The following is a 144179-nucleotide window of genomic DNA, read 5'->3' as shown; positions in this document are numbered from 1 at the left end:
CAAATTTGTGAATTTAATTGTCAAACCTCGCAAAAATAATTGTTCCTTTATTGAAATTATAAGAGAAGAGTTTATTCATGGTATTTTAGAAAAGGCATGAATTTGCAAAAAGGCATGAAGAGGATTTACCACAAGCTTTTACCATGAAGACTCTGTATAGCCAATATTTCCCTTGAATTCTGCCAGATAGATGTTTTGGCCCTTTGTCCTCTAAATATCTAAAAAATATGTAATCCAATTAAGGTCAGAATAGATAGCCCTTGGGCAATCTAGAAAGTACAATATGATGCCTTAATCAGTTTCAGATCCAAGCTAATAGATCTTTGATTCAACAACTGTTAATTGAGACTTTATTATGTAAAAGACCTTTGCTGTTAGAAATTAAAATATTACGTTTTCTGCATTAAAGAAGGCAAAAAGTCCTATAGGCCAGTTAAGATATATACATAATTACCTATAATAAAAGTAAGTATGTTAAATCCCTAGCATTTATGAAAAATATGCTACAGGCTTCTGAGGAAAAAGATAATTTCAAGCTATTGTGGAAAGGGCAAGTTTTAAGGAGTGACACTTGAGCTGAGTTTTCAAAGTTGTCATAATTTCAACAGATGTTAATATTGTGGGTGATTTAAGGAGGTGGGATTTCATGAAATGACCAGAATCCCAGGATTTCAGAATTAGAAAACCATTAAAAGCGATGTTGTAGAATGGAAAATACCACAGTATAGTTTGAAGTTTGCCAATAATGGTGTGAAATGATTTATGTTGAGTTTGTCAAAGAGAGTCTTCTATTCTCTGATAGTTGCTCCATTATTCTTAAAAATTCCTTATAGGTATCATTGTTCTCTATGAGTTAATTCAAATATCAGTCTCACAGATACTACACAACACCCATTCTTGTGCTCTCAGAATGTGAAGCACGTTGGGCAATGGTTTTAGACTAATTTAGATGGTGAATTCCTTGCCATTCTGCTGCGAAATAATGGGAGAATGGGTGAGATGCCATTATTTTTTACTTGTGGCATATATATGGTATTTTTCTCCTAACTTTTAAAATTGAAGCTGTTTTTTTTGTGATTACAAATTTTTGTTTGGCCTGCTTACCATGCAGGAAGAGACTAATCCTCTGTGGTTCAATAATTTTTTTCCACATTTTGGCATTACTGCCAACACGTGCATTGAGGTCCCCAATGACCATCAGGTTGTCAGATGGTAGAGCAGCTGTGATGATTTTATCCAGATCTCTGTAGAATTCCCCTCTCACTGGAATGTATGACAGGCAGGATGTTTGCATTGACAAAAGAAATAAATGGTCATTTGATAAGTCCATACACTGACCAGGCAAGTTGGAGACAAGTAACCACTTAAATATCCAATGCCTGAAAATCCTTTTCCCCAAAGTGTGATTTCTCTTCATGATATGTCTGTAATCACTAGGGAGAAATATTGAAAATATTTTGTTTCTAATATGAGTCCTTAACAGGAGTTCCTCATCACGTTTTTGCAATTAACAAAAAAGACCAACAGAGAGCCATCTTTTCATGATCAACCTCCTAGTGTCTGAAACGACCCCACCCTAACTTCACTGCCATCTTGGAGTGCTTTCATACCAGCTCCAAAGGGGAAAATTAACTCCCTTACACTTCACAAATACACTTGTAATTGTAAATTGCAACTTACTGGGGGTCTGTAGCAATTTAGCAACAAACCAGACTGAATACTTCGACAGACCACATTGGGTGGAGAAGTGAGGCAGGTTTTTGTTCTCTAGGGAGAATCGTCAAAATCTCTGGCCCATGTTATGTCCATAAGATAGGCTCAGAGTCTCAAGAGGATTGGTATTGTGTTCATTAAGGTGTTTATTTTATTTCCTGTCTCTTGGACTGAGAAACAGGACAAAAAACATATGTTAGGGAAATGGAAGACATTTCATAGTTTACAATATTAGGATTAAAAATTATAATATTTATTGTAAGAAAGTCTCCAATTACCATTTGACTGGGCAGAATCTTTGCAAGATGTATGCAAACTAGAAATGGAATTTCATATTAAACTCATTATATTTCCATGAGAAGCCACATGGCTGGACTTTAAAGCACAGTTCTACCCTTTCGTATTGTGTGCGCCTTTTTTATTTTATTTTATTTTTTGTTTCTGAATTAGAAAAGCAACTTCATTTTATATAAGTAGGTTTTATAGCAAATTTCAAATTTCAATTTTCAAAAATGAAAACTGTAGTACTAATTGAGGCTAGTAGGAAAAAATGGGGGTTAAATCAATTCTTAAAATAAAATAAATAAGCGTTTGATTTCAAACCCTTCTGTGACGTGAATTTTCTCATTGAGAATATCCCAGGTGCTTTTTTACAGCATCGTGTCTAAAAGGAGGTGATTTGGGAAATGAAAAACAAAGTCTTGACTTGCTGACGGCTGCTAATCTCTCAAGATTTTACTATATAGTCCCTTCCTGTGAAGCAGGCTTAGTAGGGAGGAAGAGAACCGAACTTCAGCTGAAGTTATAAATAAGTGAAAGCTTTTTGTTTAAAGTAGAGGAGCTGATTTCCCCCACTTTTATGAGCAGAGAAGGAACTTTTCAGATCTTCAGTGCTCTAAATAGAGCCAGGAGCTTTGAGGAGCCTACCCGTGCACCAGACCCTCTCAGATGTTGTCTGGGGAAGTCTTTTGTTTACCCCTCCCCACCCTTATTTGTACAGCATTTATCAGTCTTCAGCCTGCTGCATTCACTGAGTTCTGCTTTTCTGAATAAGATACTGATTAGATTTTGGAATCTGTAGTTCAGCGATGGGCAAATGTTTTCTGTAAAGGACTAGACAGTAAATATTTTGGCATTGAGGGCCATTCTATCTCGGTCACAACTATTCAGTTCTGCCACTGTGCCATGACAGTGGCCATAAATGCCATGTAAATGGAGGAACATAGCTGTGTTCCAATAAAAATTTACAAAAGAGACAATGGGTCCTATTTGGGTTATAGTGTGCCATGCTCTGGTTTAGTCCAAGAAAATATGTCTGTCCCATGCCATTCTGCCCCTCAGACCCCAAGCACATGCATGTACACATACTCAGGGGTACACACATATACTCAACCTCACACAGCTGTGAGCTGCTCAAGTCAACCCAGAAAATTCTTTCTCTGTCTAAGGTCAGTTTCCACCCCAAGGTTACAAGTTGGTCAAGCTGCAGTGTCTCGATTTAAACTGTTTCTGAACTATGTAGTTGTTACTGAGCACTAAGAAAGGAAGAAGTAAAATAGTCTATGTGGTAGTAGCAGGGAAGAAAGAGGAATTTTCCCCCCTGTACTCAAGAGAATTGGCACCATTATTTGTTTCTCTCTTAAAATGTCAATATGATTTAGAAACGCATGTTTAATCAGGAAATTAAGTTATCTTGAAAAGGAATTGCTAATGGAGATTCTGTCAGAATCCCTATTGCCATTATTAAGTGGAATAGAAATGCTCCCTTCAGCATTTTTCATACCCTCATTAGTCTCATCCACTAAATCTTACCAAAAAAAAAAGAAAAAAATACTTCTTTATTTTTCATCCTGTTGCTAAATCTTAAAGTGAGATAATCAAGGTAAATCTTTTACCTTGGCATCTACCTGATGTTACCCTTCTTGTGTTATTTCTTTTGGGAAAAAGAGCTTTAAAGGATAATGGTTTTTTGCCCCCTTTTGGCTTCAAACATAAAAGATGTGATGTGTTTTACGGTCACCGACAAACAAGTGGCATATTCTGACTCTGAAGCAAAAAAGTAACCCAGGACAGGCAGGAAATCTTGGGAAGTTGGGCAGGAAACCATTCTTCCACCATTACAAAAGGAGGGTAGGGCGAATCTCCTCAGTCTTCTCTCTTATTTACAATTCTTGCTGGGTTCTTTGGAATGCCATAGAAATTGTTCCACTAGAGTTGCTTCATATGACCACCTACTAAACTGAGTTATGCTTTAGCTTTTCTTTCTAGACTCTGACTAGGAAATAATTTTAGAGCTGAAAAAAACTTCACAGATTACCTAAGGCAGTCGTTGTCAAACCTGGTGGAACATGGATACCACTCAACGTCTTTGTTAAAAATGAAAGTTTTCAGGCTCTGAAGAAATTCTGATTAAGAAATTCTGGGCAAGCCAAGGGAATCTTGATTTCAAATCTGGTCCTTCTGTGAATCTGTTACCTCCTTTAGCCATGGGCCAGGATTAGGAAACTACTGAATTAGTTTGCCTCCTCATTTTAGAGATGAGAAAGTATATTTTGAGAGGTTGAGTAGCCAAAGTGCACACAAACAGTAAATGGCAGAGCTGGGCTCTAGGTTAGTAAATATTGGAAGAATTGCAGCTACTTCTTACTGCTGGGCCCATGACCACTTCCCTTATCAGGAATAGTACTCTTGTACCTGCACTTAACAAGGTTCTCAATACAGCACTCCAGGAAGCCAGGACTGATGGAGTGAGTTGTCATGTAAGAAGAAACGTATTTGTTACTCCAAAATAGAAAACCAGAGTTGCCAGATACGCACTTTTGAAACAGATGCTCTGGCAGTTTGCATTTCTATCAGGTCAAATGCTATTCTGGTATTTTTTTAACTGTCTTGATTATAAATTATGACCCTTTAAGAATAGACCTCAGTGTTTATGAATCACCGATGATTAGTTCGGGGTCAATAGGGCTATTCTGAAATTAACAGAATAAATTTGTCTGTAGTGTGTAGGGGTGGAAGGAGGAAGTTCTTTGGGGCACACAATGTTTTAGGAGGGATCATTTATGAAAACATTCAAGTTGGTGCACATACAGATTAAAAACTTCTCATGGTCCTTGGGGCTAACACTAGACTCTGATGTAAGGATACAAACTTAAATCCTTTAGGCTGGGTTGTAAAGTATCCTGTTTAGTAATGTAGACTGATGTCCTAAAGCAAGAGGATGGGTTATTTTTACTACATATAACCACCACTTAAAAGATATTAACAAAGTGGGGCGGCCAGTTGATTCCGTTGATTAGAGCATGGGTGCTCTTAAAAACAAGGTTGCTGATTCGATCCCCACCCGGGCCACTATGAGCTGCACCCTATGCAACTAGATTGAAACAACTACTTGACTTGGAGCTGATGGGTCCTGGAAAAACACACTTAAAAATATAAAAAAATAAAATAAAAGACATTAACAAAGTATCTGTAAACTACATGAAATTTTTTCACGGAATAATATATTCCCTAGAGTCTGAAACAGGTTGTCCCAAATGAGTGGAGGAAAATTTCAACTTTATAAACTGTATCTTGTAAAATGGGACAGCTTTTAAAAAGGACCAAACATTCAAATGGAAGCTGCTCCATGGTATCCCTGAGCCTCAAAGCTCTTACTGGTGGTAACTTGTCCTCAGCACCATACTTCTTCTATCAGTGGAAAATTATCTTTTAAACACCCTCCATTTTCTTCATTTAAGGCAATCTGACTATTTACATTTTATTTTACATATATATGTAAAACTCCTTGAGTTCCCACAAATAAAAACCCAATGCTTTTTCATCATAAATTTGCCCTAGACTGTATGTTCCTTAAGGAAAGTTACTGTCATGTTCACCATTTTCATCAGTAATTGCCCCTGTGCTTGGTGTACACTGAGAGCGTAAACATTTGTGGAATGAATAAATATTTGTCGATTGAATAAGTAGATTCCTATTATTGCATTTTTTTTTCAAAGAATACAGTTATTGCCCTTTCTGCCAATAGCTTCTGCTTTTTCCTGCCCAATTTTCTCCTCTGGTTTCCCAACACCTTTTATGCCATAGTGACTTACCCACGCATGAGGGAACCAATGCATGCATTGGGGCTAGAGCTGTTGCAAGAGCTCCATTGGGTCCCCTTAATAAAGCATGTTTCTCCTCTGGATAGAAACGATCCCTTCAGGTTGCTCTTTGTCTCTTGCACATTTACTACTTTAATAGTAAGGAAGAAAGTTCATGAGGGTGATAAACTAGTATGCTTAGGAGGCTGTGGTCATTTCTAAATATTGAATTTGATTTGCCATTGAATGCCAAATCCTCACTGACCCCCGCAGTGTCCTTGAAGAGTCTTCCTGTCCTTCTTAACAACTATCTTCCTGTCTTATAGTGACTGATTTGTATCCGTGGGTCACTGATTTTGACTTACTGCCAGGTCCAGTATGGCTGAACTCATTTTATTGTTTGCTAGGCAGCCAGTTTCTTGACTGTATGTTTAGCAGGTTTATTGGATTAAGGTTTAATACACCAGGACAAATAAATGAGTATCTCATCTCATACTCAGGGGAAATGCACACATTCACACTAGGTCAAGAGTTGTGGGGAAATGTAGAAGCTGGGAGTCTGAAAGATGAAGGCACATTGGCCTACAAAAAGTGAATGAATGCTCCTGATACATAAAATCCAGGAAAAACATAAAGTCCATTTTATAAGTAGAATTCTTCTGAAGAGTAAAACTGATCTTGAAAACACAATTATATTCAGTATATCGGTATCCCATCATTCTTTCTCTTTTCTTCCTCTCTTTCCTGATGAAAAATATAAAAATATATATTTGTATTTATTTCCCTCACCATGAACACTCATGACAATTTATACTTGTCTGTGGTTTCTTCAGTGATACATGTACTGTGGTATTCACTCTTTCAATTGTGTGTCCATCATTTGATGTGAAATATAGCATACAGTGTCACATGTGAAGACTGTCCAGCCTCTATTTGCGATATTCAGGGCAGTCACTCATATATTCCGAGTTTTCACCTTGTCAGAAGTTTGTCTAAACATTTATATTAATTAGAGGATTATGACTTCATAATATAGTTCAACCATCTAAATTACCTGACATGTATTAACCAATCACTACTGAAAACCTTCCAATCCATTAGTGTTATTGGGGGTTATATAGAAAGAGGCATAAATCTTGGGTGTAGAGCTGAAGATAAAATGCAAAGATGGGAGATGGGATAAGGTGCCTTGGTCCTATTCCTTGATATATCCCATGATGAAGTCCTGATGTCAGTGCCTGTTTCCACATTGTTATTCCCCAACACATCACCCTAGAACCCCTGTCAGTACATAAATCCTGAAAAAAGAGAATGTTTTTCAGTTTAAAGGGCTCGTTTTCTTGGTCTAAACTTTCATGCACAAAAAATAAAAATAAGAAAATTCATTTATTAATTTAGTCATTTATCAAACATTTCCTAAGGGCCTGCTGTGCTCCAAGAACTGTTCTAAAAACTGTTCTAGGCACTTGGGATACATCAGATTACACAACAGACAAAAATACCTGCCCTGGGGGACTTGCACATTTAAACATCTCAGTATGGCTACTGATGTCGCTGAGGGAGACCAAAGTTTTGTCACCCCAAAACGTGACTTTTGGGCTGTTGATTTTAAGCTAGTTATTAAGAAACAAAACTCAGAACCACTGATCCTTGCCCTTATCTGCCTAAAGGAATTCATATAGGAAAACCTGTTTAAAGGAAGGAAGTATCACCCTAGCATTATAATATAAACTAAATGGCTGACAGGGAGAAATCTAGTAGAGGTTGTTTGTTAGACTTCCCTTTGTGTCCCATTGTTCCTAGATAGCCCAGCAATAATTTGTTTACCACAAGTTTGCTTTTTGTCATCTACCTGTGAATTACCGACTTTTCTATTAAATCCCAGACCCTTGAACCCTGCCCCCCTTTTGTCCAAAATGACATATAAGCCTCAACTGCCCAATGCACCTTTGGTTCTCATATCTTATGTTTATGGTGCCTACGAATGTACATCCATAATAAATTTTGGACATTCTCTCCTGTTAATCTATCTCATGTTAATCTGATTATTAGCCTTGCCACAGGAACTTAGAGGGAGGAAAGTTATTTTTTGACCCCTACATTGCATTTTCAGTCCAATAAATCCTGTTATTTTCTGGTTCTGTGTTTATGCAATGAACAGTAAGTGTGGTTAATGAAGCATAACATTTTCAAAATTATTGCTAAAAATATTTCCTCAATTATACACGATGATGCCTAAAACCACACTTATAGTGGGCAACTTCATTTTGAGTTATCATTTTGATTTAATCACTCAGGGCCCCTAACTAAGTATGATGCAAATAACTGGGAGAAATAGCTTCTTCAGATCCCAAGTAGAATCCTCATTAATGCTGGGGAAGAACATAAGCAAAGAAAAAGCTACAGATCTGGTGACAGAGTAGAAAGGGCTTCCAGGAGAAGAAAAAAGGCAGTAACTGGAGGAACAGGAAGGATTCCCGAAGCCAACTTGTTTTCTTCTCAATTTTTTGTCTAAATCCAGACTGGTTTTACAATATTCATTTTCAACTAGTATCTCAATGTAGATTTCTGTTAAAAAGTGTGTCCTGGAGACAGTTTTAGGGAATCTTCCTTTGTCATCCCTCAGAGTTTCTTTATACCAGTAAGTTCTTATCCATGTTGTGCTTACATGGAAAGGTCAATAACAGCTATGAGAGTAGGTGAGTCATGAAGAATACATTTTGAATTTAGATATATACAAAACAAGCTTAAGGGGGCATGTGAACACTGCATGCAAATCACACACACACTTTTTTATCCTTCTAACTTTTCTTCATTCCTGACTTGGCCACTGAGTATATCTTACAAGTGATTCACTTGAAAAACCCCTGATTCTGCAGCTTTGCTAATTTAAAATTTCATTACTGAAATGTTTATCTAAAATAAACTTAAAAAAAAAATGTCTGATGTGATCAACAGAAATCCATTTTTCTTTGTTTCTTTTCCCTCATTTCTGGAAATGGCAGGTTCTTTGGTGTTTTTATAAGTTTAAGTATGATAAATGAGTTTACAGGTGTAATAAAAAGGCCCAAAGACATTTATCTTAAAAAATAATAATAAAAACAAAGAGCAAATCAGCAAATCACCCTAATCTCCCTTGTCTTTTAAATGGACCCCTGGCATTGAAGATTACCTCGTTTCAGGTGGAAATGGGAGTGAATGGATGTCAGATTTATCTTTGGAGACTGAATTTAGAATGTGAGTAAGAATCAGGATGAGTCTATCTTCCCCACATCACCTAGGGCTATATGGTGTATGGTGTCTTCATTAATCTGTTACTGATCTGTGACTATTTTGACTTGAATCTAACTCATTTCTTTTGTTCACCTCCACTTCATTATTTTTGAAGATTAAAAAAGAAACAACTAAGTTAGTTTTATTTTTGAAATTCACGGATAGCTTTGAAGTACAATATAGTAATTTCCTATTTCCTTGGCTGGTTGTCCCATTTGTATAATGATTTTCTTCTCTATATTCTTTTCTACCCTCGTTCCCCAGAGATACACAACTCATATCTGTATGTTTTGCAAGAAGAAAAACATAGTTATTTTGTGGGGACAGAGCCAGGAGTGCAGTTTCTAGGCTCTAGGCCTCACATGGAAAGGTGCTGGCTCAGGTAGTAAATGGCCATCAACTGTGATTGGATGGCCATCAGCTGTGGCTAGTTGGCTATCAGCTGTAATCAGTGAGCCATTGCCCACTAATATAACTGCTGTGGCTTCGCTAGCAAAAAATGGGGGCTAGCAAGAAGATGGTAGCTGAGCCTGCAAATGGAGCAGTGAGGGTTGTGAACAGTGTGGCTCCTGCTTCCTGTGTCTCCAACCCAGCCGCCAGAGAGAATATAGTGGTATGACTCCCCTACCTATGGCTCCGTGGGGGTTCCTTTTTGGCCTCACCATATCCTGGGTTCTTATGTGGGGAGTGGGACCAGAGACCCCGCTGGCCACCCTGCATGACATATTTCAAGTCACTATGGATTTGTGGATTATGGTTTATATTACTATCTTGGGTTTTTCCTGTAAATGAGTGATTATATAAAATGGAGATTGTAGGGGTTAAGGGCCAGTCTCCCTGGGGTGTGCCACCCTGGTGTGCAGATTATTTTGAGCTAAAAAAAAAAGCCCAACAAACTCAAGAAGAGCTGTTTACCTCCCCTCTTATCCCTTCCAGAAATGAGCCTTAGTGTGTTCACCTTAGAATATTCACCACAACAAATATGAATTAAGTGGGGCAGACAGACAGGATCCCAGCAAAACCTGTTGCTAGATTCCTGTCTGTGCCCCACTGCTTCTGGGTGGCCCAGCAACTATTTGTTCTTCTCATCTACCTGTAAATTGCTCACCTTCCCCTCCATAGTCCGGAAGAACATATGTCTCATTTTTTACCTGACTGCCTTTAGAATTTTCACTCTTTTGTGAATTCCCCACATGCACTCATTAAAACTCGATTTTCTCCTATATCTTTTGTATGTCATTTGAATTATTAGAACAGCCAGAAGAACTAAGCGGGGAAGAGGATACTTTCCCTGTCCCCAACATCATAAAGTGTAATTACCTCCCAGTCTGAAAGTATCTGAGAAAAGAGAAATTCGCCTGGTGGCCAAAGGTAATAGGTGGGCATAAGGAACGTGTAACTCAGTCAAAGAAACGGTCCATAAATTATCCCTGTCAAGAAACTTTATTAACCACAGTATCTTCCAGATTCAGAATCTTTTACAAAATGTATTGGTTCAGATACCTTTGGTTGCGGGTATCAGAAACACTAACTCAAAATACTAAACCTTCAACATGAGAACATAATACTACAGAAAACTGGAAGGCTTCAAGCAGGGAAGTCTGAGGTGAAATATAATCAGTAGCTTCTAATAATCAGAAAGAACTCAGGTTTTTCTCATTCGGTCATCCCTGGCTTATCCCCCTGAAAGTTGCCAGTACTGTATTGAATCATCATTACAATGCAACTATTGTAGAACAATTGGAAGGCAAAATGGAATTAGATCTGACTCTAAGCACTTTCTAGCTGTTTCAACCTGCAGCAAGTTCTTAAATCACTGGTAGCCTCAGTTTTTGTCATCTGTAAATGGTTGATAACTTCATTGAGAGGTTACTATTAAAATAATTAGAAAGAGTTTGAGTTTTCACTTCAGACCCTCTATTCAGACCTTCCTCAGTCAGGAGAACAAAGCCTCTATAAAGACCTGAGAGGGAAGTACTAGGAAACCAGAGAAGGAGTCACTAACAGTTCTACCTGAAGCACTGTTTGGAACTTGCAGGAAAATGCAAGAAACCAAACACATCTGGCCACTGATGTGGGACCCTCATGAAGAGGAAGATGGAAATGTCTACAGAAATTGCAACCTCTGGGGAAGCAGTTCCTGCTGTGTAACTGCGGCCTTCTGGGGTCTGAAACCAATTACCTGATGCCGTCATCTGAGGCCACTATTTGTCAGCAGAATCATCAGTCAGGAAAATGAACTAGATCAAGAGTGGAGGAGAGCCAGGGCAGGCTGGTTCCCGCTGAGTATCCCTGTGTCTGCCCATCACCAGGTCCAAGGGCATAACCTTTTGAGAGTAATCGCTTCTGCTTTACTCCCACCTTCCAAATCTCACACAAGCTCCCCTTTTAGCTGCTCTCTCCCAAAACCATGTGGAGAAGGGTATTCTGATATACACCTCCAATCATGAACCAGCTCCAATTGCAGGAGTGGGTGGTACAGATGGTTCTCTTCACTTTATCGTACTCATTTATACATCTTCTCTTGTCCCTAGCACAGTTTGAAAAATAGTGACTAAATCACTGCTGAAAGAATCTGCTTTTTGAGAATGTAACTTATTTTTGTCTTTTTTTTTTTAAATAATTGAAATATCAGGTAGATTTATATATACATTTTAAATAAAATTAAGTGCAAACTCGACTTTCTTCACTACTCTTACATTTTAACAGCTCAGGAGTACTACTGGTGTAAAGAGAATCTGACACTGTGCATCAGGAAATTTGGGACCTTGTTCTATTTGTGCAATACACTTGCTAGATGAGCAGGTGGACCTTGGTTCTCTCCACGTTAGTGGTTCATGACCTTTTTGAGTGAGGGATAACATCTAAAAAAATCATCAGTTTTCTACACGAATATAGTAATACTCTTTTTAACTACTGATTGAGAGATTTTATAAAACCTAATATAGATCCAGGATGTATTACATAAATCTAATACTATATTTATCAGATAATTTAACATTTTATGTTTCAATTAAAGTATTCCAAAAGTGTATCCATGCATTTGAGAATTTAAAAAAGAGTACATAAAAATATGCAAAATTCCAAAAGTATTTCTATTTGGGGATTTTTCATTATATATAAAATATGCAAATAGTTTTGATTGCATCTAGAGTCTCAATGAGAACATGAATTTGAAGATTTCCCCTTTCAGATACGTAACCCACTCATGGGGGACCACTGACTGGAAGTTCTCACTGTTCCTTCCACCTGCAGGAGGAGTTGGAAATGCTTTTGCTATTGGGAAGACTACACGTCTCTATCTGGCAAATCCCTGTTCAACTGCCACCTGCCATACACAGCTGCCACCACCCCAGGCTTTCTGTGGCACATTCCTGTCTGTATCCTTCAGGGTAGAACACATCTTGGCCAATCCTCCTTTCTCCTTCCTATCAGGAACACAAGGGGAAAACATTTTCTGATTCTTTATGTGCCCAGATCAAGAAAGGTCAGTTTTTACAGGATACCCTGAGAGGTAAAATGGAGTGCTAGAGACAGAGTCAGACAGGAGAGAAGGGATCTGGGACTTGGAAACACACACAACTTCTGTTTCAGGTCATTTAGCAAGATTTTTGGATTATAAGAGTTGACAGTAGACAGATGTGTCTTTATAGTTCTGAGCTTTTAAAAAAACCTTGAAACATCTGAGGAGACTTCAGGAAACCTACATCCATCAGTATTCGAATGGACTCCAGGGAGAATGTTTTTTTCTAAGCAATGAATAGAAAATGGATGAATAGAAAAGCACATATTAGGTACTTTGGAATAAAGGTGCTGCCCACAGTACACATACTTCATCGGGCATTAAATGCAACACTGCAACTTTCTTTAGAATATAATTCTGCAACTGCCCATTCACGACCACACTAGCTTAACTAAGACAATGAGCAATACATTTTCCCTGATATATCTTCAGAAGCGTATAAATATAGTACGCACTTACTTAACGTGGTGGATAGGTTCTTGGAAACTGTGACTTTAAGCAAAACAATGTATAAGAAAACCGATTTTACCATAGGCTAATTGATATAAACAAGAGTTAAGTTCCTATGGCCTACATTTGGTCACAAAAACATCATCTAACTTCTTAAAGAAAGATCCAACATACTTCTAATATCAAACCTTGAAATAAATTGAGCTACATAGACATTTAAGAAAAATGAATAGAAACAATGATTTTCCAACCTGCTTATTCCAGTTCAGGGTTGGGGGTGGCTGGAATCTATCCTGGCAGCTCAGGGCCCATCGCCGGAGCCACCCTGGAAATGACGCCCTTCCATCTCAGAGCCACTCACACATCCCCACGGTCTCTCAGAATAGGACAATGTAGACATGCCAATCAACCTAACCTGTACATCTTTATAATATGGGAGGAAACCAGAGTGCGTGGAGAACCCTCCACCCTAAGACATGGGGGAAACCATGCAAACTCCATGCAGACAGGGGCCCAGGCTGGAATCCATTTTGTTTTTTCCTCATCAATGTTATAACAAAGCAACATTGAACGAAAGGACGTTATTCAAGGAAGTGGCATAGGTTCAACCGAAAGATTGTTTTGTTTTTGTTTTTGTTTTTTGGCAAGGTTTCTTCTCCATGATTACCCAAATAAAAATACAGAAAGGCTTCTACACTCTCATCCTATACCCAAATCCAGGAAGATATATTGGGAGATTTTGGATACAAGTAATTGTATCAGCAATAAGTTTATAAAATGTCAGTCACACAGAACTTAGATGGGGAGCATCAGGTTCTCATCCCAAATTTGCCATTTTTTAGCCACATGAAATTGGATTTTATCTCTTAGGTTTAGTTCTCCCATTTTGGAATCCCCTATTCTATCTACCATACCAACCCACTGGGAAGATCTCATAAAGTGATGCACAGGACAGTGCTCCAAGAGCTGAGAAAAGCCATACAAGATACTATATATTATTAATTTTATTGGCTGTCTCTTAAGGAGCAATCCAAGGAACCAGCAATGCTCCAAGAGATTAAGATCTCAATTTTGTATCCCAATTAAAAACAGCACTTCCAGGACTGCAAGACCCTCCTTCTAACATCTCTCCTGGGGTTGGGGGGTGGGGGGTGCCTTCTGCTTAATCACCAGCATCACCACTTCCTCCACTGAGAGTGATATCTGCTGATGGAGCACCTTACAAGTGATCTATCGTCACCCCTTGCTAGGCTGAGGAAATCTAAGCTGGTCACAGCACTTGTCTTCAAAAGGAGCAAAACAAAAATCAAGGTTCATAAAAAAAGAAATTTTGCCAACATATATTTGGATGCTTCATTTTCACTTTCCCTATCCAAAGTTGCTCATCCTGTTTTATAACCATAACTTCTCATTCATCCTCTTTCCTTCCATGAAGTAATGAATAAGTACTATTTCCTTGCCTGTTAATTCACTCCACAAATATTTGGTGGAGACCAGCTGTGTGATAAGCACTGAGTCAGGTCCTAGCGTGCATGATGGACATGAATTCTATCCTCCTAAACGTGTAGTGTAGAGCCAGGTTTACACAAGTATAATGTATGACAGGAACAGGCAGAAGGTAGCCCAGCATATGTGCATAACTGAACATATGGAAATTGAACAAGAAAGAGAAGTTTGACAAAAACTAATATCCTACAATGGATCTCTGTTCACCCCACTACTAAGCTGAGAGCACCTAATCAATCCAGTTTTCGGAGATGGGCATAGGCTTCTGAGGGGTAGTCACATCTAAATGGAGTCCTGAAAGGGTGAGTAGGATTTAGTGTGGTGACTCCATGCTTATTTTCCTTGTATTATTGTATTGATCTCATCTCTTTTTAATTATGCTTTCTCCTCTTTTTCTCTCCTCTTTTGCCCTATAGCCTAGTACTTTCTATTAACCCAATCCACTATCTGTACTTGGCTATAGACAGCTGGCATTCTAAACCACCATGATCATTATAATTTTAAGAATTACTTTTCAGTATCCATCTGTTTGTGAGCCTGAATTGAAATGGTTTGGTTGTATCTGAATTATTAGAGGAGAAAATTCACACCATCGATGACATTAAGAAAGCTCTACAATAAGTGGGTATAATACCATTTTGTTTCTTCTTCCTATTCTCGATAAAATATTTCTGAATAACCCGTCTTAAGATCCTCTGAGCCAGCACATTCCAACTCTATTCTGCTATTGACTCTCAAGAGGTCCTTTGGAATGTTCCAAAAATGTTAGTTTGAACTTCATTAAGAATATTTTAACTGTCTTAAGACGTAATAAAAACGATACATTTATTTTAACATGTTGATGATATCTACGGCCACAGTGATTTGCGCAACCAGATAAACTTATCTTTGTGCAAAACTTGGAGAAATGTTTATTTTGCTATCCTGCAAAGCTGCTTAAAAGCTGTTGTCAGTGCACCTACGTGTATACATGAATTAGGATTTGCTCAATTCTGTAGAAATAAGACAAAACGTAGAGACTGTAATCTGTGACACTCATTTTCAGACATATTATCACAATGAACTCTTTATTTTAAATGATTTTGATTCAAAATTGTTATAAATTTGAACCTACAGATAGACAAAACTGTTTTAATACAGTGGGGTTCTATCCTAGATGTTTGCTTTGGAAAAAGATCCCTGCACTAAATATGTTTGAAAACTACTGATCTAAGCTCTTGTCCCGCTTCATTTCTCATGGACAGTTATGATATGTTAACAGGGTTTGAAGCTTCATCTCATAAACACAATTCAAACAGAAATAAGCTGCTGTTGTTAAATCACGTGGAGTGATTTTTTTTTTTTTACCTCCCAATGCTTCTCACAGAAGCAGCGATATTGTTGCTTTTAAAGATGACATTGACGTCTGACGTTTGGTCCTTTCCCTTTATTTAATATTATTTACATGTAATTATTTATAGATGTATAAATAATATATATGTATATATTTATGATATATTATAATAAATAGTAATATATACACTAGATATCTTGCTGGAAAAATGATTGGAAAAAATGTGGCAATAGCATAATGTTGATATTATCTGGAATATGAATACGTCTCTGCTTTTAGGCTCATTTATTCCAATCTGCATGCATATTTTTCACAATTTACAGAAAAATAACACTACCAAGCAATTTAGAAAGTCAACATTATCTCTGCCAATAAAGAAAATTTAAAGAAGTCACGGGAAGAAAAGGTGCTATGTGTTTTGATATAAAATCACACAGAAGCTTGAGATTCTAACTTTATGGAATGAAAAATGGAAGGCTGTGAGATGGAGGAAGAATTGACTACTTGCTGTCACAAGGGTTTTAAGACTTGATTACATCACAGTAAAAGACTGCTACATAATTACTCAAGACAGCTATTTGTTCCATATGTGGACTTTGTTTTTCCTTTCTTTTTTCTAACTTGTCAACCCCATGCCCCTTTATTTTCATGTTTTAGCACTGCCTGATACCCAGGTCTGTTTCTACAACCTGAGTTTACTCTTTCAGATATTAGTTAAACTTACTGTCATCAAAACTAAATCGATTTTGTGCTCAAGTCTTTCAGGGCTGATACTAATTTTACTCTTTGATCATGGATAATTTCCCTTTTCATTAAAGTGTACATTTTAACCCAAAGGATAAAGCTCATGTGCTAGTTGTGATTTTCATTGTCTTTGACTTCAAAGTCAAAGTCATCAACTGCCAACATAACAACTGGTCAGGTGAGGTATGATTCGACAGTGTAGGCAGCCACATGGACAGTTCTTGCATAGATTAGTGCCATGTTTTACAATATATTTAAAAAGTACTACTTGTTGTTTCTTAATTCCCATATAGATACAAGTCTGAAAAATTCTGCTGTATCCCATTACTGTGAACTGGATCACTCCAATTTTGTCTAATAGGCGGAGACAAATTTTGACAATAATGAATGTCAATATTTATTGACAGAGATAACTATTATCAGAAAGGAATCAGGGGTCAAACTTTGTCTCAAAAGATACACCCTTGATACTCATTAATCATGAAGTTACCAGTGGAACACTTTGTGAATTGTAATTGTTGGAATTACATGTATCCATACATTTTTCATTTTGTCCCTAATGTCATAATTTAAAAAGTTATTTCTATAAATGCTATTTAAGCATGTCTGGGAATTGGAGACCTATAAAATGTACTTTGCCCCTCAGTGAACCATGGGGTTTTCTTGCTTGTGATCACACTGTCTTGTCAGAAGAAAATATTTTTTGCTCAGTTCAGCTGTAGACAAATAAGCATGAAGATACCTATATCTACAATCTGATTGTTAACTCTGCTTCATTGATCAGACTTTGGAAGAGCCTGTCCTATTTGTTATGAAAGTTTTCTGGCCATCTGAGTCAGGGATCTTTTCTACTTGATCGAAGTGGGGGTTAATTAAAGATCCGAACTCGCTTTCTTCTAGAATTAGTGAAATTTAACTGGACTTCTACTGAGAGAAGTTCCACAGGAAACAACTTACCAACCAAACACAACAGCCAAACAAGAATATTTAGTTATGTTTGAGGGCTATTTCATTGATAAGGGATTTATTTTTCTGCTGAATATGTAATAACATTTCAAAAATTAATTTTCTAAGGAACACATTCACTTTAGGAAACATTGGTATAATGTCCATTTAGCATACCTAAGTAATAGTCATGCAAGTGGTAGTACAAGGCCCAAAGATGAGGACAGAAAAAAACTAAACATTTCTACTGTAAAGTAGTTGAATTATCCATTTATCTATTATATTAAAAAGAAAGTGTAAATAAAATTGTATTTAAATATAAACAGAACATTCTTGGAATTTAAATAACCAGAAACACACTATTTTTTCTTTTGTTTTTTTTTGTCTTCTACTTTGGGGTAGCCCTTGAACTAGCCTACCTTATAACATTTAATTCAAACCGATTCTAATGAATCTCTAATGGTTTGAAACTTTTTAATTGTCTTCTTTTAAGGATGTTATACTCCCCCCAAAAAACAGCAAAAACAGGTGAGATGCTATACTATTGTCTTCTATTGATTTATACTGCATTTTTTTTTTGGTAGCATGAATGTATTTAAATAATTGAAAAATTCAGGATTTACTTTAGTTCACTTGGGACCAAAGACATTTCCCAGTAACTGGAATGTGAAAGAAGACAATAATTCCAGTAGCATTCTGTAGTATTGTCTCAAAGGCCTATAAACTGAAAACAAAGCTGACTGTATGAACTAATTAAATAAAATGGACTAGTGGATATGCTGCAATTCTGAGTTGAGATTTTGTTGAATTATGAGAATGTACACATAAGTTAAACAGGAAAAACTATTTAACAGTCAAAATAAAGTCTGCTTTCCTCCAATAGTTGTGTTTATTGTAGCTATTCACTCATAAGTAAATGAAGATATTTCACTTTTCTAGCACATAGTAAGTACTCAATAAGTATTCAATATTATTTCCTTTATCATCCTTATTATATTTGTTATAATTTTTGTAACAACAGGTAGAATCTGAGTGACCATTAAAGAAAAATTAAATTTAAGTTTGGATCCAAATATTAAACTGATGGAAACTCAGAGTTCTCCTGTGGGTGCTACATAACATTAACTAAATAAAATAGATTGAGCTTTGGGCCTGTGCTTTAGGGAAGTGGCTGTCATTGGTTTCTTCTGTGTTCTCTAGATCTTTCAGCCATGTTGCCTGGCACTGACCTGTCAATGTACAAAACTTGTTTTCTACATGTGAAAAAGTTGCTCAGTGTACCTGGGAATGTTCCACAATGATTACACGTGATGTGAATCTTTCTCCCTTCACATGTGAATGCTTCATGTCAAGGAACTTTAGCTTATTTTCAATACAGTAAGCTAGCAATCAATATCGATATAAAACAGTCTAACAATGTAATGACTGTTTGTTATGAAAGTCACTCAAGGAAACAGGGACTAATAATGTACTCCCACAGTGACAAGGTGTTCCAACAGAAGGATATTTCAGTGTTTAACAATCCATCTCTGCCTCATTCAGGAAGTTGATCTCCTTGCTGAAGGTGTTGCTGAAATATCAAGTGAAAAAATATGCAAAGGAAATATGACTCCTCCCAATACTAAGAAGTTCAGAAACACAGGATCAGGCACCTGTGGTGAAGTGTCCTAAATGTGTTCTCTACCACTCTGTCTTCGATAAATGGCCCCCTCCAAAACCATTTTATAAATAAGAATGAAATTGCTCATAGATTCTTCTAGAATATTTGACCCTAACTTATTTGAAACAAGTCCCGTGAAAGGAAATAGAAAACTGCATTCCAATATCAATATACGAGCCCTAAGAGGACAATTTAAATATAAGAAATATTGTGTTGGGAGAGTTAAATATCCTTATTATTTTTTTTTATTAAAAACTGCTTGAAGTCAGAAATGGACACTAAAAGAAACACAGTAGATAATAAGTGTTAGCCTTTATATTTTAAAAAAATAAAAGGAAAAAACCCATGTCAGGATTATTTTACAATGACCAGTTATTTTATCATGTGCACTAGTCTTCGTAACATAAAAAAGTTTTAAAACTAATTAGTTTTTGGACTTGTAATAAATTTTTTGCTGTATGTTTCATACCTACTATAGACTACCCTGAAAAAATGAATCTCGCCAAAATCTCAAGTCAGCATACAAATGAGCTGCTTAACGAAATTACCTCTGGGAAAGTGTAAGGGGGAACTTATTTTATAAATCATGGGAAAACTTGAGGTTCGATTTTTGTTTTGAGTGAAATAAGTTTTTTACATATATTCTTAAAAAATTCCCTTGCAGCTTCTGGGAGAATACTTCCCTTTTATTAACATAAGAATACACAGCAATGGCATGCTTTTTTATTAAACTAGGTTTCACACATTCTTTCCCACATTTGCCCCACTCCATTACTAAATCACACACACACAAAATGTCCTAGTTAAAAGTTTTATCTCTACCATATGTAAGATTTATCAAAACAGGGGACAGCCAGGAATACAAGTATGGTCTATATGTTTAGAGACTAGAATTCAGGGTGAGATTTTCTAATGTTCTAAGTAAAGCTATGGGAGAAATAAAAATCTGAATATGTTGAACTGAATCAAATGGCCCTTTTGAAAAGCATAATAACTTTATCACCAGCCTCCCTAAAGTTTACCTTATCTATTAATCCCCCTAATCTCTTCTCTGAGAGCAATAGTTAGAGATGGTTTTCTCTTCAGTTTGGGCTTGAGTTATGGGGTGATGCTGTGAGACCAGGAAGCTAAGAAATACTAGAGGAGTCTATACTATTTACTCCCTTTTATTTTAAGGAAGCTTTCGAAAACATCCTGCCTATTCAGCTCCTTAGTTAAATATGCACTCCAGGCCAAAGCACCTGCTGACGGATTTCTCTAATTCACATTATAGCATTCGAAACAATTCTGCAGCCCTCCTGCTTGCCCTTCAAGTCCTGCTCCAGGTTATTTGCTCTGACTCTGTTTTCTCAGCATGCTTAATAGGACACGCACAGATGCTATCAATGGTCTTACTTAATCCTTGCTGGTGTTTTGTAATTCCAAAAAAAGAAAAAAAAAGCATTGTACACAACTTGAACCAAATTAAATTTGCCCTTCAGTTTGTACAGGCCCTGAAGCCTCTGAGATGAAAAGTTGGAGAAATCGGAGGAAGGTTAAGACTCTCCTTATTGTAGTCTTTGCAGAACTGTTAGGAGAAAATTCTATTTCTGATTCAGGATCCATTTTCTCCATTTCTTTGCTCCTCAACCTCTCCAAGCACTTCTGGAGAAGGGAAATGAATAGGAAATGCTGGCAATCTGATCACTTGTGTGTGGACCTGAGGTGATTTTTCTGAGTACAATCAGCTGTTCATCCCTCAGAGAAGTAGAATATATGAGGTATATAGAAAGGCTTGTTCCTCTTGCCAGGAAGATAGCTTTCTTGCACCAGCTTCCCTGACAAAAAACAGGCACCTCTAACTGATACCAATTGCAGTAAATTTGAAAAAAAAAAAAAAAAAAAAAAAAAAAAAAAAAAAGTACCCATGAACACCTATATATCCTTGACCTAGATTTACCAACTAACATTTTGACAATTTGGTCTCTTTCTGCCTCTGGAGATCTATCTATCTATCTATCATCTATCTATCTATCTATCTATCTATCTATCTATCTATCTATCATCTATCTATCTATCTATCTGTCTATCTGTCTGTCATCTATCTCACACATTTTTTTTCTGAATAATTTGAACAAGTTATGAACATCATGAACTTTAAAGAACACTTTGCCACGTATCACCTAAGAACAGGGACATTCTTCTATATAACCACGTACTCTTGCACTCAAAAAATTTAAATAGACACAGTAATTTTATTTAATATACATATACCATGTTCAAATTTCTACAACTGTCCCAATTTTTTTCTGATTTAAGATACATTCAAGGATTATGGTTTGCATTTGATGACCATATCTTCTCCATCTCCATCTACCATTCATAACATTGAAAATTTTCAAGAATCTTGGCAAGTTGGCAGGTAAAACAATTTATAATCTGCGCAGTGGCTTCCTCAGAATTAAATATTTTTCCATGGATACTACATAAATAATGTGTATTGCTCATTATGTCACCTTAGGGAAGCACATGTTGCCAGTTGTTCCATGTTTGATGATGTTAACTTTGGTGATTTGGTTGAGGCCATGTCTACCAGATCTTTGAATTGTAAAGGACCCGTTCTTTCTTTCTTTCTTTGTAATTAGTAATTTGTGGGGTGATACTTTGAGACCATGGGAATATTGTTTTCTAGCAACAACGTACTCAATAGTTTTACCATCCATCGGTGATCTTTATCTCAGTTAATTATTAAATTAAGATGGTTATTTTCTAATTTTGTCATTCCTTCTACATTCATAAGCTGGTATTCTTCTGTAAAACACGATGTTTCTTCTCCTTTCCCTTTTTCTTCAGTAGTGCTATACATGCAGGAACCCTTCTTTAATCAATAGATAACACTGAATATACATGAAATACACATGACTATGTACAAAGATGAATTTTACATATTCAAATGATCAATTCTGAAACCCACCCAAAAAGAGGAATTTTATATATTAAAATTATCAATCCTGAAACCCGCACCTAGAATCTTTTAAGAATTCTTTTAAAATCAGTGGTTACAACCAAAACAGAACTCATGAAATATTTATTTCATACTTCTATAGTTGCAAGGTTTTCAAACAGACACAAAGAAAAATGAGGTTTTTGTTTCTTGGAACTCAATATACTAATCAGATGGCCAGTTGGTTATGAGAAGTTTTTCTTATGGAGAAAACAGAACTAAGCATAGAATTTGGCAATTTGGACCATGACAGTTCTCTGCATTTTCAGTAAAACAAAAGTCTTTCATATTGAGAATTGAGTTCTCTGGGAAGACAAAAATAAGAAACTGATTAACTGAAATGAAGACAGAAAAAAAAATCCAAAGGACAAGCCAACACACTAATAAAAGAAACCCAGAAGCAATCAAAATACATAATTTGACGTGTATAGGCTTATAAGAGTGCTGATGGTGAGCAGTACATTTTTAATAAGAAAACCAGATGTGACATACATATTATCCAAATCCTCTTTTTCTTTCTTGGCCTGTGACAGATGCATAGTTCCAAAACCAAACTGCTATATCAATATGGCAGTCTCCCTCCATACAATTTTAGGTAACTCCTAAAGGTGTAGCTTTTCTTAATTATAGAATTTAAAAATTTTTTCACAGAAAAGTTCATATGCTTTTAGAGTTAAAATCACCAAAAGAATGTTTGAGAGTCTTAAAAAGACTATAAAAGTTACAAAGAAAAGTTCTTAGTTATTGTTTTTTGCTTCAACTTTAATTTACCAGAAATTGTTCTATCATTTTTTTCACTGTGAAACAGTATATGAACCATATGTATAAAAATTTGTTTTAAAAAATTAATGCCAGGAAAGAGAGAAAAAAAGAAAGGAAGGAAGGAAGGAAGGAAAAAAGGAAAGAAGGAAGGAAGGAAAGAAGGAGGGAAGGAAAGGAGGGATGGAGGAAATAAAGAATGGAAGAGAGGAAAGAAAAGACAAAGAAAGAAAGAAAAACTTTTTGTCTTAAGATAGCTGTACAGTCAAGTTAAAATGACAAAGTCAAACAACTTACTGGGTGGGTTCAAGTCATTGCTGCAGAATGCAATGTAGATGGATTGCTTCCACACTGGGGAAATGGTATAAATGGTTTATAGGACTTGCAGAGAGGGAAGGAGACAAAGTAAGCAAGAGTGACAAAAGAATTCTAGAGTAGTGAATGAGTAGAGTCTAGAGAACAACCTGAGAAAAGAGGTTATGAAAGAAAATAAAAAAGGTAATGTGATTCTAAATCACTAAGAACTGAAAGAACAATTCAAGGCAATAATAACAAACAATTTAATTTAATGGGTCCAGACCCTGTGCCAGAACTTCTCATACTTATCTCATTGTATCCTCATAGCAATTCTGCAAAATGGATGTTATCATTTCCATTTTACAAATTAGGAAACTGAGGTTCATAAAAGTGCTTTTATTTCTCCAATTTTCTTGATGAGGAATGAACAGCAGCTCACAGAAAATACTTCCCTCATTGAGGAACATTCTGTTGGTGAATGATGGAACTGGGGGGTCTGATTCTAGCTCATGCCTTATCTATAAATCAAGTTGACAGTACGGGTGCATGGCTGATTAACGAGGTTCAACCTAAAGATAAGGCTAAGGAGGAGAATAGAATTTCATGGTGTCCACAGCCAACCTGCACAGAGAGCTGGACAAGCACTGCCTACTACTGTGTGCTTAGCTGGCTTCCTGAGAGAAATCAGGCTACTATATCCAGAAATGAGGCCCCAAAACATAATCTTTAAAAACTGTTTAATATAAGAATACCACCTTATCAATAATGCAGTTCAAATTTAATCAATACGAATTGTGTGTGATCAGGTCCCCTTTGAAAGATGCTCTGACATTGCTTATTCTAATGACTAGTTCCTTTCCTGGACTATAACTGCAGTGTCCTTGGTTAAACAAATAGCAATGAATGCTATGCATTCAAAGAAATGTTTGCAGTGAAATAGGGCTTAGGATTGTTCTTTGCATTGGTCCCAGTCCAGGAAGCAACTGACTCGCTTCATAATGGAACCGTCCTAAAAGAATAAATCAGGGTGACCAACTTGGAGGTTTTCTAAAACAATGGCTACATCTGCATTTCGAAAAAGAAAAACAACTGGGAACATCCCAAATCAGAACCATGCCCAGAAACAAAAATATCCACCTCAGACAAGGGTGAGTCCTGAGAGGCATTTTAGTAGCCTGTCATGTCAAGCTGATGATAATTGGTTTTAACTGGCACTCCCACCAAAGCCATATCATTCATTACCTTGTCTGAATAAATCTACCTGCTGTGTCACAGGTTCAATTAAGAAGCCCTTACCCTTTTGTAATTGCATCTTAATCTGGATTTGTGTTCATTCCTTCATACAAAATGGATGCTTTCAGATTACATATTGCTGGAACTGGCTGTTCTTATTGTAAACAGTGGTCTAAAGGAACTTAGGCTGGCATTAGGATTGGTCTTCTTTTCCTACCGAGCCATCTTCAAATTAATCCCAGGGGGTTTATTATCCTTGCCCACAGGAGAGATATGTTACCTAGGATCACTGGCAAAGTAATTATTGTTTTAGTCATGCCCTGTTGCTGGGATCCCAGCTTTTAAAAAATTTAATTTTTTTTCCCCTTTGGCTTATTAAGACATCAGAATGTGTCATATCAAGGTTTCAGTATGCTTTGCTCCACATGGCAATGAAAGTGTTTACTGAGTTCAAGTTGTTTGTGCCCATAAAATGTGGTAGAAATCTGAACTCTGCCTCATTTCCAGAGCATGGCTACCAACTGGCCTCTGTAGGAACCCATGGGGTTGGAAACGAACACTACAGTGATTTTGACTTGAAAACTCCTGGAAAGGGTTTAAACTACTCCAGAGTCGGGTGGTTTGTTTGGCAGATAAAGCCACTGGATAAGAGGCTCTCTGGTGAAACTCTGTCCACACCAAGAGGTGGGAAGAGAATTAACAGTTAGTGAAGGCACATCCTCTGCCAGGCACTGTCCATAGTAATTATTAAAGAAAGTTACCACATCCTGACATGTTGTGTGCCATGTGATTTACAGTCATGTAATAAATTTCTACAACATAGGTGGGGACAATGGTTCCCATTTTTTCCACTGAGTTAACTGAGGCGGAGGGGGTTAAGTCAGTTATTGAACACTACAAACGTAGCAAATAGGACACATGCTTCAAATTTGATTACGTCTGCATGCAAATGTTCTTTGTAATACATTAAGCTGCCCCCTGATCGAGTCATTTTTTATGACCCTTCTGTGCTCAGAAAGGAGTCAAGGGAGGAGGAAGGTAATACTAGTACAGAGAAGAGCTTTTGAGACTTAAGTGGCTTAGAACAGCCAATGTGGAGTTGTAGCAGATGGCCTCCGTGTCAGGAGTTCGCTCAGGCATTTTCCTATAGATACTAAGGGATCACTGGCATATTTTAAGCAGGCCTGGTCAGAGACTGAATGGAGAATAAGTGAACATGAATGAATTGGGGATTTTGTCAAGCAGGAGAGCCCCAGTTAAAAAGGAAGCTGTGTCTTATATATAAAATGGAACATTTTATTCTTCAACAAATAACATGAGCCTGAAAGTTACTTTTCAAATTAGTGGGGACATTTTGGAATAAAAGTTAACTGTCTCCAGCCAGTCAACCAGAATAGCATATTTATCTAATAAAGAATGACTGATCTATGGTTCCACCTTGAAGTAAATGAGAACAATTTGGACAACAAAAGCCTCCATTCAAAGTTGTGCTTTGTTTAAGATTCAGCATTCTTTAGACGTCCTGTGAACTTTATTTCTCTCGTTTTACTAAGTCCCCTGATTGAGCACCAACATAGAGAATTTTTCCATATTGATTTGTTGGTATATATTATGAAAGTTCCGTATGAAAATGCTTTCACATCACTTATAATAAATATTGGGTTTATTAAGTTAGAAAGATACTATTTTGGTTAAAGCTTCTTACACATACTGATCATTTCAAGTTATGAAACAATAGCTTTAAAAAGCAAATAAACTTTAGACATGTACACACGTAGTTATTTTCCTAAGTAGAACCTTCATTTTTTGATTCAAAAAGACTCACTGAGCTCTTCCTATATGCCACGCCCAGCATGAGGAACCGGAAATACAGCAGTGACGAAACCAAAGACCTGCCCTCAAGGAGACCGACTGATTGCTAGAGTTCAAGACAGGTGGTAAAGAAATGAAAACGAATAAACAAAAGACCCCAAGAAACTCTAAGTGATAGGTACTGAAGAAAAACAGACCAGAATAACAGGAAAGAGGCTGATGCTTCATCATTTTAGTTTGAGTGGTGGAGACTGGCTTTTTTTTAAAAAAAAGCACACCTAAGTGAACCGAAGATGTGAGCCTTGCAGACACCTGGGGAAGGATAGTTCCAGGAGATGAACAGCAAGTACAAAGGTCCACACAACAGTATCAGCATCCCCAAATCCTGAACCGTTCAGGTATTCCAAAGGAAATCTGTCATCGATACACACAATGTTCTTTTGACCAGACGACAGCATATAAACATATAAACAGTCATCCTTGGCTATAATAATTTGTAGTCATTAGGTATTAATTGGGGATGTTGATTTTTTTCATAGAAAATGAGTTAACTCATAAGACGTGAAGAATGCTGACTTTCTTCTTAGTTGGTCATAGTTAGCACTCTATTGATTTCACTTTTCTTCATTGATAAAGTCATGACGAAGGGGTGGTAAATGAACCTTTAAAATACATAGGCTTCCTTTGTTAAACACACCTAGGAAGGAAGAAGTGATCTTTTGAACTCTGTCTTACAATTGGTCACAGGAAACAAAAATGATATGCCTTCCAGAAAGAGCGAAGAATAAACAAATATATAAACAAGTAAACAAGCAGAAACTTTTGTAAAATTCTAAGAGAAAGATGTAGAATAATGAGGCGCTCAAGCTTCATTCAAAATCTTCTTAAAATCGAGTTTTTCATTTGTTTTTATCAAATGATTTTCCAGAGAAGTACACTATATTCAGAGTTTAATTTGTTATGAAGGGCACTAGCTAGTGGGTCCAGAATTCAGTTATAATAATTTTTTAAAAACTTTGTAATTAGGGCAGTTGATTTTTCCAAGGGAAGCTAAGAAGGTAGGAGCAATACGTTACAGGGGTTGAGATATTACTACACCCTGCTCCCTCCCTGCCAGGTACAAACAAACTTTGCAGTGGCTACTCTCCCATGCCCTCCTGTAGCCAGAGCTCTCTCTGACCTTAGGTAACTCTGCTTCCTCTCCTTGTTCTTCCATACTAAAGAGTGGTAAAGACTTCCACTGTTGCTAGTAGTTGAACACATCACTATCATTTCTGGTTTCCTTTAACTACCTATACCTCTGGAAATCAGACCTCCGTTGAACTCCCTTTATTTCAGCCATTTGAGTGAGCTGTCCCCTTTCTTGACTCAGTCCACTGACTCATATGTCAGCCTTGTCTCCTACAAACCCAGCCCGTTGTTCCCAAGGTCTAGCCACACTTATTTCTTACCGTTCTTTGAATGCATCACCACTTTCATTACTCTGTACTCATGTGTGTTCTTTCCTCATCCTGCATTGCTCCTTACTCATATTTCTACCAGTCAGACTCCTACTCATCCTACAAGAGTTATTTAAATACCATTTTTGCTATAAAAGCTTTCAGAATCTCCCAAGGCCAAACAGTATGTGATTCTTTCATAGGCTGTTGTTTATATTTCTATTACAACATTCCACAAACCTCCATCATTCAAATGCCACTTTACGATTTTTACCATATTTTTTTACCACCATGTATGGGTTGGTCAGTGTAAACCCCTTCATGCTACAATTACCAAAATATGAAATCTCAATGTCTTAACAAAACTATGCTTTATTTTGACTCACACAAAGTCCTCTACAGACCCTGACAGATCTCAGGGAAGAAAAGCAGAGGGAAGAGAATGCTGGAGGGTCTCACCCTGGCAATTACATGAATCCCCTGGGGCACGCTACATGTCATTTTTGTTCACAACTCATAGATCATAACTAGTTATGTGACCCTGCCTTACGGTAAGAGGCAGGGATGTGAAGTCCTTACAGGTGGCAGGAAGGAGAAGAGACCTGGCTATAGGCGATAAGGAGTATTTACTACCTATCTATACTGGACTTTGTAAAACTTTTATTTTTCTTTCAATGAACTCATTATGTATTTTTTACTCAAATAAATGTGTTTAAAGAGGAAAATGTGCATCAGTTAATGAAAAGCTTTTTATTATATAAAACACTGATTCTGTCAAGGAGGCATGGCAAGATTTAAAAATTTGCCTAAGGTCACAAAACTATTAAGTAGCAGAATCAAGATTCAAAGCAAGGGAATATGACTCCACAGTCAACACTCGTCAAAAGCATCCAAAGAAATGCCATGTACTACTGCTCATGTATTGTATAGTTCATTAAAAGGTAAACTGGAACGATACATATCTAATTTATGCCTCTGGGAAGGGATATGAAGAGAGAGGGAGAGGGTGAAAATGGGGAGAATACAAGGGACTTTAACTTGATCAGCAATGTTCAAGTATGGCATAAAGTTCTATACTGCTCTTTTAGAATTCAATGTGATAACTATGATATACATACTTTTTTATAGGAAACATATTGGAAGCAAAAATGAAAACAATGTTAACATTTTGTATAGTGGACATGTGAGTGTTCACTACTTTTTCTGTAATTTTCTGTATGTTTAAAATTTTTCAAAAATAAAAATGTCTCATCTATAAAACAATATTTCAACAAAAATAAAAAAATAAAAATAAAAAAATTAAAAAAAGGAAAATAAATAAAATAAAACACTGATTCTGCTTCTTTTTAACCATAGTGAGATGAACATAAAAATTGTAAGACAAAGAGTCTGTATATCACTTAAATAACATCCCAGGTACCATCCTTTGGGAAGCACTGTTCTAATGTCAAAGTGGCAAAGATTCATTGAGTACCATGTGTCAGAAAGTGTTCTAAGTATTTCACATGTATTGATTTCACTTGATTCCCCTAATAACCCACAAGTAGTAAGTGCTCTTTGTTTAAATCCCCATTGCACAGATGAAGCATGAGAGGCCAAGTAATTTTCCCACGACCATATTGGTAGTAAGTGGCAGAGGCAGAACATGAACACTGGCAGCCTGATCCAGGGAATTCATTTTCACTTAATCCCCTTAATTTGTGTGAACAACTTGGAGGGCAGTTGCTCTCTTGGCATTCCCGTCACTGACCCCACTGCTGGGTATGTATTATGAGCTGAATTCACGTTTGTGAGCTTGCTGAATGGATCAAGAGTTTCAATGCTAATATAGTGGCCCAACAATGTCACTGATTATTTTTTAAAGGGGGTGGGGGGTGTAAGACAATACATGTAACGTTCAAACATTTTAAAGCAAAAATGCAAGATTAGTTAAATTCAAAATTGTGCTCACTTTATGACACTATGTCGTCTAAAGAGCTTGTTCAGGTCTATCAACATATGAGTATCCCTTGGGAATCCAGTTCTAGATGCCATATGGCTTGACGCTACTCCTCGCATCCTTAACATGCCAGGTCACAATGCCACCATGCCTCCTAGGTAACTCAGGTCTGTGACATTCACCACTGCTGCCATTGACATTTTCATTCCATAGCTGTGAGCCTCAGCTGCTTCTTAGGAAAGTTACATGGACTCTTGACATGATAAGTCGTATAGGAAGACCGTGCTACTAACTGTTTGCTTTGTCTAGGCAACACCAAATGCCCAATCTGATGGTCTTTTTAGTTGGTATAAGTAAAGAATAAACATAATCAAATATTTAATCATTTAGGTTTTTAGTCTGAGGGCAATAAGTTGTTTGACACCAATTTGAATTTTTTCCCTCTTGGGTTAGCATAAAGGAAAAACATCATTTAATTTTTAAATACCATGGTTTGGGGGGAGAAGAGGTCAGGTTGGGGAAGAAGAAGGTATTTAATATTATCATAGGAACATTAAATGTTATCTCATTTAATCTCCTCAACTGCTCTGAGAAATAGATTGCATTGTCCCCATTTTAACAAAGAGGAAATTGAGCCTCAGAGAGGTTAAGTAACTCATGTAAGGTCACAGAGCTAACAAGATGAGAATTCAATTTTATAGATATTCTTCTCTCATCTAGTTTCTGAAGAAAATATACTACTATTTTGGTTTTTACTGCTAATAACAAGAAGGAACTGAACAAAGTGAAAACAAGATTAAATAAAACAGAGGGAGATTTACAGAGTTTCAAAAGTTCTCACTGAAAGTGTTTTCATTAGCAGTGAACCATAAATACTGTCTTATTTCTTTGATTTCTTTCTAATTTTCTCACTACAGTTTCTATTTGAGAATACTGGAAGATCCCTCTATACACTTTAACACAAAAGCCAAAGCCGTCTTTCTTTTTTCCTTGAAGTCCTTTTCTCCCCTTCACTTAGGAATTTTAGAGCAAGGCAAAGAGAGTGTGGAAATAATAATTTTAAAAAAACAATGGCTAACATTTATTAAGTGATTACTATAGTACCACAGAATTGACCATGTATGTCTCAAATTAGATTAAATAAGATGCATTAACATTTCAAAAAATAGTCATCTTTCTTTTTTCACACAAAAAGGATATTATGAAGCATTTTATCTGAGCAAAAAAATAGGATAATGTAAAGAAATGAGATGAAAAGTAGCTAGGAATGGCATCCATCACTTGGACTGAAAGTCATAAGAAAGTGTATTATTAGATATCTGTTGTAGATGTGGGAGGTATGGATGACGTAGCCTCAACGGACAGGAGAAGGTGAGAGGTTAAGACAGGAATGGGGCATAAAGAGGCATTAGGTTTTTAAGCAGAATGGGGTAAGGTGGAGTGATAGCGAGAAGGAAATGCCAAGGTCTAAAATGTGTATGTATGTTAAGAAATTCTCTCACTGAATAATGTTTAAAAGTGTCTAATAATAGCCACTAGCAATTGAGTGATACATGATAAATCCCTCTTTTATCTTGAAGAGTAGGATTTCATTCTTCATATGTTTTTATGACTTCTGATAAGAAAGATTATGTTTTCATGTAAGCATGTCATAAAGAATTTTAAATGTGCAGGTTTTAACAAGTTGCTCAAAAATTGAAAATTAGAGTTTTAATAGGTGTTTTGCAAGTAATATACTGTAACCCTATATCAGAGGGTTGGAGACTGCTCATGAAAATAACAAAGTTTATGGGTGTGAAGCTGAGGAAACTTGTCTTCAGAGAAACTATTCAGTGATTGATAACGCACACATACTTTAGCAGACTCAGATAGGTTTCAATAAATTTCAGAATGGAGAGCCTCAAGTTACAAAATTATGTTCAGTAAAATAAAATCCTTTGAGAACTAAGCCAAGTTTTGACTCACATAATACTAAGAAGACTTTTTTCTTAGGGAGTGGAGCTGGCGGTCTGGGAGGTAGCTGTCCATTTAAAGTATATGATAAAGCTAATCTTTAAAGATTACATTGAAGCCTCTCAGAATGTACATAATCAAAGTTGTGTTTAAAATCATTGAAACTACTTGCAAGGTATGCAAAAACTGATATTGCATTTCTCAGATAGAGTGGCTAAAAGGAAAGACTTAATTGAAACAAAAAGAAAACACTGAAAATCAGAGACTCTCCAAATCAAAAATACTGTCGCAATCATCCACACAACAAAAGTCCAAAAGAGTTTTGAAAGGACAAAGTTTAGCCATAGTAAGACAGCCAACTCTAATTCCTGGTAAGAGTATGGGAACATTATTCCATGTTTGAAGTGTAGGTTTCCTGGTGGTAAATAATATGAAAAAATTAGTTGTTATAAAATAGGTATTTATGATAGATGGTACAAAAATCTTGTTCTTTCATAATTTATTCCTGGCCCCTGTATGGGAAATCACTGCTGCAACACAGAAACTCCATGCTTCAGAATTTCAGGATCTACTCAAGAAATCAGAATTGTCAGGCAGTTCATTACAGGGAAGCCAGTGTGTAGAACTTGTAACAGTGCAGGAAGAGTTTGCAAATATAAATCAATGTGTCAGTCTTGAGATCAGTGAAAGGGAAGCTGCCATGATAGGATGAGAATGTTTCAAGGAAGGTATGGTGTAAGGCTGCCTAGTCCAAGCTAGGACCATGAAGGAGAAATAGCCACAACTAGAAATGCTGACCAAAGAAGAGAAAGGGTGACAATATCTTTTGTCTTCCACTCCTCCAACCCTCCTATCTCCCACTAGTGGTTTCCCTTGACAAAACTTAACCTAAAGCAAAAGAGCCTGGGAAACACAGCTTTTAGAGGTCAGGTCCTGTGATAGAGAACAAGTCAAAGGCAGGGTATATGGGCAATGACAAACATATCCCCTTCTCCAAAAATGTGTTTCTGTTGATGTGTATATTTTGACTATCCTCCAAATGTTTTTAAACCAAAGTTTTGGTGACAAAGGCTTCATGTGGAGAAAACCTCAATATTGATATGCAGGTAAAGTAAGAATTCTACTGGTGCCAGAACTCAAATATCATGAGAACCATCAAATATCTTCAAAAACTTCTTTCAACACAAAACATGGAGGAAATCAAGTAGTGTTGTAATAAAAACATCTTGCTAAGGATTAGGACTAAATGGAGAGATTAAAAGCGTTATGTTCCCAAGAATTTCTTTCAGCTTTTCCACTATTTCCTGGAAGTTGGAGATGTATAAAAATGATATTCTTCCAGTAAGCTTAAAAAACAAACAAATAAAAATTGCCATTTTTTTTTAGGAAAAAAGTGAGCACTTACAATATGGCAGGTATGTAAAATAAGTTTGTAAATATTAGTTTATTTACTATTTACAATAAATATGGTGAAAATGCATTCATAGCTCACTTTACAGATGGTAAAACTAAGTCTTAGAGCTTGAAGTATCTTGCCTAAGATCATATATGCTTGAACCAGAGTACAAATCAAAGACTCTCAAATACTGCTCAACACTTAGCTCTAGTGCTCACGCATATGCAAATAATTGGTAAGTTATGATTGGATGGAAATGGTATTTTTAAAGTGTACGTGTGAGCTCATTTTTCAGTCTCTGCAATAGCCTCAGTTTTGCTATTTTTTCATAAAAACATTGACTTTTTAAATCACTTTTAAAAGATGCAGAACTTTTTTGGAAGATTGTCAAATTTTATATTTAAGATTATATAGAAAAATAACTTTTTTCCCCCTTAGCAACTAGAAATATGTTGAAAAGAGCCAATAGACTTCTTGTTTTGATCCATATTACCCATTTGAGAGCCTATATGCATATTCATGGAAATATTTGAATACATGTGATTAGTCTGAGTCCACAGCTTTCATAGAAAAAAAAAAAAGCCTTCTTATTTGATACCTAATGAAAACTTGTTTAATAAAGGCTCCATGGATATAGTAAAAGTAGCTACTTCACTAAAGAAAAAAAAGAGGAAGACTATTTTCTTTATTTATACATTATATTTATTAAAACAATGTTCTCATATACTTCAGGGAAATGAGTAAATAGTATAAATTCTAAAAGTAAAACCTGTTTCCAATGGTAGTATGTCAAAAAGTAGTTCTTTTTTTTGGTGATGGTCTTCATTTGAGTATATTGCAAAATATTTTTATACCTCAAATGATATCTATACTAAATAATGATGCATAAAGGCAATCTCCTGTCTCCGTTAAAATTTCCTTTAGCAATCAAGTATTTGACAGGTCTGAAAAACTGATTCTTCTCTGGCTATTCAGTGTTTATTACTATCTTTCCTTTATTCTTTAACAAGCTTTCAATTACACTTGTAACATTCTCCACATAGAACGGAAAAGCAATTGGCTTTTCACTTTGTCCTTCCCTCCTTTCTTACCACAGTTTTTTGATCCCATACTAATTTTAGCTATTATTAATTTGTGTTTTGAATGTACAAATTGATGTTTTGCTTACTCCCTCCCTAGGGTTGTTCATCTATATTAAACATCTAAATACTTTTAAAACAAGCCTAATCAATCCTCAAAGAAATCAAAATGGAACCAATACAGACAAATCACTAGGAAAATTATGTAGGTGTGGTTCATGTCTAACCTACAGTTATTATGTTAAATCATGATGTCTGGGGCAGCTGGTTGAATTTATATATTACACATAAATTTTCTAAATGGCACTTTTTCTAATACACCATGATTTTACTTTTCTGAACTTCAAGTCTTATTTCATTAGAATGACTCAAATAACTACACTAGAAACTCACAAAAATTTTCATCAAATTTAAGGTTTATGAAACATGTCACCTAAAAGATGTAAAAGCTGTATTGTTCTCATTTCTTTTTTTATGCCTGCTATTTAAAATCAGAAGATTTATACTTGATAGAAATGGAGAGTCAAGGGCTGGATGTGAACATATTAGAAATCCAAATATGAACAAAAATTACTTTGTATTCCACTCAAATGACTAGATCATTTTTTATTAAACTATTGAGAGAAATCAATTTATTTCAGGATGTGAACAATCTTTCTGTGAATACAGAATATGGAATAATTTATGTATTTTTCTCTTTGAACTAACATTAATTCAGAGGTTAGATTACCTATATTATTTTCCATATAATACTTCTCCAAGTGATTGAAATTCAATAGGAAAATGCAATATTAAAGTTGGAAAGCAATACAATGTAGATGGGTAGGATGGGAGATGTGGACAGCATGGAAATATGTATAACAGAATGGTCATGATTATTGTTGTTATTATTTTGCTTATTATTATTATGATTTTTGTTATCGCAACCTCCTGCTAAGGGTGAGGTTTTTAAGTAGAGGGCACTTATTAAGTAAGCTAAGCACGTTAGTGGGTTTGGTTGTGAAATCCTGAAGCGAGGCATTAGAAGGAGATAAATTGGTCTGCATCATACAGGAAAAAAAGAGGTGAAGAGAAGAGAATAACCTACATTGTGCAAAATGGCTGCATCCTGTGAGTCCAACTGTGCTGTAAATTCTGCTAAACTTAGGAAAACTTCTTAGGAACAAATATACTGCAGAGACTGCTGAGGGAGTTGAGTTTTGTGTTTGGAGTAAATGTAGGATATAGAAGCAGAGAGAGCCATGAAAACAGAATTCCCTAGAAATGATAATAATCATGGGAAATTCCATAGACTATCAAGGGTTATGGTTTCGGAGGTTTAAAAAAATCCTATCTTATCTAAAGTCCTTAAAGGAAGGGGACCATAGCTAATATCTCAGAAGTTTCTAAGAGGTCTGGAAATCCATCTAGGTCTCATCACAGCGTCCTTGTGTCTCCTGCATAGTAAGTAATCAATATGTACTATATTTGTTAAACGAATATTCCTCCTTAGTTCAAACTGTACGCTTACATTAATAAATTTCAAAAGTAATCAGTAACTATTTTTTCCTCTCCCTTCACTTTACTGTACTCGTCAATCTTTGGTATTTCTTCCCTGTCTTAAGCATGTAATGATGCCATGCAAAATTATTGAGATGAAAAATTAAAAGTTCAGTCAACCATAGGTTTACTACACTATAAATTAAAATAATAAGAATGCAGTGGTTCGAAAGTACAAAGTATTGTTATTAATCTATCACCAACATAGTTCTGTATACAATGAAACCTATTTTTAATAATTTGCCTCTCAGTGCTTTTCCAGTCCTTTGTCTCCTCCCCTGATGTCAATATGAAAAGAATCAGTCAGGCTGTTCAAATCAGTAGAGATTTAAACCCGTGTAGAAGAAATGAAATCATGAAAAAGAAACTAAAAACTCCATAACCGCCCACCTGTGTTTCAGCTGCAAAGCTTCCAAGAACAAAATCAACAGAGAAAACGAGATGGAGAGAGAGAAATGGAAAAAGGAGAAAGATAGTCTATGGAATTGTCTCTTGAATCAGAAACGAAATATCCCCTTGACTCTGTCAAAGTTTTGCTGCATAACTATATTGTTCCCTGGTGCAGTTTTCTTCAATGAATCAGACTGCATAATCCTAAATGAAATCACACTGGGAAAAACGAAACATTTAAAAACTCTATCATCTCATTAGAAAACCACTGGCTATCAAAATTAAGCCACTGGTAACTTCTACCAAGATAAAGATTGTTTTACACATTCTCTTTGTCAAATCAGTCGACTTTCTCTAGTCTGTTAGACCATACACTTCTTCAATATGAATTATAATGAAATAATACCAAGGGAAAGAATATTAACATTTCAGCAATGCAATTTCTTGGTCCAGATGGGAAACCACTTGAGCTTAAAATGTAATGAATAAGGGAAAAAAAGATGTAAAACTCTGTACATTTTATTCAATTCATAACCCACATTTCCTGATGTGTGCTTCCTCAGAATGTTTCCAAGTTCTGAGGTTTGTTTGAAAGATATATTTTAGTAGAACTATGTGGACATCCATTAATCCACTTGCAAATACACAGGTCATAGGACAGCATGAAGTTATTATAGTTCTTAAATCTTCTATGTGGACGAAAGAGAACATGAAGTACTCTTCTCTTTCCTGAAGAGCAAAGCTTTGGTCTTCCAACACAACTGATTACCTAGCTTGTCCTTTAAGCTCTTGATGATCTATTTGATGTTCATTTTGCCTTGCTGTCTAGAATTCTTTCCTTAGACACTTTAAATGATTGTACCTTAGATTGGGCTCTGACCCTGAACTCATTCCTTAGATGGCTGGCAGTGTAAAAGTATCCATTCCTACATTTATAAATTGCATATATCCATATCTGCTTTTTCCAAGTGAATGTTAACTTGAAAAAATATTTTCTTGGAGATAATGAGACAATTTTAGATGTACAGAAAGTGGCCAAAATAGTATGGAAAGTTTCCATATACAATTTACCCAGCTACCCCTTGTGTTACTACCGTATATGTAACCACAGAATATTAATAAAAACTAAGAAATTAACCTTGGTATATAGTAACTAAGGTACAGAGTTTAATGGGTTTTCACCAGTTTTTCACTGATGTTCTTTTTTTTTTTTTTCTGTTCTACAGTCTAATCCAAGATTCGACATTCAGTTGTCATGTCTCCTTTGATGCCTCCATTCTGTGACAGAACTTTAATCCTGTCTTTCATAATCTTAATACATTTGATGAGTACTGGTTCGTTATTTTGTAGAATGCCCCTCAACTTGGGTTTGTCTAGGATGGTTTTATTTCTTGATTATATTGTACTTATGCTTAGGGCATCACATCGGGGGGTATGTCAATGTCTGCAACTGGTGATGTTAACCTTGATTACTCGGTTAAGGTGATTTTAGCCAGGATTCCCTACTGTCATGTTACTATTTTCCCTTTTTTATTGCTCAATGCTTTGGGGTAGATAATTTGAGAATGTAAATATTCTATTTCTGCTTCAATTTTAGCCCACAAATTTTAGCATTCACCAGTAGACTTTGCCTATAGCAGTTATTACTGTGGTGTTTTATTAGTGATTTTCTACTTCCCTCATTCTTTCTATGTCATTAATTGAAATTCTTGTGTAAGAAAGCATAATTTCTCCTTATTTTTTGTCAGTGTATATATTTATTTCAGTATGGAATCTTTGTTTTATTCTTTGTTATGAACCAATATGATCATTATTTATATTTTTGCTTAAGTTGTTCTTTGCCTACGGACAGCTCTTTCAGATTGCCCGCTGTGCCCTTTTAAAGTGCTTCTATCCTTTTATTCCTTCCTTTCTTGCTCTTCTTCCCTTCTGTTCCCTTTCATCTTCTTTTATCCCCTCCCTTTCTTCCTCCTCCTTCCTTTTTGGACTTCCATACTTTCTGTCACTATATGATGCTCTAGGTTTATTTTATTTTCCCCTGCCTAAAATTTGGAATCAACCAGTTCTCCAAGGAAACTTGATACATTTTATTTGAGAATGTTATTTACCAAGCAAGATTTGGATACTAGGGATAACTCACTACTCTTGGGGGTGTCACTACTTCTAGTCCCTGTCAGTGGACAGAGTGAGGATAATGTATAAAATTAATAGTATTAAGTCCAAACTATTTTAACTAATTCATGACTCCATATTGATACCTCAATTCCAGTCCAGAAACACAGGAATCATTCTTGCCTTCATCCTTTCCTTATATAACTTCTTGCTCCAAAAGTGAGTAATCTGGTTTTTATTATCAATATATTTACGACTTATTAAAACATGGTATACATATAAAATAATTTCAAAATTGAATACCTCTGTGAGGAACAAATTCGCCTACTATAAGATAGGATTTGTGTACAATCCCTTTGGTCTTTAGCCTTACATTTTCTAATCAAAATGTTCTTTTCCAAGGTAACTTGGGTCGTTCCATCCTTCCTCATCCTTCAGTATGACTATGAATTCATTTCTAATACAATTAGGCTTATTTTTCAATCTGTGTTCATCTTTCTGCCTATTCCTGTAAATAATATATACCATAATCTATATGGTTAGGTTTTTTTTGTTTTTTAGTTTCATAAATTAGAATTCCTTCTTTGTAGTATAGAATTGTATGGTGTTATGAGATAAATTGTGTCTCCCCACCCATAAATTCATGTGTTAAAGTTCTAATATATTGTACCTCAAAATGTGACTGTATTTGGAGATAGGGCCTTGAAAAAGGTGATTAAGTTCAATGAGGTGATTATGGTGGGGCTTTAGCCAAGATGACTGGTGTCCTTATAAGCAAAAGGAAATTAGGACACAGAGATACCAGAGGTTTGTGTGCACAGAGGAAGAAAGAGCCCATGAGGACACACAGAGATGGTGTCAATCTGCAAGCCAGAGAGAGGCTTCAGAAGAAAACAAATCTGCCAACACCTTGATCTTGGCCTTCTAGCCTCCAGAACTGTGAGAAATAAATTTCTGTTGTTTGAGCCACCTAGCCTGTGGTATTTTGTTATGGCAATCCTGGAAGACTGACACATACAGGGTTTGACAAATGCATAGAGGCATGTAGAAAATACCATGTTTCCACACAAAACACTTCCATTACCTCAAATTTATCTCATGCTGACCCTTTATAGTTAAAACCCCCCTTCGGCCCCAAACCCTTGGCAACAACCAATCTGCTTTTCATCCCCATAAATTTTATTGTTCCAAATTGTCATATAGGTAGAATCGCATATTATGTAGCTTTCTGGGTCTGGCTTCTTTCACTTTGAAAGTGCATTTAAAATCCACCTGTATTCTTGCATGAATCAATCGTTTCTTCCTTTTTATTGTTGAGTAGTGCTCCATTTTACAAATGTAGCAACATTTTTTTAATCCATTCACTAGCTGAAAGTCCTTTTGATTGTTTCCAATTTATAATCCAAAGAGTAAATGAAGTTGCTATACACGTTCACATATAAATTTTTGTGTGAATGTAAGTTTTTATTGCCTTTGAATAGATACCTAGAAGTGCAATTTCTGGGTTATATGACATATGAATATTTGAATACATTGTCAAATTATTTTACGAAGCGCCTGTCCCATTTTGTATTCCCACCAGTAATCTATGAAATGTCATTTGCTCCATGTCTTTGTCGGCACTTAGTGTTGACACGTTTTTTTTGTTTTTTGGTTTATTTTTCTTTTCTTTTTGCCATTCTATTAGAGTTCTTTGTTGTATTCTTTAACATCCCTTTAATATCTGTAGTGATGTCTCCTCTTTCAGTTCTAATATTATTAATTTGTGTCTTGTCCCTCTTTTCTTGTTCAGTCTGGCTGGAGGTTTTTAAATTTTATTCATCTTTTCAAAGAATCAGCTTTTGGTTTTGCTCACGTTTTTTCTAGTATTGTTCTGTTTTAAACTCATTGATTCTTGCTCCTCTCTTTATTACTTCCTTCTGCTTGCTCTAGGTTTACCTTGCTCTTCTTTCTTGAGAATCTTAAGGTGGAAGCTTACAGTAGTAATTTGAGCTCTTTCTTCTCTAAAATAAGTAGTTAATTTTGTAAATTTCCTTCCAAGCATTGCTTTAACTACCGCCTACAAATATTGATATGCTGTGCTTTCATTTAGTTCAATATATTTTTAAATTTCCCTTGAAACTTCCTCATTGACCCATGAGTTGTTTAAAAGTGTGCTATTTAATTTCCAAACATTTGAGCATTTACCAACTCTCTTTCTGTTATTGATTTCTAGTTATATTCCATTATGGCCCAAAAAACTGACTTCTTATGTTTTCTCTTCTAATATTTTTGATGTTTATTTTACAGCCCCCCAAAATCCCTCTCTTGAGAAATGCTTCATTTGCAATTGAAAATGACCTGAAAAATGCTGTTTTAGATAGAGTGCTCTATAAATGTCAGTTACATTTAGTTGGTTTACAGTTTTGTTTAGTTCTTCTAGATACTTATTGATTTATTGTTTAATTGGTCTATTGACTAAGAAAAGAGAGCTGAAATCACCAACTACTCTTGTGGAGTTCTCTATTTCTTCTTTCAGTTTTATAAAGGTTTTTGGGTTTTTTTTGCCTCATGTATTTTGATGTTCTGCTGTTTGCTGCATATGAGTATACATTGAAGATGTTACATATTATTGAAGAATTGACCCCTTTTCCTTATGTAACATCTTTGTGATAATATTTCTTCCTCTAAAGACTACATTATCTCATATTAATATAGCACCTCCAACTTTCTTTTCATTATTGTTTGTGTGGTATACCTTTCTGCATCTTTTAAATTCAGTCTATCTTTGATGGGATCAAAAAGAATTGTGAATTTGAAGTTAATCTGGCTCTTATTCATTGTAAAGTTGGGAGTGATACTGTTCTCTCTTATTATATCCTGGAGCAGAACTGCTCTTTTTATTCATCACACATTAATATACTTCTTCAAATTGACTTTTCTTTAATTAGAAAATCATTTCCTAATTTGAAATTAAAAAATGCATGTTGATATTTTAAAAAAATAAAAGAAAAAACATTTTCAGATGCTAAAGCTCAGTAATTCTGCACGTGTGAGAGAAAGGAACTAATTCATTGTGGCTTAATCTGTGTTTAACTGTCATTTAAATACAAGGGAGAGTGAGGGGAATACATATAATCATACAACAGGAGATGAGAATGAGATTAGGATAATTTTACAGTGAGGGCAAGAGGATACTACTCTATCACACAAGTTAAGACTGAATTCTCAGTAGTGTCTCCGTCTCTACTATTTTGTCCTTAGTAACATCTAATGGTTGGGGATAGGTAAGAAATGTCATCATTCCCAAGTAGCCTCTATTTTCTTTAGAGGAGTAAACATTTTCTAGGTCATGAATTCATTTACTTGTTTTAAAGAACATTTGCTTTCTAATGGCATGCACTACCTTTAGTGTTGGGAACACGTAGTGAATAGAATTTCCTAAAGCAGCTCAAAGAATAGGATTAAGAGGACCATACATATAATTTATGTGATAAATTACATAATAGAGCTGTGCACAACAAGGTTTAATAAGGCCAAAGAGAAGTGACATATAATGGTTAAGAGAGCAGATGCCGGAGTTAGCTCAGTCGGTTTGATTTTTGGCTCTACCACTAATTGTATGCCCTTCTTCAAGTTAATTAACTCCCTTGGTGTCCTCCCCTTAAAATGGAAATAATAATGTATTACCTGATAGGAATGTGAAAACTCATCGCGTTAATGTTAGATTGAATCATATGAAATTGCGTGAATGAACTCTCTTATAAAGAAAAATGGCAATTTTATATGGTGCAAACTCATGCATGGTAAATCCCTAGCACAATGCTAAAAGTGGTGTAGTGTGTCTCCCCCAACCCTCCCCACCCAGAAAAATATGTTAAAGTTCTAACCCCTGATGCCTGTGGACAAGACCTATTTGGAAATAGGGTTTTTTGCAGATGTAATCAAGCTAAGATGAGGTCATACTGGATTAGCATGGGCCCTAACTGCAATACTGGCATCTTTATAAGAGAAAGGAGAGGACGATATGGATACATAGACATAGAGGAGACACACAGAGAAGAAGACTGTGTGAAAATTGAGACCAAGATTGAAGTAATGCATTATCTATAATCCTAGGAATGCCAAAATTGTCAGCAACCACCAGAAGCTAGAAAGAAGCAAAGGAGGTTTCTCCTCTAGATACTTCAGAGGGAGTATGACCCTGCTCACACCTTTTTTCAAATCTCTAGACTCTAGAAGTATCAGAGAAAAAATTTCTGTTGTTTTAAGCCATCAAGTTTGTGGTAATTTGTCATATCAGCCCTAGAAAACTAACACAAGTAACAATTGCTTAGAAAATGTTATCATAGATTTTTTTTTGAAAGGAGATTTTAAATATTTTTTAAATTAAAGTATATTTGACATACAATACTATATTAATTTCACCTGTACAACATAGTGATTCTACATTTATATACCTTATGATGTGATCACTCTGTTAAGTCCAGAAACCATCTATCATTATGCAAAATTATTAAGATATTATTGACTATATTGCCTGTGATGTACATTACATTTCCATGACTTATTTATTTGATAACTGGAAGTTTATACTTTTTATTCCCCTTCACCATTTTCATCCATCCCCTACTCCTTCCCTCTGACACCCATCAGTTTGTTTTCTTTATCTATGAGTCTGATTCTAGTTTGTTGTGTTTGTTCATTTTGTTTTGTTTTGTTTTAGATTCCACAAATAAGTGAAAACATATATTTGTCTTTCTCTGCATGACTTATTTCACTTAATATAATACCGTCTAGGTCCATCCATGTTGTTGCAAATGGCAAGATTTCATTCCTTTTATGGATGTGTAATATGCCATTATTATACATACCACATCGTCTATATCCATTAATCTGTCGATGAACACTTAGGTAGCTTCCATTCCATATCTTGAGTAGTGTAAATAATGCTTCAATGAACATAATGCTGCAATGAACATGTATCTTTTCAAATTAAGTGTTTTCCTTTTCTTCGGATAAATGCCCAGAAGTGGAATTTCTGGATCCTATGGTAGTTCTATTTTTAAGGTTTTGAGGAACTTCCATACTGTTTTCCGTAGAGGCTACACCAATTTACAGTCCCCCAACAGTGCACAGGATTCCCTTTTCTCCACATGCTCACCAATACTTGTTATTTGTTGACTTTTTGATAACAGCCATTCTGACAGTTGTGAGGTGATATCTTATTGGTTTTGATTTGAATTTTCCTGATAATTAGTGATGTTGAACATCTTTTCATATGTCTGTTGGCCATTTGTATGTATTCTTTGGAGAAATGTCTATTCAGGTCCTCTGCCCACTTTTTAATTGGATTGTTTGATTTTTGATGTTGAGTTGTATGAGTTCTTTATATATTTTGGATATTAGCTCCTTATCAGATATGTCATTTGCAAATATCTCTTCCCTCAGTAAGTTGTCTTTTCATTTTGTTGATGGCTTCCTTCATTTGCAAAAGCTTTTTATCATTGAAACAGAAAGAGGAATATTTCATTTTGTAAGAGGAGGAGCAGCTAAAGAAAGACTTCAGTGGTTATCACTGAGGAAGAAGAAGAGGGCATTCCAAATGAGGAAATGTCATAAGCTAATGTATTGAGAAATAAATATTTACTTCTACAAACTTGATTGGAATGTATAACAGGAATAGAGAAAGGCAATTCTAGACATGAATGGTCTTTGATGGACTTCTTATGCTATGCTATTAGCAATGAAGTTTCACAGTCATTTTTTAAATGTGAGAAATATGAGATCTAATACTTTATAAATATCACTCTGGCAGCAGTGTTTGCATTAGTTGGGTGAGGGGGAGACTTCAGAGAGCTATTGAAATTGTCATGGCTTAGGATGATGGAGTCCCCGAAGGAGGACAGGCAAAGAAGGAGAAATAGAAGAACTATTTCAGGTATTGAATTTATAAATTATAGGCTATTTGGAATGACTTAGAGGACTAAAACTATGATTATTTCCAGATTTCTGGTTTAAGATATAGGTAGGTTGAAGTAACATTTACAAAGAGGTGGAATTCAATAGAAATAATTTCTTCTGAGAGAATAATTAGAGAAAAATTGAACTTGAGAAAAATGTCCAGGTGACATTGTCTATAGAATTTGGACACGTGGATCAGAATACTGTGTTTCCCCCAAAATAAGACCTAACTGGAAAATAAACCCTAACATGATTTTTTAGGATAACATCCCCTGAACATAAGCCCTAATCAGTCTTTTGGAGCCAAATTTAATATAAGACCCAGTCTTATTTTCGGGGAAACACGGTATTTAGGGAGAGGTCTTTATTGGAGCTACAAATTTTATTAGGTTTTAGATAAAAGTTGAATCGATGGTAGATTGCTGACCCCGAGTGATTGTGCAGAATGCAAAAAAAAAGAATGTTGAGCAGAAAAGAAGGGACTTATCATGAAGACCGAAAAGTAGAAATAAAAAATTGCAGCTTAAGGATGTGAAGATATGGAATGATAAAACCCAAAGGAGAAGTTTCAAGGAGAGGACTATGTGAAATACAACAAAGTGGTTGTATCAGTCCAGACAGGCTGAATGATGTTGTGGTGACAAATCCAAACTCCTATTGGCTTAACACAGTAAACATTTGTTTCTTTTCCATGTACAATATAGATCACTGGGAGGAGAGAGATCATCAAAGTCCCTCAGGGACTAGGTTTAGGAAGGCTCTATCTGGACACATACTTCAATGATCACTGAAGCAGGAGAGAATGTGGTGAAACATGCACTGACTCTTAACACTTCCATCTATAGTAACATCTTCCTTCCACTCACATTTCATTAACCAACCAAGTCACACCTCAGTGTCTCACACGGCAATCACAACTTCCCCAAGAGGATGAAAAAGGACGATGTTACCATGTGCCCAGAAGAAGAAATAAAATATTTGTGGTAAAGTCCTAAGGCACGGGACTTAAGGAGAGGAACAAATGTTTGGAAGGGTTACTCTAGAACATAAGAGACACTGGTGATGGGATATAAGCAAATAAATTGCTGAATGATATTGAAGGGTGCAATGAGATGGGGCATATGTATTTCTAGTGGACCAGCACAACATGTGTATGTGATTTTTCTTAGCAATTTTTTAGAGTCAGAGGAAAAAATAAGACAGGGAGTTGGACTGACACAGGTTTTTAATTGATCAAGAAGATCAGTCAGTGAAGGAAGTAGGTCTTCCCGTGATGGGATTGTTAACAGGAATGACCACAAGTTCAAGTTTGGCTGGAGAAGAAAATCAGGACGTGATGAGACACATAAGCTTGAAAAACAGGGAGAAACCAAGGAACTAGAGATCATGATGACATTGGTGTACAGGTTAAGAGATTGTGCAGGATCAAGAAAGACACAAAACTTTTTTGTCGTTTGGTGATTCAAATGGTGGGTCTGTCAAAGGCAATGGAGGGAATCAAATTAAAGGAAATCAAAAATGATGTGGCTCATTTCCTAGGTTTCTTGACTCCATTGGAGAAGTTTCCACTTTCTCAGACCTAGAATTCAGTTTCCTTTTAGGGTTTCCTGGTCAACTGTACCATTAAACTCTAGTGAAAATTAATGATCCTCAATGAGCAGAGTTCAGGCATTGGAACAAGAGAGATCTGAATTTGAATCTTGTTCTAACATTTATTATTCAATTAGCTTGAAGAAGTTATTTTACCTTTCTGATCCCTTGTATAAAACCTCTTGTATTCTTCAAGTATAAATCATGATTCATTCAACAAATATGTATTAATAATATACATAATAATGTGCATCACACTTAGCGTGGAATATAGTGAGTTTGCAAATATAACAACTTTGCTTTTCATCACTGCAGACCCAGCTGAAAAACTGAACCTTTGTATCTCTGACCATATCCAGTGTGGCAAATAGTGCTTCCCTTTTTGCTTCCAGAACCCCTATTACTTGTAGGAAGCAATGACTCCAGAGTCAAAAGCTCAATTATGCTGTATCTTAACCAGTATTGGCAATTTAGTTTCCTTTTGTCAAGGTTTGATCTAGAGATGAGCATGTGGTCCAGTTCAGGCCAATTATTTGTAATAGGTGTGATCTAGAAGGTGTCTAATTTCTTGATTAAAAGAGAAAGCTAATGACAATTAGGCTTTTTTTCTCCTCCCATCCCCTTTCTTCTTAGCTAAGGTTTTGTATTGTGAGAATATGTTAGAGCTACAACAAACATTTTGAAACCATGAGGAAAAAGTAAAAAAAAAAAAAAAAAAGTACCTGTTGACATTTCTGGTATTATTTAGTGGTTAGATTAAAAATGTACATCCAGGTTTCATATGACGTGCAACAATTAAGTGCCTTTTGTATTTACGTCATGACAAATTATGTAGCCTGGTATAGTATACAGTCAAACACATGTGAAATGATTCACTCAGTGAGATTGATAATTCCTTCCTCTGTATTCCTTCAGTGTCTTATACTTTATTTAGCTATATCTTAACTTACCTTTAGCATCATGTGTGTATATGTATACTTGTATGTGTTCTTTGCTAGCTAGACTATAAACTTTCTTTAACCATTCTTGCCTTTTCTACAACAAAAGCAGTTTCTCTCTCAGTCAGAAGTCTCTCCCATCTCATAAAACGACCCTTTATCCACTCATATCTACAACTCAAAAACATCAGAATTATTCTGGATTACTCAGTTTCCTTCCCATATAAAAGACTTGTCAGTTTCATCTCCAAAATCTGTATAAATCTGTCCACTGTTACGCAGCCCAAACCATCATCATTTCTGGCCTTGGTTATGGGCAATTGACTCCTAATGACCATTAGGTCTAAAGTACCCCCACACCAAATCCTTCCCAAGGCAGTCAGAATGACTTTGGAAATTGTAAATTAAATAGTATATTCTCCTCCTCTTAAAATCTCTCTGATAGATTCCCATTATACTCAACATGAAATACAAAATTCCTGCCTCAGGCACAGGGCTCTAACATTCTGGTCCCTGACTCCCTCTCTCACTGACCACATTCCATATCCTCTAGCCATACCGGCCTCCTTTTTGTTTCTCAAACCACAGAGCTTTTTTCCTGTCTCTGTGAATTTGCAGTTGCTCTTCCATCTGAACCATTTTTCCCAATGGCTCCTCAAATAGCTGTCTTCTCTTTACAGAGGTGCCACCTTTTCAGAAAGCTGCTCCCTGAATAATAGGAATATGTGATTCCTATTACACTCATGTATAATAGGAATTCACTATTCCTGTTCTCTCTCACCATCACTTTACCTTCTTTCCTGTATAGATCTAGTTACAGATGATCAACTATTATCTTATTTGTTTTCTTTGGCTTTGTTTTGTTTTGTTTTGGTTAACCCAAATAGAATATAAGCTACATGAGAACAGAGACTTTTCCCTGCTGGTTTGTAATAATGTTTTCTAGCATTTAAAACAGTGTATTATAACAGCTTACTAAATATTCATTGACTGAATAAAACTTTGTGTGTACTCTTTCTCTTCCTATCCACTCGAGTGGCTAACACAGAGACGTAGATTGTGGCTACTCAATAAATATCTATTTGTTCAAGATATATTTATTGAACATTTTACATGCAAAGCTTTGTTTAAGACACTGGGGATATGCTGGTGAAGAAGAAAGAGAATTAAAATCCTGTTTTCCTTCCCGTTGTGCTGTAAAATATTCTGGAAAACTCTTTGCCTCCCCTCTGTGAGCTGAAGGACCTTGATTTCTGCTGATTTCCAAGGTGTGAATATAGTTCAAGCCTTAATTTTTGTGTTTAAAATGCCTGGACTTCCTTTTTTCCAATGTCAAATGAATCACTACATTTTCAACACTTGATGATCTTTGTTATCATGAAATAATCTGCAATTAACAAAAATATTTAGACAACATTCATTTGTAGAATCATAATATAAAGTATTCTCTGTTTAAAAATGAAATATTGCCTAAGGCTAGTTCTTACCAGGAGTTCTGGCTTCCACATTACATATGCATTACTAGTTTGTCTGAACTTGACAACAATTTTTAATTTTTCCTTGGCAATGCAAGTGTTTCTCTTACATTCATGAATCTCAATGATCTTTTCTGGTTGCTGCTCTCAAGTCCACAGCTTCTCATCTCTTTGTAATACTGCTTTTTGTTACAACTCCTGTTACAACTCCCGTTAACTCCTTACTTCCAAGAGAGTTGTTTCTTTCAACTAACTATTCCTTTCTAATAAAGATTACTTTCCTTAGACAAAAGCAGGAACTGGATATGGAACAAGAAATGGTGCTGATTTGCCTTTAGATAATTAAATGATTGAGATACAAGTATAAATAGTATCAGAGAACCCAAGGAACATGCAGAAAAAGGAAGGGATCTCATTTTATTATTCTTACCCCTCAGATTTAGTATTATGTACAACTTAGTACATAGAAAAAAGCCGATTGTATTGAGTCAAAAGTTTTAGCTGTAACTCAATTCAGAGGATTCTTGGATAATCAAGACGATTTATATTGAAGGATGGAGAGATATTTGGATTATGCATAAATAAAATAAATATAATAAATGTAATTATTTCTAATATAAAAAGCAAAAGGATAGCATATTTACAAAGGTGATGAGTAATGAAAGAGAGGAGTATCATGTGAAAAATATCATCACATCTCTCCAACAAAGAATCAGAGCAGATCTGGGGACACTATTTTATATGAAGATTTGCAAATAGTAGGAGAAAAAGTTGGAAAACTACAGGACTAGGACTAAGTTACAGAAGTCTCAAAGACAGGAATAGGTTTTATACACAGTGAGTAGAAGAGTTTTAGAAAACCAAAGGGGAGCTTGACCAATGCCAGAAGTTAGGTAAGAAAGTTTTACAATAGCATCGAGGATAAACAAGTTTCAGATAGTTGTGGAATGCGGTTTTTTGGAAAAACTAAAGCCATTACACATTTTTTAAACTAATTAACTTGAACCTGCAGGAAAAGTAAGAGAGTAAGAATTTAGATTTAGATGCAGTCTGGAGTTTTATTAGTAACTCCTACTTATCCTGCAAGACCCAGCTCAAATATGTCAAGTCACTTTTTGTGATAGACTGGATACTATAGCTCCTGAATCTTTAATCATACATCCATTATAGAGTTTACATCATTGGATTCTCTATATGACTTTGCAGTACTTCCCATTAGCGTGGATGGTGCATGTTTCCTTACTCCAGCAATCTTGGGCTTGGCTATTAGACTTCCTTTGATCAATGGAATGTCAGTGGGTGGTTGGGATGTGACCAGCATCTTTAAACATGCTGGTGTGATTTGGGTTGGCCTCTCACATGACTATTATTTGCCATGAGAAGAGAGCTCCTCGGTGAGAAGAGGGCGCCTTTGTAATTACTCCCCTTCAGTCAGGTCTAAGAATGAAGACATATGGGACAGACCTGATCCTGACAAGAAGCTTGGAGTCCAGCCTCGCCCAGACATATGCAGCAAGCTGAAATCTGCTGAACCACAGGTGATCTGCAGAACTATGAGCATGAAAGTTAATGTTTGCCCTTGTAAAACCACTGAAATTTTGACATTGTTTGTTACATGAAAAATATTGATTACTTCACCTTTTTCAGTACTCTCACAGATTTTTTGTTCTCTCTGATGGATTCCTGTGGTACTCTGAATCCATATCTAATATAGTGTCTCCTAACTGGTAAATTCCTGTTCAAACATTTGTCTCTCAGAAAACACTATAGGCAACTTTACGATACAGACATGTTATTGGTATTTTTATTTCATTGCCCTTAAAATAACTGGCTCAAAACAGACAATTGTGTGTTTATAATTGAGCTGGTTTCTACATGTGAATAATTAAAGGAAAGGATATCAGACATATTTGCAAGACAAATCCAGTCTGAGATGTTTTGTAACATCCATAACTTATCTATCACATATTGTTTTATTTCAGGCTTTTAAAAATCTCAGTTTTAAAAACAAAAAAAAAAAGAAAGGAAAAGAATTAAATAAAGTATGTGGTGTCACAAAAAAATATTTGCATGACATTCATAAAGTTACTACTGTCAGTTTAAATGCTAAATCAATCCTAACTCATTCACATTTATTGGAGCCTATTGAAAAGCTAACAGTTGCTATTTTCTGGCTCTATTTTTGCATAACAATTTTTTTATGTGGCAATTCTATTTAGACATTAGCTTTTGCTCATATAAGCTATTTTTGAATAGATAAAAAAGCAGTGAAACCAGTTCCCAACCCAGAAGCTTAAATTACCCACACAACAAAATAGCTGTGGATGTAAATACATGTTAGAATGAAAATGTGGAATTTGCACCATTTAGGAAATCAATTTTCTACTGAGTCCTGAATGTATGGTTAGAAATATAATAAAATTTGATTTATAACTAAGTGGAGAAACTGTAATTCATAAAACTCTTAAGCCCCAAATTGTCAAATAGAGTAATTTCCGCTTTTAAATATGAGTCCATTATGCTATCAGACACTATTCCTATTTTGTTAGTATTGTAAGACAATATAATATTTATTTACATAGGACAGTTCAAATGCACTACCCAATGAGGTGCCCTTACTTTTTGTTAAATGGTAGTGGACACTGTGCTACACTGCCCAGATGTCCCCTTTAGGACTGCGGGACATTTCCTCTGGGAATTGCCCTCAACTGAAGAAGACCTCCTTGTTCAACATCACATCCCCCTTCCTGTGGCCTCCAATGACTGGCTGATGCTGAGATATAAAACTGGACCCATAACCCCAAACTGGCACAAGTCTAACGGGCCATCTCAGCTTTAGAGTTTTCTGTGAGGTCACCTAGAGACTTCCATTGAGATTGCATCAGAGCTCAACTTCTCCCTCTGCCCACTGGTGCTTTCTTCACTCCCCCATAGTTGCTGGTCCCAGGAACACTTTCTAATACTCTTCCTTCATGGTAATCTATATCTCAGTGTCTCATTTCTGGAAACCTGGCCTACAACACAAATGATGTCTAATAAATGCAACTTGATAATATTTATTGAATTGAATCAAATCTATCTTTATTGAACTAGAATTAGAAGAAACACAAAGATAAAATGATGGAGCCTTGACCTCCAGGAGCTTGTAGTTCTAATGAAGAAACAGAGATGTAAATCCATAACTATCATATAATGAGACAAGAGTTGGAAAAGAGATGAACTGATCACTACTTCATTTTTAATTGTTACCTGTAGAAGAGCTACTGACTGCTCCATATATTCCCTGTAGCCCTTACAGTTAGACACATATTATGGGTCCTGGCTAATTGATTCAAAGCAGAAACGACATATTCCAGGTAAAAGCAGAAGCATTTTTGAGCTGGAGGTCCATTCCCCACCTTTCTCTTTCCCTGTTATGACAAACTGGAAGCTTCAAGTTAAGATTTCACATAATGAGATAGAAGTAGTCTCATCATTGGAGTCAGCAAACCTGCCTCACAGTGGCCTTTGCGTAAAAGGAGAAAACTAAAATCTCCGATGTGTGAAGCCCCAAGATTGGGGGATTTGATAGTATAACAAACCCTAGCCCATTCTGAATAACATAATACAGCTGTTTATACCCATTTGGTGAAGAAGTTAAGAATCAGAGGAAATATCCTCTAATTCTATGATATTTAAACAAAGATATATGATATTTGAACTGAGTGAGCACTGAGTGACTGGTAATTGATTCCTATAGGTAGAGAAGAGAATTGGTCTTTTTTAATAAGAGGAAATAAACAAAAGACCTATTCAGATTTGGTGGGTCAGGAAACAATGAGCTGTCATTGGTATTTAGAGTTTGAACGCTTAATCCAGGCTGGAGAGCTTCCATCCGTCAAAACTGTGAACCTGTATGTAGTTTTTGTATGTCTGCACACTTTTTGTGGGAAGAGTGTCCCAAGAATGTGTAGAACATAATTTAGATGAAACACAAAGGTAAGAGATGAGGGAAAAGAGAAAAATGGCTTGAAAGGAGGCCAGAGAGCTGAAATTTATAATGGACTTCAAAAGCCCACTAAAGGAGTGGATTTATTTTAACCTAGGCAGTTTATTAAACTGAAGGTACTACTATGCAATTTCTTCTTTAGAGTTCATTTATTTTCTTAATTTACTGATCAGTTCAAAGTAGGAAAAAGATCTACTATGACCCTTAGGATAAAGTCTAATCTCTTTAACTTGGACCTTGAGGCTCTCTAGGATCTTGGTCTTGCTAATTCTCCAATTACAGTAGTTGGTTATCTGAGCCTTGAAGAGAGACTATGTGAATTTAAATCCTTGCTCTACCGGTAGTTAACTGTGGGTCACTGTCATCATCTATAAAATAAGGATAACAATACTTACTTGAAAGGTTTGTACAGAAGATTCCCTGAACAAATACATGTAAACTATATTATTAAAACTTCCTGATACATAGGACAAGCTCAAAATGTAAAGTGTTTTGTGTGCCTCCCCACCCCTCCGTCCAGCCTCAGAGATAACACCTATTCAACCTTCAATTCAGAGACTTGATACTACTTTTTTCTGAGAGGAACACAGTGGTCCTCCAAAACTCAGGTGATTGTCTATACCCTTCCATAATATGTTGAACTTTAGAATAGACTAGCCTCAAATTTAGTCATACCTCTACTTATGTATCTCTGTACATGGACTTCTGATTATATTCTGAGAAACAGAATGTTATTGAAGAATTTTTAGCCAAATGACGTGATACACGTGTGTCTAAAGAATCACTCTACCTGCTGTGTTGATAAGAGATTTCACTGGAACTAGTCCCTAGACCTGGCACAACCTTTCAGAAAGCATTTGCAGAGATTTAGGTGGAGAGATGACGGAGACTTGGACGAGGAATACCGCAGGGTAATTGAGATATATGAATTCTGTGGCTGTTGAATTCTGGATATATTTTGAAAGTGAAGCCACAGATTTCTGGTGGATTAGATGTGGTATATGAGAGAAATAGAAGAGTCAAAAACAATTCCAATTTTTTGTCCTGGGCACCTGGAAAGATAAAGTTGCCATCTACTGAGAAACAGAAGACTATGGTGGAATAGCTTTTGGGGTTGAAACAACCCCCCGCCCCCGGACCAATGAGTTTAGTTATGGAATGTTGGGTTTGGGACAACTAATAGACATTCAGTTGGATATGATGGGTAGTCAGTTGGATATGTGAGAATGGACTTCAATAGGGAAGTAGCTGGGAGATGTAGCTTTGGAAGTTGTTACCATCCAGATGATCTTTAAAGCTTTAAGATCAGACGAGAGTACCAGGGCAGTGAGAGTAGGAGATGAGAGGACCAGTGCCCAAACCTTGTAGATCTCTGACAATTGAGAGGTCAGGGAACCAAAGGATGATCTAGCAAAAGAGACTGTAATGGAGCAATAATCAAGAGGGGAAGAAAACCGAGAGGATATAGTGGTCTGAAAATCAAATCAAGGGAGAATTTTGAGGAAGAATCATTTTTATTTCAGCATTCCCATGCTGATGGGAATGACGCAGTGGAGAGCAAAGATGCATGATGCCGGAAAGGGAGGTAAGAATTACTGCAGTGCTTGCCATGAACAGGCAACAGGGGAGGGGAGGAGACCTGACAAAGTGAAATGACTGGATTTAGACAGAGTGTGGATAATTCACCTCTTGGGATACACAGAAAGGCCACATTCGGAGGCGGAAGGCTGGTAGGTGGGGAATGTGTTGGAGGAATTTGTGAAAGTTCCCCTCCTTACTTCTTTCAGTTTCTCAGTAAAAACAGCAAGCAAGGTCATGAGGTAAGCCTCAGTTTCTCCATATGTAAAACTAAGTAGATTTAGAATATTTCTACGAGTCTATAAGTGGGTAGTAATTTCAAAAGCACACACTCAAAAAAATTCAAGAGCTGACTATCAGCTCTGCATATTTGATTAGTAGAAGAGAGCTTATAAAGCACAATTATTATTATTATTATATTCTCAGAAAATGAAAAACGTTTCGTATTTTATTATATTTTGCTAGCATGACATCCCCATGGTTTCTGGCACATTTATGATTTCTATAAGAACAAGTACAGACACTGTCTTGGAGATTGACATAGCCCATCTGCTTTAAAATAGCTTGTGTTATAAAATGCCATATTTTCTTCTAACATCCTCTTACGCTAAAGCAGATTTAAAAAAAAATTGGTATTCAGAAACGATTTTTCCGAGTATTCACCTATATAGAACTATGAGAAACTTTCTTTAAACAAAATTAGTTTGATTGCTGAACATTAGTTAGTTCCAGTTTTTTCCCCCTAATGTAGGATCATTAGTGCTTAACTAATGACACATACCTATTTTGCCTCTGATAATGAGCTAAAAAGTTAATTTATAGTAACGCAAGAAAATAAAACAATACAATTTCTGCTCCAAGAGGCTGTACTTTCTGTTTCAAAATGTTAGTTTTCCAGACAGGGGCTCCAGTTAGGAACTGAAGCCACTAGAGATGAATAAAAGGTTTTTTATTAAAAAATTATTATAGAGGTGCAGTGTCTGAGGACAAATACTGCTTTAAACTATAGTAGGTTTTTGTTATTTAAATTTTTATATTCACTGTTTTTAATCTTTCAGGTAAAAGAGTCTTATGACTTCTATGCAGATGAACTGTCTGCGTTTCAATTTAAAGTAATGGTGTGAGCAATTTCACTCTATTACTCCCAGCTCCAGTATGTACATAGTGTCCACGCTAATGCATACCAACAAAACATAGAAAAAAACAAAGGCTTCTAATTTGTAGAAGGGGCTTGAGTGAGATGGTAGCTGTCACCTCATGGATCAACAGACTAAGTAATTTAAAACATTGATAGAACCCAGAAACATACAATATGTCAACATCACGTGCCACGGTCACGTCATAAAGAGAAGCAAAATCCTTTTCGTTATACAGAGAGTGTCTTATCAACATGAGTTGCTAGGAAAACTCATTCACATTGCATATTTTCTATATCAATAGGTCACTTATTTCTATGTTACTGAAGCTGAGTGTCTTTTCATACGAATGTAAGAAAATAGAAGCACAGTACAGTCGAAATTTCCAGTCTTTCAAAACCAATTTAAGGTATTTTTATAAATAATATCTATTGGATCTGTTTAGGTTTAATGCTACAGTAAAGTATGTGAAGGAGCTAAGTAGATTGAATGTTTGCCTTTTGGTAGAATGGTATATATAGATTAATACAGATTAATATGTAGATTAATCAGCTAAGGCATTTTAATAAATAAGTGTTGGGTGGAGTTTTCAGTTACTCCAAAGCTTAATACTCAAGTATGTATTCTGGCAGATAAATAAAAAATAGATAGATGACTACCCATATTATCTCCTGATCTCACTCTATAGGTTTTCCATAAAGATCAGTCAGCTATTTGAATTCATAATATGTTTCTGTTCCTTGTTATCAAAAGCATGCTCTCCTTCCTGATTTGGAAATTGAAGTATGTATTATAAATTACTTCACACAAAAACATTCAAGGTTTGCTGCAGATAATTTCAGCCACCACATAAAACATGTACGTGTATCTGAATACAACAACAAAAGTGATATTTACTAGAAAGCTGGTCCAGGTAAACATTTCTTTCAATGACCTTTCAATCACACTATCCAGATCATGCTTTCAAATATTTTCTTTGTTTGATAAATTTAATAAACATGACAAATATTTTTCGTGCCGTATTCTTGTATTTTTATGAACACACACACACACACAAAGACAAAAAGGAAGTTCTGTTTAAGTCTATGGCTTTAAATTGTATGGTTGAAATTAGATTCCTTTGGGCATGCCTATCTAAAAACCAGTACTGTCCCTTAAATCCCTCAAGATAACATTTGCTTTACTTGGAAATAGGTCATCTTGTAATTTGCAGTGGTGTTTCTATATGATATCAAATCATCTATATATAAGTGAAAAAATTTAATGAATGTGTCAAACTACAGAGCATGCCAAAAAAACGTATACACATTTTAAGAAAAGAAAACTGTATTAAAATTGTAATACTCAATATTTACAGATAACAAAAGATGAATACAAGTCGTGTTTGACTTCTGCAATTACAAGAGGAGCTCAAAGTGGTTACCATCAGCAGCCAAACACTTCTGATTATGGTGAACTACTGCTTGAGCAATGAGGACCTAAGTGTCCACTTGTATACATTTTTTGACACCCCTGGTATTTCTATACTTGACTCATGTATTCATTATTTTATTTTCAGATACATTCATTCTTTTATTCAACCAATATTTATGAGTGATTATCATTCTATATGGTCGGAGATAGAGAGTGGAACAAAATAGATAAAGTCTGGACTCATGGAATTTACATGAAGGAAGACTGGAGGAAGACAGCACAAAGTTTAAATATCAAAATCATTTATGACTGCAATTCACATTAATCAAAATACTAAGTTAATATATAAATAGTGAGGAAGACAACTAGCAAAATCATGAATCATGCTTCTGTGTACACTAACAGAAATCTAATGATTTGGTTGATCAGTATATTTTACATTTTTAGCACATGGAAATATTTTCTGAGTCAGGCTTCCTTTCTACATATAGTATATAAAAGCATTTTTAAATCTAAAAGATACAAAAAATGTCTCTAAGTCAACAAGAAGTGAATATACAGCCCAGGGTTAAAAAATGGGCAATATATTTGAACAGACATTTCACTAGAGAAGATATACAGACGGCAAATGAGCGTATGAAAGGATGTTTAATATTTTTGTCTTTAGAAATGCAAATTTAAAAAACAACGAGATACAACAACAAAACTATTAGAATACTAAAATCTAAGAACAAGTGACTGTACCAATTGCTGGTGTAGAGGTAGAGCAACAGGAACTCTCATTCATTGCTGGTGGGAATGCAAAATGGTACAGCCACTTTGGAAGACAAGCAGTTTCCTAAGACACTGAATATAGTCTTACTGCACAATCTGGCAATCATGATCCTCGGCATTTATCAAATGTCTTGAAAACTTAAATTCACACAAAGATCTGCACGTGAATATTTAGAGCAGCTTTATTCATAACGACCAAAACTAGAAACAAGCAAGATGTCCTTGACTAGGTAAATGGATAAAACAATCCTATAGCCTGACAATGGAATATTTTTTCCGTGATAAAAAAAGGAATGAGTTATTGAGGCATTACAAAATATGAGCAAATCTGAATGATAGTAAGTACCTTGGATATGATCTGATGAGAATGACACTTTACCTCTACGGTTTTCCTCTCCAAATCCCATAACTCTAGTCTGATTTAAGGAACACCAGAACAATACCAACAGAGGGTGCCCTATAAAATACCTGACCAGTTCTCAAAACTGTCAAGGTCATCAAAAGTGAAGAAAGTTTGAGTAACTGTCATAGTCAAGAGAAGCCTAAGGGTACATGATAAATAAATGTGATGTAATATTCTGGATAGGATCCTGGGACAGAAAAGGGACATTAGGTAAAAACTAAGAAAATCAGAGTTAAAGTATGGTCTTCAGTTAACACTAATGAAAAAAAGTTATCTCTACTTTACTTTCAACAGACTTCACTCCACCCTTTCCACTCTGACCACTCTTATATCTAAGGGAAAACAAACAGCTGTATAATCACAGATATCAGAACTCCCAGAGAATTGAGATTTCTCAGGAAATTTTTCTTCAGAGGATGAAACCTTAGTAAAATAATATTCCCTCCATTTTTAAACAGTACATATTCAACCTGATTTCAAAGACTTTAAAGGCTCAGGGTCTTCAGGAATAAAAATTCTTAGATGATTTCCAGGAATTTTTTTAGGGCCTATTGTCCTAGGACGCTGTGTCTGTCTTAGAAGTACTTTATTCATAAATAAAACACTTCTAAGACAGACACAGCGTCCTTTTTTAGGAAAGCATTTACATGTAAGCAAAGGTACCATTGTCTTCTGTGAGTATTGTGTTTGGTGTGTCAACTAGTTTGCCCTGGTCTCTCTTGTATTTGGTTTTGCACTGTGATTTCTTCTCACTCTTTGTCTGTCTCTGTATGTACCTAACTGGCCTGACCTGAGAATTCCTACGATATTGCATCTTGTCACTGTTCCTCACTTCTGCCTGTTGCAATCACAGCAAGGGACAGAATTTCCCAGACCTTTGAGGTACCACTTTGGGAGCCTTGGTAACTCCTGATCCCCATTTGTCATGGGAAGGGCATCATTAATGAGTTTGCATGAGCTACTTTTCCTTTCTGAAAGGATCTTCCTTCAGATAACCATATGGCTGGTCCCCGTTCAAATACTTCTTATGAGAAAGGCATTTCTTGATAACTTTCTAACATCTCCTAGTGACTGCCTGACGTCTTTCCTGATTTATTTATTTTTTTATAGAACTTATTACCACTGGATTTACATGCTTATGTATGTCCTTGTTTATTGTCTGTCTTCCCCATACATGAAGTTCAACAAAGGCAGGCACCATGTCCTTCTCGTTCCCTGTTCGAAACCCCCTGCTTACAACACTGTCCCTGGATATTTGTTAAATAAGTGAAGATTAAACTTTCTAGGACAGGGTGCTGCAGCATTCCAGTTTCTGGGAAATTTTTAGAAGTTACTTTGCTTTGTGTAATCAACTTTCTCTACTCTAACAGTAGTTACAACAGACATTGATGAATTAGACTTAAACAAACTCTGACTGAGGATTGGTGATGATCTCAGATAAAGAAGTATCTGAACTGTGTGTATGGACTTTGTGACATCAATGTTGGCCACTCAAAGTCCTTAAATATTTTTTAGCCACATTCTGAAGGTTTTATGTGAAGTTGCCAAATTGTTATGCTATGACTAGAAGAATAGTTAACTGTTACTATAATTTATTCCTGAAAAAAATATAGAAAGTATTCTTGAAAGAAAAAAGATAGAATACATTCCAAAGCCAAATATACACTTTTGATAAATGTTAAGTGTTCTTTTATTTTAAAAATTCAGATTTCTATATTTCTCTTCTTTAGAGAGTGTATTCAAGAGAAGATTAGATGAATATTGACAAATGTCACTAGTTTCGTTTCCCCCAAACATTTTTCAAATCATGAGTAATAAGCTCACATCCACAGAAACCACAAGATACCAAATTTTTCTTGAGGCCACATTGCTCCTACAAAAATAATTTTAACAGGCTAAACTTTTACTCAATTTGGGGTAGTGCAAAATGCACTTCCTTTTGGCAAAAAGCAATTTTTTTTTCATTAATAGCCAAGACTGATCATTGTAAAATTCCGTTCTCTTTTTATACAGTACTGTGCAACTCAAGGTAGGATCACAAGGTCAGAATGAATATAAAACCAATCTTCATTCAAAATACATTAACAAAGACAGTAGGAACATTCTGTGCATAGCCCAACAATGAAACATACCAAAATGCCAGGAGTGTTAAATATATGAGAGTACCAATTGTTCCTCATACAAATCAAATGTGTAACAAAAGAAATAAAATTACATTCAGCTTTTTTACACACCTACTTATCTCACAAAATTTAAATCTTCAGGGGGCTTCAACTCCCAGTTTTATTTTCTCTTTTCCTTGGCACTCTAGGTCTAAAGACTATTTTTGTCAGTTTTTTTTTTTTTTTTTTTTTTTTAGACAAGCCCTCCTTTGGCCATTCTCATGAATGCTACTCTATTTTCGCAAAAGTGGGTCATATAAACACCGAAAATTTCTTAGCTGAATTCCTTCCAGTTCTATCGTCTCTTTCTATTCAGAATAGAAAAACAACAATAAAAGATCAAATGTGCCCAGGCAGCATCCTCTTTTCGTACTGTGGGTACCCAGGATAGCAGTGTGTAAGTAAGGTAATTACTCACAGGAGTCGTCTTCACTAACTCAGATTCAAAATGTGGGTCTGACGAAGTCAAAGGACGTTCAGAAGTACATCGACATTATGAATTGCAGCTCATGCACCTAAGGAAAGTAGAAATTGAGAAGTATATACCATCTAGAAATATATACCAGCACAAAAATATGGAATGCACACCACTAAGGTTAATATTGCAAGCAGAGTAACACTAAAAGAATCTTTTTCTTTAGGATTTTTCCCACTGTCACGGAAGTAGTTTACTGTCCACACAAATTTATGGTATGCTGCCATGTTATTGAGAGGCACCTGCCCAGACAGAAACTATAATTTGTAGGCCTCCCCCTAGGTACATCTAGGGGTGATCATGTCACTATTTCTTAACAATGGAAGGTACACAGAAGTAATATGGATCTCTTTCTGGTCAGGGTTTTTAAAAAGCAGATGGATCTTCCATTTAGTGGCTGTACATAAAAGATGATAGTCCTAAGGGATGATGGAATTACCATACAGATGGTACTGAAACTCCCTGAATTACCATATAAAGAATTGACAGCCAACTAGGAACATCTTCAGTGGGTCATTACTCAAAGGAAAAATATATAATTCTATTGTTTTAAGCCACTGTAGTTTGGGGGTATGTTTCATATAGCTGCTCGTGGTAAACTAATACACCCTGCTTTCCCTATAGTTTAGGATTCCATCCCTGGTTCAGATCTCATCCTTTCTGTTACATCATGTTCAATCTCAGTCCTTCGAAGGAGAATTATCTGACAATTCCAAGTTCTACTGATTTTTCCTTTCTGTTATTTCCCATATGTTGTCTACACTGTATAACAATGGTTCCCAAACCAGGAAAGATTAAAATAATCTTGGGGATTTTTACAAAAACATTTAAGCCCCACTAGATCTTATGATTTAGATTTTCTGATGGCGAAACCTGGAAATAAGTATTTTTAAACATTCTCCAGATGCTGATATTCACCCAGATTTGGAAACTTCAGGCATAGTTGTATAAGAAACTTAACAGGTTTTCATGTTTTCTTTTCATGTTTTTCTCAGTATTCCTTGGGAAAGTCAACAATATCAAATGAATAAATCTCCACTCTTATTCACCCTTGTGCACAGGTACAAAGAGTTGCCTATGTGTGACATAGCTCCATCTCAAATCAATACTTGCAAACTCTTGAGATGACCACCGCCTCTGCAGTGCACCTCTCATAGGGTTTCTAAAGGTTCACACATGCCTCATTTTAAGTCAAATCATATTATACATACCTTCAAATCTGGTGATTAATAGCAAATATCCAGAACAATTTATTAATTAGAAAATGCATTGAACTTATTCTCGTTCTTTCATGCCTGTCTTCCGCTAGTAAGTGATAATCTCCTTAAAGACAACATTCTATCTTAAGCTTTTTAATTTAATTTGTGTCTCCCCAGATTTCCCAAGTTTATGGAGACTAAAGAAATCATGTTACTTCTTTCCTCTCTTGTTAATGTAAACAATCCAGTTTCATGTAGAATCTAACCCATTAATGTCTGGGAATCCCTAGGGGTGTCTATCATGTTGTTTTGTATTGTGTTTCCTTAAGAACTTGAAGTACCAAGGTACTTAACAGGTGAAGGAATAATCTCCTCTTGGGCTCCAGAGTGACATTATTTTTCACTCTTGTATGATCATGGAAACAGCTCTTTGTCTTTCCGTAAATTAAGGATACAGCTCCTATAGGTAGACCAGAAGACCAATGTTTGAGAGACACCATACTGTCCTCTCTGTTTTCCTCCACACAGACAATGAGCTCTCTCCTTCCAGATCCTTTGCTTCTACTGATAAAACCGTATGTACAAATAAACTCCTCTCTGGCTGCTTAAATGTAGGAAATGATATGAGAGACTCTATTTAATGCTGTATAGCTAGAGTGTTAATAAATAGTTAAATTTACATTTATAGTGTTCATGTCAGGGACTTTAGTATTTTTATGGCTCTAAGTTATCAATATAATCAACTGGATTTTTTTTTTAAGTTACACAAGATGTATTCTACAACAAAAATATAGGCTTATTGAACATGTCTGCTAGATATCTATAATATAAATATAAATATTTATATAAATATAAATATAAATTAAATATAAAATTATATATAAATATATATATAATTATATAAATATAAATATAAATTAAATATAAATATTAATTTTATAGGTTATTACATTCCACTATTAAATATGATAAACTCTTATTCACAAAACTAACTGGTGAGTTTCTGTACTGACCATACACAACATACCAGGTCAGACAATTAAGTTCATGAGCTTATCCTAGAAAAAGTGCTACATACCTCATTGCTGAATATCACTATGGTCACCTACCAAGTACTCCCCTTGGGAAGCTATGCACCAATGCCAGCTCCTTGTCCACCCTTCAAAGGAGTTTTGGAACTCTTTTTCTGGAATGGCCATCGGAGCTGTTGTTGTACTACCCTTGATCCTGAATCAAAATATTTTCCTTTCAATATTTCCTTTTTCTTCAGGTAAAGAAAGAAGTCATTGGGGGCCAGATCAGGTGAGTAGGGAGGGTGTTCCAATACAGTTATTTGTTTACTGGCTAAAAACTCCCTCACAGACAGTGCTGTGTGAGCTGGTGCATTGTCGTGATGCGTGAATTGTTGGCGAAAAGTTCAGGTTGTCTAACTTTTTCACGCAGCCTTTTCAGCACTTCCAAATAGTAAACTTGGTTAACTGTTTGTCCAGTTGGTACAAATTCATAACAAATAATTCCTCTGATACCAAAAAAACGTTAGCAACTTTGTTGCAACAAGTTCATGAACTTAATTGGCAGAACTTCATATATGTACACTCTTAGGGACAGTCATAACCAAGTTACATTTATTTTTTTATTACCTTCAAGTAGGCTATGCTTTTAAAGTTATCCTTAAAATATTAATAATTTGATGTTTTAATATCAAAGCTTCAATTTTTCTTTGCTCTACTGTGTTTCCCAAAAATAAGACCTAGCCGGACCATCAGATCTAAAGCGTCTTTTGGAGCAAAAATTAATATAAAACCTGATATTATATTATATTATGTTATATTATTATATTATATTATATTATATTATATTATATTATATTATATTATATGACCAAGTCTTATATTATAGTAAAATAAGACCTGGTCTTATATTAATTTTTTCTCCAAAAGACGCATTAGAGCTGATGGTATGGCTAGGTCTTATTTTTGGGGGGAACACGGTAAGACATGGTATTATATTATATTATATCATATCATATCATATATCATATCATATCATATCATATTATATAAGACCTAATCTTATGTTATAGTAAAATAAGACCAGATCTTATATTAATATTTGCTCCAAAAGATGCATTGGAGCTGATTGTCTGGCTAGCTCTTATTTTTTTGGGAAACATGGTATGTTCACATGGGTTCATTCCATACTAAATTTATTTGGAATGTTTCAGATGTCCACTAGCCTTATCTTCATTTTCATCAGCTTTATAAGGCTTCAGAGAGCAAAGCTTCAATGACTAAAATTTAGTTTATAATTAAGTTAGCTAGTTTCTCATTATCAGTCCCAGGGTCTCTCAAAGTCAAATAATAGTAAAGTTGGCTCCTTTTCTAAGTTAACATACCTGCCAGATATTTAATATTGTTTTCCATAAATAAACCCTCTTTTAGAGAGAAGATTCCTCTTTCACCAGGTTAAAAAAGAAAAAAAGAGAGCCAAAACAGAAACTACAGTTTCTGCCCAGGATAATGAAAGAAGAGACTAATTTCTAGACTTCTGTTTACTAGTCCCTTGTCACACTATTTCAGTAGGCTATACATTACATAGGTGTTGACATAAATTTCACAATTATTTGCATTTATTTAATTAGGAAATGGACCTTCGTTAAATGAAGGAGTCTCCCCTACCGAGAAACACCATTTTATTAAATATTTTGGATACCATCAGTTTCTTATGTCCATTTACTGACACGTGGTATTTGGCATGTGGCCACATATTTCTGTTTCATCATGTCTTGTATTTACTATGATGGAGTCAGGATAAGTTTTAATGAAATGTATAAAGCACCTGTCATACTGTTGGGTTACAAGGTTCTCAATATATATTTAGTTATTTTCTCCTGTTTTCACATTAAAACTGAAATGTCCAAATTTTATAACTAAAGTTCGGATCCATTAAAATAGATATTATGTACACAACTGCATGTGTTGAGTATAATACTTTTTTATCACATTTTCTACAGCTTACTTAATTATCGCTCAGTAATTTACTACTTTCTCATCCCTCCCCTAACAGTAGACTAGATAAACCTTTCATTCTGTATTACACTGGTAGAGCATTCGCATTTGTGGTTTAAGACTGGCCTGATATACTGGCTATATTTTAATGTTCATGTTAGTTGCTGTCTGCTTTGGAACATATTAAAAACACAACTCTGGAAACAACAGAAACTGCACCTCATGACTCTAGTAAAGTTATTGGTAGCCACGCATTTTAGTAGAAGTGAAACTAATTAAAATAGCCTTTTAAAATGGAGAGACTTATCCTGAGTGCAGTGTAGTTAATGCTCATACAACTGAGGTTTCTTTTCAGAAACCTTAAGAATATTTGCAACTGGATAGAGAAAATTATGAAACTATGAATGAATATTCTCATGAGTCCTGTGGATATTATTGGCCCACGATGAGAAAAAGGGGGTGGGGAGAAGTAATAAAATGTCAGCACCTTGTATGGCCTGCCCCAAAACTTACCCAATATACAGGGCCGTGGTGAAGCTCATGTGAGTGAATGCATGTGAAAGTTCTTTGCAAAGTGTAAAATGCTTTAAATATGATTAATTGTTCACAGGATATAGGGAATTGAAATGTGCAGAACAAGACTTAGGTGACATTAAATATCTATGTAACTTTTAAGAAACATATAACATTTGAATCATGATTCTAAACAAGTCTCAAGTCTTACTCAAAAGTTTTAAATTAGTTTCAACCTCAAAAAGTAATTTCAAAGAATCTAGCCTCTTTCTGTGATTAACACACACACGCGCAGATGTGCAAACGCAAAGTTGTTATTATTTTGTAATGCAGTACTTTGGAGTAAGGTCAATAACTCCCCTCCTATTTCTTGCCCCTCTCTTTAAAATTCTGCCAGCAGCCAATTGCTGTTACAATCAAAGCAATGGGACTGTTCAAGTGTTTGCAACAGCACAGCATTTTGTTATGCAATTAAAAGATAAATATGACTTTATCTTTCCAACTCTACAGCTTTATTTCTGCCAAAGAGTGGTAAAAGTGAAAAGGAAAATATTTGTGGGAAAATGGGTGAAAAATAATGAGAAATGTAGCAGATACAGATGGCATTGCTCAAGTTAGAGATTTCCTAATTTGGAAATTTTATTAAAATAGGTTGACTGGCCACTTAAGTGCTAACTTACAGAGTGGTAGTTCTTAACCTATAGAAATGTGATTTGTTAATGTCCCTCTGAAGAAAGACTTTTGAGAACAGATCCATGCTAAGCACACCATAAGATTCTGGCTAGAATGGCACTGAATTCCTTACAAAGAGAAGTATTTCAGGTCTGCTTAGCAATTAGTCAACTGCTCAATAGATTGCTCCCCTCTAGAAGCAAATCTGTAAGAAAAGTTAAATTATGCTAGAAGACTACTTAGTAAGCATGGGAAAGGAACAAATGAAGTTTGTTCCTATATAGTCCAATTCTAGCTCCTAGTATATTTCAGATATTTCTGAGCCCTGGGTACAGAAAGATAAATAAGACAAACTCTACACTCCAAATTTCAATAATGAAGTGGGGAACTAAAACATAAACATATTATTTTACATCAGCTTGAGTTCTTAGCTGCAATTGAACTGAAACCAACTGTAACTTTTTCATGCAGAATAGTTATTAAAATAATGAGTAGCTCAAGAAATTGCTTGGAAATGATGTCAGGGCCACGTGAAAAGGAATAATGCCCAAAATCACACAGGAGAATCAGTATAGTGGTGACACCACTGCCACCATCTCCAACCAGAAAACACTATACCTTGTCCCCTCTAGACGCAGTTGCAGAGTACACTGCTACTGCCCCATGGCCACCATTCCTCTGCCATTGTGATTGCAGGAATTTTAGATGCTTTCTAATACCAAAGCAGCGAGAGTTCCTCCTCATGGTCCCTGCAACTATTGGGTTGGTACAACTAACTGGTGGAACCTAGGTCACGTGCTTGCACATGGCCTTCAAGGGAGCCAGAGTGAGCTAACATGTGGCACTTTCAACCTCTGTAGGACATTAGGCACTGTTTACCTCAATGTGTATATATTTTCTATGCAGAAGAAGGAAGTTGAATTCTGTACAACCATCAATAATGACCAATGCCTTCTACAATTACAGTATAGTAAGTGAAGGATAACAGTAAAAGCATGTTTGGTTGCTATATGAAAACAGAGGATACTCATCAAGGAATTGGTAAGATTATTTTCATAGTTAAGGCTAAAAGTTATGATAATCCTATGCATCCATCTCCATTAAAGTCAAGACAAAGAGGCAACAGCAAGAATGGACATTAATCTAGTGCACATTTAATTCAAGATATCCTTACAAAGAATAAATTATTCTTTCTATTTTGCAGATGTAAAGGCCAAAATTTTGTCAGATCGAGCCATCATGTCGAGTCCCAAGTGATAACTAACAGAAAAAGGGTGCCAAGCCCGGTACACTTGATTGCAACAAATCTGGTTTTTACAGTATATTAAATGCATTTTAGGATGTATTTGGTCTTGGTCATTCCACGCAGAATTGACTAGAGTCAGGAAACTGACTACATAACTCCATACATGAGATTGACAATTTTCAATGCTAAATATTGCAGATCTAACACTTAGTCAATATGCCTTCTTCTATGGATAGTGAAGATATTATCCTTCTATGGATATTATTACAAATCTTATAATTCTCATTTTCTGGATATCATGTTGATAACCCTACCTTGATATCACATTATTTATTTATATACATAAGTACTAATTAGGTGAATGCTTTTTTTCAAAGTGTATCACATTTAAGTCATAAGATATAACCCAGATACCTTAATTAATCTTGTCTCTGTCCCAATTCTCTTCTGACCTACATTTACAAAAGTTATCATATGGCTAATATTTCCATTGCATATTGATTCATAATAATTGTTGTTCCTGAAAACAAATGTATTTCTAGCTCCTGTAAGTGCCCCAGTTACACTTTACTAAAGCCAATATTCAGAAAATACTGTGTATAAGCTTGAGACCTGTGCATTTATATAAATGTCAATAAATCTATGCTCCAGAATAAAACCACATCAACTCTGTCAACAGCTTCCAACAAATTATCTGCCTGTTAAATCTCAGATCTTTCCCTGTTCCTTCCTCTATTTTCTTCTATACCAGACGTGATTGATTCTCTATGAATTATATTTCCCAGGCTCCTCTTCCCAGTAGCTTCTTGTAGGTTCTGATAATGGTAGACACTGACAAGAATTTGGAAGGCAGGACAAGTGAAGAAGGTAGAATATTTCTTCTTTCTCTTCTGGATTTGTATCTTGGTGATCCCAGATTCTACTAAGACTCTGATAACACTTGTCTTCCCCCAGCTCAAAGAATTGCAGTGGCAATTAATCTCTGGACTACCTATTTGCCCTACTGATCCTCGATTATCTTTGTAACAAATTTCCATTTTATATTGTCTCAACTCAGCTACTAGGTATGGGTCCTGTTTTCCTGACTAATCTCTGACTAATGCTTCTCTCACTAGTATTTAAATTGCCAAGTGAAAATAAACATATAAATGCTGAAATAGAAATAAACAGAATAAAATAAAACAATAAAATAAAGCAAATGTTGGAAACTCAACTAAGAAAAAAAAAGATAATCACAGAGAATAATCACTTAAGGTTTAAAAAGTCCTGTTCCTGTGCAACTAACAATAATAAGCTAAATTTGAGAACAAGTAATAGAAAAAAATGGGAAAAAAGTTCTGTTTAATTGGCTAATGATCAGCATCAGCTAGTTCAGGAGGCATATACCAGGGGTGCCAAAAAATGTATACACATGACTTATATTCATCTTTTGTTATCGGTATATATTGAGTATTACAATTTTAATACAGCTTCTTTCCTTTCTTAAAATGTGTACACATTATTTTTGGGCACTCTCTGTGATAATTTGAGAACATAAAGCCTGAAAGAGGATGAAGTACTTTTGGTCAACCTACCATCAGGAGTCCTGTTCCATGACTCAGGTTGAAAACCCATGCAATTATGCAATCATCAAAATGAGTGGCAAAGCAGCAAGAGAGGACGCTGCAGGAACTGCGGACTTCTCTAGACATTTCCAGAGACCACCAAGGAGAGAAGTCACCCACCTCACTAGATGTGCAATGTAGAACAATCTAAGTCAAGAATAATGCCTAATCATCTGTATATCAGCAAGTTCAAGAAAGGTGTCATTAGTTTTCAAGATTTGATGGAACAATTCATATTCAAACTTTATGGAAATAGATCCAGGGACTGACTGTAAGATTTAAGTCCTCTTGGTGATATTAGTTTGATAAAGAAAAGCACTCATTGAAAACTACTCTTAAGGTGCCTCACTCTTATAGGAAAATCACAATGATAAAATAGCCAATAATAAAAAATAAAATGAAAATTCCCCCTAAAACGTTTGAGCCTTTAAAAAAAATCCAGTAAATTATAGGCATTCTGTGGACTTAATTTTCATGTTAATTTCAGAGCAATTTGGAAGTTCAACAACATGAAAAAATTGACAAATGTTGGGAATGGCATTAGCCAATTACTCAGCATCCACCTGTAGTTGTAACTTTGTCACTCCCTCCTCATCTCTTTGAATAGAATAATAACACCTTTGAAGTAACAGCTTAGAAAACAAACAAAATTAAGCCACACTAAATACACAATTTTTGTTAGATTTTAAAAAGTTACAAGCGGTCTGAGGAGGATACACACAGGAAACAGGTGGCTTCTCCAGATGTGATTAAGGAGAAAGCCAAGAACCTCTCCAAATAGTCCTAGAATATTAGGATTCAAGAATGTATCAGGCAGAAAAACACACTCAAAAACTGGATTTGGATGTTTCCTTTACCAACATCAGAGGCTTAACCAAGTTTATTTTGATTCAATTAGGAAAATGAATAACAATGGAGATAAATCCTAGATACCAAAAAATCTACATATTGAAATTCTTATACTATACAGAGATGGATTTTTTTAAATTAAATTTATTGCGGTAACATTCGTTTATAACATATAAGCTCCAAGTGTACAATTCTATAATACATCATCTGTATATTGCATTATGTGCTTCCCACCCATAATCTACTCTCTCTCTGTCACCACATATTTGACTCCTTTTACCCTCTTTTTCCTCCCTTTACCCCCCTCTTTCTCTGGTAACCACCATACTGTTATATGCGTCTATGAGTTTGTTTGTTTTGTTTGTTCATTTGTTGCTTTCTGTTTTATATCTCACATATGAATGAAATCATATGGCTCTTGTCCTTTTTCATCTGTCTTATTTCACTTAGCATGATAATCTCAAGATCCATCTATGTTGTAGCAAATGGCAATATTTCATCTTTAATTATGGCTGAGTAGTATTCCATCGTATATTTACCAGGGGTGCCAAAAAAATGTATACAAGTGGTCAGTGTTGTTCAAGCAGTAATTCCCTATAATCAGACATGTCTGGACACTGTAGTAACCACTTTGAGCACCTCTTGTAATTGCAGAAGTCAAACGTGACTTGTATTCATCTTTTGTTATCAGTATATATTGAGTATTACAATTTTAATAGTTTTTTCCTTTCTTTAAATGTGTATACAGTTTTTTGGTGCCCTCTGTATGTGTACCACATCTTCTTTATCCAATCATCAATCTTAATCCAAAGATACTTACTTTATTTATTTGATCCATTTAACTCATTTTCTTCCTTTAGCCACACAAGGGCATTTTCTTAATAACTGTATAAAAAGAAAAATGATTGTTCAGCTTCAGTTGGCGCTAACTTAAAAACTTAGGATATTAATGTAATGAAATTTGCCATAGGCCAACAAACTAAAGTCTTTCAAAACAAAACATTTATTTCTCATTTCTTTACTAAAGTCTCATTGCTCATCCAACATCATTTTAAGATATAGTTCCAGGATAAATAGCAGTGTAGTGAAGTGTAGTATATCTTCACTGTATAAAGTGCACCGGAGCATTATACACAGTGAGTGCGATGGAAGAGGATAATTACCTTTGGGATTACAACTATTTTGACGCTCCCTATGTCAGGCAAGAACACTGCTGTTACAGCCACATACTGTAGCTATTGTTAGAAATTCTGACTGTCTGCATTTAGCAACTGGGAATATGAAAACAAACACCGTTCCAACTAAAACAATAGTCAAAGTAACCTTTTCAATTGAATTGTTGCTTGCAATAATAAATTGTAGTACATACCACTTGGCATATTTGCAATCATCTCAGCTTCTCACTGAAGCCACTTTACACATCTTTAATAGGATTTTTTTTAAATCAGACTACTTTCAGTCTTCACAGTTTCCTGAGCACTCTATTTATCTTGAAGGCCATATCTATAATTGACACAAGAAAGCAGAAGCTAGGAGAATGTTGCTAAGAGAACCAGAATATGGAGGGATCCCACTGGGTCATGGATTCAGGTGTAGGTCTGTCTTCGGTATGATGTCCCTTTGGACCACTGGCTACACCTGACTGGAACAGTCTGGATGATTGTCAAAATTCACAGTGATATCCTTATGTTTCCAGGCCAACCTTTCACAAAGACTTGGGTGGTGAGCTTAGCAGCAAACCTGGCTTAGCTTTGCTGGCACTTGCTATTTTGAGAAAATACTCAAAGGTCCTTCCTGTCATAAAACACTGGATAGAGGAAAGCTAGGAAAAGTCCAACTTTAATTTCATGAATTTGCACTTGCAAAAACACATATCTTCACCAAAATTAAGAAGACTTGAGAATTTGGCTTCAAGCAAAATTCCACTCCTGGGACAGCAGGATTGAATGCAGATTTCTGCTGTAGGCAAAACCTCACTATTATTTCTAGACAATGGGGCTTTCTGTAGTGAAAATGGTGGTGCTCTGCATAGAATGGCCACAAGCCAGTTCCCAGTTTTCTCCAGTGGATTTGCCAGATTGGCTAAGGGAGAGAATATTTTCACACAGACTGGAATATGTCTAATGAAACTTGAGGGAAATTAATCTAGTTAACTTTTTTTTTTTTTAAGTGAGTGTCTGAAAACTCAGAGAAAATATATTAAATTACTTCCAAGGGGTGCAATAGAGATCCAACTTTTCTTTACCATCTGGAGGGGAACTACCCTCAAGTAAGCTCTGCATTTGTTTAATGTCCTCAGTGTCATGCAGATCAGTGCTTCTCTCACTTTATTGCTCATATCAATCACCTGAGGATCTGGTTCAATGGCAGATTCTAATTCTAAAGGTCTGGAGTGAGACCTGAAATTCCACATTTCAGGCCCCACGTGATGTTGACTCTGCTGTTCTGCCCACCACACTTTGAATAGCAATGCTGTTGATGTTCATATGATAATCCACCTAAGCAGTTGGTTCACAAATGCTCAAATATTCGCTTAATTAGTTAAAAGGCACAACTGACTGAAGAGTAATGAAATTGAAAAAAGTACCTACATACCATGGAACACTACTCAGCAAGAAAAAGGAATGAACGATTGACACGCACACAAATTGGATGTATCTCTAGGGAATTATGCTGAATGAAAAGAGCCAATCCTAAAAGGTAACATATTGTGAATCCATTTATATAATATTTTGAAATAAAATTTTAGAAATGCAGTGCAAATTAGTGGTTGTCAGGGATTAAGAATGGGGAGTGGGAGAATAGGGAATAGGGAGGGTAGGGGAGTGGGAAGAAGGTAGGGGTGATTATATGCAGGTAATGAATTAGAACCTAAAGATATACATATTAGCAAGGAGATCAGTCTGATACGATGTCCTAGCCTTACAGATGACAAAAAGTGCAGTTCATACTCTTCCCCCAGAGTATTGTCTCTGAGGAATACCCAGTTAACTTTATTTTCAATTCACTCTTCTTTTTACCAGTTAACACAATCTGTATGATTGATTGGGGTCCATTGCAATGCAAAGCACTTTCAAATTTAAAAAATGTAATTACGGCAGACCAATATGTACTTATCTGAAATGTAATGAAAGTCTCCAAATCTAGCATACATTTAAATTTATAAAGGTATATCTTGATCAAGAAATAATCAGGTTATAATCTGATGTAAAATCCTCCTTAGACAGTGACTGTCTCCCATCATCTCTAGAGAGGGAGTGTTGTGATAAATTTCCCAACTTAAATCTATCTACAAACTGTCATACGGGTGCATATGACAGATAGTATTGGTCGCCAGCACCACAGATATTTTCCTTCTTCCTTCTAGCAGGACCTCAATCTGTTCTGGCAGCAAAGTGTCCATCTACAAATGATTAATCTAAGCAGAGAAAACTGAACTGGACAGCTTCCACCTACCTATCCAAATCTCTTCTCTCTACTTTGTCACACTGTTCTCTACACCACAAGGTTGACCACTGTGGACAATATCAATGGACTCCTTTGTCATCTGGTTTTGAGTTGGATTTAGCCCATGAAATAGCTGGTGGTCAGACAGAGGACATGGATAAGGCTAGGGTGTTTTCTAGTTCCTTCCTTGTGGAGTTCCTTTCCTGTGTTTTGGCTATATCATGAGATCAAAGGCTATAACTCCCATCAATTGTTCCTCTCCATATAACTCTCTGTCTCCAGTTTCAATAACCACTTCCTCCATTTGTCCCTTCAGGGCAAGGTGAGAGTGTAACCCCTGCTCTTAACAGCCCCCAGTGAATGTACTGTCTCTGTGGCTTTTCTACTCTTCAAGTACCTCTCTGTAAATAGTGCCTTTGTTAAATTCTCCTTAAATTACCCATTTTGAGTGTGCCATATATATATATATTTTTTTTTTTTTCTGAATGATGCATAGGGTTTATTCCGTTTGTTTTGCCCTAGACAGATCTTCATTTTCTCAGCCTCCATTTCAGGAAGTAGTGGTCAGGTGATTAGATTCTCTTCAATGAAATTTAAGGCAACATCAAATAAGGAATTGGGGATGGCTTCATTCCCTTGAGTATAGCAGCTTATCCTTTTCATTCCTTTATTAATTTAGATGTTTGGGGTAAATCCATGATGAGTGGAGTGACCAATGTGTGACCATGACACATTAATCTGATGATAAGGCCAGCACACAGAGGAAGGTGAAGGGGAGAAGAATGTCAAGAGCTTGGGCTTTGATGATGGTACTGCCTTGTACTGACTGCATTTAGACTTCTTGTTAAGAATGCAAAATGTTCACTTGAGGTTAAACTTCTATTAATCAGGTTTTCTTTATCTGCAACTAACTCATTCCTAACTCATGGAGTAATCTATTGCAAATATGACCTTGCTGTTTTCCTGCTTAACCTATTCCAGTGGTCCATCATCATCTACAGAATAACCTTCCAGCATAATACGTAATATCCTCATGCTTTTAGCCCTGACAGCGTCCCTACTTTGACATGTGCCACCTTACATGGACACCAGAGCTTACACCACAGCCAGCTGTGGATGGTGGAAGCTCAGTGTTACTGTTGCTTTAAGTTGGGTTCAGTCAGTGAGCTAGCTGGTGGACAGACAAAGGCATATGAGCAAGGCGGGGGTATTTTCTTTTCCATTACCTTCCTTGTGGAGTCACTGTGCTTTGTCTAACACCAGAACAAAGACCTTATGTTCCATGCTTCTTTGCCTCACCAACTTCCAGTTCCAAATCTAGGGAAGAAGCCTGTGATTGGCTGAGCCTTGTCAAGTACTGACTCCCTAATCAAGAAAGTGAGTAGCTAGTACTTGCTTTGGAGGGAGGCCTCAAATTAAATCTGTGTATCAAGAAATTCACCTACTATAAGAAGAGGGTTCAGATAATGAATTACCGAAAAGCATTATACATATCCAGTATAATGTTAATATAATATATACTAAGTGCAATAGTGCATGTATAAATGGATTCAACTGGAATACAGAAGAAGTAGTTCCATTCAGACCAGTGCAGTACAATAGAAATAAATAGTGAGCAACGTATATAATTTTTATTTTCTAGTAGCTACATTGAAAAAGCACACACTTAAAATTAATTTGAATAACATTTAACTTACTACATGCAAAATATTATTTTAACGTTTAATCACTATAAAATTATTAATGAGATAGCTTTACATTCTTTTTCAGTATTAAGCTTTGGAATTTGGTGTGTATTTTTCTCTTTCAGTGCTTCCCAATATGTCTATTAGCCACAGTTCAAGTGCTTAATAGCCATATGTGGCTAGTTGCTATCACATTGGATATGTGCAGATCTAGACAAACAGGAATTAGGAAGAGATCAGCGACATGGATCATCCACCCAGTAGGTAACTATGAATCATTTATATTTGACTTCAGAATGTCAGCCAGACCTTGCAAATTATTGTTTTGCCCTGGCTTAGAAAGCCATCTAACATGATGTACTTAGTACTCTGCCCTATGAGAGATAAAGAAGACATATAAGGTCAGGGTAACTGAGTTGGGAAACAAGTGAACCCTACCAAAACCCTTTCAAGTGAAGGGTTTTGGTAGTTTTGTCATTTAAATTGTTGACTTTCACTGACAACAGATCAGTGTGGTCAGAATGCTAAGTTTGAGTTTTGATGGTGTTTGTTTGCGTTTAGGTTGAGGCCATAAGAGTGGATGAGATCTACTAATGAGAGAGTGTAGAAGCAAAAAAAAGAGAAAAAGGTCAATGACGAGTCCCCAGGGGCACATCACCACTTAAATTTAGAGAACAAGAGAACTGAGAATAGTGTTCATAATGGTAAAAGAACCAGGAATAAATAGCTTCTCAGAAACCAAGAGTCTCAATTGCAAAATTATTTTCTTCTTGGAAAGTTGACTGAGTTTGGAGTCATTTCCCAATTCGTGCACATAGGTTCCACTAAAAATTTTAAAAACTTAAAAAAAAAACCTTTTAATTATGCACTTACAACAATCTGTTTATTCTCAGATTCCCATTTCATGTAGACTCTCTTCTGAACCTTTATCACTGTCCTTTAGCTTCCTACCTACTACTTCTCTCCTGCCCTACCACTAGCTATTTTGTCTCCTACTTCAAAAACAACAACAACAACAAAAAGACAGGAACCTTCAGGTTGGAACTCTACTCCTTCCTCAGCATCTTCCCACACACAAATTATTTAAATCTATCTTCTTTCTTTTGTTGGAGTTTGGAAATGCCTAATAAATAACACCACTGTTCTCCCACTGCCTAGACCCCACCACAGTTTGGAGCTAATTGAGAGATAGATACCAAAGTCATGCAGAATGCAAAAGTCATCTCAATTTGTGGTTAAACTGTTAGGGAATGTGGCTTAGGACTCTGGCCAACTGGGCTTGAAGTCCTCATCTAACTATCATATTTTCTTTTTCATTTGTCGTCAGGTTTCTAGAAACCAATTCTACTTCCTCAACCCCCATGCACTTCTTAATGCAAGGCAATGTGGCTTCTGATCCAATATTTCTGGTGACACCCTTCTTACAGATGTTCCCAATTCTCTCCCTGTTGCTTAACCCCAGGGAGACTTGCCAATCCTTATCTCATTTGACCATTGAAGGTTTCTGCACTACTGGCCACACCCTCCTTTTAGGCAACCCCCTTCTAGTTTTTTTTTTTTTTTTTTCCTTCAGACTCTCTTGGATGCTTTTCCTAAACTTCCTTGGGCTTCTCTTTCCTTAACTATTTGGTAAATATTTGCATTTCTTGAGGATTCATCTTCCACTCTCTTTTCTTCTATTTTATTCATTTCTTTCTCCACACACTCTCCCTGAGTGATATCTAATCCTGAGATTTCAGTCACGTGTTTAGTACTGCCTAATCTGAATACATTCTTCAGAATGATCTTTCTGCAAACCAGTTGTGATCATGCTTAAAACCCAAAACAAAAATCTGCATAGAAGAAAACATAGGCACTAAACTTATGGACCTTGGGTTCAATGAGGATTGCATGAATTTGACCTCAAAGGCAAGGAAAGTAAAAGCTAAAATGAATGAATGGGACTATATCAAACTGAAAAGCTTCTGCACAGCAAAGAAACCATCAATAAAACAGACAACCAACCGAATGGGAGAAGATTTTTGCAAACAACACCTCTGATAAGTGGCTAATATCCAAAATATATAAGGAACTTATACAACTCAACAACAAAAAAACAAACAATCCAATTAAAAAGTGGGCAGAGGAACTGAAGAGACATTTCTCCAAAGAGGACATACAGATGGCCAATAGACGTATGAAAAGATGCTCAAAATCACTAATCATCAGAGAAATGCAAATAAAAACCACAATGAGATATCACCTCACCCCAGATAGAATGGCTATCATCAACAAGACAAATAGTAACAAGTCTTGGAGAAGCTGTTGAGAAAAAGGAACCCTCATACACTGTTGGCGGGAAAGCAGATCGGTGCATCCAATATGGAAGACAATGTGGAGGTTCCTCAAAAAATTAAGAATAGAATTACCATATGACACTGCAATCCCTCTCCTGGGTATATACCAAAAGAATCTGAAAACATTTATCCATAAAAATGTATGTTCTCCGATGTTCACTGCAGCTTTATTTATGGTGGCCAAGACATAGAAAGAACCAAAGTGTTCTTTGACAGAAGATTGGATAAAGAAGATGTGGTATATATACACATGGAATACTACTGTGCCATAAGAAAAGATGAAATACTGCTATTTGTGACAAAATGGATGGATGTTAAGATTATTATGTTAAGCGAAATAAGTCAGACAGAAAAAGTCGAGAACAATTTGACCATATGTGGAATATAAAACTGAATACAACAAAGGAATAAGAGAAACAAATAAAGAAACAAAAACTCATAGACACAGACAATAGTTTAGTGGTTACCAGAGGATAAGAGTGTAGAGGGGTGGTAGAAGAGGGTAAATGGGGTCAAATATATGGTGATGGAAGGAGAACTGATTCTGGGTGGTAAACACACAATGTGATATACATATATATAGATATATACACATATATCTATATATATGTGTGCGTATATATATATATATATATATACACATATATACACATATATGTATACATATATACACATATATACATATATACATATGATGTATTACAGAATTGTACACTTGAAGCCTATGTAATTTTACTAACTATAGTCACCCCAATAAATTTTACTTAAAAAAAAAAAAAAGCTTTCCTTTGGCTCCTGCTGAAAACACTTATGTCCTACTCCTCATGTTTTCTTGTGACTGAATGTAATCTAGCACCATACTTCTGGCTAATCTCTAACCCTCTCTCACTTACTACTAAGAGATAAGAAGTGATTTATGATCTCTCTGCTGAATTTTAACAAAGGAAATGGTCTTGAAAGAATCAGCACTTTCTGAATTCCCACATGACTTTGAAGAGGGTACATTCTGAGCTGCTATCCTGCCATGTAGTAAGGCACTACCTCTGTCGGAGAGCCTACAGTTTTGGAGAAAGTTTGGTTCAGGAGAGTATTGTAAGACCACAAATCTAAGTCATGTTCTGAAGACCTAGATTTTGTCAATAATTAATATAATTTCATTGCCATTTTTCTGACTCCTAACTCTTAATCAGTTGACTACTTTGATAGGAAAGCCACACTTCGGTCGATAGGAAAAATAAAAATGAGTGGAGAGCATTGAGAAAAATTCTTACTTCCATTACTCAGGTTTTCAAGCTGAGAAAACTCCTTCACACGTTACTTCTAATCTTTCCCCACATCCTCATTCTCCACAGAAGGGACATTGATTCATTTAACAATCGGGTGAGTTTGGTAGGATAGACTTAACATAGATGGCATTGCCACTCTAGGCCTTTAGGATCTATTTACCAGTAGAGAAGAAACCTTTAGATTTTTTTCTTTTTTTTCTTTTTTTTTTAAAATTAAATTTATTGGGGTGACAATTGTTAGTAAATTTACATAGATTTCAGGTGTACAATTCTGTATTACAACGTCTATAAATCCCATTGTGTGTTCACCACCCAGAGTCAGTTCTCCTTCTATCACCATATATTTGATCCCCTTTACCCTCATCACCCACCCCCCACCCCCTTACCCTCTGGTAACCACTAAATTATTGTCTGTGTCTATGAGTTTTTGTTTCTCATTTGTTTGTCTTGTTCTTTTTGGTTTATATACCACATATCAGTGAAATCATAGGGTTCTCTGCTTTTTCTGTCTGACTTATTTCACTTAGCATTATACTCTCAAGATCCATCCATGTTGTCACAAATGCTCCTATATCATCTTTCCTTAACGCCGAATAGTATTCCATTGTGTATATGTACCACACTTCTTTATCCATTCATCTATCGAAGGACATTTTGGTTGTTTCCATGTCTTGGCCACCATAAACAAAGCTGCAATGAACATTGGAGTACACGTATCTCTATAGAGAAATGCTTTTATATTTTGGGGGTAGATACCCAGGAGAGCGATTGCTGGGTCATATGGTAATTCTATTTGTAATTTCTTGAGGAACCTCCACACTGCCTTCCATAGCAGCTGCACCAGTCTGCATTCCCACCAACAGTGTATGAGAGTTCCGAGAAGAAACCTTCTGGTCTGCTTTCCTCCATGCAGAAAGAGGCCTATCCCTGTGGAAGTAGACTACAATTTGGGGTGTATGATTATCTCAGTCCATTGTTAGCAAATCCATTTAGCCTCACAAGTAACTTTGCACAGTGTTTCTCAATAATAAAATTGATATTTCTATATTCATCTGATTCGTGTATATTTCTCTCAGGTGGTTCCAAATTCAGCAAAGAAAGCAATATTACTTATTGGGACCTTTCAAATACCCGAGATTTACTCTGTCTTTGCATTTCTTAACATGAAGTAAGAGACACTTTTCTTTTCCCCTCACGATCTGTGACATAGGCTAATACACAATTCAACAAACATTTATTGAGCACCTATTAATTTACCACGATGCCTGGTTTTAGAGATAAAAAAATAAATTAGGAGTGGCCGGATGGCTCAGTTGGTTGGAGTGCGAGCTCTCAACAACAAGGTTGCCTGTTCAATTCCTGCATGTGATGGTGGGCTGTGCCCCCTGCAACTAAGATTGAAAATGGCAACTGGACTTGGAGCTGGGCTGTGCCCTCCACAGCTGGGTTGAGGAACGGTGACTTGGAGCTGATGGGCTCTGGAGAGACACACTGTTCCCTGTATTCCCCAATTAAAAAAAAAAAAAAAAAAAAAAAAAAAACTTTTACTAACAAATGTGTCACCCCAATACATTAAAAAGAAAAAGAAAAAGAAATACTAGTAAAAAAATTAGCTGTAATTATTTTAAAAATAATAAATAATGAATGAATGAATGAATGAATGAATGAATGAATAAATAAGACGTGATCCATGCCTTCCAGGAGTTCACAGCTTAGTAGTGTAACTTTGTATTTCCAATTAATGGTCTGGTGTCTAGTTGCATAGTGCATTTCTTTAAAAAACAAGACTGAACCTATAAAAGAGAATTCATCAAAAGCAGTACTCATTTTTTATGATCATTGCCCCAGCACCTAACTTAATAATGATGGGAGGACAAGTGCTGGGGTGAGCTGCAGAGTCATATGGCCAAAAAGAGGGAGATAAATGAGACAGAACAATAAGAAGAAGATCTCTTTGATTGAGCACGTCATCTTCTAAATAACATCAGAAATAAGATGATAAAAATACATCGCCATTGGCTAGTGAGTGCTGATAAGATGTAGACATTCATATTTAACAAAGCCCTTAACATAATCAACAGAACCATAGCGAGCTGTGTTCATCTTATAGACTGACAGGATGAGACCATACTGACTAGTTTAGCTATGGTTAAGGCCACTTCATAGGCCACAGAAAGATGTGTGTCACCATTCTGCACAGAAAAAGACATTGGAAAGACTGGAGAAACAAATAAGTTCTGGTAACTCAGCCTAAAACTTCATCCTACTATTCAAACTTGACCTCAAATAAAACAGTGCTTCTAAAATTGAAGAGATCTTTGCCTTAAAGTTGTTCACTTAAAAACAGTGTGAAACAATTGGAATGACATGGCTCAAACCTGTCTTTAGGCTTCAAAACCAAAGACATTTTAAGAAGGATCGTAGGCTCCCGAGAAACATGCACAAGGACTGTTGCATTCATTTAGATAGAGTTAATTCTTTTAATTCTCTTTGTACCTCGTTCTCACAAATTATAATTTCACTCATGTAAAAAAAAATAATCAAAACAGGTGATATAATTTTTTTTATGTTTTAAAATTTAAAATGCCCCATCTGTCACTAATTGCACATTTATTTCATTATGCAGCACTACAGAAATAATTACTTGAGGTTTTTGGTTGACAATTTAGAGTTTTAAGTAAATACTAATTATTTTTATTATAACTGTATTAAATTAAATAATTCACTGTTAGACATTTTTGGAGCTTCAAATAATTTTATTGGTACCACATAAGATAGCAATTATGTAATTAGTGACACATCTGCCAATCTAATAAGTCCATCTTATAAAATTTGAAGACATTTTTCCTTTTCCTGTCTCCTTTTTAGAAGCAGAGGCAGATACTTCATGTGCATATTCCAGCATTTTATAATGATGCATGTGGGCTGTCCAGCCAGTTAGCCTGCTCAATTACTCTATCAAAGTAGTAATTAACTCTTACAACTATCATGGTCTTGAGTTAAAAAAGATGTATCTAGATTACTGCGGTGATTCCTATTTAAAGTAAATTCTTTTAGAAATTAAAATATTTTCCCTGAACTCCAACCAGAAGTTGCTATGAGTTCCATTTGGAACTTGTGCTAATAATAATATTTTCTGGAATAATAACAACAGGTTTGGATTTAATTAAATATGTTGCTCACTGAAGCATCTGTTTTAAACGTTAATGAATGGCAGCTCCTATGGGATATCCAAATGGAAGTGTTTTCACTCTGTAACACTATCCTAAAGTGTGTTTTGGAATTTTTGAATAATTAGTTGGTCTTTGTTTTGAGAAACTTACCCAGGATAAAAAAGTAATTTTTTTCCCCTCAAATCATATTGATAGATGGAAGCCATTTAGGGAGAGACAATCAATCATAAAAGCAGTCTCTGGAAAGCTGTTATGCAATCCGCAGTATTAGGAGTCAAGTTTTTCTTCATGTTCACACATAACTCCTATTATCATTCATGAGAGTTATTTCTTATCAAGGAAAGAACACTTCCCTTCCCAATCAGGCTAAGTTGCTTTGGGCAAAAAGCCATTAAAAATAGTAGACATGGAGTTTCAAAGACCACAATGAACCTTGCAAGAATTGGAAGCCATCTTTGAAATAGTTATTAACTTGGTTTGATTAGAAACATTGTGTGAATAAAAAATTTCTGAATTCATGACTATTTAGTATGCAAAAGAAATAATAGAAATAAGATTTATTTGGAAAATGGCACTATTATTATAAGGCTTCATTAAAAATAAATTGCTAGATGTAAGTTCCATAAATACAATGATTAGGTGTTTCTTATAAATCAATATGTCTTCCCCACATAAATCAGTACCAGGCACAATAGGTGCATAAAGATATTTGTTGAATGAATGATTGAATAAGACTAACATATTCCTTTCAATTTAGAAAGCACTTATTAACACCTTCCCTAACGCTAGATACCATTAAGGACTGAATATACGAAGACTATATTATATATCTCCATATTTTATATATATATATATATATATATATATATATATATATATATATATATACACACATACATATATATACATATATATGTATATATATACTCATTTATAGAGTCATATATTTATATACCGTCACATACATAATATGAAGAAGAGAGGTATTCTGCTGTCAAAGGGTTCACAATCTCTCATGACACTAATATACAACAAATTATTTGTTATTGTGTTGTCAATGCAATGATAAAGAAATGCATAGGGTGCTTTGGGAGCACGGAACTTATGCGAGGTTATGGGAGGTATGACACATGGCATTTTAAACAATTTGGTGCTCAAGGAAATGCAAAGCCTTTGCTGAAATTTGTATTATTCAGACAATTTGAATTAATTGGTAATATAAAATTTCTATAAGTATGACCATCGGAATCAGCATCCTGACTTTGAAAAATATAGTTTCAAAAGAATGAATGGAGACTTTTACAATTGACCAAAAACAAACAAACAAAAAATCCCCAAAACCCAATTACACTGTTATGAACACTCTGGGAGTGTGATAGGTTGGTACCCTGGAGATAGAATGAAGAATGGTTATGCTATAATGCACATGTGCTAAACTGAGAAATGCCATGATGGTTATGTACCAATTTCTTTAGTAAGACTTGGGAAATGTTTATCATTTATATTATCTTCTTCTTACAGAAAAGACAACAATGTATCGAATTTGATCTCAACTTTCAAAGCATTGAATGCTGGCCTGGTGCTCATAATTTCAGCCACTTGGAAGACCACCCATGCTGGATTCTCTGGCAAATAGACATTTAATAAAGTACAATGCTTTGAACTCTGACAGATATTCACGAGGCGAACTCAGGCAATTGTTACTAAACCAACTGAAGGGCCTCATACACTGCTGGATTCACTGTGGACAAGTGGCCCAGAGCTTTCCTTGAGGGAAAGACTTTGTACATGAACTCAATGTCATCATATTTAAAATTAAAGTGTAGGATTTGAAGATCTGTAAGGTCATTACATCTTTGTTGCTTCCCTTTCTTCTCTCCCAAAGTTCAAGTGGTCAGTGGTTGGGTTTATTCAGTTTATCTCCCATACATCTCCACAAACCCCAACCCCCTTTTTTACTCCCTATCAGCCTGAACAGTGAGGAGTCCCCTGAGGCTAGATATTACATCCTATTATTCTTTGTATCTCCATATCCAGTAACAGAGTCTTGCACATAATGCTCACAGTACTGACTGAATTAGGGAATACATTGGGTAACAAGTATATAACAAAGAAAATTTGAATGATTCCATATCAGTATAAGATACCATCTTTCATTTCCAAGGATCATCTGCTCTACTCAGGAGAGAAGGTCTTTTCACATGTAGCAGTAAAGAACATAAACTTGTTCATTTTATTCCCACAAGAACTATATGCCACAAAAAAATAACATCTGATATTTATTGAGGGCTTATTATATGCCCAGCATCTTAATTGGATTTCATTTAATCCTCACAACTACGATACAGATAATAAAGTTATCTCCATTCTATAAATGCAGAAACATGGACTCACAGTGGTTAATCAGTTTGTCCTAAGTCTCACAGCTGCACCAAGATTTGAACAGGGCATTTGATTCCCAAACCCATATTTGTAACCTCTGTAATAGAAAAAGAAGGTCTTTTTTGCTCTAAGTGTTAAACACACACATACACACACACACACACACACACACACACACACACACACACACACAGTCGCTATTGGGTAAACTCAGTCCCTCAGTGGCCACGTTTTGTAACACATAGCACTTCCCTGTCTGCCAAAATTATTGCACCAGTGGTAGATGCCTGATTCAAGAGGAGCCAATACAGTCTAGCCAGCATCTACTGAAATTGCCTGGTACCAGAATTCTTACATCTATTGATTAACTAAATCCATAAAATTCTCTCAGTTGGTGATAGTCACAGGGACAGAGATAGAGCTATTGGTAGGGAAGGGCAAAAATTGAAAATACACAGAGGAAAGCAGACAGCAAAGGCCTGTCACCAACACAATCAATGAGCAAACAGAGGAAAGGGTGAGGTAGCCAGTTGGCCCTGGGATTAGAACTGGAAAAAATATAGAGAAAAGTCGAAACACAGAAGGGCTGACTCTTATTACTGATAAACTGTGAGAGTAAGTATAAACACAGTCTTTCTATAGAAAAGTGATAGATAAGCTGAAACCTAGAGCAAAGCTGGATCTCAAAGGATTTTTTAGTTGCTGAACAAATTTTTCCACATTCAAGCCGTAGGGAGACTGGTTTTCCTGTGAGGCGGGGCCATACCACTGTTCTTGGGTTTCTATTATGCTTGTATGTATGACTTAGATATTTGTAGTCTTATTATTACCTGTATTCATTTCCTATTGCTACTGTAACAAACTACCACCAATTTAGTGTTTTAAAACGACACAAATTTATTATCTTATACTTTTGGGGGGTCAGAAGTCCAAAATGGGCTTCAGTATACTAAAATCAAGGTGTCAACTGGGCTGTTTTTCTTCTGCACGCTGTAGGGAATTTTGTTTCCTTGACTTTTTCAGCTTTTAGAGGCAGCTCACATTTCTTGGCTCATAGCCTCTTCCTACTTCTTCAAAGCCAGTGGTGTAACATCTTCCAATTTCTCTGTCTCTGACCCTCTTGTGCCTCTTTCTTTCACTTATAAGGACCCTGTGATTACATTGAACCCATGCAGAAAATCTAGAACCATCTCCCCATCTCAAGATCAACTGACTAACAAATTTATTCCATTTCAATCTCCTTTAATTTCCCGAATTAGGAGGCAGCCTTAATTTCCCTTTGCTATGCAATATCACATAAACAGTTTCTTCTGTTTAAGATGTGAACATCGTAGGGGACCATCATTTTGCTTATATACAACTTACATCCTTAGAATAATCTTCATATTACTCGAGAAATCTTGAGTGAGTTTCCACTTTTTGTAACCACAAGACAATATTGCTCCTAGTGCAACTAAAAACAAAAAGTCTTGGCATATATCGTCTGACTTCCACATAGTTCCTCATAATATTCTCCTATCAGGTTTGACTTTTCTCCCCCCTGCCTATTCCCTTCTCATTCTCCTAATTCTCTGTTGTGAAAATCCAACTCACTCAAGACAAATACGATTATGCAAGACAACATGAAATGGGTGATAAATGAAATCAGTGAAAGAAGCAAAGTGCTATGGAAGCACGGGATTGTTTATATAGGCTGATCTTGGAAGATTTCACAAAAGAGGAGGTAGCATTTAAGCGAGAAGATGCTAGTGGGCCACCCATGTGGAGAAGACCCATATCAGACAGATGGTTAATGGTAGAGCCAGTTATTATACCCAGGTCTTCTGATTTCTATTCCATTGTTCTTTATAAGTGTTTCCACATCTGTGATGGTTTGGGTGTACCAGACGGCACCAGTGCATATTTGTTGAATGAACAGAGTGAATAAAATAACAGAATGATTAAATAAATGGATGAGTGAATGAGTAGAATATAATAAAGGCTCAAACTAGATGCAAAATATGGATTAAAGCATGTCCACTCTAATAAAAAGTGAGTGAGAGATCTGGATTTAGATATAACATTTTGTCATGAAGTAAGTTTTCTAAATATGGGTATTCTATTTCTTCTGCCTCATATTTTATCTATAAAATGGGGATAATAATTATTGCCTATTTATTTTATAACATTATTTCAAACACGAAATAACATACTACATGAAAGTGACTTTAAAGATGAAAAAATGATGGATAAATAGGTAGGTAAGTAGGTAAATAGATAGATTATAGATAGGTGATAGATTATAGATTTTAGGATGATTCACCATAATTATTAACCTTACTTTAATGATATTTATATTTACGTTGTCCTTTATGGCATCAAAGGCTCTTTCACATGTAGTCCTTAATATAAATTCATTAAAGATAAATAAAAACAAATGTGGAAACTAAGAAACATGAAAATAAAGTTAGTTACTGAAATGGAAACTGAGGCAAGTTCCCCAAGACTAGTGAGGCATGTTTAAGAGGTTATGCTAAGATCTCTCTTTAAGAAATTTAGCATTTGCACCAACGGAGCTTGTTACAGGACTTGCTCTTTTCTATTAAGATTTATTACTGCTAACACTATTATGCCTACTCTAATACCACAATAAATAGCAACAGCAACATTTATTGAGTATTTTCTAAATGTCAGAACAATGCTAATCACTGCATATTAATTCAACATAATCTGTAAAATAATCCTGTGAAGTAGGGGCTATTATTATCACTTTATAGATGTTCTGGTAAGTATCAAAAAATGAGTTGTGGATGAAAGACTCTCTAACTCCAGAGTCCATGCTCCTAACCACATTTCTACTGAAATCTAACAATATCAGTGTCATTTGTATCATTATTGTTATCATCATTATTGTCACAAATAATTAATTATGACTATATTTCTTTAATCCTCACAGGTACCTACAAGAGTTATCATTCTATTTTACCAAAAATTTAGGGGAGGCTCAAAGAGGTAAGTTGTCCTAAGTCTCACAGCCAACAATTAACAGCTTCAGGGGCCAACTCAGGTCTATCATTTCACCAGGCCAAAATGCTTCTCAATGTTCCATGTTGCTTTTTTAGTTTCAGCAAATTTGTTTATTAGTTTTAGCAAAGAGCTGAATGTCAGATATGTTGGCCAGAGATTTGTCAATCTGGCTTCATGACTCTATTCCAGTGAATTTTGAAATGATTATTTTCTTAATATTTCAGAATTGCACTCAAAACACTTACAGCGCTTTATCAAGGGACATATTAAAATGAATTGCTGGTGAATAATATTAAAGCCTAACCACGACAGTTGATCTAATCAAGGATAGCCAACATAATTCTTTGATTTATGTTCTTTTTTTCTTTTTTCTTTTTTTTTTTTTTTTTTTTACTAGTTGTAACACGGGATGTGCAACTGGTGTCAATTAAATTTTCTTTATGTATTAAAATAGTTATTGGTGGTATCTCCTACCTAGAATTACCATGAAAATCCTTCTTAGTCATGAAAAAATTTTATTTCCTTTTTCATGAATTAGTTACTATGTTTATCTTTATAATATCAGAACAAAAATTGTATAGGTAACATGTTACCTTTTTTGTAGTGTGTTATTTGTTATTGCATAATTAAAAAGAAGATAGATTTTGGTGATAACCAAATTTGAATGCGAATTCTGCTCTACCATTTACTAGTCTCAGGCAAGTTATTTTATCTCTCTAAGACATGCTGTTCTCTTTTATAAAATAAACATCATCAAGCTCACAGGATTATTGACATCATTGAAAAAGATGGTGGATGTAAACTACTTAGTACAGTGTATAACAAATGATAGATAGCCTGATCACTAAAATCATTAGATTTAAATTTATTTCTTGACCTTTCTTTAATTTTATTAAGTTATTCTCTAACTTTCCTAGCATTAAACTATTCTTCCCATCTATTAATAATTAAATGGATTTCCCATCTAGTCAAATATGTAGCCAGAACATAGATAGATATTCTTTCTCAGTTTTCTCTATCATCTCCTTCTAGATATAATCCATCTCAAATTATGTAATTCTGTCTTCAAAATGTAACTGATCCGATTTTCATGTCTCTGTCTTCATTGCTATCACCAAACAAAAATCAATATTTTAATAAAAACATTTTTATAAAACATTAAAAGTTAATAGTACAAAAATTATACAGTTTGCCTAATACATGTTATTTTTTCTATATTAGAGATCTGTATAGTAATCTCTTATAGTTCCAAGGTAATAGGTTTCACTTCAAAAGCCATATATATACATATATATATATAATAGACATACATGTATGTAAAGTTAATTCTCTGATTTTAATCTATTAAGCATCAAACATTATATAGAATTTTTATCATAATCTACCTTCTATTTCATTGTACATAAATGAAACTGTATATTATATTATATTAATTTTTAATCCCTTGACCTTAAATAAAGCAAGATTATTAGACTGAATTCTTTTAATTAGCCAAGGTTTCTGTCTTTAAACATCTATAATTCGGGGGCATTCTATTTTTGGATCACCTCTCTCTCCAGAGAGCTTTTCTCTTGTGCTTTACAATAAAACTATACTGTTTAAATCTTGAAAAAAAATCTATAAGAAGAACATTTAATTACTATAACATGGGCTTTATCTACATAAAAGTTCAAAACGATTTGTAGATTTTTAGAATGGAGGATCCACATTTCTACAATCAAAAGAAACCAACCCCAAATGATGGTTCATCTTTGATCCCAATCCCCAAATCTATAATCTTTTTATTTTAAACAAAAATGAAAGGCTCAGCTAACTTAGCCACAGTATTTTTTACTACTTTTCCTTATTCCTGAATTCTTATAGATGGTCTTATTAGCTTAAGTTTATTTACAGATATGAAAGTCAAATTCAAATACATTTAAACAACTGAGTTCCTGTGAACACGGATCTGGTAAACACAGCACTTTGAAATGCCTAACATCAATCTTTCTGGAAGTTATAAGCCCAGAAAAGGTAAGTGGTAAAAAAAAAAAAAAAAAAAAAAAAAAAAGAAAGATGTTCTGTTACTAGAATAAAGTGATGATATAATAGATTTTAGGAGAAGCTTTATTACATGGAACTATTCCTGTCAATGGAAGAGTTATGGTTTCTTATCAAATCCTTCAAAGAAGTCTTTGTTGATTTAGTTACAATATACTCTGTGTAGAATAATCTTGTACAACAAAAGCTTTAAGGGAACCACACTGGAGTGTTTAAACCTTTTAGAAGAGAAAAAAATTACAACTAATTTGGATCCTACAAGTAGCTGGCTGAAACACGGACGGGCAGTCTAAAAATATGCACTGAGTTTGTTTTGATAAAATAAGTTAGTTTAGAAATTTGGTAAAAAAATGGTAGCGAGAGAGAGTAGGAAGAGGAATTGGAAAAAGAGTTACTCCAGAAGAGGCATTTTGAAACTTGGAAGTAGATCTGGCAAGAGATGGCATTTCTTTCTTGTGATTTTCATTCTTTGCTATCAAACTCTCCCACTTTTTTTCTTTCTCCATAGCTTTCTCTAAGCAAACTAGGTATATCACAGAACATTCTCAAGTGAATTAAAGGTAAGCTACACTTTACCATTTCTGTTCAACAGTGTATTCGCATTCCAGCTATTGCAAGAAAATAAGAAAAGAAAATTTAAACCATAAAGATCAAAAACTAAGAAGCAAAATTTTATCTGCAGATGATATGAATTTTTAAAATAGAAAATCCCAAGGAATCTTCAAAACAAAAACTAGAATTGGTAAGTGAATAAAGAAAGTTCACAAGATACAAAGTTAATATGCAAAAAAAAAAAAAATTACATGAGAAATAAACAATTGGAGAAATGGAATTTTGAAAATAATATGTTACAATAATGACAAAAAATACTCTTATGCTGTCTACTTAGGAATAAGTCTAATAAAAGACATCCATAATCTCTGTATTGGAAAAATAAAGAAATATTGCTGGGAGAAACTATAGATGGCCTAAATAAATGAAAATATATACTACATTCATGGATTGGAAGATTCAAAATTTTTAGATGGCAATTCTCCCAAAATTTGTATGTGAAGTCAATACAATACCAGTCAGAATTTCAGCACTCATTTTTTTTTTTTTTTTGGTATTAAAAAAATAAAGACAAAATATTCCAAAATATATATGGAAGTCCAAAGGATATAGAATAACAAAGCAGTTTTAGAATAAAAGAACCCCACTTGGTTTTAAAGTTTATTACAAAGCCACCATAATTAAAAGTTTGGCCAAGAGATAGACATACGTATCAATTAAATGAAATAGAATCACTTACACCTACATCTACTGAGTTTTGACAGAGTCGTTAAGTTAATTCAATTGGGAAAGGAAAGATGTTTCAACAAATCTTGCTGGATCAACTGGATATCCCTATGGAAATAAGTGATTATTAACCCTGACCTCACAACATATGCAAAAATTTAGTGCAAAGGACATTAGGCCAAAACCCAGAAATAGCCCAATGGTCCAACAAAAGTTAAATGGATAAGTTACAGCATCTCCATGCAATGGAATGTTACTCAGCAATAAATGATAACAGGCTATACACCAACATGGATGAATCTAAAATCATTATGTTGAGTAAAAGAAACCAGGACACACACACACACACACACACACACACACACACAAAGGAGTATATATTGTATGATTCCATTTATATAAAATTCTAGAAAATAGAAATTAATCTCTAGTGACAGAAATCAGACCAATGGTTGCCTGTGGATTGGAGTGAAAGAATACAAAGATTACAAAGGGAAATAAAGAAACTTTTGAGGGCAGATGGAAATGCTAGTTATCTAGATTGTGGTGGTGATCATTTCACGGGTATATACACATGTCAAAAATGATCATATTATGAACTTCATATAGGTGCAGTTTGTTTATTTGACTTCAGTTGAACTCCAATAAAGTTAAAAAAAATCTGAATGAGATCACCAAGGGAATAAGTGTTAATAAATATTAGCAAAAGTCCAAGGCTGGTCCTTGTTGTATTCTAAGGTTTAGAGATGGGAAGATGAGGAATAATGATCAAAGTGGCCTGAAAAGGAACAATCAATAAGGTAATAGGACATCTAGGCGTGAGTAATGGATTTATAACCCAACGATAGCACGTATATCAAGGCAAAAAATGTGATTAAGTAACTTGAATAATTCATGTTAAGACAAGTAGGATAAGGACTAAAAAAATATCATAGGGGTTAGCAATCTGGGTATCAGACCATGAAAAGAATAATTCTCATGTAGGGACGTGGAGAAGATTTGTAGTAAAGAAGAGCAGAGAAATAGGGTGATAGCTGGGAGGTGTTGATGTCAAGAGAGATTTAGTTCATTCATTTACTATTTTTCCAAATAGGAGAAGCCATAGCAGAGTTGTATGTTGATAAGAATGAAGGAGGATGGATAGATATTGAGGTGGTATCCATGAATAGATGAGAGAGAATAATTCTTATGTACAAGTGGAAGGAATGATGTGAACTATGAGTACAGAGCTCATCCAAAGAGAAGGTAGAGTATGTAAGAACCGATACAGATACGTAGGTCGATAAATGTAATGGAAATCTGTAGAGCAGCAGTTCTCATCTTTGTACATTAGAATAGTTGGCATAATATTCTAAAATATTAATGCCTAGTTCCCCCACCCCCAGTCAACACCCTGAGTTTTTTATTTCATTGGTTTGGGTCCCAGACTAGGTTTTTGTTTGGGGGTTTTTATTTTCTTGTTTGTTTTGTTTTTATTTGCTTTAGCATACAGGAGATTCTAGGGTGCATCCCAGAGAACCACTGTAAAATACAAGACCTCTGATGATTGCTCTAATGTTTTCCAGTGGAATAGAAAGCAAAGTCTTCAGCTAAGACTATGGAAGATAAACTATTGTGGTTTCAGGTGATATACAAAAGACACAAATCCAATTTCAACTAGGCAACTAAGAGTGACCTGAGGTCCCTGATATAATGAGAAAGAAAGATTAAGGCAGAATGGAATCAGAACAAGGCTTCAGAAAAGCAATAGTGGGAAGGGAAGAAAACCATCGATGCATCATCCATTAGAGAAACACAGCAAGGGGTAGAAATCAGAGGGGGTGTTTGCCAAAGCTAGTCCTGGAGTTCCTATGAAGGTCTTGACTGGAGCATGGCGTAGGAACTTGGCTGGAACGTAGGGGAAGGAGTCAGGAAAACTGAATTATCCTGATTGCATCACTTGAGCACTTTCCTGCTGGAGATTCATCTCTTATATGTAGATAGGGTTGTAGTTAAAATATATAGAATTTAATGTAGTATCTGCCACAAAAGGCCAGGCTGGAGAGGTCTAAAACAGATTTGCTTTTGGAAAAAAATTGTACAATTTTTCCATGCCAGTCTGAGGCCTTGGCTTTTCTCTTTTTCAGAAGTAAGCCACTGAGGGGAGTTGACTAGAAATTTGACATGATCAAAATGATGTTTTAAGAGGATTCATCTGGAGATGGTATAAAGGGAAAGACTGGGGTAAGTAAGGAAATTATTATTTCTCTAAAAGTGAGGCAATGAGTCTTCAGTGAAGTGGGGGTAGTTGCAATGGAAAGGAAATGATGAATGCAAGATAAATTTTAGAGTAAAATTCAACTAATTGGATGACTAATTGGATGGAGAGAGCAAAGAGTCAAAAATGACTCAGTTTCATGCTTAATTGACAGGGCAAATGGTGGCAGGATGAATAAGAGTCAGAGATCAGGATAGAAATTGGAAGGAGAAACGGAATTGAGGCAGAAAAATGATGAATTTGTTATTTGACACAGTTGTGTTTTCGTTAGCTATGGACATGCCAATGAAACACCCACCAGGCAGGCAGTTAGATATTTGCAGCTGAGCAATAAGCTCAGCAGACATGACCAGAAGATGGGAATCGATGATTAGTCATCAAAGATTTGATTGCTACAGCCATAAGGATAAAATCACCCAAGAGGGCACACAGTGAGAAAAGCTAAGAATTCAGAGGAAACTGCTGTGCCTGGCATTAACCCTGTAGTTGGTAGATGATAGGGAGGACAGAGGCTTCAGGGATTTCATGGAGGGGCTGGTGTGTAAACAGGGTACTCAGAGGACTCCGCAAGTGGCTAGTTAGCAACTTGGTTGAAAATATTTTGATATGTTATCAGCTTGTTTAGCTATACCTATGCATGAAGGCAGAATGCCAATCCCACGTGTAAAACAAGTCCAAGGATTGGTTTATACCAAGTAAAGGAGCAGCTGGGTCTTCCTGTTTGGGCTTTCTACAATTAAGGGCCAAGGCAGCTGCACGAAAGGCAGCGGCTATGTACCTATAAGGCAGTACTGGGGTGCGGTGAGGATCAACCCCCTGCATTTCCAATTAAGCACCCCAGAAAATTCTGAAGCACAGCAGCATACTATCAACAACTGGGAAAGTTATCTGGGTGCCGCTTTGACCGGTGAGAGCAGAAAAAATGTGGAGCCACGTCCCAATGCCAATAAAACATCTGAATTCAGGTTGACTCATAAGGAGTATTCACTTATATACCACAGGCCCCAGTGCCTGGAGCTACCTCATTGGGGACGTAAAAGGCATGAGTTTCACAGTCAATATATCTGATTGGCGAGACCCAGGGTGCCAATTTTTTTGAGATAAACATTATGAGCTGTTGCAAATACGAGCAAGTGAAATAGCAATAGACCAGGCTGCCTTTGTTTCCAGGTTAATCTTTTTACCAGTTGGATCCATTGAATTTCTCACAGGCCATCTTTGTTCTTGTGGGTGGTGGAGGGAAGGAGAGCATTCTGGAGACTGAAGTCATATTTATACATGGTATAATTAAAATACAAATTAAATATAGATCATAAAAGATAGGAAAAACACTCTTCACATCAAAAGTGTGCAGATGTACTGTAGCCTTATGCAGTCTGAGTCCATTTCAGTGGAAATAAAAACACTTAGAGTGTCACAGAAATAACATTTGCTAAGGGAAAGTTGAGCTGGCAGGACTGATCTAATTATGATAAAAATAAATATATATATCAGTTTGAATTTACAGGCTAAGATGGTTACAAACCACTCTGCAATCTGCCATATTTTGCCTAAGTGGTAGTTTTCTAACTTAAGGGAGACTCAACCCGGTGACTAAATAAAGAGTCTGAATCACTTAGCAGGTCAACGCTAAGATGTGTTGGCAGAACAAGTTCTGCAGAGGGATACACGGGCTGTGTGTGTGTTGCACTCACTAACATGACCTGAGGATTTAACAACGGCACATCCCACAATACGTCTGGAAGTGCCAAGAAAGCCTGTTAGAATCACTCAATACCACCTAAAAGGGAGGCCACATTTCTAAAGGACGTAGGATTTTCAGACTGCTGTTCCCAAGGTGCCAATAGCTTATTGGCTCCATCTGAATTAAGCAAGATTGCCAACCTTCCTTTTGACCTTAGCACTGTTTCCAATCTGCTTAGATATGAGTGTGCTATGCAATATTGGAAACATAAACCTCTCCCAGAGCAGACACCCAATGGCCTAATCGTTTGTTTTTGTTACAAGAATGTAAAGTATAGAAAACCCTTTCCTCCCCCTAACATCTTGCTCCATTTGACAGCTGACAAAAATCAGTTTTGTTCATTCTGGCAAAAACAAAGAAAAACAGAAAAAAATGCATTATAAGAAAGCGTGTTTCAACAGACTTGGACAACTACCCTGGAACCTTTATACTGAAATGAGATTAGAGCCCTGGGACTGTGTTATAGGTGAGAGTGTCACATTAATATTTTCCTGGAGCTCGTAGTGCAAAACGGAAACATATACACCCTTGCACACTCGAATAGAATGCTGGTTTCTGAAGAGCAGATAGGATTTCTTAAAAAGAGATTGTTGTTCTGGCACTATGTCAGCATGATGGAATCTTTTAGGGAAAAAGAAATTGAATTAAGTCCTGTTAGCATCAATATGCATCTATAATGGATAGTATACATTTAACCAGATGAGAAACTATCCTAAGAATGGCAAAGTCTAGACAGTACGTGGTCAGACAATTAAGTTTGCGAACTCATCTTAGAAAAAGTGCTACATACCTCATTGCTGAATATCACTGTGGTCACCTTTGAAGTTCTCCCCTGGGGCAGCTAAGCACCAATGCCAGCACCTAGCCCACCTTTTTTTTAAAGCAATTTTTGAACTCTTTTTCTGGAATAACCATCAGAGCTATCATCGCATTATCCTTGATGTCCTGAATGTCATCAAAATGTCTTCCTTTCAATATTTCCTTTATCTTCGGGTAAAGAAAGAAGTGATTGTGGGCCAGATCAGGTGAGTAGGGAGGGTGTTCCAATACAGTTATTTGTTTACTGGCTAAAAACTCCCTCACAGACAGTGCCCTGTGAGCTGGTGCATTGTCGTGATGCAAGAGCCATGCATTGTTGGCGAAAAGTTCAGGTCATCTAACTTTCTCACACAGTCTTTTCAACACTTCCAAATAATAAACTTGGTTAACTATCTGTCCCACTGGTACAAATTCATAATAAATAACCCCTCTGATATCAAAAAAAGGTTAGCAAGATCACTGCAACAAGTTCGTGAACTTAATTGTCAGAACTCGTACATACACAGCCAGGTGGTGAGGTACCCAGGAACAGAAAATATTTATCATGTGGGCCACCTTTGCTCCCACAGCAGATACCATCAATTGGTTATGGCATTCTTTCCCACTCAAGCTTGGATGAGCCACAGAATTTTCAACATAATGCTCAAGAAAGTCACTATTAATCAGTCAGGTTTGGTAAATGAAATGAAACCCATGTTTTGTCTTCAATCCAGCATATTTTGTAACCAACCTTCAAGGAAGGCACTTTTCTATCGTCAACTCACAATTCTTTTCCATATGGATCTTGCTAAAAGAATTCTTAAATGTAGCTCATTTACTCATTCATTCATTCAACCTATATTTATTGAGCACCTACTATGTGCAGGGCACTGTTCAGTTTCGAGGACATGGCAGTAGCAAAACAGACAAAAATATCTACCCTGTGGGAGCTTACATTCTAATGCTTATGACGTTTGGAATATCGAGCCAATTAACATATAAGTTTATATTGGTTTCTTCTAATTTATTAAAGTGGTCACTCATTAACAGATCTATTCAGATGAGGAACTACCAATTTAGGGCAGGCATGAACAATTTTTATTTTATATCCAAATATAACCTACAACAAAGTTCATCTGACCCCATGGTTAGTACATCGTCAGTATTACATGGCATGATAATAAAGGAAACCCAACAAGCCATTCTCGTATTTGACTATAATCCGTATTATAATTATAGCAAATCTAAGCCCTTTCTGTGGTCAGTTTGTTGGGGGTGGAAATAGGGACAGCTGAGTAAGGTGGGGAGGAGTATGAATAATGAAGCCAGAATAAGTTATAAATGAAATTATTCTGATACTCCAGCACTTGAAACTCATGACCAGGAAATAAATTTAGGAAATTCATGAATATTTGTTATCTTCTAATTTAGTATTCTTTTATTACTATCACATTTGAATATGACATATTCAACTAGGTTCCTGCAGCCTCTCTGACCATGCAACACATTTGCACCTCAGTGAGATGACACTGCCGTGCAGGAAACCCAGCCTACAATGTCACTCCATACAACTGTGCAGCCTAGTACAAGAGGCTGAAAGGAATGGTCCTAAAAATGGGATAATATACCAGTTAGACAGATTACCACCGTTTAATGGTGCTGAATATTTAAATTTCTGCATAGTAAGGTTGCCCTTGGTTTGGCTTTCATCTTTCTCATACATCACATTGTTGTTTTAACGTAAGAAATACTTGACAGTTTAAAAGGCAGACAGTCCTAAATCAAGAATTTTGAATTTTAATGTAGTTCCAAATTCCTTGGGGGAGGGATACATTTTTTTTCCTAGCGTAAAGATATATTCACACAGAGAAAAATGCTACTGATCAGTTCATGTAGTCAAAATTGTTCCTTTGAAGCCCTGAATGTGTATGCAGAAGGAATCCCTTATAAAGAGAAGTGGTTTCTTTTATAAAATTAATCATCTTGTGAGCGGAATGCTTTGAGTTTGGCTAACTTGAAGAAACTTCCTTTGGTTGAAGTAATTTAATCTGAATATTTTTTTCATGAAGTAAAAGATTTCCCTCTAAATTCTCTTTATGAGTCAGTGTTGTTTAAGATAAGATATCTGCGTGTTCCAGGGTAACCGCATCCTTACAGAATAAAAATATTTTCACTTTTTAGCAAAAACATGCTACTTTATATTTGTTGAATGGTTCAAACATTCCATTCAAAATGCATTCTGGAAGGATTTATTTTCTTTGAGTTACACATAACTTGTGTAACTTTGACTACAACAAGTTGAGTGTTTGGCCAGTATGTAATAAAGTTGTGTTTTAAAAAACGTATCTCACTTGTTTGAAAACAAAACATTAAATTTTGAAAACTGTAATTAAAAGCTATGCAATCTAATGTAAACTATGATATCATAGATAGATTGCCATCAATAAACTTCCCTTTAGGGGATGGAAATTTAAAATGTTAATAAATTATTATTGTTAGCTTTCTCATTAGTTTTTTAATGGGTTCTATACAGGTTTTGCTATAGAAACTTGTGGCGACAGTAACAAAGATATGACTTGAGTCTTCTGGGAAAATGGTTGGAGAAGAGAGAGTGAGTTGTAGATACAATGTGATAGAAACCCCGCCAACAACCTTGAAATCTGGATAATCTTCACTGACCTTCCTAGGTCCAGGTCCAGAGGAAGGATCAACCCCTGGCTTCTCCACTTGAATTCCTCTTAGGGCAAATCCCCTTTTCATTCTAATGAACCCCCACAGGCACCCCACAGACCTAGCACCCTGCTTGAGTTTGAGTAAGCATTTGACAAATGGCAGCTATTTTTAATGCATGATCTCTACATATTTATGGAACCAAAAATAATAATAATAAGAAGAAGAAGAATGGCAAAGAGGAAACTTAAGACACAAGCCATTTATCTCTGTTACAGCATTTCACCCCTCAGCTTCTTTCCCTGCCCAGCCCTTTGTCAGACAATATCTTACTGTGGCCCATGCAACAGGAACCCAGGGAGCTGAAATAACTGCAGGAGTTCAGGCTAACTCTGGCAAATGAGACAGCAGAGCAGAGGTATAGGGAATGCCCGTGACGGATAAGAGAATTAACTATTGATAAATGTAAATTCCATGCTTGTAGTTTTTTTTTATTTTTTGTTATTATTTTGTTGTTTGATAAAGACTGAAGTCAGGACTCGAAAAATAAATGAACAATCAATCAATCAATCAATGAAATCATGGGTCAGACTGTGATAAAGCCAGAACTGGATTATTTCGTAAAGGAATTCCATAATTCCTTTGAAAAGGTAACACACAAAATAATAAAACATGGTTGATTCATAGCCCCTCAACTAGAGTATGGTTTCTACTTATAAGATTCTATGTAACTATTGTTAACTGTTGAAGGTGTGCTTTTTAGAAAAATCTGGACGGAGTATAGTAACCACTGATTTCAACATAATTACATCAGAATAGCAATGAGGTTGATTTCATTTGATTACTGGTGCATATGTGCACATGTGTGCATGTTTATGTAAATCAACTATTTTTTATCTGGTATTTTGCATCAGATAGCTAGCTCTATCTCCTCACTCCTTTTCAAAGGCAGTCATATGTGGATAACTCTGATTATACGTATTTCTGTTTCTGAATAATATAAGACTTCTATGAAAGTGTAACATAAGGAAACTTCTAATTTTGAATGGTATACAGAATGTGGTCATATATACATAAATACATATGTAAATTGCCATTACAGATTTAGGTCATCTACAGCTGTTTGTTTTTGTTTTCATTTTGCCATCTGTGTCACCAAGTTTACATAGTTAACAAATTTTGATAAGACATATGCAAAAAATGTGGGGAAAGTTGAATTTCAAAAAAAAATTTTTTAATGTACTGAAAATAACCATAAGAAATAACAATAATGACTCTACTACCTTACTAGATTTATAGATTTAGGTTTTTTTATTAGTATTACTTTCAAATAACAAAAACTCAACTCAAAGTAACTTTAGCAAAAAAACTATATATATATATATATATATATATATACACACACACACACACACACATATATATATATATTTTTTTTTTTTTTTTAATGGAGAAGGATATTTAGAGACCTTAAAAGAAGCTGATGATTAACTCATGATAAATGGAGGTCTCAGCTTTGCTTTAGGCTCCTATTGGTGGTCTTCATAAGTTATCTCTTCAATAGTAATTAATGGCAGTCATAATAATCTTAAGAGCTAACATCTATTGAATATATAGTATGCGACACTATAAATGAATTCTTTCATCTGTATTTCAGAGCCTCTGTATGAGAAAAGTTCACATTATTTTTTCCTGTTTTCCAATTAAAGACAAAAAGGTTAAATACATTTCCCAAGACTGCATTGCCAGTCAGTAGCAGAAAATGTCACTGGATTTAGTCAAAATGATATGAGAACTCAAGTACATAAACAACCACAGGACATCATGGTTCCCTTTCAAACAACTCTTAGTTTCTCTTGCTCAGTTCGAAAATACAAAATTTGGAAGAAGGGATGCTTATGGCTCTAGCTTGGATCAGGTGTCCATCCACCATTAGATCAACTTTCTAAGAGAAAGAGCCAGGGTTACTTACGATGTACAAAATGGTAGCCATTTGTGTTTGGGGAGTGCTGTGGAGAGCTAGGCCGCCATAACAAGAGGTACCTTTAGCATATCCATCCTACCTTCATGCAATCTCCCCAATCAAATATGATTGCTACCTTCCCAGAAACTAAGCACTTTATTATTTTCTACAACCCTCAGCAAACTTTGCTTTGTGTTATAGTGATAGTTTTGTATATCGTCACCTCTAGAAAAGTTCTAGAATGCAGGGAGTTTTCCTTTTCTTTTTTATGTTCTTTACAGTCTACCAGATACTGACCCATAGTAGACCATTTAAAGACTAGTTATTGAATTTTAAAAATGACTGTGACTGGTAAATGAATGTGAAGAAGACCAACCCTTTCCAATCGTAGACAAAACTAGGGAGACACCTGGGCAAAAGCAAACTGAGGAGAAAAATATATATATATGAAAGGAGTAAAATATAGTCTATATGCATCCGTTTAAAAATCAATACATGAAAATAACCTTATTGTTAGCTTCAGTTTCATGATTCAGCCTTTCTAGTGTAAATAATTTATAAGAGAAGTGAGACAAAAATCAGGTTTGTGGGAAATGTAATTTGAATCTAAAATTAAAAGAAGCCTTCCCATGGACAGATGACAAGGGGACAAAAAGGGCAAAACAAATTTGATGAACACACAGTGGCAAAACCACGGAACGACAGAAGCTAGCAGGCTGATGGCTTTTTGATAAAGGAGATAGAAGAATCAAGAGTCCATGGTGACCAGAGGTTTACACAGAAAAACAAATAACATAGGGCAAGAAGGCGGATATAAAAGAACATAAAATTTACAACGTATTTGTTTTGTAGACTTGGCTTGAGGCAAAAGTGGGAAATAGGCAGAGATTGCATGCAGGTCTCCAAGTCTTCCATTTTGTGCCCAGTTAGACTTTCTGGCACTTTCTCCAAACTTTCACTACTCAAGAGCCTTTTGTTTCCCCCTTTAACTCTGTTCTCAATGGAAGATAGGGTCAGGTATCTCTCATTTACAAGCTAATATAAACGAATAACTCTGGGTGTTACCATTCATTTAATTTTGAAAGTAAAAGTTTAATTTCTGTTCAAGGAATTCCAACAGCAACAGGTAGATAGGGCAGATTTAGAAGAGTCAGGATTCCTGACTCAGACATCACATAAAGCTGACCCTCCATTCAAGAGAATTCTATATAGGGAAGTAGCATATTCTCTGCTAAACTCTTCTTTTGCTCGGAAAGAATATGGTCTCAGAGAATACATATATTTTGGTGCTACTTTTCTACTAAATACTGTGTGTCCTTTGGTGAATCACTCAACCACTCTGGGCTATTTTTTTCTTTTTAAGCCTCAGTTAAAATCACTACCTGGAACTATTGTAAGAATTGAAAATATGTACTTGCCTAGGTCAATGTGAGGCACTTAGTAAGTGTTCATTAAATAGTAGTTATAATTTTTATATACACTACTGCTAGTGTCATTATTTTTGTTACATTTGGTGGAGGTCTCCAAAGTGGGACATCTGTAACTCAGAGTATACATGTTATAAACTGTTGAGATGTGGTCTTCAAAAACAAGTCACAAAATAAACAAGTGGCTTGAGAGGATTTTGGCAAAGAAACTATGAATTGAATTTGGTATGAAAAATGCGCAAGTTCAAGAAAATGGCAGCACTGGCATATCATTTATTCTTTATATGAGCTCCTTGCTTGCCTCCTACATTGTCATTAAAATGGTAACAGCTGATAAAAAGGCAGAGGCCAAAGAAGTTGTCCACTGGAAATTGATATCGACCATTATTAACAATTGTACCATTAATAAGTAAAATAAAATTATCTTAAAACATTTGTCATCTCCTTAATTTTTCTTTTGTTCCGACTGCACATTATTTATTTATAAACATGCAAAAGTTAAGGGGTACATCATTGAAAATTTTTCAGGATAACAGCACTTAACGGAAAACATTTGGAAACCACTAAGTGCACGAGCTCTTTCATTTCTGGGATCTCTAAGTTAATGGCAGAAAGAGGAAAACAATTTCAATGGAACCTGGAACAATTTTTAACATATGGATAATTTATTCCCAGGTAAAAGTAAAGGAATCATTAACATTTTATTTAAGTTTACTCAATTTGTTAGTAAACACTGAAAAAGCAGAACGTTTATTATTCATCTCCCCCTATCTTCTAGAACTTAGTCCTTTAAATCTAGTTTACAAAGGTGTCACAAGATCATTTAAACTTTTACCCACTTCATGCCAGGCCACTGGGAAGCTGGCCAGAGCCCGAAGGAATTCGGGATCACAAAGCCTGAACGCATCTCTAGATAATGAAGGAAATAGCACTGAAAAAAACAAATTACCTTCATAAAATTGTACCAGGACAATAGATTTGTGGATCCTGCAGCATTTCAAAATTCTTTGTTTATTCTTAGAAACTTATCTCCATCTATCTTCTGATTACTTGATGGATTGAGTGAGTGATCTGTGTATCTAGAGCGAGGGATCCTATGCTCGCTCCTTTCAAATATACAAGAGAATAATTTATTTATTCTCTCTTTTATAAAGCTCATAAGGCTTTGCATAGTATATTTTTTGTGTCTACGTGCTCACAGGCTAATGGGAATAATATCGTTCAATAAAAGTAAGATACACTGATATTTTTATTCTGAGCCACCACTTTTCTTTTTTGAATAAAGATCCAAATTAATAGAATATTCTAACAGGCTTTCCTATTTCCTTGTTTTTTTTAGCTGAGGCTTTAAAATTCCCTTAAGCCAAATCTAGATTCTCGAAACCATCAGAAGCTCTCTTAAATTGGGTAGATTTTTGAAGAAAGAATGCCCTTCTAATTCTGCTCTGCGGTTGACTGACCCTGAGACGGGAATTGGTGCATCGTAACCTCCCTCTGTGAGCCTGGGAGTTTCCATCAGTAAAATAAGCCTCCTCATATCGAAATGCTCATGTGTTTCTGAGAGAAGTCCAGAGCATTTGTCTGGTGAACATTTGTCTGGTGCTACAAAATCCTTGGGTGGGAGTCAGGCAGGACACGCTGCGAATATGACTCTCGGTGCCAATTTCCAGAGGGAACTCTGGAGCTATCCTGAGTTCACTCCTTTTCAAAAATCTGTTCCGAAAGTGCTCCTAGGACGGGTATGGGCTATGGGGCTCGTTTGTTTTTCCTGGTCACCATGGAGCTGCTAGTTTCAATCACAGAGACTCAGAGCCACTGGGAAAGAAGAGTGAGTGCCAGAACCCACTGGCTGCCTTTAGAGAAGCTGAAGGGTAAGTAGCAGGAAGCAGTAAACCCAAATCACAGCTGCCAATAAATGACCTAGACACTGTTTTGTTGGCTGTCCTGTTTGAGTTCTTCACAGCTAAGCAAATCAAGACAAAGGGGAGGGGGGGTAACAAAGTTTCTCAAGGATCCAACGAGGTGAGTCTCTTAGCTAAAAGGAGTTTTACTAGGAACTCTTTTGTAAGAGGTTCTGTTCTGGCAGAAAAGCAGAGACGGATCAGAGTTTGGATTCTGAATCATTTAGGCTGAGCAAGTTGCTCAAATTTTGCCAAACTCAGTTTCTTATCTATAAAATAGGTATTATAATATCTACCTAATGGATATAAAGTGCCAAACAGTACTGGGCACATGGGAAGAAGTCCCAGTAAGTGAAGACAGCTTTTCCTATTCCAGCCTTTGTAAATGAGAGTATTCAATATTTAAATAAAAATACATAATAGGATAATTTAGTGCTGAATTTTAAAGCTGTTTCTCTACTTCACTCTACAGTTGAGAAGATGGGACATTTTAAAAGAAAAACGACATGTTTAAAAATATTCAAATTTCCAAGCCTGTGAAACTCTAGCAATATCTAATCTTAGTGGTTGCTAAGTTTTATACATTTTGCTTCTCTTGGTGAGAAATCAAATGCTTTCCTGGACAATAATGGTTTTCACAAACACACTGTATGAAAGGTGATACATGTGCATTTTTCAGGGCACCACTTTAAAAGCATGAAGGAACTCCCCGTGCTCCTAAGTAGACACTGCCCCACCCTAAACTGTATGGTCAGCCTAGAATTAATGATAGAAAATCTCCTGAACAATATATAAAAATTCATACATCTGTAGTAGAGAAAAGCGCCACAGTAATTTAACCTTTGGAAATTCTGAGCCAAATGTTTTCTGGCTAGTCTTTTTCTGTAGAAACAGCTAGGATTCTTCGTGGTCATATACTTCTATTGTTCGTTTTTCTTCCTCTCTCCAGCTCACCCAGAGTCTCTATCATATCAGTCGGCTATATTCCCATCTTCTCTTTTAGAAACTTTGTTTCACTGGTACTGGAAGATTATTTTCCTGCTATTTGAAGCCCCTGAGTGTCACTGAGGTATTGCTGGCTCGGGGACATAAAAGCAGAACCTTTCTTTATCATGGTTAAAATGCTTGATAAGCAGAGAAAGGTTTTGACATTCAAACTGGCCCATTCTGGAACCTTTTAAAGGAAATGCTCCCTCCAGTCTTTTAATAAATCTCAAACAAAAAGATTCTGGATTTAATAATATGAAACAGAAAAATTATTCCCTTCACCCAGACATTTTCAGCTGCCTAATTCATATATGCGTTGGATAATAGGGGCTGGGAGTGAGGGAGCAGGGAGTGGGGGTTTGTCCTATTAGATCCGTAGAAATTCAGGTACCTCCTTTCACTCTGATACCTCAATAGAGTAATATCGTGTTTCCCCCAAAATAAAACCTAGCTGGATGATCACCTCTAATGTGTCTTTTGGAGCAAAAAGTAATATAATATCAGGTCTTATTTTACTATAATATAAGACCTGGTCTTATATAATATGATATATGATATGATATGATATGATATGATATGATATGATATGATATGATATGATGATATGATACCAGGTCTTATATTAAGTTTTGCTCCAAAAGACACATTAGAGTTGATTGTCTGGCTAGGTCTTATTTTCGGGGAAACACAGTAGGAGGGAGCTCTGCCAGAGGGCAATTCTTGGATCTGTCTACAGTACATACAGTATAAATAAAAATGTCTTTTGATATAGAACACAATTTCTAGGACCACTGTGAATTCAGTGACTTTAAAGCAACATGTCTCCTAATAAACTTTATTCTATTAATTTGTTTGTGTCTGCCTCTCTCTATCTCTCTCTCTCTCTCTCCTCTTTGTCTATCACACCCCCCCACATATATATCTGAAGATGAGAAGCAGAGAACACGGAGCAATGAACTGAGATGTGAAAGGAAGGAGTGGGTGGCTAAAGTTTGATACATTTCAATTCCCTATTTTATTACCCACAGAATTCAAAATTTTCTATCACATCCAGGGGTTATTCTCTTTTTCTCTTTAAGAAAAGATATATCAGAGCCTTTTACAAGAAACCAAACCCTTATTGTGTTTCAATCCACTGAAAATCTACCTAAATGAATGGTGAGAGAAAACGCTAATATATTATAGCCACCTAAATTTCACATAAAAAAAGGCACTAGGGCTGTGTAACAGTAGAATTTCTACTGAACTGCCAGACTTAAAATGGAATAGGAACAAAGGTAACATTTCTAAGCTCCAAAATGTTATTGCTAGGAGACTTAAAAATAATAGTAATAATAAAAGGAATGAGTAATCAAGTCATGAGATGTTTCATAACTCTGATACTGCCATCCACATGAGTACAACTGCAACCATTACTTGCTAATTCTGACCGCTGTCTTCTTTCAAAGGCCCATTTATTCATTTATCTCCCTCCGTGGCCAAATTACTATCACTTGCAGGCCTCTCCTTGGTTTTATTTCTAGCATTTCAATCTTACTCAGGATGTCCAATATATAAACAGAAGATGTGGGTGTTTGGATCAATGCAGCCTAATTATAATCCTGCTTTCTGATTCTTGCTTATTTTATTTTTCATTTATTCTAACAAAATAGGACAGTTGGGCACTGACTGTTGTGTGTATATTCTAGTCGCTAATTTTTGTTGTTGTTGTTATAGATACACGGCTTGATTGTCCGTTTTGAAAGCAAAGGAGAAAGTCCCTTTGACTTCATTTTAAATTGCAGGATTAAAATGAGCTTATAAGTATCCTTTTTTTTTCTCTACCAGATCCTCTTGCTTTCATTGTAAAGACTACAATAAAATAAAAACACAAATGTAAAGAATTATTGGTTTAGATGCTTTTGGTCTTTCTTTCAAGCTATCTTTTGATGTTTGCCTCTGGAACTCCGATGTTGCAGCCACCAGCACGGCTTGAAGTATTTCCCCCACTGCTTGTGCCATTTCAAACATTCTCTTAGTATTAACACAAATCAGAATCAGGAGGTATCTAATTGTGCTGGTTTTGATTTTGTTAATACAAAGTGAAAGATTAAAATGGAGCAGTAACAGCAAAAACATTTCTTAAAGCGGCAGTCACGGCCAACCATTAGAAGGCAAAGAAGCTGAAAAACCAAAGCCTTGAGAACTTTAAAAAACACATCAAAAAAAAAAAAAAAAGTACAGGAAAGAACAATCATTACAGAGGTTGCTTCATAACCTCTTTATAAAAATGTTACTGTTTGGCAAAAGCTTTTTCAAACAAATCATAACTGTTTCCCCCTGTAACATTTACAAGTTCACATATTATACTTGTCACTTTTGGTGGCAGTTGATGAAGTTTGTAGTGGTCTGGGTACTTCTTCAACATGCCTCTTCTTTCTTCTTGTTTCCCTCACCCTTGCATGCTCTGCCCATCCAGTCATGCCCAGAACTGTATGCTTCCTTTCCCTTTGGGCAGCAGCTCTATTATTGTTAAACCATGGCCACCCCAGCCCCAAGTTTCTTAATGGAGTTTGACCTTAACACCATTTAAACTAAAGCGATCTCAGGAGTTATTCTGACTTGGCTCTCTTAAGCTACGTAGCACTTCCTTTTTGTCATAGTGATTATTATTCTGGATCTCACTTTACACAGTTGCAGGGGGTGCCGGTAAGAACAGGTAGAACGTTCCTGGTTCTGTGTATGCGAAAATAAGTCATTGGTAGATATTATAGCAATCTCAATGTCAGATGGGGCATTATGCCACCCCCATTCTCTCTAATGATTACTTTCTTCCCCTAAGAAGGCCGACTTCCAAATGTAATGGAAGTCTTTCTAAGACTTGTTGGGTCCATGGATTCCACCCATTGGCAGAAAGTTAAACATGGTAAGCACTCCTCAATTCACTTTTGTACTTAATTTTCAAACTCCTTTGAGAAAACGTCAATGATCACTGGTGAGCTGAAGCCTGATTTACACCTTGACATGAAGCAATCACCTATCATTCTATGGGACAAATTTTTCAAACCCCAAATTGGAAAATGTGGTTTGACCACAGAGAATTGAGCATTTGGGCGAGTTGCCATAATTAACACTTGTCATGCATTCAATCATAATTGTATTCACTTAACGAACAGTAGGAGTAATTCTTGAACTGACATATGAAGGGCATATACGAGTTAGCCAGACAGGCAAGTGGAAGACAAGTGTTTTGAGAAAAAGGGACAAAACATACAAAGAGATAGGAGTACAAGTGTATGGTACTTTTCAAGGAACTATAGGGAGCTCATGATTACTGACTGGAAAGGGCTTCAGGATGAGTATCAGGAGAAGAAAGGGGATCTGTAAGCAGGACACACACCACCAAAAGTTTTGTGCATTGAGCCAATGAATACAAAGTGAAGGATTTTGAGCAGAGGAGTGAGATGTTCAGACTTGCATCTTACAAAGATGTCTATTGATAGCGTGGGAGAATGGATTTGATGGGCAAACCTGGAAGCAAGGATCTGTGGGAAGACACTGCAAAAATGGAGATGACAGATTACGAGCACTCCAACTAAGGCAGTGAGAGGAAGGATGTAGAGAAAGGGCAGGCAGTTTGGAAAAATATTCGGAGGAGAGAACTGGTAGGACTTAGGGGCTAATAAAATGTGAGCGATGACAGAACAGTCTTGGATTTTCCAGAGATATTTCATAATGAATGGAGGAAACATTGACACTCCAGTATAAAGCTATCTCTCCACCTGTGAATCAAATCTGTTTCTCACAGACTCAAGGACTTCACTGCTCTGAGTATACATCCTCTCTGTCTCTCCATATTTTATCTCTCATTACTGAATAATTCCTGTCAACATACAAACATGCTACAATGGCTCTTATCTTAAAAAAAAAAAAAAAAAAAAAAAAAAAAAAAAAAAAAAGCTCTTTGCCTCCACTTTTCTCTCCAAGTGCTGTTTGATTTCTCTGCTCCATTTTATAGCCAAATGTTCTGTGTGAGTTGTCCATCACTGCTTCTCATTTTCTCACCACCCAGTCTCTGTCAAACTAACTCCAGATAAGCTTTTGTCCACAACACTCCACCAAAACTTTTCTGCCCAAGTGTCTAGGACAAAAAAAAAAAAAACAACCTGGGCTCCATCCCCCCAGGCACACCTGGAGACAGCATAGGTACAACTCAGTGTGGTCTTGCACAGATCTCTAGTAATTCTATGCTGGCATGTGCAGCCATTGATTTAAGGGCCTTCTAGCATAGGGTGGGGAAAATTAAATTCCTAGGCATTCCTGGCTCTCTATGTGAGAAAGCAAATATCTAGTAAGTGAGGAAATCACAAGTTATGAGAACATATGTAATATGACCCTGTTTCTCCATGTTTTAAAGATGTATGCAACTGTATGTGTATGAGAAGGTTCTAGAAAGATGGATTCCACACTGTTAAGAGGTCCTATCTCTGTGAGGTGAGGTCAGGGTAAAACAGGTTTAAGTCACTGGCAATTAGGGCCCTGCTAGTTCACAGAAGAAATTTAAGATCAGATGGTGCAAGGTTGGAGGTGAGCAGCCAGAAGGTATCAAGTCCGGAAACTCCTGCAGTGATTTGGGTGGGAATCAGACCTCTCATCAGAAGGCTTACAGAAAAGAGGGGGACCCATAATCGATTAGGTGGAAAAAGCTAAATACCACTATATTCTATTGATTCTAAGACACGTGGTTTTTTTGTTGTTGTTCTTTTTTAATTTCTATTTCTGAAGTTGAGATGTATCTCATTCTCCAAGATGTGTCACAATTTAATTAGCATTCTTTTCCTTCTCGGTGGAATATAAACTATCAGTGCATCTTACCATTGAAAATGAAATTCAGGACACCTCCTTCTGGGAGACTGAAGATTCACATTTAGCACATTAAAGGCTCTGAGAAGACTGCCGGGGGAAAAAAAAAAAAAATCTGCCTCACAAGGAACACCCATTCTGGAATATATTTGATTGTGAGAAATAAATTAGACTGTGGCAAGTCATTGAGATTTGGATGTTTGTTACAGCACGTAGCATTATCCTAACTAATCCATGCTCAAAGGTGCATAGTGAAATGTCAGACACAAAGCAGGGAGGGGCAGGAGGGGAGTAAAAATGGTAGGCTCAAAACACCCCATTAAGAAAAAGAAAAGCAAAGCTAGCTTATAGATTCTAACCACTGGCCTAAGGCAATCTAGCCATTCTGGATAGAATTCAAACATCCTCTGATGCCAATGTCCAAACTCAATTTTTGCACAGAAAAAAAAAATATTCATAAATTTGTAATCTATAAAAACCTGAGTGTGAGCTCCATTGTTTACACAACAATGAGTAAACGTAGGAGCTGTAAAAAGTCCCAACTGCTGGATCATTTGCATGCACATACACACGCCACCCCTGCCAAGTACATGCACGACTGCTAACTCCTGTTCCAGTGCCTGAGTCACTCAACCCAGTGTAATGGACAGTGCTTATTTAACTCTTCCACTAGAAACCCCTGCTTCCTGTAGGCTGGCTGTATCCTAAGACAAGGGCTCCAGACTTCAAGCCATCACCAAGTCCTTTTATTACAAGCTATTTGCTACATTATTAAACTCACAAAAATGTCTGCTCTGCAAGCCATGGAAAGAAAGGTTTATAGGGATTAGCTTTGAGGAAATACAAAATTAAATATTTACAGGAAAACAAGTTCTTTAGTTTTGGTGGTGATATTCTTAGTGATGAAACGTTTAACTCATATTATAAGTAGAAATTATCTTCTAAGATATTGGCAGCTACTTATCACTAAAAATGACTTATAGCCCAAGTCCATCCTAAGGCAAAACATGGTTTAGCATTACGTTCCTTTTAACTTCACAGTGTGGGCTCTTGTAAATGAAATGGTCATTGCTTAAAGGGGAATTTTGAATGGATAAAAAGTGTCTTGCAACTGGTATGGACAAAGTGTTATTTCTCACTTTTGTTTGCATTTTGTAGAACACAACCAATTATTTGCAGATTTTCACAACTCCCTACCCCCTCCCCACCCAACCACTCACCATCCTTACACAGAGTACTCAACTCTACTCAGTATAGGCACTTGCCATACACTTTGTCTTTGGGAATAATATGACATGGAGAGATAGTTGTTGACAGCATGAGCTCTGCATCAAACTGAATGAGTCCAAATACCAGTTCTGTTACTTGCTAGGTATATGATTTTAACAAAGGACTTCGTCTGCTATTGGTCTCTGTATGAATTTAAGAACTTAATGGCTCCAGCAAGATTTTTGTAGACGTTGACAAGTTAATTCTGAAATTTATATGAACAAGTAAATGATCTAGAATAGTTCAAACAATTTTAGAAATTGGAGGAACCACTATTCCTGACAATAATGTGATACAGCTTCAGAAAAAAAAAAAAACGTAGTAGAGAGAGATAGACACATAGAACAATGAAACTGAATAGAGAAATAGATGCATATAAGTACGACCAACTAATTTTTGACAAAGTTGCAAGTTATTCAATAAAAGGAAAATCTTTTCAACAAATGGTGCTGGAGCAATCGGACAGCCATTGGCAAAAAAAAAAAAAAATCAATCTAAAAAGTCAATCTAAATCTCACACCTTGTACAAAAATGAACTTAAAATGGATCATGGACTTAAATGTAAAACTTTCAGAAAAATAAATTGGAGAAAATTTTTGTGATCTAGGGTTAGGCAAAGGGATTTTAGACTTGACCACGAAAGCATGATCCACAAAATAAAAAATTGATAATTTGGACTCAACAGAATTAAAATACTTTGTTTTGCATAAGATCTATGATGTAAACAAAAAGAAAAGCTACAGATTTAAAGAAGATATTTGCAAAGTAGGTACTGACAAAAGACTAGTATATAGACTATATAAAGAACTCTTAAGTGCTTAAAACTTAACAGTTTAAAAAATCCAAATTAGAAACAAGGCAGAAAATATGAAAATACATTTCCCCAAAGAGATATATACATGGCAAATAAGCACATGAAAAGGTATTCAATGTCATTAGCCATTAGGGGAATACAAATGAAAAGCACAGTAAGATACCACTACACACTTACTAAAATAGCTAAAATAAAAAAAAAAAGTGATAAACACCAAATGTTGATAAGAATACTGTGAAATTGGATCACTAAACATTGCTGGTAAAAATGTAAAATAGTATAGCCACTTTGAGAAGGAATAGGACAGTTTCTTACAAAACTAAACATGAAACTATTCTGTCTCAAAAGTTTCAATCTTGGGCATTTATCCCAGAGAAATGAAGATTTATGTCCACACAAATATCTATACACAAATGTTCACAGCAGCTTTATTCATAATAACCCAAACTAGAAACACACAAAAGACTTTCAGGGGGCCGGCCCAGTGGCTCAGGCGGTTAGAGCTCCGTGCTCCTAACTCCGAAGGCTGCCGGTTCGATTCCCACATGGGACAGTGGGCTCTCAACCACAAGGCTGCCAGTTCGATTCCTCGAGTCCCACAAGGGATGGTGGGCTGCGCCCCCTGCAACTAGCAACGGCAACTGGACCTGAGCTGAGCTGTGCCCTCCACAACTAAGATTGAAAGGACAGCAACTTGAAGCTGAACGGCACCCTCCACAACTAAGATCGAAAAGGACAACAACTTGACTTGGAAAAAAGTCCTGGAAGTACACACTGTTCCCCAATAAATTCCTGTTCCCCTTCCCCCCACTCCTCCAAAAAAAAAAAGTCTTTCAATGGGTAAATAGTTAAACTGTGGTACATTCATACCATGGAATATTACTCAGCAGTACAAAAGGAGAAACGATTCACACAATAACTTGGATAGATCTCTAGGAAACTACGCTGAGTAAAAAAAAACAAAAATAACATCAGCCTCAAAAGGTTACTTACTGTATGATTTCTATAACATATTTCAAATAACACAGTTATAGAGAAGGACAACAAGTTAGTGGTTGCCAAAGGTTTGGGATGGGGGAGTGAAATGGATGAGTGTGGCTACAGTTTTGTTTCTTGATTGTGATGATAGTTACACAAATCTACACATGTGCTATAGTCCCATAGAACTACACACAAACACACACACACACACACACACACACAAAACTGATGAAATGTAAATAAAGTTTTGTCAACTCTACCAATGTCAATTTCCCAATTTTAATATTGTTTTTCATTATGTTACCATTGGGGAAAACTGAAAACAGGGTACACAGAAACTCCCTACACATTGTTTTTTGTAATTGAAATATTTCACTTCCTGTTACACTATTATCTATGTCTATGTCTCGCACAATACACCCTCTTTTGAACCACAGGGAAGGAAGCAATTGTAATGTATACATATTAGCCTATAATATCATGTTACTACCCTTGATTGAGTTTATTCTCTATAGGGAAAAAATTATGTGTTTATTTATCAATTATATATCTAAGTACTTTGAAATCCAAGCCTTTATATTGGCTTTTGTACTTGAGAAACCAGTCATAAAACAGGAAGGACCTAGTTGCTAACACCCCTATCTTATGTTCTTTTACATTACTACCTGTTGATACTTTTGAGGGCGTATGTTTTTGTCAACAGTCGGTTAATGACTGTTTAACAAAGTGGTTAAAAATAAGCTGGCACACGTTAAGAAGATATTTATTGACAAAAGCAGGAAGTTTCCACTGTGTCATTAATATTTATCATTTTGTCACTTATGTTTTATGAAATGTATTTCTAACCTAGAAAAATGAAGGTAAGCTACATTTCATTCACTTAAATCTAAAAAATATACCTAAACCCTTTAATTAAATGTCTTCTTCCTAACCCCTTACTTATTGTCAAGTCATGATAAGCAGCCTTCCAAAATCTGCCCCAGAAAACAAAGGCCAGATTTATTGAAAGCCAATGTAAACAGGTGTGTCTACTATGCTGTATTTTAAAAAATTTAATAATAATAATATCTTATCTGGTTATGGAATTTCTACATCACTGTTTAATCCTTCTACCCACACTAATTTATAATGCTTGGGTTTCCTCATGCATTAAAAGGGATGGGTGCCCAAGATGAATGGCTTCCTCTTATTTTAAAGAAATATTCCCACTCATACATCTCCTCCCTGAGACGCTCAAATGGCACTCTGAGAGTTATTCCTGTTTAACAGGTCTGCAGCACCCTTCTTTACAGTTTATTCTATGTCTTGAGTCTTCCAGGTTTGGTTATTCATCTCCCAGGCCAAATCTTTGTTGGAATTCAAAGAAAAACTCTTTGTCTCTTAAGTTCAGCCCTCAGAAATGGAAAACACTTGTTTTGTCTCTTATTAGCATTTGGGGGAAAAACAAAAACAAAAACAAAACAAAAATCAGGATAGCATGATGTGATATTAATAGCAATTTCTCATTTAAAAGAACGTGAGTTGATATAATGCGAAGGAAGAGAACGGGAGATTAAGAAAGAGATTCCCAGCCTAGACCCTTTCCAGGATGGACTCTCCCTCAGCAACAGTATGGCATTGCAGAGACCCAGGGAGTGCTACAACCCTCCGTGGGGAGTTTAGATTGAGCTAGGAATGCCAGCTGGGAGCTCTCCAGGGCACTAGAGGCCAAGTTGCTGCATAGCAGAGGGTAGCAGAGTGGAAAACTCCAGCGTGAGATGGAATGGGAGTCATAAATTGACTTCATGTTACCTGCAGGGCCATTGTGGTCAGCAGGAAGAGTTGCCTGATTGCAGGGAGCAATTGCCCTGCACTGCTCATGCCAAGAGAACAGACCATGCCATCAGCAGTGGGAGCAGCCAGGACAGAGGCAGATTCTCAAAGACCAAGTCAGAAGAGAATATGGAAGACTAGAGGACACTGTGTGTCCCAAGTGTCATGTTGTAGTTAACCTTGCCAGAACCAGATTCTATCTGGAACAAGGGAAGAAAGGAGAGCAAATCTCTGAAAAGCTACCTGTCCCTGAAAGACTGGTTTAACCTTAAAGTGACAGAATGAAACCAGGCGTGACTGAATTATCCTGAATTAGAATTAGAGACTCATGAGTAAGATGTTATGTTTTTTATTTACTAACATTGTAACTATAATTTTAAGCTTTACAAACCTCTTGGTGAGATTTTTGGACCTCAGTAACCAGTCGGTAAGTTTCTTTAATTAAATTACAGTTGACATACCATATTATATTAGTTTCAGGTATACAACATAGTGATTTGATATTTTTCTACATCACGAAATGATAACCATGGTAAGTCTAGTTACCATCTATCACCATACAAATTTATTGCAATATTATTCACTATATTCCCTATGTTGTACATTACATCTCCTTTAACAATTTATTTATAACTGGAAACTCTTATTCCCCTTCACCTATTTTGCCCATGTCTCTAAACACTCCCCTCTGGCAACTACCAATTTGTTTCTGTATCTATGAGTCTCTTTCTGTTTTGCTTGTTTTGTTTTTCAGATTTCAAATATAAGTGAAAGCATATGGTATTTATCCTTCTCTGTTTGACTTATTTCACTTAGCATAATACCCTGCAGGTCCATCCATGCTGTCAAAAAGGCAAGATTTCATTCTTTTTTATGACTGAGCCATATTGTATTGTATATGTACCACATCTTTTTTACCCATTCATTTATACATGGACACTTATAATGCTTCCATATCTTAGCTATTGTAAGTAAGGCTGCAATGAACATAAAGATGTATATACCTTTTTGAATTTGTGTTTTTCTATTCTTTGGGTAAATATGCAGAAGTAGTTTTGTTGGATCATATGGCAGTTCTATTTTAAATTTTTTTGAGGAATTTCCATACTGTTTTCCATAGTGGCTGCACCAATTTACGGTCCCACGGACAGTGTATAAGGATTTCCTTTTCTTCACATCTTTACCAACACTTGTTATTTCTTCTCTTTTTTTGATAATAGCCATTCTAACAGGTGTGAGGTGGTCTCTCATTGTTGGTTTCATTAGCATTTCCCTAATAATGAGTGATGTTGAGCATCATTTCATGTGTACATTGGCTGTCTGCATCTCTTCTTTAGAAAAATATCTATTCAGATACCCTGCCCATTTATTGATTGGGTTGTTTGATTTTTTTTTGTTTGTTTTTGAATTGCATGAGTTGAGTTCTTTATATATTTTGGATACTAACCCCTTATCCAATGGATGCTTTGCAAATATCTTCCCCCATTATCAGCAGGTTGCCTAAAACAGGATAAATCTAAAAAATAAATAAATAAATACAGCCAAAGGATTGAAATGAGGGAGACAAGTTATATAAGAGGAACAACAATAAAAAGACAGATAACTTCTCATCAGACATAATGGAAAGCAGAATATAATGGGATGACAACTTTAAAGTGATGAAAGATTAAAAAAATAAACTTTGTCAAACAAGAATTCTAAATCCAACAAAAACGCCTTTTAAACTTGAAGTTGAAATAAAGATATTTTGAGAAAAAAACAAAGCTGAGTTACAGTTGCTAGCATATCTGCACTATTATAAATAATAAAGGAAGTTCTTTAGGATAAAAGCAATAAAATCTGACAGAAATTTAGATCTAAAGAAAAATAAAAAGTAAATATGTGGTTTAACATAACAGACTAATATTTTTCTTTTCATAAATGATTTTAATGTCAACTTACTACTTAGAGTAAAAACTAAAATGTATTTGAGAGATTATAACATTCAAAAGTAAAAATATATAAATAGTAGCTCAAAGTACATTATAGGGTGTGAATAAAATGACACTGTTGTAAAGTTCTGATATTGTAATTAAGTGATTTAGTATTGATACAAGGTAGATTGTGATAAGCCAAAAAAAATGCATATTTTAATTCACTAGAGCACAACTAAGAATATAATAAAAATAAATATAGGTAAAATCCAGTAGAAGAGATACAAGGAAATACTAAAATATCACTGGTTAATCCAAAATAAGAAGCAAATAAGAAACAATGGAAAAATACTTATCTTACAAAAAATATTCAAGATGAGAAACAAAAATCATATCATTATCTATGTTAAATGTAAATGGGCTAATGATTCCAATTAAAAGGCAAAGATGGTCACATTCACTCAAATACACCAAGAACAATTATATGATGTTTAGAAAAGGTACACTTTAAAAATAAACAGTTTACAACTAGAGGTAGGAAATTGTATACTATGCAAATAGTAAGCATAAAAAGCTTATGTGCCTATACTGATATTAGAAAAAAAGCAGTTCAAAACAAAAATTATTACCAGAGATAAAAAAGGTGAGTTCATAATAATAAAGGATAATTTATCAAGAAGATACTACAATCCTAAATATACATCTGATAGCAGAGTTTTAAACTAAATGAAGAACAAACTGAGATAACAAAAGGGAAAACTATACTAATTCACAGTCATAGTTGAAGATTTTAATACTCCTTTTTCAGTGAATGATAGTGGACATAAAACTATAAAGATGTAGAAGTTTTTGTGTGTGTGTTTCCCCCCCAAGTCAAGCCATCCTTCTCAGTTTAGTTGTGTAGGACGCAGCTCACTGGCTCATGTGGGACTTGAACTGATAACCATGGTGTTAGGAACACAACATTCCAACCATCTGAGCCACCCAGCTGCCCCACGAAGTTTTGAACACTGTCAACCAATCTGATCTAATGGATAACTACCAAAATATACATGTATACCTAGATTAGTTACCAAGAAGAAATATAATGGGTCATAAAACAGGTCTTAATAAATTTTTAAGGATCAGAATCTTATAGAGTATGACCAAAATAGAAAAAAACTTAAGTCGATATCAATAATAACTACAGGGAAATTAAAAATATATTGAGCTGAATGATAATAAACACATACCAAACTCTATGGAATTAAGCTGAGCAATCCATAGGATAAAATTAACCAACGATTCATAATACAAACTCAGTAATTAAGAATAGAAGGGAACATCTTCAATTTAGAGCATTTACAAAAGCTAGAGTTTACGTTATATAATGGTGAAATATTAAATGTGTTCCTTCTAAGACTCTGAACAAAACAAAGACATCTGCTCTTTTTCACTTATATTCAACATTGTGCAGGAAGCCCTACGCGTTGATAATAGGCAAACAAAAGAAAAAGAGATAAGTGTTTCTTTAATTTGTGGAATACATGGTGGTTTATGTAGAAAATCCTAAGGAATGTGCAGAACGAATTACACATTTAGCAAGTTTGCAGATACAAGGTTGATTTTAAGAGTTACTGTATAACTACAGTAATCAAGACAGTGGCATAAGGAAAGACAAATACATTAATAAAATAGAAGAGAAAATTTAGAAAGTAGACCTATACTTATATGACCAATTGATGTTTGACAAAGGCACCAAGCTAATTCAACAGAGAAAGACTAAACTTGTCAACAAATCATGTTGGCAGCTACGTACACAAAACAAAACAAACAAAAAAAATCTAATTTGAAATGAATGAGAAAACTAACACAGAACCTAAAATAAATAGGAAAACATCTTACTAATAGTGGAGATAAGCAAAAAAATCCAGTCACAGAACAGCAATAACTAAGATAAAAACTATAAACATTTTTAAATGGATCAATCTGATTTTCGTTGATAGGCACTCACATTGCTGTTATCCTCTGAAAATAAGTAATCAGTTTTTCTTTCTATGCTTAATTTATAAAAACTTGTATAACTGAATGTTGACAGGGACTTTTTGTATTGTCCAGAATTGCAGTTAAATACCGAACCTGGGGGAAAAGGCTGTAAGTATCCCCATTCTAAAGTCAGAGAGCTAGTTAGGGCCACTGACTTCTGAGGACATATCCTTCCTATCCAAGTCAATATAACATAAATACTGGGAGAACAGGAGAAGGGGTGAGTTCTATGGTGGCCAAGTAAGAGAGGCTCCAAAAGAGTCATTCAGAATGAATAGGAGTACTGCAAGGAAGGGCACCAACATGCTGTTCACTGAAAATCCTGGCTCGTTGTGCAGCACCTCAGAGTGGCGGGTGGAGGGACAATTCTTGTAAGAGTACTCTGAGAAATTAGGGGTATAGCATATCACTGTCCTCAGAAGTTCTAATCCCACGATGGCAAATACGAGGATACTTCACACGTGTCACCTAAAGTTGGTAGGCACCTTTAAATATAAAAAAATATATATATAAAAATACCTACCTACCTCTTGTTTAGGCCAACTGGCTAGCCCCTTCCAGCTAAAGAGTGTAGTATAGTATAGTGTATGACATAGTGTAGCCTAAGATAAAAATAGAACAAACTGCACACTATCTCAGCACCCTGTGGCTCTCAGAGGGAACAGGAAAGTACCACACTGATTTCAACGGAACTACTTGAAAAGATACTTGAAAGGGAAGGAGCGATGGGACTATCCAGGCCCAGTGATCATTGGAATGCTCAACATGAAGAAAATATTGGAAACATACCTCTGGAGCAGCGAAAGGCACAGACAGCTGGTACCTCTGAGTTGGAAGGGACTGGATTGTGCTAAAGAAGAAAGCCCTAAACATAACCTCCACATAGAGTCTATGCAGACCACCTGAACATCAGAGAGCATCAGTGAGAGAAGAAAGGACATTCCATGCAAAGACCTTTGCCATCCCTATCCTTTCTTCCTGCCACCAATATTGGAAAAGCTAATGAGCACATCTTCTAAGAGGGAGAAGGATGAGATGTAAAACACATACATTCCCTCCTCTTCCTCAAGTAGCCACACTATGAGGAGAAGAGAAGCATTGAGTTAAGCTTGAGATTTAAGGGGGAAAAATGTTTTTAAATAAAGAGAACTGAGGATTAATTACTAGATGAGATTGTCCTGTAACCAAATAACTGAGACAAGTTTAAACTGGGACAACCTTTTCTAAGAGCTCGTTATCCAGAAGGATATAGGAGAGAAATTAAAACCATTTCATATTTATATTCCAATGAATAGATGCCTCAATAAACCTGCTACACCCTTCATTGTCATTTCATAGTAAAATATGTGTGGACCTTAAAATCAAATGATGATAAACTAAATTTGATATTATTTAAATTCAGAGTTAGAACTTATAGGCTCAGACTTTTTTAGTGTATATTAAATGAGAGTCTCCTCAAACCATCTTTGGGCGAGCAATGTGAGTTATACAAATAATTATTTTTCTGGTGAGATATTTTAACAGCAGATTCTAAGAGTTAACTGAAAGTTTTAGAAATGGTGACCTCTATTCATGTGTGTATCTCTGAATAAAATTCTACAAAAGTAACCTTAAAAAGATATTCATTGCAATAATTATATTTGAGGACTCCATAAGGAAAAATTTAGTTCCATGAAGGTTGGCTTTTTTGATTCCACTTTCAAGTGGAACCTTTTATTTAAACTAAAATCAATCAAACTCATCATGAATATTGAGATTGATTTTTGAAGCCACAAACCTAAATAGCAATCCTGCTACAGTTCTTGAAGAGTTGAAGTGTACTTTGCATTTCAATATATAAACTTACTGTGTATATGGAACTAAAACTACAATTGTCAAAGGGAAAAATGAAATATTTCATCTATTCTATGATGAATTTTACAATTAAATCTAAAGGTAAAATAGCTCCCAAATCTTAAATGGTATGGACACACTTCAGAAAGTAAGATTGACCAGACTTTGAGAGAGTTAAGTGAACTTTTCAAATGAAAATAAAAAGTTGATTTGTCCAGGCTCATTGTCAAGTGTGAAATGACCAACAGCTGTAAATTAGTGGATGAGTCTGTTTTGTATACATAGATGAAATTAGGAGATCTAGACTATGTCTGTTTCTATACATTTGGCAAAATATGCTTATGAAATCATATTAATAAAATCTTCCAGGAAAGCCTACCATCAAGTTTGTTTCTTTAATGGACAGAGACCCAAATATCCTCTCTTGAGGATCTCACTAGTGTCTGTGGAGAAATTCTGACTTAAAATTATCTTCCACGAAATAGTTCTATAATTACTCTTCTATGGCATGTGTTAACACAATTTATATCTAACACAATTTATATTGTGTTAACACAATTTATATCTATATAAATTGTTAACACGATTTATATCACAATTTATATCTATTCATTCACCAAAACTGAATGAAACCTAAGGAAAAAATAATCAAGTAAATCATGTGGATGGTTAGTCTTAATGTTATGAGGACAGAAACTGAGGACTTTGGTGAGTGCTCAAAGTCCAACTTAACTCCAGAGTGACCAACTATGTGATTATTATTTATTTTTGAAGAATGAACTTTCTCATAAACACACTTAGATTGCAAATAGTTCCCCACATGCAGTTGCCTAGTTTACTCATCTATTGTCCCCCACTTGCTTTCCAGTTTCTTACAGTACATTAGTTGCTATAATTACAGTTTTGATCCTTCTCCTGAACACACATGGGGGTGGGGCGTGAAGGATGGGAAGTACATATCATTGTATGCGAAACTAGTGAGAAAACTGGATTTGGTCTAACTATAAGTTTTGAAATAGTAACGACGGCAGCAAAAACTCATATTAGGCTAACGTATCTGAAATCACTGTTTTTATTTTTTTCATCTATAGCCTCATTTTCTGCCTCTCATTTTCTGCAAAACAAGAAAAAGGAGCCCATTTTCATTCCAAATCCAAACTTTTCCAAAAGTGTGTCCCAATAAAAATGTTAGAATTTTAAAGTACACGTCTTTTGTTCCCTTGACTGAAAAATAGTTTTTCTTCCTCAGAGAAGGCTATCATAAAAACCAGAAAGAGCAAGGCTAGAACTGTAAGTGAAGGATGTGGGTATATGCTAGTCGTTCAGGTCAGCCATATTGATCCTGGATATCAAAGTGTTGACAGATGTCCTCTCAAGAACACCTTCACATCCAAATGAAATGTGAAATCTAACATAGGCCTTACACACCAGCAAAGCCAGGCTAATGACTTGCATTTAGTAGCACTTCAAGCTTTAGGTGAATTTCAAGCATGATTATTATTCATATCCTTGTACAACATAATATTTGCTCCTCAACTTACTGGAGTCTTTTTAACACTCTCTTTTTTTATATGGGTTTATGGCTTGTTTCATCAATAACATTGTATATGTTTTTTTTCTCTTTTTTATATTTCAACACAGTTCTAAGAAAATAGTAGGTCCTTGTTAGTTGTTTTTTTTTTTTTCTTTTCTTTTCTTTTTTCTTTTTTTCTTTTTTTAAGTTGAATGTCCAGGTTTGGAACAAAATGAAGTAAATAGTGAAGTGTTGAGTTATATTTCAATAGGTCAACTGATGAGACATAGTATCGCAATTGTCCAAGGTAGGATAGAAATAAGTAAATATAAGGTGTTGCCAATTTTTCTTCTTTCTTTATAACCTTACTGTAATACTTACATTCATGGCTTATTTTTAAGTACATACTACAGGGTGGCATGACCCAGATTAATGTAGTTCTGGATTTCTGAACCACAATGTTAGTTGCCATGTGGTTTGGGGAGTAAAGAATGGCTCCATTGATGCAAATCTGTAGCAACTTAGATTACTACCAAAATTTTTTATAGATTGCATTAACTTAAGAATCTGTTAGGGAAAACCAACAACTAGAAAGAGTTATTCTTCTTAGAATTAATTAAATCAGAAAAATTTGCTAAGTGATGTAGTTTCGGAACTGTGGTTATATGACAATCTAGCAGATACATACACCTCAAATTTTATACATTTTTTTTTAAATAAAGCTTTCACAAAGAAGAGACTGCCTTTCATTTTGCCTTTTACAAACTAGACTGGAACATAGGTAGAATAGTAGGGAAAATCAAAGTCTGCTCATTTATAAATCAGGCTTTAATGTACCAGGGTACCAAAAAGAAATGTATACACATTTTAAGAGATATTATCTATGTATTACTTTTCAAAGTTGAATCGAATTATGTAGCAATGTGTAGTATGACATTCGCTCAAAAATGGCATTAATCAAATGAATGCTAGCCTCATTCATTGTATTACAATTTTAATAGTTTTTTTCCTTAAAATGTGTATGCATTTTTTTTTTGGCACCCTCTGTATTTCCTTTGTTTTGAGTAAATTTGCTAATCCCTATCATGATGGATATTACCAAACCTGGTGAATCATCACTACACAGTGACCTTGGCTTAGGGATCCAAAAAAGGCAGCATTTAAAGAATAAGCCGCATTCTGCAAATCATTGTTTTATTTAAGGCAGTTTTCTTAAGAAAAGCAACATTGATATCTTTTTCTTCCTGCAAGAAGATGCCAAAAGAGAATCTACTTCAACAAATATCTATTTCAATAGGAAAAGTCCTGTACTGAGGTCTGATTTAGAATACAAATGAAAAAATTGTCAAGATACTCAGAACAAACCTATTTATTTTATTAGTAGACCAGCAGCTAAGAATGAAACACTTATCACACTCCTGCTAACATCTTATTTTAAAATTCGTTTGAGTGGTTTTTTTCCTTCCCATGGAATGATGTGTAGTAATTAAAGCCAGCAAGTCTCTGATTAGTATGAAAATGTTACTCAGTGATTAAATTAAGAGTAATAATGCCTTCTGTGCACATAGCTGGCTCAAACCTGTAGGATCCTTAAGAGGTTTCTTGTGTGTAGAACAAGGACTTCATCAGTATGTGGACGAGGAAAGGGACGCTGAGAAGCGGGGACCTTTTGAAATAGAGAAGACAGCTTGCTTATTTGTGAAATTGGCAGGACACAAGTCACTCCGAAAAAAAAAAAAAAACTGGCAGATCTGGCCATAACAGCCATGAGACTCAGGATCTGCCCGGCAAGGAAGTTATTCAACCCCACTGTTTTACCATTTTACTTAATAATTAAACTAAATGCAACCAGTCAACTGCTGGCCCAAAGTTTCCAGCCATCATCTCAGCCTCTCCTGTTGCCATATTACTTATTCTTGTTGCCCTTCTGAAACCATTTAGGAACCAGTATATCTAGTGGGCTTGGATGACCATGGAAAGTCTGTTGAATCTGATGGTCTGTCCTTTGGTCAACTGCTGATAATCTTTAAAATTCTCATAAATCAAATACTCAAGAGCAAGGCACTAGGTTAGAAAGACATCATACGCATTCTCCCCTGGGACAATTAAGTCATTTCCCCATCACACTTTCATAGTATCATATACCTTTCCTTTTAGCTCATTTAATAGTTACAATTTTACATGTATCTGTATAGTTCTTTCACACTTGCATAGCACTGTTGCCTAGCACACATATGAGGTCTGATAATTAAGTTAGCAAACTTGTTGTAACAATGTTGCTAACCTCTTTTGATATCAGAGGGATTATTCATTATTAATTTGTACCAACTGGACAAACAGTTAACCAAGTTTACTATTTGGAAGTGCCGAAAAGGCTGCATGAAAAAGTTAGATGACCTGAACTTTTCTCCAATCATTCATGGCTCTTGCATCACGACAACGCACCAGCTCACAAGGCATTGTCTGTGAGGGAGTTTTTAGCCAGTAACCAAATTACTACATTGGGACACCCTCCCTACTCATCTGCTCTGACCCCCAATGACTTCTTTCTTTACCTCAAGATAAAGGAAATGTTGAAAGGAAGACATTTGGATGACATTCAGGACATTAAAGATAATATGATGACAGCTCTGATGGCCATTCCAGAAAAAGAGTTCCAAAATTGCTTTGAAGGGTGGACTCGGGACTGGCATCAGTGCATAGCCTCCCAAGGGGAATATTTCACAGGTGACCATAGTGATATTCAGCAATGAAGCAAGTAGCATTTTTTTCTAGGATGAGTTCATGAACTTAATTGTCAATTGCATAGCACAGTATCTGGCACATTATAGGTATATGATACTCTTGAATAAATGAATGAATGGATAACGAGTAGATCATTTTTAGCACTGAAATATTCTTCTACCAAATTTTAAGGCATATAAAATTTAAGGGTGTTTACTTTGTCAAGAATAGTATAAAATTTCACTAGCCCAGATTATATTTACCTCTGCACATTAATGAGGCTTTCATTTTCCTTTGCATTGTGCTTGACCTAAAAGTTTGCAAAGCAAATTGATTGTGTGAAAGAGTTTCCAGGAAACGTAAACAATATTTCAGGGAATGTTCAACTCACTAAGGTCAAAATCTTTTCAAATTACTTGGAAGACATCACATTGAATTTAAATGCGATGCTATTCATTGCACTATAATCTAATTCATAAATCAGGTTATTTCAAGATAACCCTTCCACAGCATTTGCCTCTAGTCATTTTGTGGTAGTAAGTTGCATTTCCAGAAGTGCCTTTCACTGAATTCAGAAAGCCTTTTCTCCAGTTGGTCTGAGTTAGGGAAGTTTTAATGCATGTTTATTTAAGTATGTGAAAGTAACTCTCAAAGATGGAGGAATAAGAATGAATAATCACGGCCCACTGATCTATACAATCTGGGTCAAATGAATTCAAAGTCCTACATTGGGGGTCTCTGTACAAGATTATATTAAAAATGAACCTGGACCTAGAATGATCCAATCAAGAAATGTTTCTATTAATCAGAGCTGTATTATTCAGAGTGTAGTCCATCATCTGGAAAGTTTATAGAAATTTCTGGGTGATAACCCAGATCTCTTGACTAAGAAGGTCCTTATAGGCTTTGGAATTTATATTGGAACAGCTTCTAAGTGCTGGAGTTTAAAAACTGCTAGACTAAAGCATTGGTTTCCAATGTGGTGTGTCCTTACTGAGGGATATGTACAAACAAATAAATAAACAAAAAAAAGACACATATATATATCATATCAGGTATATATGTCATATACATACATACATATATATATATATACATATATATATATATATATATAATTTAAAGCAGTTTCCAGTTTCTAGTTTTGTAAATGCTTTACAGTATTTTTCATATAGAAGTACATGTATATAACATAAAAATAAATGTCCATTATAGGATATTTAATGTATTTAGTTATGGAGTAGGCAATCAAAAATATTTGGAGACCCTAGATCCACAGAATAATAAGTATCTAATCAACCTTTCTGAATAAAATCCCTGTGTCTGTATAAAAATACTTTCAAATGGGTCCTGTTCCCAGCAAAATAAAATACAGGAAACATGCCAAGAGTTTAGCATGGATGATTAGGATTTTGTAGCTTTGTCTTTAAAAATAAAATGAAAACTATTAAAGAAGTATACCTTAAGCATGTTCTCGTATGGAAGGTGCAAGAAAGGTTTTAAAAGGCAAGTTACTGGCGGAAGTGACTCTTTTCAATCTAAACGGAGTCAGGTAGTTAAGAAGAATAAAGAATTAGGCCCTCTGGGGGGTGGGTATCAAATAATGGAAGCAAAAAAGGGTTTAGGCTCTGCCTATCTAATGTCTAGGAACAATTAGATTGGGGAGCTGCAGGGGCATTTAAAAATGTAAAGTAGATGGAACAAGGCTGTAAGCATCAGATTTAGCAGTTTGGGATGCAGTCCCCGTAACAAAGGGTCCCACCCCCTCTCCCCATCATTGGGTAAAATTGACTTCAGCTGTTCCACATGTAGCTAGAGTAGGTAGATTGGAAGCCTAGGGAAAAATGTCCTGAGACATGACAGGGTAGGATCTTCCCTTTGTTTTTTGTTTAGTTGGTTGGTTTTTATTCTGTTTTTTTTTTTCCTGTCTTGTGTTATACTCTGACTTCGATTTAAGAGAAAAATAAATAAATAAAAAGGGAACTGTAATTGAATTAGGAACAAGTTCCAAACTGCACAGCTCTTCACGTGAGACCAAAGAAGATTTGGTTTTGATCTTAGAGTAACCAGATGCCTCATTTTTAACAGATTCTCCTGACTTAGGACACACATACCCTCGTTCAGTCTTAAAAAAAAAAAAAATTCTATGTAACAAAATGAAGGGGGGGAAAGTGGGTAAAACCAACAAATGCTTCCCCTTTTCCAAGTGTGGGAACAGAAATACTCCCTTCCCTGGTTCAAATGTAAGTTTGCTTGCATTGATTTGTCATAGAGCCGAGTGGAAGACAGAATGCTGAAAATGAGCATAGAAAGACTAGGAGACAAGTCAAATTTGCAAATTTGCATAATTTCTATTATTTTGTAAAGCTGAGAAAAAATTCTGCCAATTATTGGAATGCTGAGAATTATATGAACATTTTATATTTAATTGATATTTAATTAATATTTAATTGGACTCCCTTTTTGTCAGGTTTTAAGGCGATACTATTTACATGGGTCTTTCCTTCTTTATAGTATAAGGTTGGGTAATTTTTTACTACAGAGACCTTAGTTCTTGTGAATGTTTATCCAAATGCAGTATTACAACCATTATTTTATTTTATCTTTTGTATGACATTGTGTTCATTTCAAGATTATATAACAGTAAAAAAATAAAAATAAAAAATAAATCCTTCTTGAATAGTGAGGTGTCCCTGACTTTATATTGTGTATTTAGCCACCTTATCTTTTATCACAAGTTGATCTTAAAAGTTCCAAACAATAAGTCACTTCCAAAAGAATTCTTTTTTAAAAATGAGCCTTATCTCCCCTCTCAATCTCTCTCTCTCTCTCTCTCTCTCTCTCTCTCTCTCTGCCAAAGTAATAAACACAAGGCTCCAGCAGTAAGAGAACATTTTTGTCAATCTCCAAGAATGATAGACCACAAAAAAAAAACAAAAAAAAAAACCCCACAGTGAAATGCACCCAGAGCTCTACAGAAACAGAAGTGGACAAGACAAAAAGAAAGTATCCCCATCCTTTCTCTTTGTACTTTAAAAGTTTTTCCAGTAAACATGCTGCAAGCCAGGGGTTCACAGGTTCTTTTATTAGCAACTGCCAAAAACTTATCTTGAAGTCACAGTTGATCTCTCATGGTTGTGTGTGGTTTCGGAACCAGTGTTTCATGGGTGTGAAATCAGATGAAATATGTTTAAGAGGTTTTGACCCCAATATCCCCATTCTAAATTTTGCCAAGACATTATATGCTTGGATCTTTTACCATATTTGCTTAAGTAAATAAACTAAGATTAAGTACAGAGTTGACATCGAACATACTATATTTGTATTCTGTCAAAATATCCCACATGCAGCTTAGCTTTGTGTGTTTGCGTGTGTGTGAGTGTGTATTCTTTTCTATACAGAGGCTCATTTGCTAGTTTTCTAAGAGCAAACTTATGTAACTTGAAGTGGAACAGAGTACTTGCCATTATCCAGTGAATTTCATCTCATGTACCAAATTTCATGACCAAGATTCACACATAAGCATGAACAATCCAAGCTATTGTCAGCGATTAGTCACCTTAAAAGACTGTTCCAATTTTAAACTGGAAAAGCTATCATTAAGATTCACAACCTCAAGATGTTTTACATGTGACTTCTAGTGCACAAAACTTCTAGTAGGTGCTTTAGAAATTCCTACAGTAGCTTCAACCACGTTAATTTCATATTTTTTGCCACTATAATTTATTCCATATTATCATTCAGGTGCATCCAATGGGATGTCGGTAGTGGATTCTTTTCAGAGAATTATATTTTTGTAGCCTCATAGGAATTTTGACATGGGGCTAGATAGTGACTTTGCATATGATGGTCAAATGTTTAGTTTGCAATACATCATGCTCATATATAGAGTGGAATGCTCAGAATTGCTTTAAACTCAATGTTCATTTGCCAATTCTCATAAAGCCCTTAGATCTTAACTACATATTATTAGTCTGCTGAAACTGATGTGACATTAGGGCAAGACATATGGGCAAGATATTTGGTATAATTCTTTAATAAACTGTGACAGGACAAATTTTCACAAGCCACGTATAGGCAGAGGATGGCAAATCCTTAATTCAATGACTATTAAAAACAAAAACACACCACTCTTGTTTTATAAAGAATACAAAAGTGAGCAAATACTGAATCACAGATTAGCACTCTGCTCATGAAGACTGTTATCAGCACCGAAGGGGCTTTGGGTAAACCACTTCCTCTCTTCTCTGTCTTTATAGAACAGAATAATTAATTGCTTGCTTACTTTCCACTTCACGTTGTGATGTACAAATCTGGCCTAATGGTATCATGTCTTGTGAATATGAATGTAGCTAGAAAAGTTAACAGGGACACAGAAATCAGCCCTTCTTTCTATTCTACTTTTGTCTAGATCTAGCTCCCAAAGCTTCACCATGAATTTGATTTCCTCTACACCACTCAAGTACATTTGAAAGATATTGTTAGCTAACTAACATAGGTTCACTTTTGGAAAGATTAAAAAATACACATACATGTAAGTAAATAAGTACTAAGTAAATAAATAAAACATGAACTGCATCAATAAGCTATAAAGAATTTAATATTCTTTATTAGCATGTATCATTTCAGAAGTTTTCTCTCACTCAACAGCCTTTAAACATAGTTGCCAATTTTCTATTGTATGGATGTGTCAAAAGTTATTGCACTAATCTTCTCTTTTAACATTTAGGTTATTTGCAGTTTCTACTGTTAAAATCAACATGGAAAAAATCATGCAAAGAACAACTTGATGAGACAACTGTTGTAAACATTCTTAAATACCAATTAAGATAAATTCAACAGAAAGGAAATATTGTTAGCATATTGTACCTTTCCTCCAAAAAGTTTGTAACAATTCACCATTGAACAGTGGTGTCCGGGGGTGTCCATTTTCTGGACTCCACCAATACTAATTAATAGTAATAAAAGAAAGTAAACAAACACTCATTATCTTAAGCCATTTCTTTCACTCACAAGAAAATTATATGGGACATTTTTCAGGTTGGCCTGGTGCTGGCTAACTAAGACTAAAATTGTAGAAACAGACATTCTCATAAGCTGGTAGAATCAGGAACACAGGAAGTTAGAGTCGACACCAGGGAAAACATGTGGTCTCTGTTTGGGTTCAAAGACGAAGACCTCATGGAGTCAACAAGGAAACTTTAGATTTCAACAAAGACAATGGCGTCGGCTCCTAGGAAAATTGCTCTTTTCAACCATTACTAATAAGCATAAGGAAAAACTAAACTTTCCACAAGTCCCTTCCCCTCAAATACCAAATAATAATAATGACAGCTAAATGATAAGTAGCTGATGAATTGTTGGACGGATGGATATGTAAGCCAAATGTCTGCCACCTGTGTCTTCCCAAGTCATCTACCGTTAGGGGGTCACTCTTTTCTTTACTCTTCACATAGTAAGACTTGCATTCCCATCCCATGTACTGTAAAAAATTCCAAGGTCACATCCCTTTCTCAGAGAATTATTACAGGGTCATAGTTCTCTCTGTCATGTACTCTTTTTTTAAAAATTTTGGCCCTTTGTCTCAGTGTCTATAATTTCTATTATGGTTTCTATTACGTGCCATTTCACCCCATTTATCTGTGCAAAATGACATAAAAATTAGGCTTCTACAGGAAGCTTGGTATAAAAGGAAAAGCACAGCTCAATATAGGAAACAGACTAGTGTTAATATTATCACTGACCTAAATAAACTTTTACTATGTTTTGTTTTTTTTCACTGGGTGAGTAGGTGATACTGAGCTAAGTCTGGAGGGATACGTAAAAGTTAGCAGAGATTTGGCAAAATGGAATTTTAGTCAGAAGTGTTTCTGGCACGAGAGGCCACACCATGGCCAGAGAGCCAGTGAAAGCAGCCATGTTTGGGGGCAATGGTACAAATAAGGCTGCTGTATCGGCAAGGAAAGCACATAAAAAACTATGGGTGCCATGCCAACTATTTGGAAAGAAAGATGCTGCCACTAGAATCTCGCGAGACGTAAGATGATTCACAAGGAAGCCATTGTCATAGCCCCAGCAAGAAATAATCAAACCTTCAACTAGAACTCCAACAGTGAGGGTGTGGAGATCAGCTTGAGAGGAATTTGAGACGAATTAATGGTCCCTGATCCTGTCATAGAGACATATGAAGCATTATAAAAAAAATTGTGTAAAACTTAGGGTTGATGCCTTCAGAAATAGCTAGCAAATTGCAAGTTTTTCTTGTACAAGACAGACTTTTGCATTTAAAATATTTATTTAGAACAATGATCAAGAAAGTAGGCTCTTCTTTCTTATATGTCTGTTCATATATTTTTGAAGTTTGAGAAAATCAAAATAATTCCTTCTGGCTTTTTTTGTTTTGTTTTGTTTCTCCACCCTCACCCCCCCTCATTCCCCCTCCCCCCCCCCCGTATTTGTGCCTTTTAAACTGAATCCAGATCTAACAATTTCAGACTATTCTGTAAGAAAGAAAGCATTAAAGCATTTTGCCAAAGCCACCCAAAGTATACATTTTTGGGGAGATCTACCATTAAAGCAGGCAAGAGAGAAAAATCGGAGAGCAATGCTTTTAAGAAAATGAGAGACAAGAAGCAGATCAAACATGTTGGGTTGAGGTTAGTGCTGTCAGCTCCTTCAAATACTTGACTTGCATCAGAAAGATCTGTAGTACAGACTGGAAGGCGGAACCAGGTTCTAAATTTGGAACCCTAGCAGGAAATTATTATAGTTCTGTGATTAATGTATGCAAAAGTGGAATCATACCAACTCATAGAATTGACTGGAAACTGACTTTGTAAGGCTTTGGAGTTTCTCACATTAGTTTGCAGGTTCTCCGACCCTCTCCTCTGGTGAGTTTGTGGACCTGAGTCAGGCAGGCATCACCTGTACATAGACTTTGCTCAGGAATTGCTTCTTTTCTTCAGCTGGTACGTAGTTTCCTCCCCTTTATTTAATGTTTCCAAGGTGTTGTTTCCAAATGGATGAAACACAATTTCCTGAGCTTGAATGTGAACAAAATTGAAGCTGCATTAACTAGTCCTATCGGCTGTAGCTGGGGGCCTTAAACACTTATAATCTTGATCTTGGCTCTCATTGTATTAAATTAGTGCCTGTGATTAGCAACCTGAGAACATTGTTGCATTTTGGCTGTCCTTTGAATCCCAGTGTAAATCTATCATTAGAGCTCATAGATTTCAGGCTTTTGATGCAGGGACAAGAACACACAAAAGCTTCTAACAACTACTGGAAAAGTGAAACAGTGGCTTTCAGCCATGGTTCTTTTGCATTTCTGCCATGGTAATGTGTTCCACATTGACCTTTCAGTTCTTAAGCTCCAAGGTGTATTTGCAGTACTCCAGAAAGAAGAACATCTTGCTACTCAACTCTTAGTTATCAGTTTTTTATTGTATGCAAATACTCTGAGGACAATCCTTTATATTTATGCAACACCAAAGTATCTTAAGGAGTTGTTCAGATATTTTCTTTTGCAGATCTTTTACATTTTATGTTCACTCTATGTGTTTTTCCATTTCCCATCATAGGGATAGTCTTCAAATCTCTTAAGAGTTTTAGTATCTGGTCTCTTGAAAAACACATTCCTAGAGTTTCACTGAAAGGAAACTCTATAATTAGATTGCCATATAACCTTAGCTAAACTACTCAACACTCTTTTGAAATAAGATGGTATTGTTGTTATAATAGTATTTGTTATGGATACATACATAAAGATAGATGGGCCACATTAGCACATGGTACCACACGTGTGGTATTTGTCCACAGTCTGAAATGAAATGACCTGGTCTGGTGCCTGAGATTTAGGGAAAGTCTGGAATGGTGGCGCTGGTGGTGGAAGACATATTTAAACTCTCTTCCTTCTCCTTTCCTTCACTTTCAATTCTTCTCTCTTCCCATCTCCTGCCAGATTCTTGAATATTCCATTTATTTGAGGAAACTAGATAGTGAGGGTACTACTAAAGATTCTTAAATAATTGCTATTTTTCTCCATTACTAATTTGCAAAGCTTTCTGCAATACCTTAGCACTGCTTTACAGCTGCCAAACACATTCAAAGAATAGTTCCTATGTTGGCACCTGCTGAATAATCTGATTCCTTAAAACCTTGACATTCTGTTTCTCAACAATCCAATTTAATAATATTAACTCTGAGTCAGATCTTATGTTAAGTAGGTGCTAAAGAGATATAATAAACAAGATAGGACTTCTCATCTTGACTTTCCTCAACACACACATATACTATCTGTATGATGGTCTCTCAGATTTGTGGAACAGAATTATTAAAAGGACAAGTACCTACAGCCTAACATCTCTGTTCTGACTTCAAGAACAGGCAGCATTGCTTGTTCTTAGAACAAAAGGTAGAAAAACAGAACTGGAAAAGGCAGGAAGGCCTGAAATAACTGCATAAGAAACAGAGTACTTTGAAGAGAAACAAATAGTTCTCAAACACGAGAGGGAGAGAGAGAAGGAGAGGGAGAAAGGGAAGGAGAGAGAGTAAGAGGGAGAAAAAAAGAGGGAGAGGGAAGTGGTGGGGGAGAGATTAACAAGAGCAGTTTGGGGAAACTTTGGGGATAGAGAGTGTGCCACCCTAAGGGAAATTAATGAATAAAAAGGATTTTAAGATCTGTTGCTTTGCATGATGCAGTATAATCCAGCATCTGGCAAGTTTAAGGGGTCACAGTAAAGATTAAAATTGCCTGCAATAGTAAGATTTTATTTACTCTGAATGCAGTGATGTGCGGAGGGTTGCTCTTGGATTGGCCAATTACATAGACTTTGACCTTGCTTTTGCATTGCCTTTGAATTGTTTGCTAATTATTTTGAGCAGATCTGTTTACTTTTGCTAAATAAATTTTAAATCACACAAGTATTAAACTTTTCTTACTTCTGATATAGAGCCAGGTACGATTTGGTTATCCATAATGTCCCATCCACCATTCCTTCTCAATGTGTATATGTGTGAGTGTGTGTGTGTGTATCTCACTTTCTCACTTTTCCTTTGAGAATGACTTTTTCCCCTAGTCAGGGTTATCTTGATAGGAATATAAATGAAGATGCCTTATCACACTACTTCTTCCCACCACAACCAATGCAGGCTTGTGGCCTCCACTAGTGACTAAGATGACCTTTACTTTCCCTTTTCTTAGAGCATTTTCCTGATAAAGCGTATCATGGTAAATTCTTTCTATGCCTTGTTGAGATGGACATCTTTTTTAAGCCCTCTTACCAGTTTTACAACCTAAGACTGCCTTTCTCAAGGAGCTGGAAAATCTCTCTTTGAAATGTACTCATCAAGGAAGATGATGTTCTCCAGGACCCATTCTCTGTGAAAGGGTAGGAGACAAATATTGGTGGGATCTTCGCTCCCAGTTATAAAATCACCTCCTGTCATAGAGATAGAAGGAAGTTTACTTTGGGAGAGGAAGTTAAAGTCAAATTAGTAAGCATAGATGTCTTATGATCTCCTCCTCACTCCACCTTTTAAAAACCCTACTACTCAGCAGAGTTGAGTTCTGAGTTCTGGCCTCTCTCCCCTATTGGTCTCTCTCTCCTATTGCGATAGCCTTGAATAAAGCCTTCCTTAAAAAACTGTTTAATTTTGTCCTGTGCAATTTTTACTGTGAGACTGGGCTCATCACTTTGTTTCCCCTGAGAATTTGGGTCCTGAACAGAGTAATACAAGGGCACAAATCATGTAGAAATGAGCTATCCAAGTGGTATCCAAGTGGTAGCAACTTGAAGACACACCCCTTTCTCCCTGGATCTCTGGACTTGCTTCATTCACTCTTTTTTTTTTTTTTCTTAATGAGGGTGCAGCTCACAGTGGCCCATGTAGGCATCAAACCGGCAACCTTGGTGTTATTACTGTTTCCCTGAAAATAAGACCTAGCCAGACAATCCGCTCTAATGCATCTTTTGGAGCAAAAATTAATATAAGACCCAGCCTTATATTATATTATTATATTATATTATATTATATTATATTATATTATATTATATTAAAGACCCAGTCTTATATTAATTTTATTATATTATAATAAAATAAGACTGGGTCTTATATTAATTTTTGCTCCAAAAGATGCATTAGAGCTGATTGTCCGGCTAGGTCTTATTTTCAAGGAAATACAGTACCACCATGCTCTAACCAACTGGCCTACCCCCTCACTCTCCTTTTAATCATGTGAGTCCCCATATTCTCTCAATGAGTTCCCTTCTTACTGCCCAGAAATTTTTCAGAAATTATGCTCACTAGTGGAGGTGGGTCGTCTATATAAATCCTCATAAAACCCCTATTAGAGGAGTATGATGAGTCTAATATTGAAAATAAAGAAATTCGGGCTTCTTCAAAGTTCATTATTTTTATAAAGGTCGCTGGTTAGTAATAGCAGAATTCTAATAACATATACTCTTTTTAGGTAAAATCATTGAATTAAAATTCACAAATATAGACCACATCAGATTGTAAAGAACAAATTCACCACAAGTGCAGAGTTTTGATTTGTTTTGTTTAATAATGTGTCTTCTTTCTTCTCCCCACACTCCTTCATAATGATTTCTATAAAAGGTTAACATCTCTCAGGGTACCTTTTAGTCTGCCAATGGAACACATTTTTTCCCCTAAAAGTTCTAATATAAGCAGAAACGCGTGAGGGAGAGAGAAAGGGAGGGATTTAGCTCTAACGATTCATGCATTGGTCAATATCAATTTTTGTTTAGGAACAAAAGGGAGGAAGATAATGTCTCAACTGCATTCTTGTCTCTGGTTTCTACAAGCTCATCTCTTTCCCAATTCATCTTCATCATCTCCTAATCAAGAACTTTCAGTGTCTTCCTCTTCTTCTAAACTTTCTTGTCTGGCTTATTATTATTTTTTTTTTAATGACAGTTCCATATGTCATGTTAAACAGTACTGTGACTTTAACAGACATGGCCTCTACTCTGGCAGATAGCTCTCTTCCTTTCCTCTACTTGCCTTCCCCCATATACAATGTTCAGTCTTTCATCTATCAATTTTCATTTTTTGCTGAATCTGTTCCTTTTATTTGAAAGTCTATTTTAATACTCTCTATGTTGCATTAAGGTTTCCAGCAATTAGATCATTCTTTACACATCTATCTCTTTCTTGAACTTTAATTGTATCCCTGGTCAGCATAATTTATCCATCTTTTTTTTTTCTCTAATTGTCCCAACTTCATTAATCTTGTCTCTTCAAGAACAATGTGGTATCTGTATAGTGAACTGATGAATAAAAAGACAGATAAGAAGCCCTTAATCAATAATTTTTTAGACAAGATTAGGTAATGAGCTATAAAGAAGTTATTAAATGGATGAATTTTACCTCATTCATTTCAAAAAAATAAAGGCTAACTAAAAATCCTGTAGACTACAATATGTTTTTAAGGGATTTCAGATTGAATAGGGTGGCAAACTGAACAAGATAATTCTCTTTCATGGGTTAAGACTCCTGAATTATCTGATGCTTAGAGCATCTTCATGATATCGCCAGGTAGTAGTGATTATTAACTCAGTTTTGCCTGCCAGACAACTCAAGGAAGCTAAATAACTCACTCAAGATCAAATGGCTGATACAGTGTTGGGAACTAATGCAAGTCTGTTAATTAACACCTCCATATTCTTGCTTCTACCCATGGTAGCAAGACTATTGGCCCTCCAACAATGCCCATGTCCTAATTTCCAGAACATGTTAATATGTTATCTTAAATGACAAAGGGAAATCAACATAGCAGATGCAATTAAGTTCACTTATCAGCTAACCTTAAACTAGGGAGACTATCTTGGATTATCCAGACAGGCCCAATATAATCACAAGTGTCCTTAAATATTGAAGAGAGAGACAGAGATCAGTGTGAAAGTGATACAATCTGAGAAAGACTCCACTCGCCATTGTTGGCTTTGATGATGGAAGGGAAGGGGCATGGGGCAAGGAATGTAAGCAGCCTCTAGAAGCTAAAAAAAGCAAGAACATGGATTTTCCCTTAGAGCTTCAGAAATCAACATAGCCTTTCAAAATCTTGATTTTAATCCTTTGAAACCCATGGGTTAAAGCCAGTTAGCAAGCACAGAGCTCTTAAGATCTCCTCCTCACCCTACCTCTTATACTTCTGATATCCAGAACTGTAAAATAATAAATTTATGTTGCTTTAAGCCACTAAATTTGTGGTAATCTATTAAAGCAGGCATAGGACATTACTACACTATCCAAATTAAGATTTAAAATATTGAAGTGGTTTAAGAATTGTTAAATAATCATGGAGATATATGTTAAACTTGACAGGTATAGTTTAACCAAAAGGAAGTTATATTCAGGACGTTTATTGTCACTCTTGGAAAGAAATCAATCTTATGTTAGAGATTAGTTCACTTCTTTAAGACTATGTAATATAAAGTAAAATACCATCCTGAGGCAAAGAGGACATTTAAAATTAGTGTCTATTACAGGCTCATACTAATGGACTTGCTTTATTCAACAATATCAGTCTCTAAGTTTAGTAGTCCCTACTAAATAAAGATAGGATTGACTTTTAATGTAATACATATTGTCTTCCAGAAAGCTTCTAAAGTCACCGATTTACAGCTAATATAATAAAGGAAGATATACACAGGTATATGAACAGATTCTCTGAGTTATATAGTAATTACATAAACCAGGCTATGTGTCTCATGCAAGAAAAAATCTGTATACATTAGCTTAAAGACCTCCCAGTATTCCCCACGTTATAACAGTTATACAGTGACCCTAAATAATATGCTTTCTTAATTCAATAAGTACTCACTGCACACTCACTGTGTGCCAGACATTATTCTAGGTGTTTGGGATACATCCGAGATTCACTGTATTTCCTAGAAATTCTGTTTTTCCTAAGAATTTAAAAATCAATCTCATTTAAACTTGTTCAACTTCTAATCTACACAGTATTCTGAACTCCATGATCCTAACAGTCTGAAATTCTATTTTACTCACTAAATTGAATCCAAGACACAGTGACTAAAAAAATGAGCTGTTGAGTCAGACAAATTTGGGTCCTGGACACCATCACCTACTAGCTGGGACATTGGGTAAGATGCTAAAAATAAGTTTCAATGTTCTTTTCATAAAATGAAAAGAACGTTGATTATTGGAAGTTGTAAGTACGATTAAGGCATTATGCATACTGCATCTGACCCTGTGCCTAGTATATATCAACTATTCAATAATGATCACTACTGCTATTATACCTGTTTGTGGTTGATATTTGTCTGCTACTACTATAGGCTCTAGAAACGAAAGACACATATATCCTGACTAACATATAGAGGTAATTCTGCCATGATATTTACCTTGCTGTTTGCAGCTTATGTGCAGGTATAATTTTAACATTCCAAGTGATTTTGAATGAGCCTTACCTGTTTGTTTGTTTTTCCCCTAAATCTAAGCAGCATGCGATTATCCCATTCACTGAAAAGAGTGTTTACCAGCAAATAGGGGTGGGATAGGTGGAAGGCACACCTCCTTAGAGACACCTAGCAGGAAAGCTGTTTCTACCCATTCTAAGCAAAGACTCTTCATAGTAACACTTAACCTTGGCATTCACTATCAAGGCAGAGATCATGAGTTTTGCAACAAACCCAACAGTATGAAACATAATTTGGACAGCCAGGTTGTTTTCTATCATTAAAAAAAAAAGCTGCAGCTGTTTTAGAGAATGTTCTGAGATCATCTTTGCAAGCAACTAGAAAGAAAAAATTTAAGTACCTCACACCTAAATGGCATTAATTAAGGTAATTAATAAAATAATACAATTAATATAATTATATATCTGACACCTAAATCAACACTTCTATTTTTTATCTAAATCAACACTTTATTTAATTATTTTATTTCTATCTACCTACCTGTCTATCCATCTTTCTTTCTATCCTATCTACCTATCTCTGATTTACCCCCTACTGATTTACAAAGAATATTTTTCATAATTATTGAAATAAGGCAGTTTTGTTTCCATGTACATATATTTTATTGAGCAAATAATTATTAGAAATGTTTCATTTTCATTGGCAAGTTTAAGTAGACTTCTTTTTTTTTTTTTAACATTTCGAAAATTACCCACAGGAAGACAAACATATTTGTCACCCTTTGGCTGGGATAATAGCTCCCCATTGGGACACAATAAATAGCCTCTAATGTTTATTTGATCAATAAACAATTAAATTGGGATCTGAAGGTCAACAAACATACAGCCAGAATCCTTAGAACCCACCATTTACCCTTCATGCACACACTTCCCAGCTGAAAGCAGGCACTTTGCACATAAGCCACACACTGTGTTGATCTGAGAAACTCTGAGTTAGAATCCCAGCTGACAAAGCACACCTGCAGTGGTTCAGCCTTTCAACACATCTCTTGACACTAACCAGGTAGGGAAATGGATAGGGTGGGCTGGGGTGGGAGGTGAGCTCCCAGTCCCATGAGGATATCTCCACCTTAATAGCATGCGAATGATTTAACACAAATCCTCCCAGCATTTTGGAGTAAATCATTTCCATCTCCCACATTACCACCATCAAGCCAAAAATGTAGCATTTCACCATTTTGAACATACATTCAAGACACTAGTATTTTCAAACAAAAGCTCCTGAGTGAAATGTATAAGATTGACAAAAGAGTGTTTTCATTCATAGTCAGTCATTCTTTCTTTTCCTTTTTTTTTCCTTCTGTAAATAAAGGAGACTTCATATTTGTAGTGTCCAATAGAACTTTCTGCAATGATGGAAATTTTCCATATCTTAGCTATTCATTATAGTAACCACTAGCCATGTGTGACTTACAAAAATAAGGCTAATGTGACTGCAGAACTAAATTTTAATTAATTTCAATTTAAATAGTCATATATTGTTAGTGGCAACCGCATTAAATAGCACAGCTCTAGATATTTAAGAAAGCATTTCATATTTTGAAATTTGCTATGAATGAAAATTGACCAAATAAACAGTCTGAAAAATTGATAAGAAAATAAAAGTGCAAAATCATTGTTTTACCTGTAATTTTCACTGCAGTTCAGAAGTCTAAGTGCTTCTTAAGTACAAACTATTTCTCGGTCAATTGTAAATATTTTGTTCTGGTCAATTGACTATTTTGTAGTAACTAGAAGTTACTATATGCGATGAATTTCCAGTTTTCAAATGATACTACCCCCCCCCCAATACAATTCTCACAAAAATATTCTCTAAAAGTACAACTAGTAAGAGTCAAAGTATAGTGGATTTGGTCAACTGTTTCAAAATGACTGGAGCAAGAATGCTTCTTCTCACAATTCTATTCAAAATATCACTCTATCGAAATGATGTAAGAAGTTTCTCCTGCTTACTTCCTTCAAAATATACCCCCAAGATAGCAAAAAGAAAAAGACAAGACACTCAGACTTCACCATCAATGAAAATGAGGCCATTAGCCTTATCCTCAGAATATAAAGACGGAAAGTTTGGGTGGTAGGGAGGGGGAAATGACAAATCATCTAACAGCAAGCATGTAAGTCAATCCAATATTTTTGTAGGGTATGTGGAAAGAACAAGGGGAAACTAGGCCAAAATAGAATTCTCCTTATTTACTCCTAAAGAATCCCAGAAAGCTTCAGGAATGAGAGGCCACAGGTATTACTGAGATCGGGAGTGAAGTCTGAGATGGTGAAACACAGGAATTAGCTAAAAGTGATACAAATTAGACCAGTTAAGGACTTCTCACTCACCTCCATGCATCAACAGAGGATTATGCTCTAGCCGAAGTGTTTCTCAAACTCTGGTCTTTAGGCCCCAGATCTGGGAACTTGTTAGAAATGCGTATTCTCCAGCCTCATCCAAGACCTATTGAATCAGAAGTTCTGGAGGTGAGAACCCAGTTATCTGTAGTTTAGCAAGCCTTCCAGGTGATTCTAATGTATGATAATGTTTGGAAACCACTGCTCATGGGTAATTGAACCAGAGAAGCTCTGCCTCCTTAGCCTAGGCACAAAGTTGTCACTTAAAGTCAATATGAAAACAAAGGACTAAAGTGAAAGTATTTACTGAAAGATTCCAGTTCCAGGAAAGCAACGACCACACCTACCCTTCAGAAAGAAGACTGTAGGATTCCCTTCTGATTATACCAACTACCACAGAGAAAAATAACAAATTAAAAGATGCAGGCTATCTGATTGCCCTACAGGCCCACAGTGCTAACCAATAGTTTTAAGTGCCCAATTTTAGATGTGAATAGTCAAGAATGGTCAGATATTTGAGGAAAGTCTATCACAAACACCAAAACAAATAAGCAGAAAAATCCAGGCACTCAAGGGAAACAGATGATGTAGGGACCAAAAGAAAACCTCAATACACAATTAATAACCTTCAATAGAGAAAAAAAGAAAATGCTGAATCAAGGAAATAAGAATATCGTAGTATACAACAAGAAACAATTGTAGAAAAGAATAAATAATTGGAACCTAAAAATGTAATAGCTGAAATTAGTAATTCAACTGAAGTGGATAAACATTAAATCAAGAACTCTTTCAGAACAAGAAAACAGAAAGTAGTGTCAGGGAGGGTGTCAGGCGGGGTCTCTGGTACCGCTCCCCACATAAGAAGGCAGGACATGGTGAGGCCAAAAAGGAACACCCATGGAGCCATAGATACAGGAGTCATGCCACTATATTCTCACTGGTGGCTGGGTTGGAGATACAGGAAGCAGGAGCCACACTGTCTGCAACCCGCTGTCCTAACTCCAATCTGCACTTCTCAGCCAGCCACCATCTTCTTGTTAGCCCCCATTTTCTGCTAGCGTAGCCACGGCAGTTATATTAGTGCCCAGTGGCTCACTGGTTACAGCTGATGGCCAACTAACCACAGTTGATGGCCATCCAATCACAGTTGATGGCCATTTACTACCTGAGCCAGGACCTTTCTATGTGAGGCCGAGAGCCTGGAAACTGCTCTATGGGGCTCTGTCCCCACACTCCACCCTTACAGGGTCTTGCCTCACAATCTACGCGACAAGCGTCCTCCGCCAGGGGCCCTGTGCGAGGAGCCTGGAGGTGAATGCAATATACTGGACACAGCCAGGCTTTCTGGGCACAGCCAGGGCCTCTCAGGGCACTGCCACTCTCTCTGGGCTCAGCCAGACTTCCCAGACACACCCAGGGCTCTCACGGCACTACCACTCTCTCTGGACACAGCAAGACTTCCTGGACTCAGCCAGGGCTCTCAGGGCACTGCCACTCTCTCGGCCTCTCAGGGCACTGTGCTGGAACAACAGCGGCTCACAGTCAGGGTGCTTACATATTCTCGATGGCAGCCGGTCAAGGCACAAACGCAAACATTCACCAGTTCCACTACATGGTGGTATGTTCCCAAACAGTCAAGTAGTCCATTAAATTAGGAATAGAAGGCAATTCCCCATAGTCCATAGTCATTCGCCAGGGCTGTCCTGGGGGTGAGGGACGACCTTGACCTCACCCTCAGCTCCCACAGAGGACTCAGCAAGCGTTTCCTCCTGGGACTACAAGTCCTGCATCCTGGCTGCCTCAGCAAGCACTTCCCAGCCCACAGGGCGGCAACAACCTTCGCTTTCTCCAGCCTCTGCTGGTTGGGGAACCATCCACATCTTTCCACCCCAGCTCTCTGGCAGCTGCTCCTCCTGGTCCTCCTCAGACTGAGTGTTCATACGCACAAACTGCTCCACAACCCTACTTTGGGAGCTTTGGCTTTCTTTGGGGAGCTATGGCCGGCACCGTACCATGCTTGCTGCGCCATTTGTCGTATGGGGCGGTCTGCGGGGTCTCTGGTCCCGCTCCCCACATAAGAACGCAGGATATGGTGAGGCCAAAAAGGAACACCCACTGAGCCATAGGTAGGGGAATCATACCACTATAGTCTTGCTCAAGGCTGAATTCACACAACGTGCGATCTGCTATCCACTTTTCTGCCAACTGACTGACTCCCCTCGCTAGCTGCAATCCACCGTGCTAACTGCAGTCCGAGCTTGCTAACTGAGCCACCATCTTCTTGCTAACCCCCATTTTGCTGCTAGTGTAGCCACAACAGTTATATTAGTGGGCAATGGCTCACTGGTTATAGCTGATGGCCAACTAGCCACAGCTGATGGCCATCCAATCACAGTTGATGGTCATTTACTACCTGAGCCAACATCTTTCCACGTGAGGCTGAGAGACTGGAAACTGCTCTCTGGGGCTCTGTCCCTACAATAGACAATAGAAAATAAATTAAAGGATCCTTCCAGGAGATTCAACATCCAACAAATAGCAGGTCAAATAAGAAAGGAAATAGTGGTGATAAAAGAGGAAATTTTCAAAGCAGAATATAAAACGATTTCTTAGACCCGAAGGATGTAACTCTCTTACTGAACATAAAGCCTGATAAATGGGGGGAAAAATTCACATCATCATAAAGTCTTAGAGTATTAGAAAATTAACAAATAATCCTAAACATTTCCAGAGACAAAAACCTGGTCATTTCACAAACTAGGGTATCAGATTGGCATCTGCCGTCTCAAGAGCAATATTGGAAAATAAAATATAATGGAGTAATGTATAAAAAAAAAATCCTAATGAAATAAAGATCAATCTAAAATGCCCTAGCCAGTCAATCCATCAAACAAGAGTATAAAAATGATAATTTCAAATGTTTAGATGGTCAAGAAAATTTTTCCTGCCCTGTAAACTTTCTTGGAAAGCTACTGGAGAATTTATCTCACTAAAATGAGGAAGTTATCCAGAAAAATAATAAATAAATAAATAAATAAATAAATAAAAGGACATGAGACCCAGGGAACAGTCACCCCAACCCAGGAGACTGGACAAGTTGATTCCCAAGATAAGATCAGAAGTAAATCCCATGGAGTGAGCTGTGCAACAGGTCTAGAGTATAACCACTTCATAATTAGGGAGGAAGTTTCCAGGACAGAAATAAAGGTTAGCTTGTCTAACACAGATTCCCTGCAGGATGGTGTCCCAGAGATGAAGTTGACATCCTGCAGAACAGGACCACTGGATACCTAAACTTACTCCATAGAAACTGACGATGACCAAGTACTAGCCTAGTAGAACACAGAGATGGAAGGTCACTGCTGAAAGCAACTGGTCTACCATGTCGTTACTGCAACCATAAGTCTTGAATCATCACACCTGATTACAGTAGGGGAGGGGGGCTTCTCCTAATCATGTTGCTAAAGCAGTGAGACTCAAAAGCCAATTTCCATCTCCCAATGCCTGACATCTGGCCTAGAACCTGCTGTACTGTCACAGAAGGCAGTGGCCAATAGCGGAGCCATAACCTGTTTCTGCTCCTGACTGTAAGTTTTCTCCCAATAAACACTGTCCAGGACCTGGTGTGTATTCTTTCTGGTCATTCACCATTGTTTGTTCAACACTAGGGCTGCAAAACTCCTATTTCCAAGAAACACAATAAAGAACACATAAACTGTGAAAACTGGTGCTGAGAGGCATTTAACACCTCTACTGAAGTGCATAGAAAGAATTTGTCTGACATTAAGAGTTTAAAAAATGAAAGAGAAGAAGCAATGATTAATTCCATTCCAAATAAAATGTGCAAGCATCATACTACTTGGTTTAATATTGAATACTATTTACCATGCATACATTGAACATATATTAAAGCAGAATTGTGATACAATGAGAAGATGGGATGGACTGAGAAAAGATGAATGAAGTAAACAGGGCAAGATCTTCATTGACAATAGAGAAAAGAAAATTATAAGTAACTAAACTTGATCAATCAAGAAATGGTACTTTATAGATATTATTTAGAAATATGGAGGCAAATATCAAGAGAAATAACTCAAAGAGTTGACAGACATTGAACTGAGGTGTTAAATGAGAGATAAGAAGGAAGGAGGCAGTCAGTGTTAGTTGGTATTAAAAGTCTATAGGTACTAGGTGACTTAAAAAATGTTGTGTGTTAGACATATGAAAAAATGCTCAACATCGCTAATCATCAGAGAAATGCAAATGAAAACCACAATGAGATATCACCTCACCCCAGTCAGAATGGCTTTCATCAACAAAACAAATAGTAACAAGTGTTGGAGAGGCTGTGGAGAAAAAGGAACTCTCATACACTGTTGGTGGGAATGCAGACTGGTGCAGCCGCTATGGAAGGCAGTGTGGAGGTTCCTCAAGAAATTACGAATAGAATTACCATATGACCCAGCAATCGCTCTCCTGGGTATCTACCCCAAAAATATAAAAGCATTTCTCTATAGAGACACGTGTACGCCAATGTTCATTGCAGCTTTGTTTACGGTGGCCAAGACATGGAAACAACCAAAATGTCCTTCGATAGATGAATGGATAAAGAAGTTGTGGTACATATACACAATGGAATACTATTCGGCGTTAAGGAAAGATGATATAGGAGCATTTGTGACAACATGGATGGATCTCGAGAGAATAATGCTAAGTGAAATAAGTCAGACAGAAAAAGCAGAGAACCCTATGATTTCACTGATATGTGGTATATAAACCAAAAAGAACAAGACAAACAAATGAGAAACAAAAACTCATAGACACAGACAATAATTTAGTGGTTACCAGAGGGTAAGGGGTGGGGGGAGGGTGATGAGGGTAAGGGGGATCAAATATATGGTGATGGAAGGAGAACTGACTCTGGGTGGTGAACACACAATGGGATGTATAGACGATGTAATACAGAATTGTACACCTGAAATCTATGTAAATTTACTAACAATTGTCACCCCAATAAAATTAATTAAAAAAAAAAATGTTGTGTGTGATACCTTACGATAAATTAACATAACTTAAAACATGACCATATAACATTTTCTAGATGTAAACGGGTCTTATTCTAAACGATGGTTGGTA

The sequence above is a fragment of the Rhinolophus hipposideros genome, assembly GCF_964194185.1.
Source record: "Rhinolophus hipposideros genome assembly, chromosome: 13".
Taxonomy (NCBI): domain Eukaryota; kingdom Metazoa; phylum Chordata; class Mammalia; order Chiroptera; family Rhinolophidae; genus Rhinolophus; species Rhinolophus hipposideros.
The sequence above is the reverse complement of the archived record's forward strand: the minus strand, read 5'-3'. Positions refer to the sequence as shown.